Genomic DNA, 123,860 nt, shown 5'->3' on the forward strand with positions numbered 1-123,860 from the left:
GTACACAAAAAATGAGTGTCACGTCATTGACCCAGGGGCCAAAATCTCAAAAACTTGCAATACATTTTTTCTTTGGTATGATGTCACTAATCAACAGGAGAAGTGATAGCTATTAATCGAAAATGTTCCCCTATTGAAGCCTACTCAATTTAGTGTTGGGCGCAACTTTGACTTTTAATCTCGAAAAAAAATATGTTCCACTCCATCTACGGCGGTAGACATTTAGTAGCCTTATGATTCAGGAGGGTAGCCTATGGGACCAGTCATTTCTGTTGCAAATGTTTTGTCTTTTGGCTAGATTGACTGGCCTATTGGTCCACGAAACGATGTGCTAGTGTTTCATGGACACAATGCGAACTAATAAGTGTAGGCCCTATTCCGTGGACAAAAGGCGTTACGATGTAACATGGTTTCGTAATGAATATATAGGCCTATTCACAAAAGGCATTCTGTCCACGAAATCATGTAGATACTTAGCGCCCCATACAGAGCGTTCAGTGCACAACTTAAAAGTTGTTGAATCTTATGCATGGCAGCGTTTCGTCTTTAACTCAACCAAGAAGACATCGAGGAGAAAGGACTGAAGAGGCAATTAACCAGAATCTCGTGACCTGGACAACGTGACACGGATGTTTATTAAATTATACGGAAGTAAACGGAAAAGTCCGTAGCGAAAGCACCACTTGATAACAGCAAAATTCTCTGCCAATTCATCCCTTGATATGAAATACGCGTTGTTTTGTGCCTATTTACTTACTCACCTAACATTGGAGCAAGTAACGGAGTCACATCTTCGTAATGGGGAGAGAAAATGGCCAGTACCGTACAGGTAAGGCTAACGTTGGGTCATAACTTTACTAGCGTGTTAACTCTAGACGGGCTCTACTCTAACTTAACGTTACCGAACTCAAGTAGGCTACATTGTAAGGTCGGTGTTCCTTCTTGTTTTTCCACCTACTGGTTCCTTGCTCGTGTTAGAGCTACAGGAGTTGGCGTACATTCACAAAAAAGTTATTTAGGGCGGCGGATTTTGAAGTATAGTCGCATATCTGCGCCACGAGCACTACACACTACAGCCACTCCGACAAAAGACAAATTTTGCAAGCTATATCATTAAACTGGATTCGATCCTGCTATAAACAAACGTGCCTATAGCTTACCTATCAAGCTCCTTATCTCACGGAGCATTGGGCCATCCTTAAAAATATTTTTGTTTGCAGTAACAGCCAAAAAATATTAAAAATGGGTCGGTAGGTAGGTCAATATTTTTTTTTTTTCAAGATTCAAAGTAAAAAAAAAAAAAGTACAATTTTGGTCATGGTGATTACGTAGGAATGAATTTACACAAATGTGCATATCGTGACGTAACTGACTGGGTCTTCAACCCGTGCCTTCAGGCGCACCATTGCAAACCTCATTCTGATGCAGGTTACCCACACAGCAAAAGGACTCCGCGGCGGATCCGCCGCGGAGGTATGACGCCTTCCGGAACGGACCCGCGAAACGGACCCGTATCGGAGTCCATATGCTCTCAAGAACGGATCCGCTACGAAGGCGAATCGCGGACCCGCCGTGGCTCCGCACTGCATCCACTCCGCATCCGCGATTAAAACCTTACCTCCGCGGCGGGTCCGTTTGGGATCCGCAAATTGATACATACATCCGCCGCGGACCCGCAATGGACTCAAAGGCTCATCTGGCCCGGGTCCGTTTTGGACCCGTTTATCTCATTTTCAAAATTCCTTCTGTTCTTGCTGTAGGATAAAACTTGGCAACTATAGGATAAAAGTAAAACTATCACTAGGCTACTACAGCAATATAGGCCCTCGATTAATCTGCATTGCCTCGTATTTTTTAACTTAACAATACTGTCAATAAACCTAACAGAAAAGGTTTAAGTCAAGACATCAATTTACTGTACAAACGTGATCACTACTCAATGGAAATAGAAAATGGACATTTATGGAAAGTCAATCACCTGACCTGTTATTTCCAAGACCAACTAGAATCATTGGACAGTAACGGCTCGTGTCCATTATCGCGGCAAAGCCCACCGTGCCGCACATTCATCGTCATTTCCTATGGAGAGCGGCAAGGTGGGGTTTACGCTTCCGCAATGCACCTTGGGAAGGCGGGCCATTCAACAGAAGGAACAAGCTGGGCGTCAAAAAAGTTGGGCTCGGCTGAACTTTATGCAAATGAGAGTGGCTAACGCAAGGCGGTTAGCCAATGAAATGATAGCCAGTGAAGTTCGTTTCTTGCGGGTCCTACCGGAACGATAGTGCCGGAATTGAACAGTTTAAACTACACGCCCACAAGCGGCAACTGATTTCAGCCAATACACGCCCACAAGCGGCGACCGCGAAATGGGCTAGGCAAGCGTCTATGCGCCGCAATAATGGACACGAGCCGTGAGTTCGTCAATAACCCCCACACACACACACACACACACACATTGTATTGCTATCACATTGTACACGGTATGCGCTACGCTCTCCGATAGGTTGGTAGGTAGGTCAACAGGGCCACCTGCCACAGAGGTTTTTTACCAGCCAAATTTTTTTCCTGCCTAAAATAAAGGTGAACAACTCAGAAAATGCATAAGAATGGTTCTTGAACTTGTACAGAATACAAATTAAACTCCTGTCGAGTTATTAACCAACTTAATCTCATTTATGACTAGACCTACATAATGACTTACAACTGTATCTGACCTGGTGTGACAGGCATTTACTTGTAGAAAATAACAGAAATACAAACAGCCAATCATCTCACTGATGGTCTTATTTATTTAGTTAACACCCAACTGCAATTCATCACTGTTTCTATGTCACTGTAGTGTATCCAGGTTCAACATTTTTTTTGCTTTTCAAGACTAAGAGTCTAATATTTGACTGAGTAACATTTAGATAAACAACAACAATCATAATAATTAACAGAAACCAAACCATATTACACTGTAATGTAAAGGGTCAGGCAACGATTGAAAACCCCTTTCATAGAGCAGAGACTGATGTCTCGGAGTCCTCAAAAGAGGAGGAGCAGACACTCCCCTCTGATTCCTCCACCACTTCAGCAGCTGTTTTTTCCATGAGGCTGCTAGCATGCCACAACTGGACCACTGGGCTTGGATCAAAGTCTTTTATTGACGGAGAGGACAGGTGCACCATGAGCAGGTCAGACAGTGTCTCACACTTGAGACTAGACCGCCAGTCAGACTTCACCATCTTCGTCACATTAAACCCACGCTCACAGTCCGCTGTGGATGCTGGCATGCATAACACCAGATCCACAAGGTCTAAGATGTCAGGGCACGATCCTCTCAGCTTCCGGTTGGCTTCAGACCAGGTGAGTCTCTCCAAGGTCGTTGGCTCCTTGTAGAGGTAGGACTTGACAATGGTCCACTGGTCTGGGATCAGATCAACATCAACTCCAGCAGAGATCAATACTGGCCTGAAGTGATCTATGAGCCTCTCCACCTCTGAATCGCCAAAGTCTGAAATTATATGAAAAGAGGAAGTTTGTTTTTGTTTTTGTTTATGTTTCAAGACAAGAGGCTAATATTTTGACTATTTGACAAATATTTACAGTTTGATGGTTCTGATTTTATTGCAACAGTTCTAAAGCTCTGTAATTCTGTTGTGCATATACAGTAATACCTGTTATATTTTATTTTTATTATTAAAGATGCTTACCTGCATTATTTTCATTAGGCCATTGTTGGAAGCTCACTATCTTCGTATTGCTCAGGATTCCTGACCTGACATCACTAAACCTGTTGTCCATGCTTTCTGACAGCTTGTCCAGAAGTTTGTCTTTGTTAGCCATCATTTGGCTGGTGTCACTAGGGCTAAGCCTGACACCCTCGTAGCTGTTGGAATCCAACACCTTGCTCAGCATAGGTCCAGGTCTGTAATACAAAATGAAGTTGTAGTTTACAATTATTTTAAAGTTTTCTTTACATCAAGAATTTATAATTATATTTATCACAATACCATCACCGTGAACATATGTATATGGTTCAGTGGATACTGCTGTGAATGAGGTTATTGCTGTATCATTTGAATAAATCTTCCAAATACATGTGCTTAATCATGAGTCATTACAGCAGAGGGAGAGGAAAGGGAGGTCACATATTTGGAGGTAAAATAAAATTTGAACTATGTGTGCAAAGGCCTTAAGGGGAGGAACATTTTTGGAAGTGAAGCAATGATTAATACCACATTTTAAATTACAAACAGTAAGCAATATGTACCTGGATTTGTATTTGCAGATCACCGCCTGAGTGGAAGTAAGACAATTGTCAACATCAGCCACTGTCAAACATGACTGCTGCAGTGTCACTGACAGGTTGCCAAGATGAGTCAAGGTGTCATGCATGAAGCAGCAAAACTTCAGAGTGGCTCCATCTGTTGCCCACTTGCAGAATCCTTGTGCCTGGTTCCGTTGACTGGCATTGACCTTTTCAGTGTCTGGTGATTTGGTCTTTAGAACACAAAAACTTGGGGCCTGTTTTGCATTTCTGTATGTCTTCCCTACAGCTAACCCTTTCTGTTCATCAACCCTAAAAATACGAATGACAATTCACAGTTAACGTTAGCTTGATCACACATACGTAGCCTAGCACTAATAGGCCTACACTGTACCGTACGTACACACACAGGCACGTAGCCTACACACACACAGCTAAGTTAACACGAGTTAAGTTAACGATAACATAGCAGTCATTGCACTGTGTCACTGTGTTGTACTTTAGTTATCTACTAACGTTAAAGCAGGTTGGTACTTACTCGCACATCCACACGTAGTCGGAGAAAGGTCTCATCTTTCCGATGGCGTGTACGTTCCTAAACAGGAGCTTCATCCTCTCCAACTGCGATGTTTTCATCGAAGTAAGCGCCTTGACTGGCGTGTGGCGTGGCATTTGGCGTGTGCCAATTTCATGCCCTGTAGGTCAATACCAATGACTGACGGCTCATTCACAGTTGCATGCGTGGCAGTGCTGGAGACGCATCCCGTTCACTTCACATGGGCTTACGTCATCCGTTGCCGAACTGAATTGTGAGTCTGTTGCGTCACGTTGAGAAGTTCAGCTGTTGCTGCACCGACGGACGGCACCAGCCAATCAACACCCACTGGCATGCGTTGACGGAACGCAACTGTGTGTAGAAGCCCCTACAGCGCACCGCGGTCAAAGTTCAACCTGATTGAACTTAGACCATGGCACGTGCAGGAGTGGCAAAGTGCCACTGCGCTTTGCTCAGCGCAGCGGCAGACCAGTTCCTGTGTGTGCAAGCCATTGACTATAATGCGTGTAATGTGATGGGCCCTTGACCCGGTCAGAGCAAGTGCGAAGTGCAAGTTGCTTCAGTTTTGACATTATCCAGCGGTACTGGAGCTAGCTGATAACTAGAAGATAATTGCAGACAAGACGCCACCACCACCACTAGCAAATGTAAAAAGGAAATCTATATTTGAGAGAGCAATTGTGAACAAAACGGCTGAAAGAAAAAAAAGCGATAACGAGTCTAGAGTCAACAAACGGATGCGGCTGTAAAGCCGATGAACTATTAACCCGTGGGACATGTTAAGTATTTTTGTCATTTACACGACAGTAAAACCACAAAGTTAACGGGTCTTTATGGGCTCTTGTCGTCAGCATATTATGTGGCTAACACAAACAATTGCAGTTTTGTGGTCCTGGCTATTGGCTTGTAATCTTTTATAGTCAACGTCTCTTAGTTCTTATGTGCTGTATTTAAAATCATGCGCCTTCGGGCATTTGTGTAACTACAACCCTTTTGGAGGTGAATAAAGAACGTAGAACTAGTTAGCTAGGAAGCTGATGTGAGCGATTGTATGTATGTATGGAGACTAGAGCTCATATTAGTGCAACCTACACTAGCCTGGCTCGCTCTCGTGCATCTGAGTGTTCGCTCGTGCATGATTGCGCGTCCATGTTCTTGGAATGGGTGGAGGCAGGGCCAGCGTTGGAGGAAAGAGCAGTGTTTCCCACAGAACTGAATTCTATTTGTGGTGGTAGGTTTGCAGAATTACAGAAAAACAGTTTTTAGCAAATTAGTGCAGCGTGGTTATGATGCTAACCAGATTTAAGCACAATTTAATACAACCTGGAAAATCATTGTGTGGTGGTCAATGTTGATATTGTGGTGGGCCGCCTGCAGCCAGCCCCCCATCCCCCCCGCGCACAACGAAACATTGAAAGCCTTGATAATATTTGTCCGTTTTCCAGTTTTGTTCGTGCATTGGTCACCTAAAAAGTAGCCTAGTACAACATCCACATGCAATATACAACAACGCCTAATAACGACCTATTCATTTGGACGACTTTATACAGCCCTATGGGTAAAGTTACCATTAGTTTTGTTATAGTTCACTGTTGTGTATGCCTTTAAACAGCGTGTACGCTTTAACATCAGTAAACATTATTCAGTACAATCCAGATGTAATGCTAACGTTTTGACAAACATACCAATTTTGCCCTCCTTGTTCATCTGAAATAACTGCTCTTTTTATGTTTTATATCCATGATAGCCTTGAAGTCTTGAGTTGGTGAATTAGCTTAACATGGTGTACAGATAGTAAAAGAACACAAGTAGCCTATATCAGTGGTTTTCAAAGTGGGGGACAGGGCCTCAGCAAGTTGGAAGGAAAAATAAAAGCAACAAATAAATACATTTGAAAAAATGTAAAATATACCTATTACTATGAGGGTTGTTATACAATGCCATTATAATAATGTGACTCATATCTGAACATTATATTTCCCATGATAATGACTGGGAATAATAGTAGAGTGATAGCTCTCATATAGCAGAAAGCCCCAAATACAATTTTTACACACTGTATGCTCCATTGCGAAGTGCTTGTGGCTAAAATAATTATTAGGATTAGCTTAATGTATTTTTACATTTGCCGTTGTATTGTCGATGGGTTTAATAACACATCAAGAGGGTCCTTGGCCAAAACCTAGTAGTGTTAATTTCGTGAGACGAGAGGAAATATGTTCGTCAACAACCTTTTTTTTCATGACTGAGACGATGATGAGACGCCATTAATGTCCTGAGACACTGACTAAGACTATCTTAAGATGCATTATTGTTGACGAAAAAAGATGAGACTAAAATGTTTTGCATGAAATAAAAACTAAGATAAAATCTCTCTTCATTTTCGTCTACAAAATGAGAAGGCAGAATATCTAGCTGTTACGTTTTCAAAATATTCCGAATGAGTTCATACGCAACAGCTTTCCTGTAGGCTAGTCTACGTGCTGCTGCTGCAACCCTGTGGCTGCAACACGAAACTACATGGAACAAGAACACCGGAGATTTCTGCCAGAGTTAAGCTAACTACCTAAGCTTTATGCCACTGCTACATACCCAGAAGTTGAAGCTTCTCTCATATAAATTAACATCCCCCAGAATGTCCATACGAAAATGTTCAGCATGTAATGTCAGCTATTTAACTAGTTACACTGATGATGCAAAGTTTGCTAGCAAGTAAGCTAATATGGAAAGTTCGCTAGCAAGTTAGCTATGGCTAAGATAGAGAGTTTGTTTGGGGAATGTGTTGCGTTTGGCGCATATCGCCATCTAGCGTGGCGGAGTAAAACATTAAAACTCTGGTCTACGACAGTGTTTCTCAATAATGTTTTTAGACGAAGGACCACTTAACTAACCCTAGCTAACAAAAAAAAAAAAAAAATACAGACCTACTTCAACAGTATATTAGTCTACACAATAGGCCTACTCACTGAACCACCTTGCTTATTGTCTTTGCACTTTGCTTATTGTGTCAGAGGATTCATACTGTATGATTTAAACTGGCATATCTTACATAGACAGTGTTGCAGAACTGTTTGGATTTACATACAAGTTGGTTCAATATTGCAAACAACTCATCTATATTATATTTTACCACGCCTGCTTTCGCGGACCACGGGATAGCTTTAGGACCACACATTGAGAAACACTGGTCTACTTAATATCATGACAGTGGTCCAGTCAAGTCTATGGTCAAATCCCAGCCGAGCTATAACTGTAGCTTGACTTACCTGTGCATGTAAACGTACTGACTGACAAAAAATCAGAATGAGTAATTATAACAGACGAGTAGCCCTGTTGACACACAATTTTGTTGGAAAATTGAGATGTGTAAAACACTATTTGACGCAAATGGTAATCCGAAATAATTTGTTATAAAAAAAGAAGACTAAAATGTTATGACTAAAACTGACTAAGACTAAGATACCTTTAGTTTTCTTTTGACTAAAACTAGACTAAAATGATGAGACTTTTAGTCGACTAAAACTTGACTAACTAAAAAGGACATTTTGTCACAAGACTAAGACTAAATTAAAAATAGGTGACAAAATTTGGGGGGCCTTGTCGTGGAAAAGTTTGGGAACCCCTGGCCTATATAGCCCACAACTTCTGTAATTGCTGCATGCATTCGTTGTTATTCTCTCTACTGCTCAAACAAAAGGTGCGTGCATTAAGTTGATTTTGATAACTTTAGCCTACTAAATTGTACAGTAATTAGCCTATTGTCGAGCAGTTAATGGGATACTGTGCAGTTGGGAAGTTATGGTGGGCCAACTTGGTGTAAATACACACACAGGGGAAATTCTCTCTCGTTGTTGAGTTGCCTGATGGTACGCACCGTGGCCGTACACCTGCAGGCGCACCTGGGCCGCCATAAATAAGTCAATGTATGGGAAACACTGAAGAGGGTAGGACCATTTGAGTTGTGCATTTTCTAAATCTTCAGAACAGACTTGTCATAGTGTCACCCTGATATGACGTACTTTAGTGCGTAAAGTAGCCTATAATGTGAATGACTTGTTATTTTATCAAGGATTTCTTTCTTTTTGCAAAAAATAAAGTAGGCTACAATAGGCATTAATTAGTAGGCTAAATAGCAGCATGTTGAAATTATGTGCCAAATTGCGTTTTTTATTACAATGATAAAATTTGTAGGCTACAGGCCGGTGTGCGTTTTATTTGGAGACTTTGGTGCAAAACTTTGGTGCAGATGGATGATAAGTTTTGCTATGCAGTTACGGTTGAAATAATAGCCCATCCGCACATCTCTAGTGTGTGTGCCTTTCTCTCTCGCTCAGAGGGGAGGGGGAGGCTGAGGGGTCGATCAAGCAATGATTCTAAACTCTGTGGTGGATAGGATCTACAATTAGGTGTTAATTAATTACTACGCTAGGTCGAAGTACTCCCAAGTGCTATTGCGCCACACATTGCAGTTCTCCTGTTTATTCACTTGGAAAATAGCCACGTTTCATGTTGTGTGACCTTACACATTTTTATCAACTACTCGTGCAACTGTATTTAAGTAGGGAAAACGTGGATGTTTTTGATTACTGCTATCTTCCTCTCTCTATGGCTACGTCTGAGCCCGCTAGCATAGCAACATGCTAACACATTTGCGCCGCGCACCAGAGCGTTTGAGTGCACGTACCGACACGGGAGAGGTATGACTCAACTCGTGAAAGTTAAGGTAAGAACATATTACTACTGACATTAATTAGGTGGCGTGTTCCTTTAAGTTGCGACCCGTATATTTTTTTTAGCGATCAAGATACAGTGAGCTACATGTTAAGACACGCGAAGTGCCTGTAGGCCTACTTGTGTCGAATATGCTGATGTTTGGCATTACATTTGTGAAATCTTCAACTCCTGATATCACCTTTCAAAGTACTCGACAGGTTTGGCTTTGACAGGGGTGCCGGAGTCACCGCCGTCTCGCTATCCGGCAAGATATTCTTTAGTTACCGCTATTTACGGCTCCCATTGACTTCCATTCAACACATGTTAACAAAACATCAATTGGCTGAGGGAGCCACGCCCCCTTAATTATTGTTGCATCAAACTCAGATCAGGGTTGACTAGAACTGCAATGGTATCATAGCTGTAAGACTGTCTGTAAAAGTTATAGCCCAAGAGGCTCTTTTAGAGAGCCACGGACTTGATTTCATTTAAAATCACTGGGCCATGTCATGTAAGGAACATGGTACTGCAAAAAAACGGAAACATAGCCTGCATTGCAGAGCCACTTCAACTTTATTAATTTATGGTGAATAAATGTTACACTACTGTGCAAAGCCCCATGCTTTTCTGACGTGACGATGCTAGCACGTTAGCAGCGGAAGCTAACTATGCTAACGTTAGTGATCCACAAGTCTCCTCCAAGTGACAATCATATTATACACAATGCTGGCAATGCTGAGAACAATTAACATCCTTGTTTATCCTACTTACATCGAGTTGACTGTGTGGCTTAAAGGGCCGTTCTGTAACTCAAGTCATTTCTTCGCCAATTTCTCACTTTTGATGTCGCATTTTTCTTTATGGAACCCCCCCTACAGCTTTGGGCTGCATATTTCACAACCGTCTCTAGTGCATTTTCGCCCTGCTCTGTTATGATGAACATCTAGAAAATTAAGCCATCTTATAGCTAGCTTGCATGGCTAACTGGTGCTTCAAGGAGGCATGCATCCAGAGAATTTTAAGTATTTTTTTTTTTCCTCGCTCATTCTCGCTTTTCACGGGACTTTGGGATTCAGACATTACCGGGACGTAAGTGCAGGTCTTGCAAGGCTGGTTTTCTGCTAGAAGACGGTAGGGGGAGCAGGCCACAACAGCACAATGATTTCTAAACTGTGTTTTTAAGTTGAAAATGTTGTTTCCCCTTTAATCCACAGATGTGGTGGAGCACTGTTTTGTTATGGTTTTCTATGGAGTAATCATTTGCTTAAAATAGTGGAGAGCTGGGAGGAGAGAATTTAATCTAATTGAACATAATTACAGAAAACTTAATCAAGATTGAAAGGTGTTATGTGTTAGTGTTGCGTTAATCCCACATCGTCGTTTGGCCGTCCTTTTCAATTCACATCACTATAAAATCCCATTAAACCGGACAAAAATCACGGCTCCCAATGCATTTCTATGGAGCCGTAAAGTGAAGTTGACGGAGTATGCCTGCCTGCGCGGAGCTACTGGACTGCCATTGGCTCTTCTGCATTCGATGGGCGGGATTTTGCGATCGGTCAATTATGCGCTTAAACTAATGCCGCTGACTTATGCCAACAACTTTTTTCATGGCGGTTGCTTTGTCTCAATTCAAGTGTGAATCCGTAAGCTACTTCAAATATTCTGGGTCATAGCCTTCTTGCGTTTACCGCTAAAAAAGAGCACTTACTAACTGTCCCCCCTACCAGCTCCTCCAACCCCAGCACAAATAATAGATTAACCAAACGTGACAGTACAACGAATTTTTGCGATACTGGGTTGGAGGCAATGGCGTGGCTGTGCTGGGCCCCGGTGCAAGCACCTCCCAACACCAACCCCACCCCCCTGCAACATAAACACACACACACACACATAGTTGCATGTGTGTGATGGAGATTCACCAAAATGGTCAGAAAGAGCCATGGACAGTGGCTACCTGACTAGTCATCGCTACCACCTGTTAAACTGAATTCCCCCAACTTCCGAAACTGAAACGCAGATAACGTATACCCATAGAACAATTAAATAGCCATCAAGGAAAACACAGCAACTCATACGCGTGGCGCCTACACAATGACCACACAATTGCTTAATTTAGCCTAACAGTGTGGCGCAGCGGTCAGATAGCCTTCCACAAAAAGGTCACGGAAAGTGCACCTCACATATGCCTACTCCATAAGAAAGCAACCTGTAACTCACCCACTACGGGCCTTTTGTTCAGCGAAGTCATTGATGATAAATCGTTGAAACCCAACTATCTGGCTCTGCTGTTCTCTATGGAGAGTACGGCCAATCCACTCAATCGTTCTTGTCCCATGCTAGCCTACTCCTTAGGTAGGACTTAACGTCAGCATTGCTGGCATCAATGCCAGCAGCAACATTTGAGGTGGGTTTTTTTTTTTTTTAAAAAGAAAACTATTCAATTTAGATTTAGCCTCATCCAGTTCTGGCCTTTCTTTTCTCTTCTGTGTGTCACCTTTATGCTTACTAATTGCTGATTGCATTGATGATTATTAAGCTACAACACATCCAGAAGTAGCCTCACAACGTAATGTTATCATGAATGACAGGAAGTAAGATCATTGGGATAAACACATTTTCCTCATTCCCAGCAGGCCTTGTTCCTTTGTAAAAATGGACAATATATAAAGAAATTGAATAAGTTGTAGGTAGTTTTTTACTTCTAACTCATGTTGTAGCCTATGTTGTAACATCTGGATACATAGCTGCCAACTCTCACGCATTGGCCGTGAGACACACGCATTTGATTAGTCTCACACGCCACACCCCCGATTTCTCACGCTGAAGTGTCAACCCGGTCGGTCAGATTCCTGAAAAATGAGTTTAGCCTATCTATAGATCTACCTGTTGAGCCACGGTTATGCTTTCAGAGACGGTAAGAGGGTTCAAGAGCACCCCCTGTCTGTGGAATTTTCTAAATTTTCTCTCATTTGCGATGCTACTTCAGAAGCCATCCCAGGAGCATTCCCCCCGCATTTCCCCGGCTTCAGGTATGCTTTGAGTATTATTGAGTATTTTTCACGCTGAAGTGTCAACCTGGTAGGTCAAATACCTGGCAGATGAGGTTCAACTAAACTAAACCTATACATATGATATCACACATCATTTGAACGAACGGAATCTAAGCTTTCCAATGATTAGCGCCAAGTTGCTGTGATAAATGGGTCGCGAGAAAATCATCATTGAACCGACGTGCAATTTAGGCTAATCATATTTGCATTTTGCACACAGTGCACACCCATTACTCTCGGTTTAATATCTCACTAACCCTTCACACAACACATGGCAAACCCAATATCACAATAAACAGCAAACCGTACCGAATACGAGGATATAAAGCATGCCTCTGTGCAATAAGTGGTTCTTGAGTAATCCGGTTTTGAAATTGCAACACATTTCTACATAGCCTCATTGGGGCGAAATTATAATGTATTCTAATATAAACAATTTGTCAGTAGGCCTACATACATTTTTGTAAATTGCTCAGCCATAGATTATCCCACTATCATGTTGTATATTGTCAGGTTCCAGCCAATCCCACTTAACACAGTCCACACAGATAAATGAATATATTTATATTGGCATGCTCCCTAGTGACATTAATGCAAAAATATGAAGAAAATCAAATAACGAGACACAAATATTGATATAAAGCCTGACATAAGCCATATGCGAACATTCACATCATGCAGGTATGGGTACATCCTGAAAAAGGAATAGCATGTAGGCTATAGGCTATGGCCATTACAATGACCAATATATTATCTTAAAAAAATAAAAATAAGCGAGTCTGACCTGAATTTAGAATTTCTTAAACTCTTACAAAACACCCACCCACTTTTTAAAATTGTTAGTTTGGACCCCCACACACACACTTTTGCCGTGCGAAATACCAGTGCTGTTTTCATTGGATTCTCCCATTTGCGCGTAAATCGCTCAAACTTTTTTTTTTGACGCATTCTCCCATTCCGCTTCTGTCACACACACAGTGACGAGCGCCAAATCCCCCACAGTGTTGAAGAGATCAGTCATCCCCCTCACTTTTGATAAGGCAAAAAGCCTTATAGGTATGCTAAATAAATAATAACCTATAGGTTTACGCTAGGCACTCTGTTAGATATCTGAAGCCAGTTTGTCTACTTAGATACTGTAAATCCTCAAATTATGGCCGGGGTCTTAAGACAAAGTACAGGCCTTTAGGGGCAGGATTGTATTCGAGACAGCCCTTTATTTCTCCTTATGCGAGTTTTATTTTGAGACATGCGTTTCTTGGAGCGGCATACTGGTAGGCCTTCAAAAGCATGACATTTTCGGTTTAGTTTGATATTTAATTTACTTTTGGACTGTTTGATTATATTGTTAAATGTTGGGACTGATGGGCACTGAAATCTGGGGAGGTATTTGATGATCACTATTATGTATGTAGTTGAAAGAGTGTTGGGATTTCAAACAAACCTTTCATGCGTTCATTGAAGGTCCGCGGTGCTATAATGGAAACCTTATTGTGTAGCCAAGTAGCCTATATATTGAGTTATTTTTAAATTATGCACAATTTACTTTTTATTAATTTCGTAGGCTGGCTTTATTTTGTTATATAGACAAATATATAGACGCTCTGGAAATTCACAATTTCGTTGCCGTTTTTAAAAAAAAAAAAAAATAGTCCAGTATTTCTTTCGAAATTGAAATGAAGTTTTTTTTTAAACGGCGACGAAATTGTGAATTTCCAGAGCGTGTTACTTCACACTCGGCAATCGATTCCTACGGACTTTCCCTTAAAGACGCCAGCTGCAGCAGCAACATTTCCGGAAAGGTACTGGCTTGATGAAATTCATTCTGGACTCTCTATCTGACCACATAAAGACCTCGGGATACTTCGGTTTGGCTTTAGGGACCCTCTACTCACTACCACGTAAGTGTAATGTTGTTTGGAACTGTAGAAGAGGTATAAAAATAGCGTTTTGTAGCGGCGAAATGACTTGCCCTGGTCACTTCCAGGCTAATGAGTTTTGACTAAAAACGGCAAAATCAAACTTTCTCAAAACACATCCGAATGACATGATTTTGATGTCAACTCAACGTATATACTCCCAATCATCCGTAAATTGATCTAAAGTGCATTTTACTCCGGATAATTCCTTTAATACATGTGGGGCCCAGGGGCCCGAAAGTTCATAATCTGTCCATGCCTGGTCCCTACACCTGAGGACCACTGATGTATGTTTTTTTTACTGTACGGTATAATGCTGAATGAGCCAAACAAAAATTTCCGCAGCAAAATTTGGGTTGGCCCCACCAAATCTCACTCCAAGGTTTTTTGAAAAGTTGGCAGCCCTGGGATATAAACACAATGCAAAAAATAAAGTCACCATGACTAATAGTTATAGGGCATCAGACTGGTATAAATAGCTGTCAATCCCATTGAAAGAGAAATACTGTAGTGTGAGGAAAAAAATATTGATATCTGACAACTGCCGATGTGATCGCAGCTTATGTACGATGTTATGCGATGAGCCGGAGTACTGACAGGAGGGGGCTCATATCGGGGGTGTGGAAGTGGGCCCCCTGCACCGCACCGGCTGCACCGTCGGTAGTTACGCCCCTAGTTGGTAAGTGTTACTTCTTACGTCTTCTGTAATAAACTAAACTGGTTAAAAAATCCTATTTGGGAAGCATTTGGCTCACCGCCCACAGCTAATCCACTGTTTGCAATTTTGGGCTATAGCGTATACTGGGGCAAGTTCAAAATCGGGCATATACGGTTCAAAAGTTAATTGCATTAATGCAATGTCAACTTTGACCCTTTGAACTTTGGCTGCCATAGACTCCAATGGCAGAGGAAAGATGTGTAATAAATATAGCTGCAAGCAGCAATGTGGGGGCCTAGCAGAGCGCTATAGCAGGAATGGCGTTGCCATGGCATGAGCAAGCACTCACAGCAAGAGGCCAAATTACACCAATGTCCTTTTGCATTCTCACAATCAGCTACCATGTCCCTCTACCAAGTTTGGACTTCATACACCAAAGTGTTGCTGAGATGTGAGCTCACTTTCTTTATTACAGCACCCCTAGAGGTCAAATGAGACCACTTTCCTTGCATGTCCTCACAATCAGCTAATATGTCCATGTATCAAGTATGGACTTCATACAACGAAGCGTTGGTGAGATATGAGCCCACTTCTTGTATTACAGCGCCCCCTATAGAGGCCAAATGATGCCAATTTCCTACTGTGTCCTCACAATGAGGTACCAAGTCCCTGTACCAAATTTGGACTTCATACATCAAAGCGTTGCTAAGATAGGAGCTCACTTCCTGTATTGCAGCACCCCCTATAGAGGCCAAATGATTCCAATTTCCTAGTCATCATAATCAGGTAACAGGTCCTTATACCAAGTTTGGACTTTTTTACACCGAAGCGTTGCTGAGATACAAGCCCACTTCCTGCATTACAGCGCCCCCTATAGAGGCCACATGATGCCAATTTTGTAGTGCGTCCTCACAATCAGATACCAAGTCCCTGTACCAAGATTGGACTTCATACATTAAAGCATAGCCGAGATGTTAGCCCACTTCCTGTTAGGTGGCATCGTCGACATGTGTGATTGGCTGTCACGGGCAAATAAACTTGAAATTAAAAATTCTGACAAGTATCGTTTGTGCGGCTCGGTCTGAAGATCATCATCGCCAAGTTCTGTGAAAATCTAATGAAATTTGTAACCGCTGAAACTTTTCGTAGTGTTTGGACCAAATCCAATATGGCGGAGAGTGACGGGATAGGAGTCGATGAACTCGGGATGGTCCAAGGACACAGACACTACCTCAATTGTGAAATCAGACAAAAGAGTCAAGGATCACACGCATGAACGCATGTCCAGCATTGAACTGGTGGTGGTGCTAGAGTGTTCAATGTATATGCATAAAATTTGCTGTGAGTGATTGGGACAGTGTCGTGACTAATGGTATCGAGTTTTGTTATGTGAACTCAAAGTGCCACGGAGATGTTAGTCCACTTCCTGTTTGGTGGCTTCATCACCATATTTGATTGGCTGTCACGAGCAAACAAAAATGAAATTAAAAAATCTGACCAGTATCGTTTGTGCGGCTCGGTCTGAAGATCATCTCCTCCAAGTTCTGTGAAAATCGGATGAAATTTGTAACCGCTGAAACTTTTAGTAGAGTTTGGACTAAATCCAATATGGCGGAGTTCCAATATGGCGGAAAGTGACGTAATAGAAGTCATTGAACTTAGGTCAGTCCAGGGATTCCAACAGTGCCTGATTTGTGAAAATCGGATGCACCGTTCAATCTTCACATGCGTTAATGCAATCCAGTTTTGACCCATTGGTGGCGCTAGAGTGTTGGGCATAGAGTTCTGTAAATTGGTGAGAGTGATCATGGGACAATGCTGAATCAGTGTACCAAATTTCATAATTTTAGACCCAGCGATTCAATTTTCGGCCAGATTTTGACCTGTTGGTGGCGCTAGATGGCTGGGTTTAGAGGTCCGTAAATAAGTGTGAGTGGTCAGTGGAGTGTCCCGAAACTTTCTGCCAAAAAATCTGAACTTTTTAGCCAGGTGTTCTATGGGCTGCCAAAGACTCCAATGGCAGATATATAATAATAATAATAGGAAAAGCTAGTAACTCAATGGGTGCCTTCGCAGCTTCGCTGCTTGGCCCCCAATAATAAGAACAAATAGAAACACAATGGGTGCCTTCGCTGCTTGCCCCCCCCAAAAAAAAATCCCGGGAGTGACACCCACAACCCCCAGTTTTTTTCATACTGTGGCCTTGTGGTGGGGTGTTGATGGCCTGCCACCACCGTTAAAAAAAAATCTAGAGGAAACACTGTATATTATATCGGTATGACGATATTGTCTCAACTACATATCGATTTAAGAAATATATCGGTCTTAGTCGTAATACCGATATATCGCCCAACCCTATGTTAGTTTGCAAAAGTATATATTTTTATAAGACTTTTGTCCGTGGCTGTAAAGTAATGCTCATGGCGTATATATGAAAAGCTGATTTCAAATCTGTCTAAAACAACTTGTTTATGAATGTCTGACAACTCCTGCTGTTGTGGTAGGCTATGAGCACAGCGTGTGCACGCCAAGGAAACCAGTATGTGGGGAAACCAGAAGGCACACAAGACCGGTAACGTTAAACCTAAAGGTTATTTTGAGATGCACCTGAAAACCCCTGTAATTGATTCATGTATCCTTGTTGCCATTAACTTTAATAATGATTTGTGTGTGACAGGCGCTTTGATCGACGTCCAGAAGTGGATCCGTTCTGCCAGGCGTTATATCCCTTCTGTCCCACTGGTGACAGCGACAGTCGGATACCTTACATGCGAGATTCTGATATTATCTCAGTGTTTCGACTCCAAGCTCCTGTGTGGGAATTTAAGTATGGCAACCTATTGGGGAAATTTGTAAGTAGCCTGTCGATTCACCCCTTACTCGTTACTCTAGTAACAACTGAAATGTTTATTTCAACCGCCCTGGTGCCAGTGCCTCATCTAGAAGTTCTGCGCATTTCGACCAAAATATGTCAGGTGTTGGTGCCCGAAGTCGGGCAAGTAATGAGGAATTTCCAACAACAGCGCGGCTCAGTTCGGTACAGTACAGCACACAATTATTTCTGTCTCCATTGTCAAAATTGGCAAACCATGCCAAAACAACCGAGCCGTGCCAAGCTCCTTTTTGGCTCATTTGGCAGTTTTTGCTATGGTAATGCCTGGCCTGTTTTGCTTCTCCACTGGTAACAGTACTCTTAACTTGGTAGGTTGGTAACTTGTATGTTGAGTCGCGTTGCATACAGTTCAGTGGTTTCAGTGGTTGCTGCTAGTGATTTGTTTTGGTTGGCCAACTGAGGATTAAAACATGTTCATTTAACAATTTTGTAACACGTAAACCTATTAATGTAAATTAATGCATACCTTCATGTCATATAGACCCTTTTACTGTTTATAAACAGTGATGGATGTGTGCGCAGCATGGAGCCGGATGTTTTGATGCATTTAGGCAGAGCCTGTTCACTCCCTATTGACTGTCATTCATCAAAACTGGTTGTAGTTTACCCATAGTTTCCATAGGGGCGTTGGTGAGTGAGTCCCTAATGAATGGGAGTCTATAGGGCTAGAAGGCAAAATTAATTTTTTCACTTGCTTATCATCACATTTTAACCTCACATTTTATTGTTGTTTCCACAGTAGCCACTCTCTGTTGGCTCCCTGGCTTTGTTTAAAAATATAAATTATTATCATTTCTTAAAAATGAATATTAGAAGATTAAAACATTTGCACAACAGTGTTAAGCTTTAATACATCCTTACGTTATAAACTTGTGGAAATATGTAGCCTGTAGTCTATGCCGTGTAAAATTTGTAAAAACATGTTTTTTTGAACGTGTCATAGGCTGTGTCACTTTTTTGCGTCCCTTCTGCCGTGGCTTGAGTGGACAAGCAAGCAATGTTGTCAAACTCCCCAAAACGTCATGGAGTAGGCTAAAACAGATCAATTTAATAATCAATTATGCTTGGACGAATGTTTGCCTTCACCACCACTGCCACTGAATTATCGGTGGGATGTCTGATCTGCAGCAAGAGGACACACAAAATAAGTATAAGTATATACTCTTTTGATCCCATGAGGGAAATTTGGTCTCTGCATTTATCCCAATCCGTGAATTAGTGAAACACACTCAGCACACAGCAGGGTTGTGCACAATTCAAATTGCAATTCTGCTTCCTGTTTGCTACCTCAATTGAAATGCAAGTGCAATTCAAGAATTGAATTGGAATTTAAGAGCCAGTTTCAATTCAATTCTGGAATTTTGCACAAGCCTGGCACACAGTGAACACACAGTGAGGTGAAGCACACACTAATCCCAAAGCAGTGAGCTGCCTGCAACAACAGCGGCGCTCAGGGAGCAGTGAGGGGTTAGGTGCCTTGCTCAAGGGCACCTAACACTCTGCACAAAAGCAGAATTAAGACATCCGGGATAAGTTACTGAGCTGCGCTCAATGAATCCAAAACAAGAGTGTACAGGCTTAATTGGTTGCACAAAGACCAAGCCAGGATGAGCAGACACGGATTCATCAAGCCAGGTGAAACCTATCCTGGATAAGTGCGCGCTCACGGCTCCCTCAAATAGACCCCGCCACCGATCACAGATTCACTGATTCACCATGGCAACTAGAGCGGCTTCATTGCTTCTTCTACGGTGTAAAGTAGGTAGCGATAGCCTTTTTTACAATTGCAACTAGTGTCGCGACCACCACACGCGAAATGGTTACAGCGCTCCCATGGCGTCACATTGTAGCATGACAGGTCGGGAATGGAGAGTATGTAAAAGTTAATTAATCATCACAAACGTTTAAATAATGACAGTGGGTCTAGTTATATGTGATAACAATGTGTAGTGGGCAGTGGAATAACTATTGGTTTCTGTTTGTGGTGACTGCTGACTGAGATAAGGGATGAGATTAAATAGATCCTGGAACTTAGCCTGGGCTGGAGCAGGCTAGCCACAGAATAAATAGCCATCGCTTATACCATAACATATCCTGCTGCCCCCTATCCCGCTTTTGTGCAACCGGATCACGGATAAATTGAGCCAGGATAACCAAGATATCCCGGCTTAATCCCTTATTCTAGTTTTGTGCAATAGGCCCCTGGCCTGTCATTCAATAAAAACGCATTGGCTAACCCTTGATTCAGGTGATGTTGATAAGCTTATTCAGACCAATAGGCTGAAAACTGCTTGTATTTAAAGGGCTTACATTTTTTTTTTTTTTTTTTGGTCAAAAAATGTCTCTTTTGAAAGTAAAGGTTGCGGACCCCTGGGTTAGTCCATCAACTGTACATCTGGAGCATAATTTAGCAACATTTTATAATATTAAAGCTGCAGTTGGCAAGTCTGACAGATTGAGGGGACTTAGCCAAAATCTTAAATGTTTACAACTCTCATGCCCCTCCCCAACTACCACCGAGCACCCTCTCATCGAGTTTGTGCTCGTCAGTGCGCACCAGACTGCACCAGAATGTGATTGACAGTCAGATCTCACACAGCCCTGCTCTGATTGGACCAGAAGAACCGGGAGCTATGGATTTTTGCAAACCAAATAACAGGCTCTAGGTGGAGGTAGAAGTGCTGATTTATGTTGTTCTGTCGGAGCATAGTGTTGGTTTCAGTGAATATGATAAAAAAATCTTGCCAACTGCAGCTTTAATATGACATTGAATATCGATAAAATATCATTATTTTCATTATATTAATTATTTTCATCATAATAATTATTTTTCTCTTAATCTCAGTTCCTTGTGGGGCTGGGTACAGCAACTATATTGATTATTATGGAAGTTACTGCCTTTTGCCTTGGCACGACTCTTAATTTGTTGGCAGATAATACAAAGGCAGAGTACAGTAACTTCCAAATAAGTATGTCCATAAAAAAATTCTAGCAGCGGTGGCAATAATTCTGGAGGGTACTGTATGGTTAAATCAGTTTTCCCCTCATGGTACAGACCAAAATGTATTAGGTGTACAATTTTTTCACTTATATCCATAAAATCCCATTAATTTCAATGGGAAATTTACTCAAGAGGCTGTAAAAATATTCAGCTGTGAGTTTGGAAAGTCCATCAGACATTTGTCATATGGGGGCATAGACAAACAAAATAAAAGGTTTGTTTTGGTGCCCACTCATGGCACCGACTTCTCCGCTGGCTCATGGACTAATGAACAAAATTAAAAGATCCCTCAACTCTTATTATACATAAGAGGAAGCAAGCAAGGACTTAAAGTGAACGTGATAAAGAAAGGCATGTATGGTGTGATGTCGTGTGATATGTGTTTCACGGTACGAGTTCGCCTGAAATCTGAAGTATTTCCGAAAGTGGAAGATCCACTTCGAGGGACAAGCTCTTCACCTTCTGCTGTACCGCACATTTTTTTGTATAGTCTTTTAACAAAATGCTACTAGTCCACAGTGTATCCAGGAAACTTCAGGCTGAGCAGTGAATGGAACAGCTGTCATTGGTAGGCTACATGCTGGCACATGGTCAGACAGAGTGCTTGATTTGTTTTGTAACAGAGCGTTCTGGGTGGAGCACCATTTTAATATTGCTTGATTTGATCGTGGGAAGCCAAAATTGCAATTGTGATTAAAATTCGATTAATTGTGCATCCCTAATGTCTGGTCCACCCTAGTTAATGCTGTGCCATTATTTGAGGTCTTGATAAATCATATGGGCATGAATAAAATTTGTCAGCATCTAAAGAATGTGGTAGCAATGCAGCATATGACCTTTTGTGAACTCTGAACCATTACCCCTACTTGCTAAAGTATTGCCACAAAATAATTTCTTTGATTGGTTGTTTGCACCCATTTTGTTGTGTGAGTCAAATGATTGAGTAAACCATTTAAGATATGATATTAATAAGATATGAATCGTTTGGCACTACAAACAACATCAGTTGGTGCAGTTTTGAGTTAGGCTGAAAATGGATTCACAATGAAATAGCTATGTAACTGAGGTTTGGGGGAAATGGTGTTACAACAAAATAAATACTCTACTGAATAGGCTCAAAATACACATCTATGCTACTATAGAGAGGGTCCCTGCATGTAGCGTTTTCAGAGAAACTTTTTTTTAAAGTTAAGTTTAAATATATTTTAACATTTCAACTCATGTCCAACTAATTCAGAAGTGTTTAATTGTATTTCATTAAGGTTGTGAAAAACTATACCAATGTATTCCACAGCACATCATGCATGATGCAATCGGATTCAGCAGCACAGAGACTGGGAAAAACTACACCATGGAGTGGTATGAATTGTTCCAGCTGGGAAACTGCACCTTTCCTCACCTAAGGCCAGGTGTCAGTGCCCCCTTCTGGTGTAATCAAGGTGCTGCATGCTTCTTTGAGGGGATAGATGATATGCATTGGAAACAGAATGGAACTTTGGAGAAAGTGGGTGAAATCACAGGTTGGTTTTATAATTCTTTATACCTATACCAAACCCATGTTGCGCATGAATGTAGAATTGCACATAAAGAGTTGAAGTCAGAAGTTTGCATATACCTTGGCTAAATACATTGAAACTCTTGTTGTTACTATGATTGCTAAGGTGACATGTGCAGTGGGTAAACCTAAGTCAGATAACTTGACATCACGGGCGTCGTAGAGGGATGAAAGGTCCTTTTTCCAAAGTCCAAAATGGTTTAGTCCAGCTGCATGGCCAAGATTCATAACTAAATTAATTTTGTTTATGATAGTTGAGCTAGAACTGCAGCGCATTACTAGAGCTGCAGCGCAAATTGTAGTGCTGCTAGTGTAATATGTCTCTATATCGGGTACATCAGAAAAGAAAAGATAGACAGGAGAGAGGGAGAGAGCAAGGGAAAACAACTGTTGACAAACATCTTTCCAAAGGTGAGCACAAACTAGTGTTTCATGGTGCACCGATAGTACATTTATTTATTTACGATACATTATTCATTCACAAAGAAAATTTGTGTGCTTAAAGGTTGGATGTTTCCTAATTTGTTTTAATTAAATGGGAACTATGCAGTTTTTTTAGCTTAAAGGGACACCAGGCAACGTTTATGTGTTAATTAATCATCTTCGTAAGTCTGTAAATGACTCATTACATGGCGAATGAAGACTCTCGCCCGCCCCTACTGCCTGTAGGAAGAATATCCTGCTTGCAAGTTCGGTGTATCGTACCCGCCGACCTTCAGTCTCACAAAGTCTCAGACATCGTGAGAAGCAGGATCAGTTTACATCCTGCATCCCCAGCACAGAGGCAGGCTAACGAAACGCTAGCGATCGTTGCAAACGTGTGTATAATGGCAAAGCCGGCGAAGAAGCAGCGAAAACCCTTGACGGAAGATGCAAAGGAAAAGAACTTCTGACCTAGCGAGGGCTCGCACACGTATCGACACGTACAGACGCTAGGGGTGCTTCGTAGAGAAAAAGCATCAGGCTTGCCTGGTGTCCCTTTAATTTACCTTAACTGAACAGCTTCGGAGTCATTGGAATGGTTATATGACTTTTTTCACCACATGATTCAGTTAGTTCATGCAAGAGAGCTTTGGTCAAACACTGACTTTGCACTTTGCCCAGCAGTTGCTTCCATAAAGATTTTTTTGGTCCCTACTAGCTACCCCCTAAACACATCCTTCCCTTGTTTTATCCTTAATATATTTGTGCTCGTTAGGCTTTATGTAGAGAACTCAAATATAGGCAAAACCCATAATTTCCTTTTGTTGATTACATCAATTAGACATATAGTTACTGTATTATGTAAAGCATTGTTGTTATATGTGAGTCTTCAGTTACCACTACAAAATCTTTGCAATAGTCATATCTTCTTTGGAATCTCAGGGTTCCCAAGGGTCATGGGATTTCTGTAATGTCATGGAATATTTATAAAATCCCCTGGCTTTCCATGTCTGGAATAGACATCACATTTGGGTCAAGATGTAGCAGTTTAACAATTGTAATTAATAGAAATATATTTCCAGACAGAATTTGTGTATATCTGGTTATTAACTTTGAGTGGTTGTGGTTAGCCCAACTTTATTTAGGCCTATTCAATGCCCATTTATTCATCTCCTGCTCTAAAAAAAAGTAAAAGATTCTTGAACACTACACAGCTGCTCTGAAATCTTTGGTCGGTATATTGTACTATTTATACTATTATTTATTTTTTATATAGCAGGTCATGGAAATTCAGGATTTTTTGTCAGGGAAAGCCAGGGAAAAGTCATGGAATTTTACATTTGACTTAGTGGGAACCCTGGAATTTTCAAAACTGTGTGAATGACTGAATTGCTTTTACTTCTGATGACATGTAATTGTTTTTTTACATTGTCAGGTGACCAGTTCAATGACATGGCTCGTTGGGTCCAAGAGGACAATGAGACTGGGATTTACTATGAAACCTGGACTGCACGTTCTGACCCAAGTGTGAATGCAACTGTATGGTTTGAATCCTATGACTGCTCCCAGTTTGTGCATCGAAGTTATCGAAAGCTATCCGAGTTGGGTGCTAAGCTCACAAGCAAAACGCAAACAAACTATACTAAGATCTACTTGTACAGTGGAGAGCCCACCTACTTGGGAGATGACGATACCATCTTTGGTCAAGCCTCCATGAAATCTCTGGCTTGGGACATAAGGAACTTCTACCATGCATTTCAGCCCCATCAGTCTATTGTGGATACCATTATTAGCATCATTGATGTCTATGAGAAGTTGATCTTGGAGAAAAGCTTCTATTTGTTCTATAACTTCCAATATTGGCACCTGCCCATGAAGCCACCATATGTTCAAATCACGTATGAGGAAATTCCTTTGCCTTGACTGAGAATCAAGTTAGAAGTGAGGTTTTACATCTTATATGTGCATATCCATGTCATCGTTTTTATTGAACTTATGCACTGTGAATATGTTGCATTAACATTTATTTCTTTGGCAGCCCCTGTATCCACCCCCACCTCAAGCCTTGTCTTGGAGCCTTGGATATGTGCATTGTCTATGTCTAGTCAAAGAGTGTTGAAACCAGCAGAGAAGGCCTCACAATTCATAGCTAGTCTTATCTTTGGTGTGCTGACAGAACAATACCTAAGGTTAGCAAGCTAGTTCATATTAATTGTTCATCTTGGAATGATTTGGCAATTGTTGCCATGAAAAAAATAAATGCATTAAAATTTGCCTGTGTCCTTTTGCCAATCAACTCAAAATATGTATGTATGTGTGAAAGCATTTCTGAGAAATATCAGTCCATTTCTAATGGACAATAGACTCAAGTTTACTCACTTTACAAAGTCAGTCTAAATATTTGAATGACTATACCTACCTCTTTATATGCAGCTGATTATCAGTGCCAGAAGAAGCAAAATAGGCCTAGAGCAGGTGTGTCAAACATATGGCCCAGGGGCCAGATCAGGCCCGCCAGCAGGTTTCATACGGCCCCCCATGTTTAGGTAGGAAGGAAAAATTAGAAAAAACAAAACAGAATACTGAACCAAAACTATATAAATGAGTGACAATAGGGTTGGCAGTTAATTCTGTGGAGCGACGGAACAAAACTAGAACTTTTTGGGCCTCCTGACCAGTGGTTATGTCTGGAGGATGAAGAATGAAGAAAACACCATTTGCCCTCAATTTCTATCTATCAACTATCATCTATCAACAAAAGAAGCAAAATATTTTTTAAATTAACTTTTAAAATGATAACCCAATGGTATTACAAATGTAAACTATCTGTGATGTTTTATGAGCAAATAAAAAATGGCAAATAGAATACATACTGTAGGTACATGGAATAAAGTTCTTAATTAAAGAAACGAACAAAAAAACATGGAGGTCTGATTAGAGTGAACCAATAAGACAACAGAATTAACATTAGAATTCAAACAAATATTCACAAAAATGCATTACTGTTTATTGCAACACCCCCAGAGGCCAAATATTGCAAAATTCCTTGTGCGTCCTTACAATGGACCTTATGCACGGAAGGCTCTTTAGCCTGCTCATTTGTCTTCGGTGGAGCCAGGTGTGTTGTAGCTGCCTTTATCGTTAATGTAATTAGTGTGTACCAAGTTAAAGAAGCCAAAAGTGGTTCTACAACACTTTTTGGGTCGTTTGGTGGGTGCTTCGTCTCCCTCTCGTGCTTCTCCGCGGAAAAAACGAATATGCAACTTTATCATCGCGGTCCGAACACATCCGGATGTAACTCGGCGTAAGTATCCAATCGCGCCTCGAAAATGTAGTCAGATTGTAGTTTCTAAGAAGACCGCAAAACGGACTCCGACTTGGCTTTGTTGCTGTTGAAATTGTAAGTAGCCTACCCTTGGGTGAACTTTGTTTTTGTAATGTGATTTGATAGTCTCTTGAACGATGTGTTTGCTCGACCGTGTTATTGTGAGCCCTATGTTTTAGCTTGGTTTATTGATGGCTAGCTCGCTAGCTAGTGGGGGTTTAGCATAGCAGTCACTTGCTACCGAAGCTGCAGGGGGAGCTATGTCATGAAAAATGCGAGCCCAAATCAGGCGAAAACCCAGAAACAGCGAAGGAATAACCAGACCTGCATAGGGCTTCTTTAAGATTTGATTCATCAAAGTTTTGCTGAGACATACACTTGCTTCTTGTTTGGCGGTTTTGATCGGCTGTATTGGGTGCAATCGGAAATCAAAATGGCAATAAGTAACTTTTGTGAGGCTTGGGCTAAAGATCATTTGTGCAAAAGAGAAGAATGAACAAAATCTGTGACCAGTCAAGACTTAACCTTTTTTAATTAGATCCGATATGGCGGAAATTTACGTCATTGGGAGCACTGAACTCAGTTTGACCCAAGGAATCCAACAGTGCACGTTTTTGAAAATCAGGCTTATGGTTCAAAAGTTACGTGCATAGATGCAACTCTAACTTTGACTTATTAGTGGTACTAGAGATTCTGAGCAGACATGAACATGCTGAAATGAGTCAGAGGACTGTCCCCAATCCGTGTGCCAAATTTCACAATTTTTCACCATAGGGTTCTATAGGTTGCCATATGGGTTCATATGGCTTCCATCACGGAAGAAAGAAGCTTCACTGCTAGTCCCACAATAAATAAATACAGAATCAAATGAACAAACAAACACTCTTTGAATATTCCATCATGCTTAATTCCAATCAAACAAGAGCATACAAAATGCATATGACTGCATGCACTTTTTACCTTTTGGATACTTGAATATATTGCTATTGAATCTGATGATATCAATTTAACTTATATGAGGCATTTCAACACTAATTTCTTTTAGTCTGTAGTCTGGGGGTGTTGAAATAGTTTTAGCTATTTATTTTTAAACACAAACAAACACACACATCGTGTGACAACCATGGTGCAATGTGGGCTAAATGTGGGAATTCATTTTAATCTCCTCCTGAGGGTAAGGCTTGAAGGATGACATAAAAAATCCAGAGTACAGGAAGGATCAAGTCTTAAGAATTGTGTCTTAAAGGGAGAGCTTGTAGGTGCATTATTTAAAAAAAAAAAAAAAAAAAAAAAAAAAAAAAAAAAAAGGTTTCTGACAATGGCCAATCTGAAGTCTGGTAAATCATGCCAAAGTCTTGTCTGACCCTGGGAGCTTACATTTTGGGCCGAGCTTTTTTGGTGACTTGTAGAGAAACCTTCACCTAACATTACTGGAATTACATGTCTAACAGAGTATGATTGGTGTAAGGTCATCAAATTTGCTGTGTGTTGAGATTTCCCCCCCCTTTTTTTTGGACGTCTGCCCTGTTTCAAAAATTCAACTTTAAAGTTCAATGATTTCACAAATGACCATACGGCATCAAGAAAAAAAATCAGCTTAGTTAATTGCTGGTAGAAGTTTGTGGTGAATCATCTTGGCAGTTCCAGGAGAATTACACTCCAAATTAGTCTTTTATTGTCTTGTTGATTTTCATGGCATTACTGTATTAATCCATATAAACATCACACATGTTCATCACATGGTGTTATTGTTGTGGAGGTGTGATTAAGGTTTAATTTAAAAGCCACTGGGTTATGAAACCCCATCTGTGCAGTCTGCCATAACTGTAAGTCCAAACATAATATTAATAATTGTTTTATATAGGTTTTCCCTTTATTTGAGTGTTGGAAGGAGTCCATAATGAATATGTATTGTGACTTTGTGAGAATTATAAGAATCAGTTGTCTATTGTATAGCATAGCCACATGGTACTCTCTTGCTTTAGAGAATGCTGTGGTTGTCTTTGCTGCCTCAGTGGCTCTGATTTTAGTGAGACTGGCTTCTTGGCCTCTGATGGTTTTTGGACCTCAGCTGCCCAACTCAAAGTAGCCAAGGACACTGTTGTTAGGACTGTCATCAGGATCTAGTCGCCTCCAGAAAGACGCTGGCTTCTTATGTAGTTCCCGTTGCACACAACGTGGACATGACTGCCCTCGTAGACAGCACTCAGCATGGAAGACAGCACCACAGCCCTCACACCTACAAACACACAGAATCATATTTTACAGGTACCAAAGTAAGAACTGTCAGGAAGGCTCTATACTTACATGTGCAAGCACTAAGGATGGGAATGGATTTCTTCAATACTGATGCCATTATTGATTCTGCTAATAAAGGGGAAAAAAGTAGGCCTACAGTAGTCTGAATAGTCTTCCTAATAAAATCTGAACTGTTTTAATTATTGTTCAGTAACATAAAATGGATCATCAAATATTCTTGAGCTGTACAGTCTGTGTGTGGGCAACCCGCTTTGAGCAAGCGCCTTTCAAGTCACTCAAGGACATTGTACAATAAGACAAGAGGACATAGACATAAGAGTAGCATAAAAGCATCAAACAGACAGTATACAAGAGAACATAGACATAAAAGCAATATACAGGGACAGTACACTTAGTAACCCAGGTAAAAAAGTAGTATACTTTAGTGTGTTAGAAATATGATTAAAGTATATGAAGTATAAAGCAAGTATGCTTACACTTTTTGTACTTTATGTAAAGTATGTTTAATGTGTACTTTTAGAAAGTATACTTCAAAGTAGATGTTATTAAGTTCAACTTCAGTGTACTAAAATTAAATATACTTATTGTTGATTTTGTGTCTTAGTAAGGTAGTAGCCTATACGTTTGTGATGTAGTAGAGGTTGTGAGAGGATGAATGTGGCATTTTGTTAAATAAATTTATAGGCAACACAGTTAAATGTATGGGCAGTCCAGTTGACCAATAACATGGCTGTTTGAATTTGAAATGAAGTGGGCGGATCTCTGCACCTTTCGAGCAAAACGTGGTGTGAGCAAACATTAACTTTATTTGCAAGACAGATGGACTGTAGAGACCAGAAAATGCATAACGTTCACGGTCCATTATAAGGTTACAGGTTTGTCCAAATTAAAGATACCATAAATTCTAGTCATGCCAGAGACGTTGGTCCTACAGAGCCAGAAGGACTCTTCATATGAGATAACAAGGGCTGAAGCCAGTTGGATCTAAAGTGCCAAGTTATTCGTTATCAGGTGAGTCCCAAAGCATATTGTTACATTATTCTGATGTAGCTTACTCTTTATGACCTTCGGTAGTCTTTGGAGAAGTTAAATTGATGGCTTAGCAATCTTTCAAGAGTTTGTTTTTATCCTTGCTAGTACAAGCTAGCAATGCCAGATCACGTTAGCTAATTTAGCTAACGTTATCATACACGTCGACCCAGATCCCTATCAAGAAGAAAACTACATTAGCCTGCTTTGTGTTTGTGGGGTTATTGACAAGCGTTGGCTAGCACTAACGTTAGACAAACTATGATGGAAGAAAGTGTGTTCTTTATTAAGCAACGTTTGCCTAAAGTTCACCAATGTTCTTTAATATTATGTGTGGTGTAGGCTACCTCACAGAGGATGGTGCTAGGCTAGTCACACTTCACATTTATTAGGCATGCTAATGACATTGTAGCTGTTTTTTTCTTTAATCGTGGAGACATCTTTTAAAATGAGTCTACAGGACAAATTACATGCATTTTATGAAGTAGAACGTTTTTTTCCACCATTGATATTAGAGGGGGAATTAAACCTGGTGTTCTAAGTTATTGCTATGAAGCTTAGGCTACACGATTGATATTATGCCTTGGTTTATGCGATAGATTTAGATTTTTTTTAACTATTCGTGTTTGACAGAGCATTCAAGTTCATTTCATGGTAGTGTTTGTAATTTACCTAGTTTTAATCTGTAGCCTAACTATGTTTTTACAGGTGTTCCTGGACAGTTTTGAAACCGAGATGTCTGGCACGCTCAAATAATCAGCAGTAAAGGTAAATATTCTTAATCCAGGACCTTGCCCCATTACTCTTAAAGCATAACTCAAGCCAAAATGCAACCTAGGGTCTTTTTGTGAATGTACCCGAGTCAAACTTTCGTTTGAAAGCATAATAAGCATAATAAGTCAGCATAATAAGTCAGAAGCGCCACCATTAAGCTTAACTGTATTGTCGTTTCTGGGTCAAATACCATTTTGAATGGGAGTCGTAGGGGCAGAACTATTTTGATACATGATTTTGATTCATGCATCAAAATAGTAGGCTAGTGCCCCTACGACTCCCATTTAAAATGCCATTTGACCCGAAAACCATAATAGGGTTGTATTGGAAACAAAGGAATCTAAGGTAATCAAATGCAGAAAACAGGGTGGTTGCACTCATATTGGTGCCAAGGTGCACAACTACCTGGCCTACCTGGCCAGGTCTACCCATACCAGGATGGCGAACAGATGGTGTCGATACCAATTTGACCCATAAAAAGTAAATGTCAAATAGGTACAGATAATCTGTATTAATCTCATCATTGCCAATGGATTTCTGTGTAAAATATTGTTTATCTTGTAAAATGCTGTCCATCTTCTTTCTGTTCACAGACAACAGAGACAAATTCTCTAATACCAAGGTCAATGCATTTGACTGCTGTCCAGCCCCAGGTTGCCACCGAAAACTTGCGTCTTGGACTGGAAGATGGTGTGCTAGTAAGGAAGCTAGCTACCACAGCTTTTGCCACCACATCTCAGTGTTGGGAGGGAAGTTCACTCACTGCACAACTCTACCAGCTGTACCTTTCCTCCTCAGCCATGATCCGTAACCACCATGGTTTTCTTTCTGGGCCAGAAGACTTTGCAAACAAATAAGCAATAAATGATCATACATTACAAATTTAGCCATGTTAGACTGTTAAGTTGTTGGCTTGTAGGCTGGGTGTCCAGTAAACAATTTCAAGCTTAGAGGGCAAATTCTCTCACCTAGGAGGGTAAACAACTTTTGTTTTTCATGAAATCTGCATTTTGAATTGATGGTCTACCAATGAGGCTGTAGAGTATCGCGACACAATAGTGGCAAAAAGCACTTGCGCAATAAAACATGCATTCGGGTGTATTATATTATTTCACACACATATATATTAAATGCGTGCACGCAAATTCTCTCTGCGCGTGAGCACTCAGAGGAATCTGCTCCCCAAGCATGGAAGAAAATGCTGCGAGCGAGGAGGAATCTGACCAGCGCTCCAAACAGCCACTCGAAAAATCTATGCATGTGAAATAATATAATAATTTCCAAATGCATGTTTTATCAGCGTTACCACATCCAACTTGAAAAGATATGCTCAAGAGATCCAAAACTTTCAGAAAAATGTTTTACTTTTGTTATGGATGAATATTATGTTTTGTTTTCATTCATGTCAATAAAATGTTTTTCTCATAATCAAAGTGTAATTTGTCATGTAACAGAATAGGTAGGAGAGTACTAATAGTACAATTTTAAATCACACTAATATTATACTTAAATTGCATGCCTTTATAATGCTTAAAGTATCTTAAGACTATACTTTTATTAACATAACTGCAAACTTTCAAGGCACTTATTGTAGTCAGGAAGTAAATTTGAAGTTAATTTAAAATATTACAGAAGCATGCCAAATGAATACGGTAGAAATGAGGATGATAAGAGTGTATTCAAAATACACTACACTATTATTAGTTATACTGTAATGCCTTTTAAGTACATTTCCAATACACTTGGGATGTTACAAAATTGTACTGCGACTGTGTTCTGAATGCTCATAAAATCTCTTTTTGTATAATGTACTTAAGAACACTAAGTTTGAAAAAAGTTGTTCCATTTTAGCACACTAATTACACTCAAAGTATAGTCAAGTTGGTATTAAGTTGAACATAATACATAATTCAATACACTTAATTACACTTGGATTTGACGAAAAAAGTACAAACTGTACTTAGTACACTTTCAAAAAGTATACTTTTAATAGTTAAAGTTAAAACACACTATACATTCAGCAGGGGACCGACATTGCCAACAAAAGTAGAATAAAATAAAATAAAACAGTAATAGAGGAGCGAGTGGGATGGAGGAGGCATGGTTATAAGTAGGAAGGAAAAGCAAGAGTGAAAAGGTGAGTTAACATGGATTTAAAGGTGGACAGGTGCTTTGACATAGTGCAAGTGGGAGGGAGTTCCAGAGTTTGGGGCCAGCCATGCTAAAGGCCCCGTCACCCATGGAACGGAGATGTGCAGTGGGGGTGGATAGCAGTGGAGCGTAAGGTGCGGGTTGGTTGGTAAGGGGTCAGGAGGCTTGAAAGATAAGAGGGTGCAAGATTATGTTGTGCTTTGAAGACAAGAAGGAGCACACTGTAGCCTACTGGTAGCTTCGTTGTCCTGCACCACATACAATAAACAATGAAACTGAAATATCTAGCTTTAGATAACAATTTATTAGTATGTAGGGCCTCCTTTTGCAATACTGCATCAACTTATCTTGGGAATGAGAGATAAAAGTCCTGCATGGTGGCCAGAGGGATTTTGGACCGTTCCTAAACAGTGGCCAGAGGCCTCATTTATATATATAAAAAAACACCATAGATTCAAACATAAAACACTGCATATGCCCAAAACTTACAATGTACATACACACAAAAATATTTTTATTCATAAAACCCTGCGGTACACACCTTTATGCAGGCGGCTGCTTCTAAATACCAACCCACGTTAAATTGTGCCTGCACAAGTGCTACACTCATCCCACTGTCGCCTTACAATAATTCATAAGCGGCCAGTGCAAAACGGTTCATGATTATGCTTTATGATTATCCAATAAATGCTTCTTATACATCTTCATTATCATCAAAGATGGAAACATAACATCAATTTGGAGAAGGAAGTCCACATGCATTAACATTAAAAGTGTGAGGGGAAATATTTTCACCAACGTGACATCTAATTATGAATATGCCACGTCTTTGCACATGTTATAAATCGCCAGAATTATGTGTAATAAAGCCAAATAATATCACATATGCTTACATAGGACAGATGTAAATTAGACGTTTTAAGAGGGCAGCAGCATTGTTCACGAGTTACAGAAGTTACAAAATAATAAGAGTGCTCTATCGTGAAGTTCTAATCTTTCTAAGCAAACTTTGTGACAATGCTCACAACATTGCTGGCATACATTGCTCTAAGAAACATAACATGATGACAAACTTTAGAATACATGTAAATAAGGCTATTCCATAAGGTTGATGGTTCATTTCGCTGGTTACTTTGTGACTATGTGACAATAAAGGCCTACTACTACTACTACTAAATAATTAAGGCTATTCAAACTGGTTTTTAAATGCATTTTCAGAGACCACTAGCTGTCTTATAGTTGGCTAGTAACTCCATAGCTATAGTAGGCAAACAACATCAAGGGGGCAGGCGAACGTTTGGAGAGCCGTAGACACTATGGCGGATCTTAGGCTAAATAGTAGACCAGTTGCACCTAGCCATCCCATTGAACCCCATACAATTTGGCGCCACTTTGACATCAAATAACGTTACAGCTGAAGCGTTTATATGAACTTTTTCTATTTTCGGAGTAATACAACATTGTGTGATTGGCGTCATGACCTCGTAACTGACTTACCGGCTGAATAATAAACTTTTTTCCAAAATCAATGCTAACGTGACGTAATTTACGTAATGAGCATGCGACCAGAGCGGGTGAAAGCGCTGCACAGGAGCAAAATAACCGTATTCTCTGGATAAGAACGAAAGCATCGGACCACAACATTTCAGCGAAGTTTAAGACAGTAGGCTATGAATGTGGCGAGTGTTGTTTATATGAAATCACATATATCTACGAACAACTAGGACATTTAAGAAAAGTAAATGTAGACGTGGTGGTAACGAAGTAAGGGGCTACATACCCGATCTCTCGCTGCAGCTATCACAAGAGTTACACGAGTCAGACTACGTGCCTACGCATTTACGTCCCCTGAGCCTGCGCAGAAAGCCTCGTCGACCAATAGGAAACGGTTTAAATTTGCTTCACCCATCTCGACTGACGTCTACGTGATGACTCTATCCATATGTTTTACTGTCTATGAACAACATCAGTGTCCAAACATGTCGCCTTAGCAAGATAGTTTGATTAGGAAAATAGCCTACATTTTCAGAGACCACATCCCTCCTAAAAGTAGGCTAGTAAAATTAGCCTATTCATTTGCTTTGTTTATTAGCATTAACATTGATAATCGTGATTTTTATGCCAACACATCTAAAGCATATTTAACCTTTAAATTTCGACTCCATGCAGTAATAATAGTAAAAGGCATAACAGTGGCATTAACTTTACCAGATATCAATAAGTATTTTTTTCCTACCAGTTTGCTGTTTTAGTTGACAACTGCTCTGAACTCTTGCCAATTCCAGTTACAGTTCCTGCTCGTTCTATCGTCTAGCTTCAGGGGCAAACCTTTGATGCTCAAACCTTCGATGCTCTAGAGTAGGGATGTCATGATTAGAGATTTTGGTGGTACGATAATTGTCTGAAGGATAATCATGATTTTACGATTATTACGATTGTTTTGTGTGAATATTTTTCACAACAATACTAATGTATAAAATCAAACAAACACATTCTTTAGAGGTTTTGATCTTTAAAGGTTATTTATTGCCGTTTTTTCACAGTAAGACACTGCATAGTAGTAATAATAAAATAATCACTCTGCTTTGTAAACTATATCCGCATTTCCCTTTTGGAAAAAGTCAAAGGCTGTAGTCTCTCTCCTGATAATTTAACACTAATGTTCTAGTATTTTCAGTTTGTGCATTCTTTCAACTATTGTTTTGGATGTAGATAATGGAAACATGAAATAGGCTAGATCAGGGCCGGAAAGCATGGCATTCTGGGCAATAGCTGTGGGCGCCAAACTAGGGCGCCACAGCGCAGCGAGCTTAGCTACAGTATAGGCTACAACATTGAAAACACATTCATTGTCAAATAATGACAGACTGTTTAAATGCGGGAGCAGTAAGTAATTCATTTTCAGTGATATCGGTTAAATAACAATCATGAATGAGACGTTCAAAGCATAGATCAGCACCCATACGCGGGAGAAAAGTTTTTCAACCTTTGCACTTTTCTGTATTCTGCAGCACTGCTTTGATGGTCCTATCGCAGGGTGATATGAGACAGCGACACTCGTTCACAATCGTTCCTAATGTCACGTTTAAATGTTATTAAACATGACATATTAAATAGGTAGTCCGATTTCTGTATAATAGCCTGTAATAATAAAATGTTTATGTTATGTGAAAAGCCTAATTGCTTAATTGTAAACTACCATTTTTTTTCTGTGAGGCCTGGTCGCAATTGTCCCGCAACATTTTTTTTATTTTTCCTTGCGGTCCAGTAGCGCTGGAAAGTAGCAAGTTGAGCTCCCCCACATTGAAACCAGTCCCCGATCTGCACGCTGCAGCCAGGGGCTTCTCCGAAGGTAGCACACAGTCGAAAGTGGCACAGTCTATGAACATGGGGGCGCTATATTCCTATTTCGCACAGGGCGCAGGCTTGCCTTCCGCCGTCCCTGGGCTAGATAGAAATTGAGAACATCTAGAGAACATCCTAAATTCTGCTCCACCCTCCACACACACACACAAGATTATGGCTAAATGACATGTTTCTATTTCATATATTTTAGAATTCATATAAAGATTATATTTTGTTAATGGTACAAATTATTATGTATAATAGTAAATTATTATGAAATTACCAGTAGGTAAGAATATTTAGTAATATTTAGATTTAAAATAATCTATTACACTAATTTACAGTCACTGTAAGAAATATGTGAAAGTAATTAGCCTTCAGTCGAACAGTTTTAGGCTAGTGAAAAATAGTTGCGCATAGTACGTAAGGATATGTGGATGCAATTCATTGTGTTCTTTTTGTCATTAGATAAAATAAATGTTCAAAAAAATGACAAGTCGAAGAAAATCTTTCTGGGATCATAGAAGAGATAAGTGACTCACAATGTTCCTTTATGATTTTGGTGAGCAGTACTTAAATGACATGACGTGAGCTAGCGAGATAGTTAGCGAGTAACTCCAGATGTAAACGTTTGCCAATAGGTTGCGTAGCCTATTTCTGAAATGTCATTAAACCCAACAGTAGGCCTAAATTAACTAAATCTCATAGCCTAGGTAGGTTAGCTAAACAAACTTGACAGATGCAAGTGAGTAAATCAACTTATTATACGGCTCTTCACAATGCAAGTAGAATGCTCCATTGACTTGAATGGGATTTCCGAAAGATCTAGCGGTCATCATTATTTCTTGGGAAAGGACCTCTGAAAACAAGAATGACCGCTGTCAATGGCAACGGAGTTTGTGCTTGGAACTTCATTCAAAAGTGAAAACAGACGGTTGATCAGCTGTGTTCTAAAGAATGTTTGATTCAAGTTCAGCGTGTGTTGCGAACTATTTGTTTCTCAGCAAAAGCCACGACGAAACGCTAACAAAAAAGTGTAAAGAGACATATCATGGAGTTTATTTTTTCGTCCCTTCAGGGCGAAACAAGACCCCTCCGCTGGCGCGTCGGGGTCCGGTTCGCCCTGTCGGGACTTATTTTTCCCATAATGACCGGCGTTCTATACATTATCCCTTACTTATTATACGGCTCTTCACAATGCAAGTAGAATGCTCCATTGACTTGAATGGGATTTCCAAAAGTTCTAGCGGTCATTATTTCTTGGGAAAGGACCTCTGAAAACAAGAATGACCGCTGTCAATGGCAACGGAGTTTGCGCTTGGAATTTCATTCAAAAGTGAAAGCAGACGGTTGATCAGAGGGGTATTCCAGAAAGGAGGTTTAACAAACACTGAGATAAAACTTGAACCTGTGTCTGAACCTGTGGCGACTAAACCCGAGCTGTCGGTTCCAAAACACCAGTTACCAGTTAGTTCAATCAACCCTATGTTAGATAACCTAGAGTTGTGCGCGTTCACGGCGAACTTATAAAGGCATCATCTATTGAGAGTCGAAACCATGAGTGAAACCGCTGAAAGGAAGAGCACCGTATTTTTCAGAGGCGGAGTAGTCGAGGCTTACGAGGAGGAGAGAACTGTAATAACAAAAAAAGAGTAATACTTAAGCGCCTCGTCCCGAGACCTTGCTTGGCAGAGAATAGCCTAACTGACCCGTGTAAATGCGTATGTTTAAGATAGCCTATTTAATGTCAAAAGCACAATTAAATAATTCACTGGACATCACGTGTAGGCCTATTGACTGCTTTGAATGATGCTTTCTTAAACTAGCCTACCTCGTCACAGATTGAGTGGGCCATAGAATTCTTTGAGAATTCCAAATGTGATTTTCTATTTTAACGCGGGTTCTGCAGCTGTGGGCCAAGTTAAACTTTTGCGCTCCATCATCGGAAGGGTGAATGTCGGAAGACATGGGTAGCCTATTGGACACATTTCGGTGCACATTTGGAAAATTTTATAAGTGATGATGACCTGCCAGTTGGTGAAACTACACTTTAATGATCCTCGTGGGTTTGTGTCCAGGAAAACGAATGAAGTTGCGCAGGAACTGCTTTAGCGCAAGGCAAACTTTACGGACTGACAGCTTGCCGATATGCTCTGCGTCTCCAACACTACAAAAACTCCCAGTCGGAGAGCGTGTGTAGCCTATTAAAAATATTTTATCCCAAATGCCATCAGCATTCTTAACCAAACTTAGTGACAACATGCATAGCCTACCCGGCTGAGCTGTACAGCTATATTTAATCTTATTTATTAATTTTCTATAGGCTATGTTTCCTCTTTTTTGTACTGTACTTGTTTTAATTATATCTTCAATGTGTCTGAGATGTTGTTTGTCCATCTGTCTGGTAAGCCAAACACAAATGTCCACTATGGTGTAGGCTAGCTACATTAAAGATTTATTTTATTCTATTCTAATCCACCATGCGTAATGTAGGGATGGAGAATGCTTTTCAAGAAGCCTATATTTAGGATTCAGCTGAAAAACTCTAGCGCTCTTGAAACACTCGTTTGGAAAAGAATGGATATGCTTTCATGTGATATCGTGGTCTTATCGCCCTCTCACGGTAAATTGCACGGATGAATATTTTGTGCTTGATGAACATGATTTTGTGCTTCTTTTTCAATCTTTTTCAACCTTCATCAAAATGAAACGCCATTGTGTGACAAGTGTAATAGCGGCCTGATTGAACATGCACTGAAATAACCGAACATAATTGAACATAACCTACCCCCTACCAGGTTAAGTTCAGAGCCTATGTTACCATAGTTACTTACATAGCCTGATCATTTTTGAGCTTTCTGGAACTGAAATCCCAGGTTTACCGTTTACTCTGGGTTAACATACCCAGTTCAGTTCAGAGCCTATGTTACCATAGTTACTTACATAGCCTGATCATTTTTGAGCTTTCTGGAACTGAAATCCCAGGTTTACCGCTAACTCTGGGTTAACATACCCAGTTAAGCCAGTAAACCTGCTTTCTGGAATACCCCCCAGCTGTGTTCTAAAGAATGTTTGATTCAAGTTCAGCGTGTGTTGCGAACTATTTGTTTCTCAGCAAAAGCCACGACGAAACGGTAACAAATAAGTGTGACATATCATGGAGTTTATTTTTTCGTTTTGGCAAGTAGCCGTATAATAAGCGGGATAATGTATAGAACGCCGGTCATTATGGGAAAATAAGTCCCTTCAGGGCGAAACAAGACCCCTCGGCTGGCCAAGGTCGGGTCCGTTAGATCCTGTCGGGACTTATTTTCCCCATAATGACCGGCGTTCTATACATTATCCCTTACTTAACATTGGCCTATTATTATTTGTTGCTGGGCAGCCTCAGCACCACTTAAACTAGCAGCCATGTATCACTGTATTTGGCATGACAGCTGCTGCTTGAAAGTGTGTGAGGAGGAAAGACGCAGGCTAGGGGAGGCAAGGCACTAGAAACACACGCCTTGGGGAGGCTAGGGGAGGCAAGGCACTAGAAACACATTGTACTGCAAAACAACACTGTTATTCTTAGGATCAAAAAAAAAAATTAGGAATTGTAATATGTTTAAATTTCAGGGTATTGCTGTGCATGTTTTTTTTTTTTTTTTTTGGGGGGTATTAACTGCGATTTATTAACTGTGACGTTTCACACCGTGGTTAATAGTAAAACCGGTTTACCATGACATCCCTACTCTAGAGTAAACAACCTTTTTTATCGATAGTTTCCCCTCTTCAGTGAGTGATTACCAGCTCGTTCTCATAACAGAGATGGCTGATTATTGTCCCTAGGTTCCCTAGGTTCCTATTCATATTCATGAGTATGGAAATTAAGTTAAACTGCTTATTAACGACAACTGCTTGTCTATTACATGGCCCAGAATGCCTTGCATGTCTTTACAACAAAACAGCACAATAATACATAATTTCCTGTAAATATATGAATTTGCATACTTGTAACATTTTGAATAATACTCTCCCATCATGACATTAAACAATAATCATCAGTTAGATTTGAACACCATGGATGTGAAAATTACTGTAATATGTCAGCTATATATAGCTAATGTTCTCCTTGTTCTTTCAGTTCGTAAGTCCATACTATCCCATAGCAGAACACTACATTGATGAGCGTGGCAAGGCTGGGTAGAAACTGTGTACACTTGGAATGAGTCACGTCAGGAATTGTTGAGATGATGGTCATTTAAAATAGCTGTGTGGGATTTGTCAAAAGATTTTAGAATGTTTTTTGTTTTTAGATCTTGTGCATTCTCACATTGGAGTCTCGAGTTCATGTACAAAGTTTGGTTTCGATGCGTGAAAGCGTTCCTGAGATAATACCCTACTTTCCGTTTCGCGGCTACACCGGCGATTTCGTTTGGCTGTGACAGCTAAACGCTTCCGAAAATCAAAAATCCTTCTAGTAACTTTTGTGAGGCTTGGTCCAAGGATCATGTACGTCAAGTTTGATGAAGATCGGACCAAATTTGTGACCTGTGAAACTTTGGTTTCACTTTCTATTAAATCCAATATGGCGGAAGAACGACAAGGGTCAGTGACGCCATCTTCTTAAGCAATGTATTAGAGTTGGAACGGTGTCAATATCTCAAAAGGCCTAGAGGCAGGAGCTGGCCAAAAAAGTGGGCTGAAAGGAATAATAATACAAATGTGTGCTTGCGTGACTGATAACAATATGCTGCTTTCAGCAAGCACACTTAATAATAATAATAATAATAATAATAATAATAATAATAATAATAATAATAATAATTGTTATGTAATACATAAAATACAGCACACATTTGCCTAAAAATGACTGATTAAATTGGCGTCATAGCAATGTCATCTCTCTTTTGCTCTGCTGCAATCCTCTGTGTTCCCCTAGTTAAATCTTCAGCAGGAGGAGATTCATCTGTGCACTGTCCACACTAACAGTTTCATCTTTTCCCTCAAAGGAGACGCAAATAGAGACGACTGCACTTTCAGGATTCCAAATGCACGTTCAATGTGGACTCTTGTCGAACTATGCACATTGTTATATTGCTTTTGATGCTCAGTTAGATGTCCATTGTCCCTAGGGACAAGCAGGTTGGTATCTTAAAGGTAGGCTGAATCACATTGTAAATGGTATTGGGGAGGGAGAGGTCGGGCAGAGGTCGGCAGTCAACATAGCTTTTAAGTCACTGATCTGTAGACACGTGAATCATGTACTGACCCTGCATTGCCTGTGTGGATGTATGTAAACTCTTGGCTCCTGTGTGCTGCTTGTAATTGAAAGTTTGCATAGAACTTCCTGTTAATGTAGGAATCTCTGTATTTTGATGGACCTTTAATGGGTATGTGGGTGCAATCAATACACCCCATCACACCCAGGAAACCTCCCTTTCTGTCAAACTTCTCTGCAAGAACAGGGTTCTGATCAGGTGATGGCCAGCAGATATATAGCGGAGCTAATGTGGTCAGAACCTCAACCTCCAGAATGAAATAATGGTGCAAACTGCCCTTGCTTACTCCAAACCTGCGAGCTGCCATGCTCTGCTGCCTGGAGTCTGGATTAAATAGCGTTAGAAGCAAGTTTGAAGAACTCTGACGACAGCGATCTCACTAAACAACAAACGGTCGCTGTCAATGTCCACCGATTTGCTGATCTATAGGATCACCTACGACTTCAGACTGTTCATTGCTTCCAGTGCTCTCCAGACTGCTAGGATAATGTTAAATCCTCCGGGTTGGACACAGTTGTGTGCCTTCATCATTGCCCTTGGACTATTTTCTTTTTAAAATAACTTTTTATTTGTTTATTTGTTTTTATTCATTTATTTTATTATTTGTTATTTTTTTGTTTGTTGTCCGTCTTGTACGTTTCGTGTGTCACGTGTACGCTGGCAATTATGCCGCTCCGGTAGGCATTTTTGTTTGTTTGTGTCTTGTGTATGAAGCACTTTTGTTCCACTTTGTGCATAGAAAAATGCTCTTCATGTTTGTCTGTAAGTACTCAATGCTTGAAAAGTGCTATATAAATAAATATTATTATTATTATAATTATAAACTATCAGCCACTCCTCGAATTCTCCAACAGCCACAACGTTGACAGAATTGGCAGTTCAATAGGGGGTTCACTATATTGGCTGAGAATTGGTCCAAAGTCTTGATGGAGTTTCTGAAATAAACCAGGTATGAACTAGTATTGTGTTTTTATTTTATTTTTAATAAAGACATGTAATTATTTATATTTATTTTGCACTGAAGTAGGCTACAGTAGTCTAGCCTAACTTAAAGCCTAACATGTTATTTTAAGCCTAGCCTATTTTGTTTGGATAAAAGTTTTTGATAAACAACAATAGCCAAACCATACCGGTAAACCTAATTTCCATGACTGTGTCAATCAGGCATAAATTATATTTCCTACGTTTGGGTCACAAGCATTTTAATATCTATCTCTACTACAGTCTTACTTCAACTGTAGTCTTATGCATCCAAAAATGCTTCCTGAATGTGACATTGCAGTAGGCAGGGACAACCACGGAGACGTAGCCCTCTATTCTTGTAGTGTCACATTCTCTCCGTGTCTATAAGCAACTTTGTATCAAATCTACTATGTCAAGTCCGTTTTCTTCTGTTAATTCATCGATAATAATTGCGGCTGTAGCTAAAAAAATGCACTTTCTGTTCGCCATTTTTGTTTACAGTTTAAAACAAACTGGAACGTTGAAATTTAAAACTTAAAAGAAAACTGTGGCTTTGCCACAAACGTTTGCCACTGTTTGACGACGAACACACTTCAGGTCACACAACATAGGCTTGAAACCTCAAACATTATTTTGGCCAGTGTTTCAGTTCCATTGTCCAACTCCTGTACAGACTGACGTTCCCACAGGAAGTAATTTTCCAAAACTTACTCCCCATCTCTCTCATTCCAACTAATTTCCTATCCACTCTTCACAGTCATATAATGGCTAGAAATGTCCAAAAATAAAAAAATATTTTTTCTACTTAATAAATTAGACTTATTTATGGCTACTCCTACTAAATTTAGGACCAAATTTGCGCACTGACTGTTCAGTTGGTCCAATTTTCTTACCAGGAGAGAAGACAGTAGGTCTGTTTTGCACTGTTTACATCTACCAAAACAAGTAAACCTGGATGGTCACATGCAGGCACTGTAACAAACATGGCTATAAACAAACATGATCATAATGGTGGGAATACAACTCCAAACTTGTTTTGCAAAGCATATTCAGTGGAACACTTAACATCATGCATACATAAAATCATGCAGTCCTGTAGAAAGAAAAGAGCCTGTAAGAACAGATGCATTGGGCACTAATATAAGGAGATAGATCTGTATGAAGCCAAAAGTCTGAATTTGACGACTGTTCCAGCGCTGATGACTCACCTCTTGGAGGCACTTTCTTGGAAGGGGTAGATGACTTGGCTATTTTGGCAAAGCTCACAGATGAAGCCCTTTTCACTACACAGACTGCAGCTGTAGACATGAGAGGTTGCAAACTTGATCACTTTCGACAGGAATGGGGCTAGCTTTCCATCAATAACCTAAATAAAATAATAGAAACAGAAGGAAGAGAAGGATAAAGATTAAAGAATAAACACACATACAAATAGCATAAATCAAAGACAAAAAGTATTTATTTTTCATTGGTCATGCTTTAGATTTGAGATGTGCGTTCAATTTCCTTGAACAGAGGTGAAGGTTCGTGGCGAATATGTCTTTATGAACAGCTCAATTTGAATGATTTTGTGTAAACATTCCATCTCAATGGTAACTCCGTCCAACTTCCAACATGTTCACGGAGAACTACCTCCTCAAACTGTTTGCAAGTGTTCGCAAACGTTTGTGGAAAACTCAAGGCAAACAGAAAATTGTTTTGCGAATGTTCACCTATGTTTGCGAATTTGAACACACCTCTGAGGACAGGGTGTTTTATATTTTTTTAAAAATAAATACATTTTACATAGAGGTTCTAAATGTATAGGTGCATCTCAAAAAATTAGAATATTGTGTAAAAGTTAATTTATTTCCGTAATTTAGATCTAAAAGTGAATGGGATGTTGATTTTAACTGCTAAACCCACATTGTCAGGGTCAGGGAATCCAATGGTGTTAGTCACAAAGCTACAAGACTTTACCCCATTAATCCATAGATGCAATATCATTGTACTAAAAAGTTCTTAACATTTAATATTCCATGTTCCTCAAAAACCATGTTTTTTTATCATCCCATTGAAATACATCCACAATATGGGTAAAAAAAAATACATATGATAACACTAACAATTCTAAGGGCTTAATAGAAGTCAGTGGTGCCAAACATACTAGAAGGTCCACAAAGGTAATTTGGTATTGGGTGATGTAAAATGTTTCTGGCATGTTTCCACACCACTGCACTATACCATTTCCCATAGTGCTCTACAAAAAGAACAGAAGAGTCATTTGTCAAAACTGCATGTGCACAATAGCTGACTGCCAACCTTTAACACAAGGCTCTTTCAGAGCTATGCATCATGCATAAAATGACCCCCAAATATGCATGCATTGTCAAGGTGACAAGTTTTTCATAACAGTAATAATGTACCAGTACAGTGCTGGTGATCACTGATAGTGCTAGCTGTTGGCAGCAAATATTTAATTTCTTTACATGGTTATTGACAGCATACATGTTATTATACTTACAGCTACCTGCACACAACATGTACAGCTGCACAAAAATTACATGCCATTGTGGAACAGGTCTCATTTTCTGGTGAAGTACTTCCATGCATACGAATGGTATCACCAGACTCACTCACTTCGGACAAGCGTCAGATCAGATTGTTAGAAGTTTTCCACAAACAAAGGGTGGCTCTGGTGTGTAGATATCAGTCGCAGGTATAATTAACTAACAAATAAGTTAAGAAAAGGATTAATGGAAACTGAAGTGGCTGTTTTCTTAGGTAATGTTATAACCCCAAAATGAGCTACTACAGAAGATGAAGCATTGTGGGCATAGTGGAGCAGCGTTAATGTCACCGCCTGACAATCGGTCAGGTGGAAGCCCATGTCGCTTTGAATAGAAGCATCTGCAAAATACCAGTCAACTTAACTTATATGTGTCCTCACCATAGTATACAATATATAATTGTGGTATGATGCATACAGTGAAAATATTTTGCATTGAAGCATTATGCTATTTGTAACCCTACCATTATCCAAAACCAGAAACATGTATACAATGCAAAATGCTATTTATTCACTTGTATGTTAGTTAAACTCCTGTAAACCTAATATAGACATTGCAAGACATACTGGAATATTTGGTAACCCTTTACTTGACAGTATCGACAGAAGAGTGACATGACACTGTCACGAACATATGACACTGTCATGAGACATGAAACCTAACCCTAACTCTAACCCTAATTTATGACAAAAACCGAATGTCACTTAATAACAGAAGAGTTGTCATAAACGTTTATGACTTGTTTATGACACGTTCATGACAGTGTCATGTCACTCCTATGTCGATACTGTCAAGTAAAGTGTAACCGAATATTTTGAGTAAAGACAAAACATAGCGAACATAGCGGGGGGTATTTCTTATTCCATTCCACAACTACACCTATGTTTAATGAATTTGTTGAAAATACAGCTCATTGCTGAGGGAAAATACTGAACATTGGCATTTTTTCGACCGTCAGAGAATGCTTTATTGAACCGGTTCCATTCAGAATTCTTTGAACCTTGGTGCTACCTAGTGAACCAGCCTTTGAACCAGTTTCCACCAATTTCGACGAGAACCAAAGATGTGTCATCATCAATGGGTGTTGCATGCATTACAAGAGTCAATTAGATTTAAACAGGAGGATGATGACACTTGTCCTGTGAAAGTGGCAGAAATTACTGTATCTGTGCAAAATGCTAGTTAACTTCTGCAGTGTAGTGCTAGATGACCAGTTTTGTTTACCCATTGCAACAGTTGATACAGAGGGAAACCTCATGCTTTTAGCCTTCTCCCCTCTGAACGGTAGAATGGCACCCACTCAAGTTCACAGGAAAAAACGACTATTTATTGGTTCCAGCTCAAAACCAAAGTGCCACGTTCTGAACGGGTTTTTGTTTAGTCAAAATGCTCCAAATGGTTCAAATGTTGGTTTGGGAACAGAACCGGTTGGAAAGGGCTAAGAGTGGCAAAAGGACTAATTGAGTGACACGAATTGAGTGGCAGCATTTAATTTGAATCTCCTGCAACAAAAAAATTTAAATGGGAAAGAGCTGTTATGCAATAGACTGTATGAATAGGTTCAACCGGAATTTGGAGCTTTCTTTCTACAAACTGCTATAAATGCATTCCTCCGAGTTCTGTTAATAGTCAGTACCTATGCTATTTGACCTGGTTGTTTTGATTGTTCCAGAGCTCCAGGAGTTCTATCAAAGTTTCTCTCTCACCTTACTGTTTTACAAGGAATGTTCTGCTGTGAGGCTGGGTATTAGAAACATTCTGAATTGGTCTTTTTATTTCAAAAGCGGCAAGTAACATCAACACCCAGTAAGGGACACACTCAACCTCCACAGCTGCAACAATGTTTGTATTGGACGCAACAACATGCTTGCACTTACCTTGCACACTAAAGAAGGCAGTGCGTCTAAATGTGTCAGCAATAATTAAAGTAGTATATTATGCAAAGTGCAGCCTTCTGTTTTTCTGCTTATATAATTTTAAATTACAATAATATAGTGTATTGCATTATTTCTGAAACATTATCATCCAATAGTGCTTTTCAGTAGGCCTAATTGCAAATATCAGTTTGAGTTAAGAACCCTGAAATGCCCTAGACTGTGAAAAATCATGGTTAAGAAGCAAGTACATTTTCAATTTACAACTTATCTACTCTTTCTATTCATATAAGTGAGGCTTACCTGCTGGAGGTCTGCCATGGAGTACAAGTGGATGTGCTGAAGGAGGTACTCTCTTGGGAAGATTCTAAAAGACATATGTATATTCAGTTATGATTACCTAAGGACTTTGCAGGAATGCTCTGAGTGGGCTAAAAACCCAAGAGAAAAGACGAGAATAAAAGTGGTGATGAAGCAGTATTGCTTTGTTTCTAGATGGTGGCTAAATCTTAACTGTCCACACATAACATAAACTGGCTGACTGCTGTAAAGTTAGTTTGATATTAGATATTTATTGGATATTTTGCCTTGCATGCGGTGCATTCTGGGAGTTGTTGGCTTTCATCCACATGAGCCAAAAATACATTTTATGCCTTTTCTCGGTCAAGAAGGCACCGGAATAGTGTCACATTTCTACTATATAAATTACCCAATTTCAATACAAATTCATCTTTCCAGCGGTGAAATATTCCTTTAACCCTTAGAACCCGATTGACACAAAGTGCGTCAAAAAACACACCCTTTCTTCTCTGTTACATTGTCCGGAACTGTTCTTCGCAGCGAGATGAAAACTTTATTGTGTGACAGAGCAGAAGTGGGGCTTTCCAACGAGACTAGGCACTTTTGCATCATATTTACAGTCTACACTTCTCTGCGTTCACCTGCGCACCCATTACTCTCGTTTGAATTACTCGCGAACCTGTGATCGCATAGATATGGCAAGCATATCAGGTGAAAGAGGAGACACAGAGCTATCCATTGTTACCATGTATATCGATCCTTCTGGCTTATAAAGACGGACGAAGTGACTGCAAAATAATAACGTCATGTCCATAAACCAACACTGCACACCCATTACTCTCGTTTGAATTACTCGCGGACCCGTGACCGGATAGATACCACGCATGTCAGATGAAAGAGGAGACACAGAGCTATCATTTGATACCCAGTACATCCTTCTGGGTTATAAAACAATGAAGTGACAGCAAAATAATAACTTCATATAGCTGGACTTACTTTTGTGGCAAAGCATGTTTATAATCCAATGCTATCGTGTGTTTCTCTATGGCAAAGCATGTTCCTAATACGGTTTTGAGATCCTAGCAAATTCCTGCATGGCATCCCAAGGCTCACATTGCATCCCAATTTGTTCAACAAAGAAACACGTTTTTTGCCTTTACTTTGTTCATGGCAATGCATTAAAAAGTTGTAGAGAATCATTATGAGTGCATACACCATAGGCACACACAGGCTAACACGCAAACGGGTCAAGTCAGGTCAGATCAGTTCGTGTCACAGATATGGAGTGCAGAAAGGTCATTTTATCACTAAATATAAAAATGCCATTTATTTCTGTAAGGCGCACACCACATATGTCTGTACATTGCTCAGCCCCAGAGAACCCCTCCACCATGGCAATGATATTGCCAAATTCAGGACAGTCTGCTCTACACACACATGCAAGTCGAGCTGCCAGCTTGCAGTGGTGAGATACTTGTCAAAATATAAGAGTTTTTATAATACGCTTTTTGTATTTTTATTATTTAAAAATCAATTAAATCAATGCAAGTATTAATACATGAAATTGTGGCAGATTTGGGTAGCCTAGACTCTGCTGAAAAAACAATATATAGCATGTATGTATGGCACTTACAATGACCAGGATAAATCCTTTTAACTAAACATGGTGAAAATGCCCTTAAAACAGTGTAGGGTTCTAAGGATTAAGTACTTTTTACCATGATTTCCTAGAGCATGCCACATAATCCAAGTTCAGTTCATTTTACTTTTTTCGTGAGATATTCAAATAAATACTTTTTTTCACACCACGAGCTAGAAATCACTATACGTTCTTTGAAGCTGCTCATTGTAGACATTTGCTCATGACACTGCAATTGTGGGTTTCTTACCAGGTGATGAAACTTGCAGCAGTAGCCTACAGACAAGGTAGACCAGTTCTATACTTAGTGCAATGAAATCCAGCCCTCTGCGCTCTCGTCGTTGCCCGCTACGCGGCGTTGCTATGCCTACCCCGCTCTGCTGCAATTCATCACGGGTAACGTTGTGCGGAAGCCAGTATGCTATTCAACTATTCTCAGCCGGACACTACGTTGCCCGCAATGCATTGCGCACACAATGTCAAAACCATTTCTGTCTGGTGATACATGATTTAAGCGGCACCAGCGAGAATACAGGAGGGAGGAACTTTCTCTCGTTATGTTTCAAAAGAGAAAACAGATGTCACTCAGTTTTCAATGGAAAACAAATTCCAACGTTCATTTACAGTGATGTCTGCCGTTTATGACACATAATGTGAACTAATTCACGTTCAAGTTCTTTATTAAAAAATGTGTTGCGTTCAGTTCAACGTTCACGAAAAAATGAGCGTGTTCAATGAACGCGTTCTTTTGAACTCGTTCACGCACAACACTGAGTTACACATGCACAAACACTAAGCTTCATATTGTCACATATGTTTTTAATTTGGAAAATGAAAAAATATGAGCATATTTGTTAGCTCTTATTAAAAATGTGACCGAAATACGTCTGAACATCAACACCGCATTTCTGTATCGTTTACATGTGACTCAAAAACGGTCGACTCATTTTTGGCAGTGACGACTACCACGGAAGATGCATCGTAGTTAGAAACTATGCTTTTGGGAAACGTAGCCCTGCTTGGCCGCTAATTTGAGACACTATGGGTGCCTACACAGCTTCTCTGCTTGCTTCATGAGAAAAAGTAGACACATCATGGATGTCTACATAGCTCACTGCTTGGCCCCCAACAATTGAATCCTACCAAAACATCCAAGTTACTGCAATATTGGGAAATTATTACATTTATAGGTGTCTGAAACCAACATTATATTACATTATTATATGGCTCTTCACAATGCAGGTAGAACGCTCCATTGACTTGAATGGGATTTCCCAAAGTTCTACCGGTCATTATTTTCGCCTAATGACCTCTAAATAATGACCGCTGTCAATGGTAACGGATCTCATTTAAAAGTGAAGGCAGACGGTTGATCAGCTGTGTTCTAAAGAACGTTTGATTCAAGTTCAGCGTGTGTTGCAAACTATGTTTCTCAGCAAAAGCCACAATGAAACAGTAACAAATAAATGTAAAGAGACATATCGGAAATCCCCCGCCCGAGTTGGAAAGTGTAAATCTCCCAGCTATGTCGATTTTAAATGCTCTTTTACACTTGATTACATTACTGCTTTAATCCGGTCACCAAGTTATGCATTGCCCGGTCTTGCTGTGTGTGCAATACAATGTAACGTTTTTGCTACAAGCCAGGCAATTACGTCCCGTTTGCGTGTACAACATCGGGCAGTACGAGCCAAATGGAAAGAGGCATCATTATTCATTCAATGAAGAATATCTTTTATATGTTTGAATTTCATTTTTACAAAAAAAATTTACAATTTGTGCCTATCCTTATTAATGCCTTTGTTTTTTATAAGAAAGATTAGACACTGAAATAAATAAATAAATAAATAAATAGATAGATAGATAGATAGATAGATAGATAGATAGGCCTACATATGAATTAAAACATCAGACCAAGGGGGACCAAGATGGGAACTATAACGTGGAACCACAATGCGAAAATAATATCTTAACTTTACCATTTTATTGGGGTGATGTGGGACTTGAAAATTCCCCATTTCCAAAGTGGGGAAAGACGGAAAAAGTTTGAGTACCCCTGCTTTTAGCTATTTACTGTATGCCTACTGAATACAAACAAAAGCATTTGGTTATGGTCTCTAAGTGGACGCTTTTCTCCAGCGACTTACATTATAACAAAAAATCTAAATGAGAAATAGGCCAATAATAACATGGTAAACTTCTTTCTATTCAGTGCTTACCTGCGGCGGAGGTCCTCAGCAATGGCAGCACGGCAACTGAATAGGTAAGCACGCAGTGACTGCAATCTTTGCCGGAGTGTCAGCACAGTGGCCAATAGCTCACAGTGCCGGTAGAGACAGGGGTTCAGTTGCTGAATATCTAGTAGGGGCTCCTCATACACAAACTCCAGAAACTCCTTAGCCTGCTTGGACACCTGAGGATCATCAAAGAACAGGAACAGAGCCATAAAGAGCAACAAAAGACTTTGGTATCAATATGATCTTAATGTGGGCAGTTACACAATCAGGGTAAGCAAACTACTTCAGGATCAGATTTAATAAGCTTCTTATTTTTCTACCTTCATCTGGTAATGGCTCATCCATTCCTGGTATTCAACAAATGACCTCTCTAATGAAGTGATAATGAGTTAGCCTAAAAATCTAGACGCACCCTAGCGGCAGCAAATTTAATTAATAAACTTCTATCAGGCCAATCACATCATGTATAGAGCAGTCGGCGACAGTTCCGCGTGAATTTCCTGCTACTTGAAAACAAAGAAGATGGTTGCTGCTGCTGGTGAACAGCGGTCTTTGAATTGCAACTAGTTAAGCTTTTTTTTAAAAGAGCAAAAGTTTGATCAATTAGCCAACTAGCTCTGTTGGTGGGAAAATGCATGGGACTCCTCAGTTGTAGTGCTATCCTATTGCGTGGAGAGCAAATTTGAAAGACAACCATTTATCCTGCCCCTCAGATTGAGCAGTGCCAATGGTACTGTATGTTCCCAGACCCTACATTTTGATGTAGGTCTGGCTCGTCAGGCTAATAATGAGTAGTAATTAGTCATGAACAACTTTCAAACATGTTCTGTGTTACATAGTCACTCATAGTCATGAGTAGTTTCTTAATTTTCTTGTGCAAGATGGGAGATGCTATCAAATGTATTATCTAAAACACTATGGACATTTGCCAACCTGTATATAAACTAGATGTACCGCAAAGCGGTACAAAATATGCCGCTCATTCCTGCACATTCTCTCCGCTAAAATAAACACTTGTCAATTTGTCCTGCTTTTGTGTATGTAAATGAGTGTGTGCATAGTTTTTGTGAACATGTGTGCTTCTGTGTGTTTCTGCATTTGTGTGTGTGCGCATGTGCCTGCATGTGTGTTTTTTATGTGTTTGTGTGTGTGTGCCTGTGTTTGGCGTTTGTGTGTGTGTGTATGTGTGTGCGTGCATTTGTGCGTGGGTGTGCGTGTGTGTATAGCTGATATGCCCCCCCATGAATGGAATTCCATCAAACTTGGCATGCATTCAGATGGTGTGATAATGATCCTACACAAATTTTGTGGTTTTGAACCTGTCAGCCAAAGATACCTGTGATTACAACACCTAATTTTTGCCTTTCCTTTTTAACTAGGTGGCGCTACACCTCAAATGAGTGGATATGGGATGTGTTGACATGGCCCCTGGAGACCAACAAACCAAAATAATTTGGTCATCCTAGGCCTTACGGTTCTCGAGATATTCAAAGAAAACTGTGTCCAGCCATCTACAGGCCAATTGGTGTAGTCACTAAATGTACACATATTAATTTGCTATATGGCTCCCCCCATGAACGAAATTCCATGAAACTTGGCATGCATTCAGAGGGTGTAATAATGATACTAGGTTTCAAATTTCATGCAGTTTTGAACACATCAGCCAAAGATACCTTCGAACGCCTCATTTTTGCTTTTTCATTTTTAATTAGGTGGCGCTATACCTCAAATGAGTGGATATGGGATAGGTTGACATGGCCTTTTCAGACCAATGACCAAGTTCTTTAGGCCCTAAAATTCTCGAGATATTCACAGAAAACTGTGTCCGGCCTACCCTCCTTTCCTGGTGTGGTGGGTGGGCGATGGATCAAAACAAAAAACAATGGTTCCGTGTCATCCTTGAGGGGCTACATTCCCACCAAGTTTCGTGTAGCCTGGTCTTTTGTTGACACAAATTTACTGAAGAAAAAATAAATAAATAAATAAACAAAAAAATCCAGAAGAAAAAAAACTCTGCTAACGAGATGGTCATAATAAAGAGAGAGACCTGTAATAGTGTTCATTTCGTCAGACGAAACGAGACAAGCCATTTTCCATGACTAAGACGAGACGATGACAAGACTGCACTAATGTCCTGAAACACATCTTTTTTTTTTTTTTTTTAAGTATATTCTTTTGGGCTTTGTATGCCTTTAATGACAGGACAGTGGAGAATGACAGGAAGTGAGTGGGAGAGAGTCAGGGTGGGATCCGGAAAGGACCACGGGGCGGGAATCGAACCCGGGTCGCTGGCGTACGGTGCAGATGCCCCAGCCAGTTGCGCCACCGCTGGGACCTGACTAAGGCCATCTTAAGATGCATTATTGTTGACGAAAAAAGACGAGACTAAAATGTTTTGCATGAAATAAAAACTAAGATAAAAGTCTACAAAATGAGAAGACAGAATATCTAGCTGTTACGTTTTCAAAATATTCCGAATGAGTTCATGTGAAACAGCTTTCGAGTAGGCTAGTCTACGTACTGTTGCTATCTTCACCTTCACGTTTTTGAGTGTTCATGGGATTTCTTTGACAGTTGCAAAGTGAAAAATGTGAGGATAGTCTTGCGCCCAGTGTACAAGTACGATGTTCCAACCACTCAGGTCTTCGTCAGATAGGCCTACCATTACCTGTTGCAATATATCTGTGTGCATTCCTACATTACGTCCATTTCTTTGATAACATGATTTGCTACCACGTAACAATAAGCCGCTATTATTAGGACTCAACACGTACGGTGGTAATATGCTGTGGGCTTTAATTAGCGCATTTCGGGTAGCCTATCCAACATCTGGGCAATAATTATTGAACAAATTGCAGTCAACATGCCATGACAAATATTACCAGTAGTACTGACCGAACATGAAATAGATTGTTTACAAGTTATGGTAATGATATTCTGGCGTGAACGTTGCGCTTTCATCACATTAGCACCCTATGATTAGGCTACACCTCGTTATGTCTCGTCAAAATGACCTCGTTATGTCTCGTCAAAATTCCTTGATGAAGGAAGGTTCGCTTTATCCCAGAGAACCATAGGCCTACTCGTTTCACTTAGGCTAGACTAAAACAGAAGAGAAGAACTTGGTACTAACCATGTAGTCGTGTTTTCTATAGCATATTCGTTAACCTGTCGTTCTTTGAACTCTTTAAAAATGTTGGGATATGTCTGCGAGGTGTTTAGCCATGCGTAGCCTAGGCTACTGATTATAAATGACTTTGACACATATTTTACAAACGGGCCTCTGTGTACCTGATGGCTTGCCTTCACTATTCCCGATGTATCCCATATAGTTCCAGATTTCACTTCACCTTTTGTTTTATCCACAAGGCAGAGGACTGTCGGCAAAGAACTTTGTTGACGTTAGCTGCCACTCACTCACTCAGAGATGCCTGCTTGACACGCCCTCTTGCCTAGATGCGTGCAAGGAGCAAAGAGCAGCAGTTCACACAGACGCAGAACGTTATTATTTTAATAAAGTATCGATTCTAAAAACGTCGGAAATCGTATCGTTTTTTTGCGTGAAGGCATCGTGATACCTTTTTAGTATTGATACACCGTGCAACACTGAGGCCTAGGGTAGCCTACATCAGATGGCCTAAAGATTAGGCCCCTCTGCATAGCATTCAGTGATTTGCAGGCAGTAATTTCAACACTGACCTTGATCTAGCCTACTTTGGCTATTTAAAGGTACTTTATTGCCAAAACACAACACAATGCAAATGAACTAGCCTATAACAAACAATAAAGGACTTAAATCACACACAAATTACGATTTTACTGACTATAAAAAATATTAATTATGTAGGAAGTTTAGAACCCAGAATTGACTTGCACACCACAAAAGTGCACCAAATTCAACACAAATGACTTAATACACTTGGAGGAGGTCTGCGTCCTTTCTTTTACAGATATTTTAGGATTTCGCCATGGTATCGTTTCAGTATCGAGACATTGCAGTTCTTGATATCCCGTTGAAATGCCAGTCTGAAATCATCCAGCTTGTTATCCAATGATTGGACGTTAGCAAGGAGAATGCTAGGAAGGGGAGGACGATGTTGTTTTTTCATCAATCTGACCTGCTCTTTTCCCTCTTTTCCTCCAGCGCCGCTTCTTCCCAGGTAACCAAGGTAAACAACCGGGTAAACAACTTTGGTAACTAGCAGAGTAAAAGTCCCTCGATATTGTTGCAGATTGCAGATTTAGTCCAATAATAAGAGAGTCTGTCTATCGTAAGTGATTAGCGTTTGACACACTGATGAAAAGTGTGAAAATAACACTAGAAAGATGGAAAAAAAAAAACGAAAAGTTGAGGAGGACACTAAGTGATGGAAGCCATATGTCCGGCGCTGACATCACAATTCAGTGTACAAATAAGAAAATTGATGTCTAGCATTATTGCAAAGCTTATCTTCTGCTCTTTCTTGTGATATGTGCTCCATATTTATGGAATGAGGAGTTAATAAGTACTGAAATGAGAGCAACCAGTACAGAGATGGACGGAGAGTTGAACACAGATAACTGTTTTAATTTTATGTAAATTCGGAATTATCTTTCTCGCCAACACGTCGTCACACAGACAAGCAGCTGCTATCCTTGGAGAGATCAGACAGTGTGGTTTCTTGAGTCAAATAAATAAATAAATAAATCGATAAATAGATAGAGAGATAGATAGGTAGACAGATACATATATAGAGTACTTATAAATTATAAATGTTATTAATACCTTGTATCTGTTGGTGTCCCAGTTGTGAAGCAATCGTGCAGGTATAATGAACAAGTTGTCCTGGTGACAGTTTTGGCAGTAATACCTTCCACTATAGTAGCAAACCTTTGCTTTGTCTTGTGATAAACCCACTGGTCTTTGGCAACCTATAAGAAATACAAAAACATCAAAAATCACTCTGAAGTATTAATCAGTTTGTTAAAATAACTTTGATAACAAATAACTTGTACTATTTTAAACCTCAATCATACAGCTGTACATCCAGACATTTTAATGTGCTGGGAATGCTATACACTGAACTGTTCATTAATCCATTTGTGCTGGATGCTGCACGACGCAACATTCCATCTCCCGCCTGTTGCTGCATAGCGCAGCATTGACTCTCCCGCTGGTTGCTGTGTAGCACAGCATGCTTATTATTTCATGTTATAGGTGTTCAGAGGCTTAGATATTAAGGTTTTGGTAGACGTTGACAATTCTTAGTATTTTTTCAGAAAACCCTCAGGAAATAAGGATAATAGGATTCTATAGGCGTTTTTAGAAGGCATATTAGGAGTAAATGGGTTAAGTGATTTCACCATAAAGTGAACAGTACCCTTGTAAATGTGGTAAGGCAGTGTATGTGGCTATGGCAGTTGGATGTACTGGACACCCCAAGCAGCTAATTTAGGGGTGGTGGTTGTCATACAAGTGTCACATCAATTATGTTTCCAATTATATTAGGATACAAAATAAAGTCTCTGCCCAATTTAGCACAACTTCCAGTGTAAACCACAGCCACATCTGGTTCCCTATCCGAATACAGATACAAATAATTCTATTGGTTGCACCAATACAGACAATGATGTCACTGTTCACCTCTTAACACACATTACCTTTACATTTATTTATTTAGCAGATGCTTTCATCAAAAGCACCCCCCTGGACATTTGCACTAACCTATCCCATCCATAGTGTTCTATCTATTTATTTACAAATGCACATACTGTAATTACACTTACATATAGCCATTTTCTACTGTTCTTCATACTATTCATCCTGCACATACACTTATTCTTACTCCTCTTGTAATGTTACTGTTTCTGCACTACAATGGTACTGTTACCACACTGCACATAGCTGTACATTCTGTAAATATCCGTCTTTATTTTTCATACTGAATTTTATATTCTGTTAATACTCTGCATATACATGTATCTATATTATTATTACTACTATTATAATGTTACTACTACTACATTGCATACGTTGTTCATTTTACATAGCCATATTTATTCTGCTCTTAAGGTAACTGCTAATACACTGTAAATATTTATATTAATTTATACTACTCTAAACCACCTTCTATAAATCAACTGTATACTACTGTCTACACTGCACTATATTTATTTTCCTGTCTATGCACCACCTGCCTATACTTTGTATATCACATTGCACTTTTCTGCTTTTTTTGCACTTCTGGTTAGACACAAACTGCATTTCGTTGTCTTTGTACTTGTACTCTGCACAATGGCAATACAGTTGAATCTAATCTAATAAAAAATGAGTATTGACATTCAAGCTAGCTTGCAAAGGACACCTTAGGTAGCAATAAATGCTACCAGTGGATGAGGGTGCACAAGTTTAAGTGCTAGAAGGAGTAAGAGGTAGACAGAAGTAGTAGAAGGGAAGAATATAAACACATTACACTTACACAGATACACACACACACACACTCGGATGCGTTTGTGCATCACAAGCTTCCCTCAGTGAGCTAGTGCATACAAGTTTGTATGGGGGTCATTCCGAGCCAAATCAGATAAGGTTTTTGCAGCACCATCTCAGATTTTGTTCAAACCATGTCTATATCAAGAATAATTCAATCAATTTGATCCCAAAACCAAGGCCTGTAAAATATTTCTGTTGAAATCCTATGTCTTTATTTTCAGTTCTTGAAATTACACCAGTTTTACAGCCTGAAAATCACATTATCTGGGAAGCAATGTTTGGACATTAACATCATGAAAACTATTATTCATAGGCAGCCCAAACTTTGTAGGGTTTGTACGGCATTCTCGTTGATTTTCTACAAGGACCTAGATTTGGAAAAAAGTGATTCATTAAGTCATTAAAGGTAGTATAAACTTGTTTTTGTACGCATTTGGTATCAATCATACGTTTTTTCTTTATATGCTATATTTTATTAACCCTTTGCGGATGGCCTATTCTAATTTCGGTATTCCAGTACCGATGACATTCAGTCTAATAACTCTGCCATGCCCCAACTGATTTAATTATTGAAAACTTCCTCAAAAACATCACATCATAGGCTTTCTGGCGATATGATTGGTTAAGCGATTTGTGGCAGGAATTTGTTTTGCGAGAGAAAAATCAAGACTTGACGTCTCCTTCAGCTGGAGGAAAAACAGCAGTAAGCACTATGCATGACTCATCTCCATGTTGTCTGAAGGAGAAACTGCTGGATCAACTAAGGAATTTTTTTATGTTATTAGTGTGCTTGCTGAAAGCAGCACACTATTGCTGAAAGCAGCACACTATTGTTTTTATGTATTTTTATTACACTTTCTTCTGCCATGGGAGTCTATGCATGGCAGCCCATGCCTTTGTATAGAGCTATCACAGGTTACTCTATACAACCACAGGTGGCAGTGTGGTGACTATATAAAACATATTGATGTCAATGGGGCATTTTGCCCATGTTCAGGGTGGAAAATAAAAAAGAAAGATTTGCATAAGACAAGTCAAATTGGTGTTTTCAAAAAGAAGGGATCATAGAGAATAAGGAAAAACATATTTAAAAAATCTTTGTATATTCCCACAAGGTGTTTGGGTGCTCTGAAAATGATAATCAAAATGATTTTTCAGACTTGTGAGGTCTGCTGTTCAGACCCTGAAGGGATTTGTTTTCTGTTCATTGCTTTTTGTGAGAGTGTTTCTACTTATCTCAGTAAGAAAAATAAATCAAGAGCCTATGTTGAGTACAAATATGTCTTCTGAAGGCTTAAACAGAGCCCAGCCAAAAACTCCAATAAAATTTGTATCAACTTTGAGGGACAGCTATGACCATGCAGGATTATCCAGACCAAACGTGACGATTTTGCTACATACTATTCCTATTTATGTACCAGCATGCAAAATTTGAGCCTCCTACATGGTTTAGTTCTTGCGCTGTGGGCTTGTAAACTTTGACAAAAAAAAGAGCCCGAACAAAATGGACACCCCCCTCCCCCTGTAAAACTGGCTGTATCTTGGAAAGTATTGATCTTACATAAGAGTAATTTTACAGTGTGTCTCCTGGGTAACATAGGTACACCTGGTAATTTTTTCAGAATTTTTTGAGACCTAAGTGCGTGGGCCCTGGTTGAACTGACGTGGAATGACCCATATAACTTGTTAGATTCGAGACCTAAGTTCGCTAGCTCTGTGCCTTCCTGTACGCGCTATGGTGCCCGCCGACCCTGGCCAACGAGAACCCGCATGAGATGTGACGCAGGACGTCCCCTGATTAGCTAGTCGGTAGGCGATGCAATGTGCTGATGTGGCTCTTCAGAAACGCTGTCAAGACCGTGCCAAAATTCGCTGATTCGCAGTTCTCAATGCTTCGGTTTACATGTAGAGCCCCTCATTATGCTACCGTGTAAGTGTGGTTTATTTTGAGCCTGGTTAGTGGTATAGAAATAGCGATTACTTTTTACTGTACGAGTGCCCCGAAGGCTAGCGTTAAACGCCAATAAGCGGTTTGCAATAAAACTGGTCACATTCGACTAGCATGAAAACAAATCCCAGCAAACGGTCGAACTCGGTACACATGTCTTATGAACACCTAGGTTCATTTTGCGCCGGAATTGTCCTTTAAGTATTGTATTTGCAGACAAAGTACTGATTGATGCCATGTGGGTAAATAAATGGGTACCAGACCCTCAATATCACTAGTTTTGCACTTTGTTCCAAATCTATGGCTTTATATACAACTAATGGGCATGGAGTATAAACATCAAATGGTTCAGTCAGGGATGGGTACCGAACACTGTACTTTTACCGGTACCGACCGAATTAGGTCGGTATTACCAACACTGTAAAAAGTTTCTGTAAATTTACACCCAGATTCCAACATTATTCACCTGTTTCCTTCAATAAACAGGACTTTCCAGTCATTAGTAAGACAAATGTGTAAAATCAGGCTCCAACACTGTTATTTACCACGCCCATAATGTTTATTCTGGAACACACGTACTTCCTGTTATCTTAACGTTACCTTCGATCTGGTGATGGGAAGCTGTCTGCTGAGATAAGACGATACGTTGGAATCATACCCAAACCCATCAACACAATAAGGTGAGTTTATCTGTCATCTTTGACAAGAAATACAACGTTTGAAAGCACACTGGTCATGTTTATACAAGTTGTATAATACAACATCTCTGAATGTTACCCTGCTGAAACGAAGTTAGTAGCAGTGCTATTCAGCTAGCCAAAACCACGCCTTTAAGCCCTTAAGCCATCGTTATCGTTATCACTTGTTGATCAAATTTTACGTTTCTCCATTGCAATCTGAAGCCATCTAAAAGTGTTGGTATGAGTAGGGTATGCGTAGTTTTTTAAAGTTTAACTCGCGTGATTTACCTGCTATAACACTGTTTGCTAGCTAAGTCTGCTTAACATCATCAGTTTAATAAACCAGTGGCCGTATAAACAATATGGCACAAACGGATCAGTGTAGTCCTTCAGTTGACAGTTTAGAAAGCTAATGCTAGTTAGTAGCCTAGCTAGCTTTCCATAGCAGAGGTGGTTGCATGACACGTGTATGGTATTCCTCCGGAGTTCATTTGAGCTAGCGGCATGCAACAGGAAGATGTTTACATGTCATATATGTGGGCATCAGTCCACTGCGTCTATTTATGTGAGCCATACCTAAATTCATGACAATATACCCGATATAGACCTTCCATTCTGTGTTCCAGATTGCCAAATTAAAGAGACATGCAGGTCTTGAATTTCCCCTGGGGATCAATAAAGTATCTATCTATCTATCTATCTAGGTCTTTAGACACACATATATAGAAACCATAAACAATGTGGTTTTGATAAGACAGACAATTTCAAAAGCAAGCACCCTCACTTTGCACACACATTCCTCACACAAACATCTTATCACACCCGCCTCATCACTTTTAATCATTCAATGGCAGACACACATATACACACACACACACACACCTTTCATACTCACCTTGCAGACAACTCACATTCACTCACTCCTTACACACATACACACACACACACACACACACAACACACTCACAGAGATTACATTCACTTTCTCACTCACACACACACATCATGAAGAGTTGTTCAGTGCCTTTCTTTTCTTTTGCTAAGGGATGTGCGACTGTAGCTGATGTTGAGTCTTCCAAGCCTACCTGTGACGCCTCGCCTGATATTACTAGGTATGTTTGTTTTCATTCACTAGAGTAATATTGATCAACATATACATATTTAAATCAACTTTTGAACACTAAATTTTTTTTCTGTATTGAATTTTGTTTGGACAAAATCCTAAAAGGAATCTAATCATAGTTGACATGTGGATCTATATCTTAAATTGAATATGATAAATTCTTTTTTTCAGGTGAACGACAAGGTAATCATCAAAAGTGGATGGTCAGCATTGAATCCTTAATCGTTTGTGAAGGGTCCAACCTCGCCACATTTCTAACAGGGATTGCGACATGTTTCTCCACCTTCTATATTCTGAATCTGCAATATCAGGAGGAGGCAGCGTGCACCCTTGAATTCTTCCAGAGGTAAGTTCATGTCACACTTTCGAACCAGAGTTTGTTTTATGTGTGGTATGTATTGGGGGGGTTGTGTAGTAGTCTACTATGTAGTTATAAGCACTACTATGCAGGATTACACCCTCTGAAGAGAGCAATCATGCATAGTACTGCTGTAATAACCACATAACACTATACTTCTACTTCATACAACTGATTAAATCAAATATAAATGCAGTTACAGTAAGTAATAAATGTCAGTTAATTTCATTGTGAGAAAGTGTGTTAACGTTACAAATTCACATCCGATTCATTCACTTTGGCACAATTTTCCTCTACATGAATCCTAGTGTACCCTATCAGTTTTTGTAACTCTCTCTCTCTCTTTCTCTCTCTCACAGAAAAAGGCCCAGAAGAAGCCTAAGAACAATCACTAATAAGTAAAGTGAATGTTACTTGATTTCTCATGAATGTTACTTGATTCCCTCCCTGATTATCATTTATACTCATCTCTTACTTTAAATTCTTCTGGACATAATCTGTCAGTTTATTCATTCTCACATGTACACAAGGCCAATGCGATGCAATGATATTGATAATTGATAAATATCTGTGATGATTATTCTGTATCTTATTTGATTTTGAAATAGTACTACTTTAGATAACATGTCTACATTTTACATACATAAGTGATACACAAGCCTAATGCGATGTTTTTATTTTCCATGATAATTCTTTTTTGTACCTTATTTCCGATTTTTGAAATACAACTAGATCAATGTGTCTACATTTTACATTCATAATTGATACCACGAGCCTAATGCGATGTTTTTTGTTTTTCATGATAATTCTTTTGTACCTTATTCCTTGTTTTTTGAAATACGATTTTCAAAATACTACTAGATAGCGTGTCTACATTTTAAACGGGCCTAATGCAATGTATTTGTTTTCCATTGTAATTCCTCTGTATCCTATTACCTGTTCTTTGAAATCCAATTTTCAAAATACTACTATGTATCTACATTTTACATTCATACATGATACACGAGCCTAATGCGATGTTTTTTATTTTCCATGATAATTTTTCTGTGTCTTATTCCCTGATCCTGAAATACGATTATAGTCAGTCTACATGTTCCTGAATTACTATTTACTATTATCTTGCTTCATGTCCCTTCATCTTTCAAAGATTACTTTACTGTTAAGACTGTCAAGTAAGTGCTGTGAAATAAAATATCTGTTAAACTACAAATAAGTAACTGATGTGAAAAATTGATTTTTATCTTTAAAATGTTCATTTGAGAGTGGATGAACTCAATATATGGCACTTGTTTCCTGTAATTGTAAAAAATTAAAGACCTGTTGTGTAACTAACGTGAAGATCACATTTTTTCTTGTTATGAAAATGATGTTATATACTTAACAGGAATTTAATGTTATGGTAGTCTGCCGTTAAACAACGGGAAGCTCCTGGAAATCCTGCCAGTTGTTTCCTGTTAATTTACAGGAAATTAATGTTGTTATTTTACATTAACTTAATGTTAAACCAGGGCACCGTTAAATAACAGGAACTTCCTGGAAACTCTGCTGCCAGTTGATTCCTGTTTTTTTACGGGAAATTTTCTTACAGTGAAGTATTGGTTCACATGACGGTGAATGGTGCTAAATTTCGGTAATTTCATGTGCATCAGGAGTGGAGTGCACCATCTGAGCTCATGTCTGAGTGTAATGTTATGTCTGTGTCAAAAGCAAAAGTTATTATTGCTAACTTAATACGTACCATTTAAACCTGCATGTGTTTGTGAATGAAATGCACCCATCGTTCTGAATCGCAAGTGACCTGAATCCATTCAAAAGGGTAAAGCAAGACTTTAAACAGTTCAAAGTAGGGGTGTCACGGTTCACAAAACCCACAGTTGGGTAAGGGTAAGGTACTGTACCGAAAACAGTACCGTTGGATACCAACGCCGAACCTCAGACACCAGCAACGGTACCGATATTGGTTCAAATGTGATAGGTACCCAACCCAGTCAGTCATACTTTGTCTTCAATCCTGGGCAGGTTAGGAATAATACTTTTTAAGATATTAATGCTCAAACGTGATCTCCAAGATTAGGCATTTTAGAGAGTGTAGAAACAATACAAATTCAAGTGTGAAAACATTTATGAGAATGGAATTTAACAAAATTTTACAGGTCTTAGTTTTGGGACTTAAACATTATTTACACAAACTCTGAGTAAAACCTGAGATGGTGCAGCAACCATTTTCCTGGAGTATGTCTGATTTGACATGGAATGACCCAATTACTATTACAGTAACAAATACAAATAGGAAGACATTTTCCCAGACAAGTAGAATTATGGAACAGACTGGATACCTGCACACCTGAAGTTCTGGGCAGTCAGTCCCTTCTCCACAGCCAAGCATGTAAGGATGCTGAGGAAGCTGGTGGTGACTGACTGGTGATTGTCTTTCTGAACTTGCCCATGGAGACGCTCTTGAGTCTTAGTTAGAGTTGAAAGACCAGGCTTGCTGTCCTCTCCCAAAGAGCCCCGTCCTCTCTGTGCAGCTACTGCAGAACGCAAGGCCTCCACCCAACTCTGTGCCTTAGGTTCATTCGCTGCCTGCATACAGAGTACCTCATTTGCAAAGACTGCCTGGAAGCGTAAACAGCCACTTTCCTCAGATGCATCATGCTGCACAGCAAGGCAGGATGCAAGGTGATATTGGAGCAACGGTTCAGACAGACAACATTTATCCTCAGTTGGGAAGGCTTGCAGATGAGTATGTGTGAGCACAAAGTTAAAGGCCCTCCAGTTATTGAGGTCAGAGAGTTGCTTTAACTGGCCCACCTTGAGGACACTGGTGCACTGTTCTATGAACAGAGGTAAGGTTGTGGGTCGCTTGGTTGGAGTAAGCTGTGCCAGCAATGTGGTTGAAGCAGATGCTTCAAAGGCAGTTCTACTGGAATAGGTCGGGTCTTTCTGTGGTCGGGTGGCAATTACACATGCCCATAACAACCTGCTCCACTCTTGTGCCTCCCACTGGCAGGAAGCTCGAAGCTGCAGGAGGGTACTGTTAAAAAAGAGTGCCTCCAGCACATGTCCATCTTGGCCTTGCAACGGACCAACTGCCTGGCAGTGAGAGAGCGACAGTGCAGTACAGAGCTGCCTGTTACCACTACTGTCCAGGCTGTACAGGCGAAGTTCACAGTTGGTAAGTTCGACATGACATGAAGTCCAGCGGCCCCTAGTGCCCTCTCTCTGTTCCAGCGCTCCCTGTTTAACCAAACTGGAATCCCATTCTGGATTTGCTGTAACAGAAAACAAAACAAAAGATCATGGAAAAGAGAGAGGCACTTAACTCGGAAACAAAGAGTAATCTCAAAATGTATGTAAACTTAAAGCATTATACCAATTTAGCATAAACACATTTTATCACTATTTGTATTATTCATACTAGACTTTTTGAAGAGCTCCTGTCTGATGCCATAAAAACGTCTCAGAATGTCTAAGCAGGAAGAACAATGACCGTGTTGTATGTGTTGGGAAAGGAGGTGATAGTTTAAACAAAAAATTGCAGCTGGCAACATGATTTGCCAGCCAATTTGCAATCAGTGTCTAGACACAGTATAGTAAATTGATGGAAAGACACAATTAGTGTCTCTTGTGTGTTTTATCATAGAGGGTGTGGATGCAGCCCATCTCCACAAAATCAATGAAGTGACCCATATGGCAGTTTCGTTCCATTCGGGCCATAGCCAGGCGTCCCACATCAACATGGGCCCAAGCCCAGAATTTTTAGAGTGAGAAGTTCTCAAAGGGGGTTAGTCCATGGGCCAGATGAGATGTCGGTACCACTCAAGGTGGCAAAGGTTGCTTATACTTTTTGAAAAGATACATGTCTGTAGTTAACATTTTTGTCTGATAACCCTTCTGGTCACAGCTAAATTAGTGTTATCAGCTGTTAAAGTTACCCTACCCCATTGAAAAAACACATTTTTGATGCAGGTGCCTATCTTGCTATTGGCCTTTGTTAAAGACATATTTGCATATTTGATTTTGTTGTTTGGCATCATAAAGGGGACAATCTGAGCTTTCATTCAAGCCCTTTTGTGAACACTTTGAACAAATACAGCCGACCCTGGAGCTCTTCAAACTTTGAATCACACAATTTTTTCTGCCATTTCCACCTAAATCATCTTTTTTCTTTTAATCCTGTGGCATCGGGGAGCATCAGAGATACAAAATACAAACACTGCAATACTGGCATGACTAAGGATTTACCCATATTATCTCATTCTGAGGTGGTGATTTTCAGCTTTATATCAGGCATGGCGTTGTTTTGACAACCTCTGAGGTTTCCTTTGCTATTGGACTCTGACTTTGTGATTTTGTAGTTTATTTTGCTATTGCTGGTCCTGTCTGTACTGTCTGACCACTTCTATTTGATCTGAGCTTCAGACAGTGACAAATGTATGCTTGTTTGTGCGAGGCCAAAACAAGTGCTTGAACATCATTTCTTGTCCATGAAGGAGTTGAGACCCAGGGTATAGACAGAAATTCTTAAGTTGAATTTAATACCTTTTAATACCTTTTTTAATACCTTCACAATATTGTTTAATACCAACACGACTTCGAGCTGCAACTAGCGGCAACCTTTCGAAATTCAGTGTTGGGGGTGACTAATTATAAAGTAACAGATGTCATTTTTGTTACTTAACTTTCTGAGTAAGAAAGTATAGCAATGCTTACAATTCAAATCCATTATCTATTATTACAGTTACTGGATACTTTGTTCCTTTTTTGCTTCAATAAAAACACTGGCCTATACACAATTATTTGTTATTTAATCCTAACCCAAGATAAACAAGTTATTTCATTGTTATGTGTAGGAAGAGCACACACCACTTCTCCAGCATTACACTCTTTCTTTCACTATCATTCTATCTCAATCAAGACAAAATGACAAATGTCTTGAAATTTCGAAACTTTCTTCTAAAAAGGCCCACGACCATATGCAGTACACACACACACACCCTTGTTGTCCCTTGCTCACCCTTGCTGTTGCTTGCAAAAATAACCCCTTAAATGGTGACTTCTGGGGAGCTTTGTGGAAACTAATTGACAAATTGACTATTATAATATATTGATAGCATATTACTATACAGCCTATACAAATCTACACAGGTTCTTATATTCAACTAATTGCAAGTCTATTGGGACTTTGATCTCATCACATACTACATCAAGGGAGTAACCCTATAGCTCCTGAGCAAGCTTTGAATAATGTAAAGGTAACACCTGTTAAACTAACCTTAACATGACATTTACTGAGGGTAGAGCTATAGCCTAAACCTTATCTTATAGCCTAAACAAAGCAACACTGTCAGGCCTATATTTAACCTCTATTCTGTAGTCAAGGTAGGGGTAGCTCATTGCAAATAACCCCTTATAACACGTGCATATGTTTACCTGTTATATTCTTGTTTTTTCCCCTTTCATTTAATTATATATTTGTTTGAATGAAAAGGCCTTCTGCCTTTATGGGGACTTTTAATTTGAAAATGGGTTATTGTGACGCTATATGTAGGCCTAGTTTAGGCTATGTCTGCTGCTCTTACAGCCTGTGTCATTGAAAACGCGATGGCGCAAATGATTACTTTTTTGGATGACAATGACAGCTGGTAGCGTAGACTTACTGATAGCTTCAATGACGCATATTTATGTGGAGACAGTAGCCCTACGTGGCCGATGAGCCAGGCAGTCGACTCTTCCACCTCTGATTACGTCCGCCCATTCTTGTTTGCTGGCTAGTAGACTCCAAAGCGGTAGAAAAGTGGCTCTGGTAGACTCCATATGTGACCTGACGGCATTCACTCCCATCCAGGGGCATTTATTGTCTTTTTACAGACGTGGTAATACGCCTCTTGGCTGTTGCCAACTAGCCTAAGCCAGTCTTTGAATCTCGAGTCCTCTAACCAAATGTCCGAAAAAATAAAATATCCCATGACATCGTCAATGGTAGCGAACTTTTGGTAACAAGTTTAGGCAGTAAGCCAGCCGTATATCCAGTTTGAGCATAGAGTTTGAGGGGGCGCTAAAAGTTTTTACCGCTGAACATACACTGACATATCGCTCAGGTCCTACTCCTTTTATATAATTAATATAATATAAATAAATTCACGCGACTTTTAGGAGATAGGCCTGCACTTAACACAAATGGAAAACATCATAGTTAGTGGTTTGAAAATGTAATACCTCATCAGATGACGTTTATTACTTTTTAATACTTTTAAATGGCCTTAAATTTGGCTAATTTCATTTACTACCTTTTGATACTTTTTACAACCCCGCGGACACCCTGAGACCAGACCAGGGTCAAACTGGAAACCAAATCTGATCGGGCCAATGAGGGGCTATCACAATCACTTTGTGCCTGCCTCTCCTCACTCTCTCCAACATCGCTGGGATCAGTGCCTTTGGGGGGGAAAGCATACAGCAAGGCCTTCGGCCATTCGTGTGCCAGAGCATCCACTCCCTCCTGCCGGGGCAGGAATGTCTTGTGCGCCACGGCGCTATTCTGCAGCACCTCAAAATGCTCCCTCATACTCTCCATCATCGGCCCGAACAATCCAGAGGGGGAGATGGATGCATCCAGCAATGGGGTCTTCTCCCTGTCGGGTAGCTGGGACAGCTTGGAGCCACAGATGGCGTACCAGCCCCATCAAATGGCCCATTGCTCTGCCCTGTGCCAGGTCCAGTGGTATTCCTCCGCAGCCAGCCTCATGCTCTCCCCGGCGTAGACCTGGCGGAAGGCTGTGGTGTTGAGGGCACGGCATGCCTGCCCCACACAGGCACAGTAAGCCTTAGCCGACTGACCGGCAGTGGCCCTGCGCGGCTTAGATGGCAGAGTGGCCGGGCTACCGCACCAGCGCCTCCTCCACCTTGGGCAGGTGGATCAGCCCCTGCTCCTCTGCCCCGTGCAGGGCAGAGAAAGGCCCGAAGCCCTGGACGGGTGATCGTCCTGAATAGGGTTTCCCCCAAGAGCATATCGTCCCCTACACTCTCCTCCGGGTTTGCTCCAGTGAGCTACTCTCGGAGGCCATGAAGGACACCTGGTCATCATCATGAGACCCCAAAGAGCTCTGCAGCCAGCCCAACCGGCACATTCACCTCCCCCTGCTCGACCAGCAGCCACTCAGGAAGCGCAAGTGGCTCCCCAAGAGAGGCAGACTGGGAGGGGGGCCGTTGGCTTCCATCTCCTCAAGCAAGCAAGCCAGCCCGGAAGGGGACAGCCTTCGGCCCCAGCCTCTCGCAGTGCGAGCAGAATTTTGGGACCGCCAACTCTGTCCGGGCATGAAATATACCCAGACAGTTTATGCAAATGGAATGTGGGTCCAGGGCAGGGATGAACTGCCCACACTGCTTCATTTGGGCGGCATCGGACATACTTGCTTTTTTATGATTTGATTTATTATTTTCAGAGAAAATGTTTATTCTGTCATCCGTCAGTTGTTTCAGATCCTATTCTTCCGTTCTCAGACCAGTGGCAATAGACGTCGCTGAAGAATGAAAAAGGGCTTTCAGACATAACCTCCAGAGTATATGTGGAGGTTTGTCAAACGGAGGTCTGACCCTTCGGGTGATTCAGATATGATTCTAACCTGCGGACCTTATACTGACCTATGTGTGAACGACATACACGCACATTACAGAATCTCTGTGTGGCTGTCGAGTGAGGAGTAGGGGCTTGCAGAGTTCGCAAGAGGCGTGTTATAATGCAGAATATATGTGGCCGCTGTCACAGCTGTTGTATTTGCATTATGTAGGCTAAAGAAGAAAAATCTATTGTACGTAGGCTAATACTTGAAGTAGTCATGTAAGTGTGCATAGGCCTACTTGAAGCGGACCTACAGTATTTGTATGTGTGCTTCAAATAAACACATTTATCTGTTTTCAACGTCATGTAGCAGAATTACTTGGCTATGGAACCCAAATCTGGTTTGCGTTGGAGAGAGCATGCACAAACTTGTAGGCTTTATGGTACCAGCCAATTCAGTAACTCAAGACTTCAAGGCCATCATATACAACGTTTTTAAAAAACAAACAAAATACTAACATAACGGGGAAGTGGTTAGTTTTTTCCTGTTTTTTTTTTCCAAAAGCATCTCCCCTGTCCCATGTGGGATACGCACCTGCTAACTACAGTCCATCAAACGTGATTAATGATAATCTGCCATTCACATGCCTTTTGTGTGCTCCTGCAAACTAGTCAAATACTGTATGTGTCTATTGCATTTAAGTAAGGAGCTTGTAATAAAGTTGGGTTTTCTTCTTTTCATTTTCTCTAGCTAGGCATTATTCATTCTCAACAAATATCGGGCTCAGCAGTGAGGTCATGAGAAGGCTATCAATGAACAGAAAACCGACCGTGTTGGCTAACAATTTATTAAACAGTATTAAACTGTAATACAGTATTAAACTGTAATACTGTTATTGCCATCAATGACGACGTCGTACTGCCTTTTCAGCGCCTTCGGCTTATGAGGATTTGGTCTTTTGAATTTCTTTTGGCCTTGCGATGCGGTTGTAGGCCTACATCAACGTGTCTTTTCCCGTTCCCTTCATGTATTCTATCACGACACTGTCTTCGTCATTCCAGGCCGGCGATTTTCTGGACAGCATTATGCCACTCCATCATGGTCATGACCCTGGCATTTAAGTGCTCCCGCCACATGGATGCACAAAAGAAACGTCATTGACATGGTGCCCAACCATGGTGCCCAACCATTTAACATCCGCAGAACCTCCGGTCTTATACGTATGTCTGAAAGCCCTGAAAGAGTGTTTGCTATTGGCCGTGACGGCTAATATATAGCCGAGCCGTTTCGCGCCAATAGAACCTATTAGAGGAGTTCAGTGGTGATCGAGGAGTGTATTCCCATTGATTAACGCTGAGTAGTTCGACTGATAGAGAACCATTAATTTTCATTTGAAGCACCAGGGTCAGTGTTTGTGGCCCTGCCCTGAGGCTTTTTAAGTTTCAGGTTTGACCCTGGTCTGGTCTCAACCCATCATGGACAAGAAGTTATGTTCATGCACCAGTTTTGGCCTCACAAAAACAAGCATACATTTGTCACTGTCTGAAGCTCAGGCAACAGATGCAGATCAAATAGAAGTGGTCAGACAGTGCCGACAGGACCAGCAATAGCAAAATAAACTTCAAAATCACAAAGCCCAGAAGATGGTTGAGTATAAATAAATATAAAGTCAGAGTCCAATAGCAAAGGAAACCTCAGAGGTAGGCAAAACTATCTTTCTTCGAAAAAACGCCATGTATTTTGTATCTCTGATTCTGCCTGATGCCACAGGTTTAAAAGAAAAAAGATGATTTAGGCGGAAATGACAGGAAAATGTGTGTGATTAAAAGCTTGAAGAGCTCCAGGGTCGGCTGTATTTGTCCAAAGTGTTCATAAAAGGACTTGAATGAAAGCTCAGATTGTCCTCTTTAAAATGATACCACACATAATAAAATCAAATATGCACATATGTCTTTAACAAAGGCCAATAGCAGGATAGGCACCTGTGTCGAAAATGTGTTTTTTTCCATGGGGGAGGGTAAATTTAACAGCTGATAACACTAATTTAACTTCCAGAAGGGTTTTCATACAAAAATGCTAACTACAGACACTACAGACTTTTCAAAAAGTATAAGCAACCTTTGCCACCTTGAGTGGTACCGACATCTCATCTGGCCCATGGACTAGGTGTCGTTCTATCCCATTTCTTAGTTTTCAGCCATTTTTAGAGCCTTGTCAGAGAGAAAGTACATAAAGTATACCTGATTTAGATTACCACTAAATACATTTTGGAATTCTATGGAAAATGGCCCTCATCACAGAATGTCAAAGCTGTACATACTGTACCAAAGGAACCATGAATCTCAGAAGCTGGAAAGGCACATTCAGCAAAAAGCACAAAATAGATTTGATGATAGGGTGATCTAGAACCTGGCAGATTTGATATGGAATCTCTTTGAATAGAGGCAATTAGTTCAACAGGCTTGTGTGACACTGGTTCCACATGAGGGTATAAAGACAATAAAAAGGTTGTCGTACCTTCTCCTCTTGTCCTGAAGGCCAAGGTTTTCAACATATTTCTGTCAAGTACTGGCAAGCCATTATCTGTGCAGGTGCTGTAGTTCATATCTGAGTGTGATCGGTTGTGGCCACGCTTAAAGCTGCCATTATTGAGAGTACTGCTATGGACAGCAAGGTCGTTGGTCGAGTGGGCCCGACACCTCTTTCCATGCCTATAGCCCAAGATACTGTGGGTGGTTGTCTGCTCAGTCCAGGCCCAACTTTTTGAATCTTCTTGATGCTGTCCAGCCAGAAGGTTCCACATCCCACTTAGTTTGCACAGTACGGACACCTCCTCTAATCTACATGGCTGTAGTTGGCCATCACCCTGGCTACTTTCAAGAAAGTCTTCTGTGGCCTCCAAGGCAGGGCTGACATCCTCAACTTCCACACCTTCCATCACTTCCAGACTGTCACGACAAAACTAATCATAACAAAAGAAGAGAATACATTGTTCATGAAGCCAAGAAAAATTAGCCAAAAAATCAAACACAAGTGCTTTATTCATCTATGAAATGCTTCATGTGCACCTGCAGAATGTTAAAATTGTTGAGAACATGTCCTGACGTGTTTTAGTCTGTGAATTTGTCCTGTTAGCAGAGTGATAGCAACAGAAAACCCAATATTGAAATCCCTGGGGAAATCTCCTTTATTTTCAAGGCTCAATGTTGACAGACCATAGTATGACATTGTATTATGTATATGATATGTATTGTATTATGATAGCATTAAACTATGGACTCGAATGGCTTATTGCTTTTCTAAAACTGTTACTATAAATACCTGGCAAAGTTTCATAAAGTAAAGGCACAGCAACTATAAATATAACGAGTTATTCCTAGATAATCATTTTTCCGCCAAGAGATATATTTCCTCTATCTGAATGGTTGCCAAGCAACGTCGAGATGCAGCTACTATCAAGTTATGGTAGCGCAGTAATATAGAACGAAATGCGGTCAAGGTGTATGTTTATGCTGGATTTAACAATGCCATTGAACGCGATTCAGCCAATCACAATCAAGGACCGGAACTATCAGTTTTAGAATATTAAAAATTCTTTGAATTAGGTTGTTAAAATACAGTTACTGTATGAGTACAGAGTAGGAGAGAGCAAACAGGTGTAAAGGGCCATCACGTCTGGCATTATTAAATGAATGCCAACATAACATTATTACGTCACGAATATGCTAATTGGAAGGTGGTGTCACCAAGCGTTTACTTGAGACGATGCGCCCCATTATGATGATTAGGAATTCTACGCTCAAAATAATAATAATCAATTCATTGGCTAATACAATAACATAATCAGCTGATGTGTACAGTCCTTTATCTTTTTATCCGCCAGTTGCATTGATTACCAGTTCACGCCTGATTGTTTTAATGATACAAATACTGCAATAAGTTGTAACAGTAAAACAACCACATACAGTACACAACTAAAGTTGTTCATCTAACTTTCATTTGATGTCAAACACAGTGGAAATTGTTTCAAGTTTAAGAGTTACAGTGAATACGCACTAGATTAGTAGGGAAATTTTGCTAATTCACTTGACTTCAGAAATAAATCAATCAGGAAAAATTCACGTTGTAGGCGAGGTCAGTGTTATTGTGCGTGTGCATGTGTGTGTGTGTGTGTGTGTGTGTGTGTGAGAGAGAGAGAGAGACACAGAGAGAGAGTGAGCATGTGTGTGGTGTATAGTGAGACTTGTGTTATTTGACTGGTCATGTTAATAATAATGTCTTTTTCTGTGTGTCAGATTCTGTAAGTGTGTGTATATATCTGTGTGCGTGTGTGTGTTTGTGATGCATGTGACTATAATCACAATAATGATATCTTATATTTAAGTTTCAGATTAATCAGTTGAGGCATTACCAATTTCTGGCACATTTTCTGCTTGGCCAGGTCCCAGGCCCATTGGGTGTCTGGATATCATCATAATCATAATATCTATTAACCTGTTAAGTTTCAGACCGTTCATTCAAAGCATAGAACATTTCTGGCACATTTCATGCTTGGCCAGATGGTGGCGCTATGCTAGGCATCTGAATTGCACATGTGAATATCACCACAATAATGATTTCCAATATTTTATACCTACTAAGTTTCATATAAATCAGTTAAGGCATTGCCCATTTCTGGCACATTTCCTGCTTGGCCAGGTGGTGGCGCTATGCCAGGAAGGCCAATTGGGTTTCTGGATATTCTCATAATCATAATCATAATATCTACTAACCTGAGAAGTTTCAGACTGTTCATTCAATGCACTTTGACTTTATGATACATTTCCTGTTTATGTGCAAGTGTAACCTGTGTTGTGTTGAACCTGCGCGATTCAGCCCTGCACAAGCCCGGACTCGAACCCGCGAACAGCAGCACCTCGGATCGGGAGGTGAGCGCGCTAACAATTGAGCCAATAGCCCAGGCTACTGGCTCGCATGCCAGCAGCACTCTTGAGGCGTCGGGGAGTGAGGTTTACCAACGTTCCACAAGCACAGCTAAGCTAGCTGGCATCCGTTACACAAGACATTAAAATCATAACATATAAGTAAGTATGTGAACCTGCAAGGCGAAACCAGTCGTTTTGCGCACGGTGCTATTTTGAGAAAATCCACGATAAACAAACGTACATGTTAAAATGTCGAATTACACGCTTTTGCATAATTCGACATGATACAGTCTACACTTTCATATTGTGAACAAATTTCACGGACTGTTAAACCCTTACTTTATTTAGGTGAAGATTCAACACATTAGCAGTCATTCCCTTTGTCCGCGCCGCTATAAGGTTTTACGGTAGGCTAAAGCTAAAATGTACTCATTACTCGTTACTCAATGTGTCAGCTCGTTCTCGTTCTTGGCAGATGTAACCGAATATGAATGTAAAAGACTTGCCCTTCAGGGCACAAATGGTCAAAAGCACGAATTTTTTTAAATATCCTGGCATCATTTTAGGCACCAGGAGAAGTTTTGATGCTCTTTGTCTGTCTCTCACAGAGGACTGCGTTACCATGCATATAGACTTTATAACCAGCTGGCTAGTAATTGGGGGCCAAGCAGCGAAGCTGCGAGGCACCCATAGTGATTGTACTTTTTCCTATTATACAAAACGCTCATTTAGGGGTAGCCGTGGCCTACTGGTTCGGACTTGTAACCGGAGGTTTGCTAGTTCGAACCCCAACCAGTAGGCACGGCTGAAGTGCCCTTGAGCAAGGCACCTAACCCCTCAATGCACCCCGAGCGCCGCTGTTGTTGCAGGCAGCTGACTGCGCCGGGATTAGTGTGTGCTTCACATCACTGTGTGCTGAGTGTGTTTCACGAATTCTCGGATTGGGATAAATGCAGAGACCAAATTTCCCTCACGGGATCAAAAGATTAGAGATGCACCGATATGGAATTTTAGGGCCGATAACGACAACCGATATTTATTGGTTTGTTGTGGCCGATACCGATACGATAACCGATAATATTACTCTTGAAATTTTTTTTAAAAAAGTGCAAACACATCAGCACAAGACGGCTCTAGATAGGGCTGAGCTCCGCTCTGTTAAGGCTAAATGGCGGATCATTCACAAGAGGATTTTGAGATGCACAGATTCCCAAATGAACGCATATCCACAGATTTTGTTAGAGTGGTGAAATACATTCACACCGCTGACATTATATTGAGGAAAAAGTATAGCCAACCAAGCTCAAGTAGGCTAGCTCAGTGTAGCCAGACGGACCTTACGTAGGCCTATATTAGGACTTTTAAAAATATTGACGCAAATTATCAGCCAGAATTCTGTTATCGGACCGATAATAATATTTTCATTTATCGGCTAATAATATATCGGCCACCGATATATCGTGCATCCCTACAAAAGAGTATACTTCTTATATATTTGCCATTGAACCATACAGTAAAAAGTTGTGAAATTTTCAGGTATGGTTACCAGTACCCCCCTCTACCCATAACCCAAAACCTGGGGTACTGCACCCAAAGGTGGCGCTATTGCCAAAAAAAAAGTAAATTATGCTTATTTCTCCTTACCAGATTGACCTAGACTCAAAATTATTTTATCATATTAATCTCTAAATTCAGATGCATATTTTTCACCCTGGTCTTATGCTCTAAAAATTTTGCCACAATTTCATAGAAAAGCTAAAAATTATAAAAAGTTTCACAGGCTTCAAAAATTATAAAATCTTCACCAAAATTCTCACAGACAATGTTTAGACCAAATCACACAAAAGCTATCAAAACATTTTTGATATCTTGTTCCATTTCAGAGATATAGGCCAATGATGTTGGACCACTCAGTCCTTTTTTCCTATATCACCTATATTCCTATATGAGTACTTTTGTTATTGTATGGAGGTGGATACCATTAACAGTGCAAATTTTCAGATCTGTTCTCTTTTTCAAAAGCTCTTAATTCTCTTGTGAAATGTTTGCTTGGAGTTTTCTTGTTGTGTGTTTACCAATACACATTTTCACCATGTGAATGTGACTTAGCAATATGAAGGATTGTCAGTGGATCAGTGGGATAATGCCTTGTACTGGTGTTTCTTAGCTGCACATGCTATTGGTCATTTAAGATTCACATTGATCATCACCTGAATGACATCAGGCAATTAACATTCACGCTCATCAGTTTCCAAGAATTGCTGAGACACAGTATGGCATTAAGGGGAACTTCTTTGTTAACCATTTTTCCTTCATAATTAACTCTTTTAGGAAAGGCCTAAATTATATTGTCACATTTGGGCTTGGAGATTTCTTGATGTTGTTTGCTTACCAATACACATTTTCACCATGTGAATGTGACTTGCCAACATGTCAGTGGGTCAGTGGGATAATGCCTTGTACTGGCGATCCTTAGGTTGAGAGTTTGAATCCCAGCTAGAGCATTATTTTCAAGCTGCATACTGTTGGTCATTTAAAATTCACATTGAACAGCACCTGAATGACATCAGGCAATTAACATTCACGCTCATCAGTTCATCAGAATCTCAAGACACAGAGCTTCTTTGTTAACCATTTCTCCTCATAATTCACTCTGCCATATTTATATTTCTTCCATTAGTGTTCTTGACTACAAGTGTTTAATTTCCCCAAAATTTCAAAGATTATCAATACACATTTATACCATGTGAACGTGACATTCCAAAGTTTAGCATTGGCTGTGGCTCAATGGGATAATGCCTGGTACTAGGGATCCATAGGTTGAGAGTTCGAATCCCAGCTACAGCATTATGATCCAGCTACACATGACATTCTACTATTGCTCATTTAAGATTCACATCACTGAACAGCACATGAATGACATCAGACAATCAACATTCACGCTCATCAGTTTCCAAGAATCTCAAACAGGAAGTCAACTTTTATCTTAGCAAAGCTTTCACGTATCAAAACCAAACTGGGTACATGGACTCAGGACCCACTTGGGAGGAGGCTCAAGAAATTTGGTGACCTTTGACCACTAAGGGGGCGCTATAATTACAGGAAGTAGGCTCATATCTCTGCAACGCTTACACGTATCAAAACCAAACTTGGCACATGGACTTGGGACCCAATCCTGAGGACGCAAAACAAATGTGGTGTCTTTTGACCACTAGGGGGCGCTATAATCACAGGAAGTAGGCTCATATCTCAGCAATGCTTTCACGTAAACCAAACTTGATATAGTTGGTATTTTGACCACTAGGGGCACTATAATTAGCAAGACTTTGTCATATCAACACCAAACTTGGTATATAGACTCGTGAACACGCCCCGAGTACCTACTAGTGCTGGGCGGTATGACCAAAAATGTATATCACGGTATTTTTCAAAATTCTTACGGTTTCACGTATATGGCGGTATTTTTTTCATGCATAATCAGATGTTCATAGTATTTTCTACAGGTTGAGAGGAATTGCTGCAGTACATTGACTAAGGATGGTCTATTTTACTGTCATGATGTACAATAACTCCACACAAGGGATAATGCAGTTTTTGCATGGCCCCAGAAAATGATGCTGTTTACAAAGATCCACTCATGATTCTAATGAAGAATCTAATCAAGACAATTGCAGTCAAAATACAGAACTTTTACTGTGCAAATTTCACAAACATCTTGTATAAAACCAATACAAAAAGTAGTGCAACTTGCAATAATATACTTTTTTGAAAATTATACAATTTAAAATAAAACCTCTCTGCTAATATGCTTACTCTGTCAAATAGGACTATCAGAAACATGCCTTATTATTATTGTGTGGTTTACATGACTATGTTAGTGGTAGGCTAACGTTAACTTCATGTGGATGTCTTGTTAGCCTGTCATGAGCTTCGGTTCGGTTCGCTAGGCAAAACATTAACAAAAACGTTTGTTTTGGTGCACTGATGACAGTCAGGATCATTTCTAGCTTGCCAGCTAGTATTGCCCAGTTCATGTCTATAACATGCTTTACTTGCTACCTAGATAATTTCAGTGGATTCTTAAGGTGAGATGAATGATAAGTTCATTAAACTTCACTGTGTTCGCTGGGTTGCTAACTAACCTACTAGCCTGCTAGTTACAGCTGTTGAACAATCTCAATAAGGTATTCTGTGCAACACCCTTAAATAAACCACTTACCTAAGGAGAAATTATGCCTTAAGGGTCATACTTCAGGGGAAAAACTTAAGGTGTTTTGTGTTTACCCTCACCATGCCTCGCAGTCGCACCATGCGTGTGTGTGAAAAAAGTCCCGTCTGAAACACTGTTGCGCGGCGCAGCATTCCAAACGTTGTGTAATCAAATACACCGGTATGGCGGTATATTAAAAATTCATATCATAACGAAAATATACACCGGTATACGGTGTGAACCGGTATACTGCCCAGCACTAGTACCTACAATAAATTTGGTGACATTTGACCACTACGTGCGCTATAATTAGCAGGAAATATATCCAGCCTTATATCCAAATCCAATTCAGTCCAATCTAATCCAATCCAATCAAATCCAGTTCAATCCAGTCCAATCCAATCTATAATCACAGGAAGTAGGCTCATAATAACTACAATACATTTGGTGTTTTATGGGGGAACTAGGGGGAACTATAATCACATGAATTAGGCTCATATCTTACTAACGCTTTCATGTATTGAAACCAAACTTTGTACATGGACTCAAGACCCAATTCCAATCCAATCCAGTTCAATCCAATCAACAATCACATGAAGTAGGCTCATATCTCAGCAATCCCAATCCAATTCAATCCAGTCCAATCCAATCCAGTTCGATCCAATCCAGTCTAGTCCAGTCCAATCCAACCCAACCCAGCCCAGTCCAATCCAATGTATAATCACAGGAAGTAGGCTTATAATAAGTACAATACATTTGGTGTCTTTTGACCACTAGGGGGAACTATAATCACATGAATTAGGCTCATATCTTACTACCGCTTTCATGTATTGAAACCAAACTTTGTACATGGACTCAAGACCCAATCCCAATCCAATCCAATCTAGTCCAATTAAGTCCAATTCAATCCAATCCAATCAACAATCACATGAAGTAGGTTTGTATCGCAGCAATCCCAATCCAATCCAGTCCAGTCCAGTCCAATCCAATCCAGTCCAATCTATGGAAATGGAAAGCAAACTTTGTACATGCATTCAAGACCCATTCCCAATCAAATCCAATCCAGTCCAGTCCATTCCAGTCTAGTCCAGTCCAGTCCATTCCAGTCTAGTCCGGTCCAGTCCATTCCAGTCCAGTCCAGTCCAATGCAATCCCAACTCCTGCTCAGCTGCTTGGCCCCCACATTGCTGCTTGCAGCTATATTTATTAAAGTACTCGCATAGGCACTGATAGGTTGAAGCTGTTGTTGAAAACTCATAAAAGATGGCAATTATGCTAAATCCTCTTGCTGCGTGTATGATGACCAGTCAGTCTTATGTGTGTATAATTTACTTGATCAGTTTATTTTCTCTAAACAAGATTTATGTATGAGTAGTATGTTGTTAATGTTGCAATAATTATTTGGAGCAATTCAACCATCAACCATAAACTGTGTGTTTAGATTGAATATGTGCAGCAAACAAGTGACTCTCCTACTCTTCCATTGACTTCCATTGTATTAAAAGAGCACCACATGTGGTGTAAAGTGGTACTGCAGATGAAGTACAAATTCAGTGGATTTATAGACAATATTTTTCAAAACTCTTCTCTCAATAAAGAAACTCAGCAACAAGCCCAAATGTTGGGCAGATGATCCTCACATACAGAATGATATATGGTAAAATGTAAAAAAAAATCCTGTTAACTGTCCACGTGGTGAAATGAGAAGATGAAAACAGGCTTTAAGAAAATCAAGCCCAATTTAAAAAATGTTCTGACAATATGATAATGAAAACAACCTAAGTTAATGCATGGACATTACCTTATAATACATATATGAGTGGGGGAAAAATCTGATATATTTGTGTCACATACTTTTTGAATGAGAAGCCCTCAAAGGTGATGTTTTTTTACATAATGAATTTATAGCCATTTTCATAGCTTTGCAGAGGGGAAATTACACAAGATACACCTGATTTGATCGGATTTTTTAATTTAACAGGAAAATGTACTTCTATTCACATAGTTTCACTAATGTGTGTGAAATACCAAAATAGCCAATAATGTTGGAATTTGAACAAAAAGGATTGTTCACGACGATGCTTAAAATTACTTCAAACTTCAAAGGGCTGTAGTTTTGGAACCATTAGTGATACAGATATACTATTTAAGATTTACTCATAGGTTTGGTCTACAAACACTTGTGATTTTTTTCAGATTTTTTTGGACTGGGTGGTTTGACACGGAATGACCCCCTTTAATCAAACCACACACACTTAATCAATTTATCAATTAAACAAGGTATTTTCCCAAGGCCGTGGAAAACAGCTGTGGTAACCCCCATTTTCAAGGACGGAATAAAACACTGGTGGAGAAATACAGGCCCATCAGTAACCTGTGATATGCAAGGTAGCCGAGAAATGGGTGGCAAAACAGCTGATTACTCATCTTAGCCAAGGCCATTCACCACTGCACCCAATGCAGTTTGGCTTTCGAAGTAATCACTCCACAGAAACAGCCAACTGAATCAAAATGAATTTAGACAAAGGAGGTATAGTGGGTGCAATATTTTTAGATTTAAAGAAAGAATTTGGCACTGTCGATCATGACGCTCTTTTGTCAAAACTATCCTATTTTATTTTTTCTGGGGATGCAATCAAATGGATGGAATCATATTTAACTGACAGAAAACAAAGTACACGCATTAACAACACTCAGGGCTTTTCTCAAAGCCAAGGATTCGTGCTTGGTAGAACGAGTCCTGCCGAGTCGAATCCTTCAAAGACGAGGCAAGGCTTCTTCCTAGCATACGGAAAACACACAGTAGGCTTGAAATGAACTGCGTCTGACTTTGTCTGGCTTTCTACGTTAACGTGATCTTCAGAGGCTAGCCGGGAGGAGCTACAACAGAGGGCAGCTCATCCCGGACAGACAGGCTACAGTCTGCCTGACGTAACTCGCGGGAGATATTGCGGAATTTTGTTTGCAATAAATACAGCATAACTTTCATTCTTACTCATTGAAATGAGCATGATGACTGACGAAATACATTCTGATGTAGTTTAAATAAACCACTGTTATCATACAGTTAACAGGCCTGCATTGTAGCACATAAATTCAATATCAAGTGTTTTCCCTATATGTGTGTCTATCTATTTAACCAACAGCAGAAAATAACAGAATATCCAAACGTTTTCAGTAGGCTAACCTACCATTGTTGCAGAAATCACATATGAGAAGGTATCCCTTCAATTTCGGTTAATTTTCGCATATTCCAACATAAGGAAGCAGCATGAGACACCCGTCAAAATTACCATGAGGAGATTCCTCCCAAATGGCCCCATCACGTCTTTGAACTGACGTCACGAGGGGGGGTTTCTGGTCGTGCAGACCGTGGAAGGCAACTGCAAGATCTGTCTGCAGGCTAAGACTCCGGCGATATTTTAGGTCATGTGACATGGTGACACGGTGGTAAGTCCCTCCCCTGCTGACAGAAGTCGGACAGGATTTCTAACCAGTGAGCATTGCGTCCATCCCAGTATGCATTGTGTTCAACCCAGCATGCATCACATCAAGTCAGATCTGAGCAGATCTGCATGAAGTCGAACAAGCCTAACGGCTCCTACACACAGTTCATTCCGTCAACGCATGCCAATGGGTGTTCCCGACGGTAGCTATGCAAATGACTTGAAGTATAACCGTACTTTGATTGGTTGGTGTCGTCCGTCGATTGGCTTGATTGGCCGGTGCCGTCTGTCGGTGCATTTCTCCCGTCTCAACGCGAACGATGGGAGAAACGCGACACAACGGACCCACAATTCAGTTCGGCAACAGATTACGTGAGCCCATGTAAAGTGAATGGGATGCGTCTCCAGCACTGCAACGCATGCCACTGTGTGTAGGAGCCGTAATGGAACAGACTAGCGAGTGTGCAGGAAGCTGCAGGTGCATTATTAAAAATCACGTGTGCGCACAGGATTTTGGGTATTCCAAGCACGCAGAGGATTCATGCATGCATCCTCGAAAATCTCAGAACGAAGGACTCAGTACTTGATAGAATTTTAAAGCACCCTTGACATTGGAACAGTGCTTGGCGTGATTTGATGACGTAATGTCCTTGAAAGAGCGGCTTTGAAGGACCCATCCTTGACTTTGAGAAACGACCCCAGTCTACAAACCTAAATTCTAAAATAGGTGTCTCTCAAGGATCTATACTGGGCCCCCTTCTGTTCAGTCTCTATATAAATGACCTGCCCACTGTTTTTCCATCTGTAAATTTACAAATGTATGCAGATGACAGTCCTCTACGTGCATGCTAAAAATAAACAACAAGCTGCACACCAACTCACTGAGGCCATGAGCAAGGTATCCATCTGGCTAACTAATTCATGCTTACATCTGAACATAAGCAAAACCATATGTATGTATTTTACAAAACAAAGTACTGTGTCTCATGACCCTGATGTAATAGTTAACCAAGAGAAGGTTAGAATGGTGCCTGACTTTAAATATCTGGGAATCATTCTAGACTCACAATTTAAAAAGCATGCAAAAAAGGTTGCCAATACTGTCAAATTTAACCTGGCAAATTTTAAGAACATAAGACCATATGTCATATCTACCGATGAAGGCTCCAAAGCTCTTCTTGCATCCGATGATCTTCTCACATTTCTCTTCCTGTTTAACTAGCTGGCCCGAAACCAATAAAACAACATTGCAACCATTGGAGTCACTCTATAAACAGGCATTAAAGACATTGGATCGTAAGGGTAACAGCTATCAACATTGTCACATAGTCAAAAAACACAACATGTTTAGCTTTGAAAACTTCAGACACTTTGCTGATGCTCATCTTGTCTTTAAGGTACTCCGCAGGCTTGCTCCACCACTGTGCCAGTTCATAAAACAGAAGGACAAGGTCAATAGAGTAACCAGAGCAACCACCAGAGGGGACTGCATAGTTCAATATAGACAAAGTAGGATTGGAAAAACAGCCTTTTCTGTCAGAGCCACAATTTTTTGGAATAGTCTGCCCAATGAGTTTAAGGGATTGTAATAGTCTTTCCATTTTTTAAAATCAGCTCAAAACCTGGATTAGGGGCAATTACAATTGTAACCATACACCAAATAAAGTCCATAAACATACTTTTCTTTTTTCTTCCTGTATTTATACTGTATTCTTACTTTGTACTGTATTTAAAGGAGAATTCCGGTGTGATATTGACCTAAAGTGTATTGAAACATGATACCGAGTGTGAACGTATGTCTCATAGCCCATCTCGGCTTATCCCCTGCACTCCAAAATCTGGCGCTAGTTAGCCGATGCTACCAACAGCTTTTTCAATAGTGGTGCTTCGGCATCGGGCTAGCCATACAAATAAATCACTGTTTTACACCCATTTACGAGGCTCAATGTATCTCCACACTTCATTGGTAGACTTCTGAGGGCCCTGACATTTAAAACGAGACATTGAGAACTTTGAAAAAGCACTGGTAGTTTACTTACAAGACTATTTATAGAGACAGTATCTTCACGAAGTTTAGCGTTTGCAGCCATCTTGAATTTAGTCACGATAAGTCGAGCAACGAGTAAGAATGAACTGGTATGATAAGGGATCAGATTCCAAAAATAATTCAGTGGAAATGCATGGATTCCAGTTTCTTCCAGTAGCAGGGGACAAGCCGAGATGGGCTATGAGACATACGTTCACACTCGGTATCATGTTTCAATACACTTTAGGTCAATATCACACCGGAATTCTCCTTTAAGTGGAGGGTTAGGTGAGGTGAGCAATATCTGTGTCTGTTTGAGGGTATGCTCATATTTTTGCTACTGTATTTTTAAGTCAACTTTTGCATTTTAGGGTGCCTGTTAAGATCTGGCTACGGACAACAGATGGAAACTAGCACTTGTAGCTAACTCTGGCTTGTTTACAGCAAGTTCACAGAAAATGTAATTTTGAGGAAATTACCAGTGCATGAAAAAGCAAAACATACATTAACATAAAATTCAAAACAAACTTTTATTTGGAAACAGTTGTGGGCAGAGGAAACAGTTGGTGGGAGTCATAGGTGATGACAACTGGCAGTTGAAATGGCTGAACAGTTAAATAGTTTAAATTGTTAAATTATTTAATAGGAAATTATTGTAGTGAGGACTTGTATTTTGAAACAGTTGTGGGCAGAGAAAACAGTTGGTGGGAGTCATTGTTGATGACAACTGATAGTTTGAATGGCTGACCAGTTAAACAGTTGGATAGTTTAACAGTATCCCAACCTGCAAAAAGTAATTTCATGGAGGTATCACACTCTCTCTGTCTTGGATGCGCTCAGGCACAGACGCACCACCCCTCTGTCTCCCCCGTGTCGTGTGCGTGCTACACTCAGATGCACATGCGGTCTCGCATGCACGCTCTTGATCGCTCGCTCTAGATTCCGGGAGATTTTATCTAATTTGCGGGCATCAGGGAGCCGCTATCAATATGCGGGAGACTCCCGGAACTTCCAGGAGACTTGGGATGTCTGGTTTAAATTGTTACATTATTTAATAGGGAATTATTGTAGTGAGGATTTTTATTTTTAAACAATTTTAAGCAGAGAAAACATTTGGCGGGAGTCATTGTTGATAATTGACAGTTGGAATGGCTGAACAGTTCAATAGTTAAGTAGTTTAAATTAAATAAAGTAGCTAAATTATTTAATAGTGAATTAATATATATATGCATAGGTAGATAGTTTAATGGATGAAATGAAGACAAAAGTGAGCTATCCAGTTTAATAGAGAGAGACACAGAGAAGAGGTTCCATTGAAGTTGCTGCAGTCAGTGAGGGAGCACAGGTGCAGTTGATTGCATTCTAAGTCGTTAATTAGCTCTGTGAGGGGGCCTATTTGAGCAGTTGATACAGGTGCAAATCAGTTTGATTAGCCCACTGTGATGTCATAGTGCCACTGCAAAGTCTATGGGGGAAAATAAGCTTGATTTATGTTAATATCTCAAAAAGAATAAAGTTTACAAAAATGAAAAATACATTCCTTATTCCTCGTGTGTGTGTGTGTGTGTGTGTGTGTGGGTGGGGGGGGGGGTGGGGAGGGGATGCTACTTTCCCAGCTGTGGCTTGGGACTGGGAAATTTGGCAATTAGGCCTAGCCGTTTTTCTCACTTGAAAACTGCATATTCTTAAGTGTTTCACACCATACTTATGTTCTGAGCAAATACATTCGTTTATTTAAGGTTAATGAGTATTAACCTTTGTTGCTGTGCCGTCCATGTTTTTCACAAATTCCGACTGCAAAGCGCTCGCAGTCGGAAGAACGATGTTATCACAAAGAATGTTTATTCCCAGACATCAAGAATGCAGCAAAGCTCATTGGAAATCATTTGTAGACTAAGCACCGCCTTGTGTAGCCTGACAGTCGTCACTGACATTGTCATGAAGAAATGTAAATTTGAAGAAACACACACACACACACACACACACACACACACACACAAAATCAAACTGCATAAATCTTAACCCTTAATCATTATTTCCTCAGAACGCCCGAAACCGGATGTCTAGAGCCACAATTTCCAGTCACATTTCCTGTGAGTTCTCAATAGCTAACCGAAATCGACTGATTTTTAGAAAAATGTTCAGAGGCAACTATAACACAATGTGTGCAGGTTCAACGATATGAGCATAACATACGCTGCATATCATTGGGCGTCATATGTCAGACGGTAGCCTAAACCGTAACTCGACTTGCAAACGTCACATTAAAGAACATTCGATTTTACAGCGTAATATTAAGAGGTTAATTATAGCCTACTCACCGCAGGGACATGTAGGACTAGGCTACAGCACCGGCCTGTATTTACCGGAGGTGTAACAGAGCTTCTTCTTCTTCTTTAATTTTATTGGCGGTTGGCATCCAACATGGTGCATTACCGCCACCAACTGTTGGGTGGGTGTGGAGCATCAATGGGATTAGACGTTTAACAATATAAATAATTATAATAAATAAAAAAAATAAAATAAACGTTTGCTAAATCCTCTCAAATAATCTGGTTGATTTTAAAAAATCCATGAGGTGTTTCCAGGCTGATGGTATTACAGTTGAGAAAGAAAGTAAACTTTACAATGTGATACTTAGTGATTTGTTTTCTAACATGATTGTTCTCTCATTATTAAATGGACAATCTAACAAAACATGTTCTACAGTTTCACTTTGGTTTTGGTTACATAAAGTGCACTGACCCGTATCATGTTTCCCTATAATGTTGAGGTTGTGATTAAGACTAGTGTGACCTATCTCAATTCTCTGTTTTACCCCTTCCCCTTCCCCTATCCCTTCATCTTACCCCTAGCCCTTGTCCCTCGAAACCGAGTGGCAAGGCATAGGGGTGAAGAATATTCCCCTTGGAAATGAGATACACTGTAAAAACTGAGACTGGGGTTAATTGATATTTAATAAATAAATTATAGTGAGCTATACATAATAAAAAAGGCTATGTGTAGTTTGGAATCAAATTGAGTGGAATTCAACCATTTTTAAGTATTTGTTACTTGCATTTTACTCAGTTTTGTGTGAATAAAATTAGCTGTGAATCACTGAGTAGTATTTAATTTTATTTAATCAGGAAAGTCAAAGATACAGAAAATTAGTAAATTTTACTCATTGGGAGATTGTTGTTTTTAATCACCTTAGTTACATTTCCGCTCAAGGCATTTCGCGCCACATGGATGGAACACACACATATGGAAACTTTCCCAAAGGTAAAACCCGTTTAATTTATTGTTACACATATAGCCCTATGCAGTCGAACATTATTTTTTATCTAGGCCTACTGTAAGTTTGCAAATCAATTTTGCTGCGCTGTAGCCTAAGTCAAACTGAAGCTGGTTATATTCAGTTTTGACTTTGTTTCTACTTAGCCTAAAGCAAGGGCAGGGCTAAACAGTGTTTGGCTAAAATATGACAATTTCATGTGAAAAGTACAGTATAATGTTATAGGCTACAGCAGGCTATAGCCATATGCTGTCTCTTAGGATGCAGGCCATCCTACTCAAGGTATCCTTTAATGAGTTATGTTAGCTAATATTTTATTTAAGGAAGGGTTAGGAATGGGTTGGAATATTGTTTGCATTACTTAAATGTACAAGAAATAATGCTAGCCTGCAATTCAGGCTCAGATGCTATGCACTATTGCTTTGCTGGGACCAATGACTTCCTGGAGTCATAGTTGGTTACCTGAAAACGTCAGGTAACCAACTATAAATACAGGAAGTGTTTCAATAGACGGGTCCCTGAAACAGCACATCAAGGAGCCTTGATGAGGTTTCATATACCGGTAATACAATTTCAGCTTTAAAAAGTTTTAGGTCAGTGGATGTTTTCCAGCCCTTGAATAATGTTTATTTTTGTCATTTCAGGCTCCAACCAATCCTAACGCTAACTTGACCAGAGATGTTGTCATTCGGTGTTTGGGGGATCTTTAGATCATCTTCTAAAAAAGTATGATGTAAGTACATATTAAATATGAAGGTCATCCCTATATAAAGTGTATTTCTCCCAATAATCCTTGCCACGCTACTGATGTTTGCAGATTTGCACTACTATGTCTCTTTCTAATTTGCCTCTAAAAGTTCCTTGCTAAGGTTTTCTTTCCAAACAGCAGCCACTTTTACAGACCGTATTAATAAGCAGAGCAGCAGAGTTAATACAGTTGCTGACCCTTGGCTTCATGAATGCCTTTAGAGATAGGTTGATAGGTGACCAGCCTGTCTTTGTGAATGTAGAGTAAAATACTCATCAATACAGTGCAGGGCTGAACAGTCATATACTATATACACAATGTTCTTACTATTCCAGGATGCTGATGAAGATAGTGTGCCACAGGACCTTGCTGTACAAAGAATGGAAATCAACAGCATCAAGACCAATACATCAGAGGGTCCCGATGACGTTGGTATCGTGGTAGAGGGAATGAAAGTTCTGACTGCTCTGGAGAACTTTCCAAGGGCTTGCTCCATGCTCCTTGGGTGGACATATGCAGTGAATCCGGCCTATACCAAGGAGCCCAGATATACGTTTGAAATCCTCCAGAAACTCCTCTTTGAGCTTGACTGTTCAAAGCCAAAACGTGAACATTCTCAAGAACAAACTGCTAGCTTAGGAAAATGTACCCTTGCAAAATGAAAAGGAATTGTTAAGTCTCTGTCAAATGTCACATGGTTACCTTCAAATGCTTGAGTTGCTCAACCATACTCATTTTAAGAGAAGTGACTTTTTTACTTAATATTGGCAATTATCTTGTGATTCTACTGTGTACAACGAGGATGCAAATTGGACATGATTTATTCAAAGAATTTTTAGTTACACATATGAGTAATGTGATCGTTCCAGTTCTATTTAATTCTATCTGCTCTGTCTCTTAAGTCCAAATGCATTTTGCATTTGAAAAATGTTGGGTAAACCTGTGAGACAAAGTTGCACAAAAAAATGAAATGATACATGTTTACCTCTTATTATTTTTATGCATGGTGATCTGTTGACATAACTTAAGTACATTTTGGTATTATAAGAAGGTATGATATTTAGTGATTTAGAAGGCATTAGACAAGGCACTGAAATATGATTTATATAATTAATTTTATTTAATGTTTTATTTAATGAATGCAAATAACCTTCATCCAGACATTTAGTAATCTTATACCAAATTCCACCAGATAATTAGTAAATATGAATAACTTTTGCCCAAATAATTAGTAAATATAAATTAGGTTGGACCAGATATGTAGTAAATCTAAATCAATTTTGCATAGAAAGTTAGTAAATGCAAGACAGTTTTGCTTGTGAAATTAATTTGGATTTACTCAATAGTTTTAGGCTATATAACTCATCATTTGGCATGCAATTACTAAATCTTACACATTTTAGCTGTTGCTGTTGTTACAATGTATTTAAATCTAGTGTGTAAATCTAGTTGACTTATTCAATGAATTTTAATCAAAGTTGTACTTAAAATCTATTCAATTATATCACTTGTCACTTCGTTGCCACAATTTTTTTAAGTAACCATTGGTCACATTTTTTACAGTGTACCACTAGCCAACCATAAGGGAGAGCTGGATGATTGAAACACTTGAATTAACGTAATTTACAGAGATCGTACCACACTGAAAGCTAATATTTTGTCACTAGCAACCTGTTGTCTGTCAAATAGGCTATAATTGCATTTTCAGCTCAGAATAAAAAACGTTATGGGGGACAGGTATGGGGGACAAAATAAACAGTCTAGTCACTAGTTTCCCCCCTTCGATTCCAACTCCCCTGTCTTTTAGAGGGAACCTGCCTCTGAATCTTATGTAAAAACCTGCCCTTTGTGTTTGTGTTCCATTGTTCTTGCCACATTTGATTTACTTTGGTTTTAATTATAGTTTTGACTTCACCTCAGCTCAGGGTACAGTCAGGTTATCTACATTTAATTTAGGGGTTTTTTGGCCGTGTAACAGAGCTTGTCGGAGCCGAGTGTGTTCCTGCATCTTGGTCCATCACCAAAAAGGGTCCGTGGAACATTTCAGTCCCTCTCAGCCCTTTGGCCTATAGTAGGGGGGATTATCAACAAAAAAGGGCCTAATCGTTATGTGGTGGATAGAAGCACCAAAATTGGTACTGACACTCTTTATGATGTATCTCATCATTTGAGAAAGGGTGCCCAAAATGTCTGGTTCATTTAGGTCATTTTTTAAGGGAAAATCCAAGATGGCCGACTAAAATGACCCAAGGATAATAAAACATTACATAGTTGGGCATCATGGTTCATTCTGCTACTTTATTATTTTACATTTAATATATATTAGCCTGGGAAAATCCAGACCCTGGTAATCTAGAAAGATTAAGGGTCTGGCTGTGAACAATGTAATGGCCCAACTCGAGGGGCGGCACCAAGCATGCATTTGAAAATCTCACTGCACGCAATTGGATAACACTAGACCAATGTTTACTCTGAATGATTCCGGAGTTCGACGCAATTGGATAACACTACGACCAATGTTTACTGACCTCCAACATTGCAGCGCTGTTGTCATCAGTTTAGCTCGCCTCTGGCCCGCATATATCAGATACACCGATATGATTGGTTCCCCGGGATGCAAGGGGTAAAAGTAACGTGCATCATTGCTCATTGCCAGAGTGTCTCGCAGAGACAATTCCATTGTGCTCTCGCGAGAACTCTGGATTTCCAGGGTAAATATATATATAGATGGTTAACAAATAATATGTGCAAGATAGCCCATGAAAATAATCTTACATGCCTTTTATACAGCTTTAAAGGGGGGGAAACAGGCTTAAAATGGTCAGAATGACATGACTCCCCAAATGAATCCTCATCTGAGAAGTTAATTATTTATGTATGCATAACATAAATATTTTATATTTCAACTTTTGGAAGAATCACTTAATAATTTTCAAAAGACAGTTTATTGCAAAAATGTCCACATGAGCAGAGATCAAGCCCTAATTAGGGACATAACTCATTGTCCAAATGTTATTAGCCAATGTAGAACTGTCAGGTGGGATTATTATGCCTGATGAGACAGTATGGCTTTATGTTTATTTTTCTTGGTTGGCATGTTCACAATGTGATTATATGACACAAATGTAATAGAGTGTGAGCACGGCAAAGATTGTGGTGGCGATGTGCAGTGTTTTCTTGATTGCAATTCAGCATGTGTGTTTGTTTACAAGTTGCACTAAAAGACTACTGCGGACATTAGCGACAGCTCCAGGTGTCCCCCATCAACTTATCAGCCATCACGCCTCCCAATCAGCCTAAACACTATTGCTGGACTTATTTAAGAGACTGAAATACTAACGGCTCCTACACACAGCTGCGTTCCGTCAACGCATGCCAGTGGGTGTTCCCGACGGTAGCTATGCAAATGACTTGAAGTATAACCGTACTTTGATTGGTTGGTGCCGTCCATCGATTGGCTTGATTGGCCGGTGCCGTCTGTCGGTGCAGCAACAGCTGAACTTCTCAACGTGAGCGACGGGAGAAACGCGACGCAACGGACCCACAATGCAGTTTGGCAACGGATGACGTAAGCCCATGTAAAGTGAATGGGATGCGTCTCCAGCACTCCGATCCGGACGATGATGATCGTCACATTGCTGAGGTCTTCCTATTTACGTTTACAGCGTGAGCTCGCGGCCTGCTGGAGTCTATTCATCCGTCCACTGAACTACTCAACGAGGGGTTGTGACTAGGAGCACACTACCTATTCCCGAGCAAGGGCGCAAGAGGCACGGGGGACGTGGGGGATATGTCCCCCGCAGTGCTGAAGAGACGGCCGTCGTCCCCCTCATTTTTGATAAGGAAAAAAAGCCTTATAGGTAGGCCTACGCTAAATAAATAATAACCTATAGGGTTTGCGCTAACTAAAACTCGGGGATTCCCACCGTCTACGTCATTGGCCACGCCTACTTGGGGAAACCCTTACTCCGTTGCACCGGGAGCCGTGGCCTACAGTCTTTTAAAGGGACATTAAAGGGATACTTGGACATTAGGGGGGAATTCAAATTGCTGAGCTTAATTTTGTACTGCATTCTTGAATAATATATGTGCATTTTGTACTACAGTAACGGTAGCCAGCTAGTATTTAGCTGTGCAGTACTGTATGTACATTGAGTAAACCTCCCTCACAATACCTTGACGTACCAGTGAGAGAACTAGCAGCCTGGGCCTTTTAGCTCAATTACTAGCACGCTTGCCTCCCGATCTGAGGTGCTAGAGAGCATATACATTCAGCCAGCTCAAAGCGCAAAAATCTGCTCTGTCTTCCAGAGAAGTATACACTACAATTCCAGCTGTTACTTGTCAACCAAAGGCCATCTCAGTGCCAAAAGTTAACCAAACCAATACCTGTGGTGAACTTAGCATGGGCAATAACAGAGGAGGAAAGTGGGCTGAGCATGCAATCAAACTGATGCTTCACTTCAGCCAGAACATTCTGACCCACCTGCTACTCACTCCTTCCTCTCTTTCATGAAACAGCTGCCAGCTTTGCCATGGTCAGACATGGCATGAATGTTGTAAAACAATTGACAGAGCACCTAAACCCCGGCCAAGTCCCAGTTATGGCATTTGACCAACCACTATATACATTTACAAAAGTGGTTCAGTGGAGTGATCCAGACTATTATGGAGAGAGAAGGTTTGTGATGCTTGGTGGGTTACACATAGAGATGGCTCTATGGAAAACAATCAGAGAACTTTCAAGAAGTAGCTGAACAACTGCACTATGTGATGCTGGGGTGGCTCTACTCCATCCCCCACTCTTGAAACTTTTGTGTATGCTTGTTTGGCATGCTGTGTGTGTGTGTGCAGGCCGCACAGAAAGTAGCCTACTGGCGCTGCAAAGGTGAATAGATTTGTAGCACTAGCCAAAAAATGTGTAGCATTGTTATAAAACCTTTAAAATCTCTAAACAATCTACACAAGTAGGGCAGTTCATCACAGTTCATCCATTGCAACTGGACTGATGAAAGGTCATGCACACCTGTAGGCTACATGTAGGTTACATTGTATTTGGCGAAAGCAGAAGGTATCAGCATAATGTTCTATTTTTATTTATTTATTTATTTATTTATTAATAAACAAAACAATCCCTGTCAGTTCCATGCAGTTTTCAACAGCTATCAAGAAGAGAGTTCATGCCATGGGTTTTTGTGAATGTTTCTTCTTCTACATATGCAAGATTTTAGTCATCTTTAGTTCATATGATATTCAACTTTATTGTCAATGCACAAATTAAGTAACCTGACCCTCGCCAGATGAATTTCGTTCCCCTTAGCTCCGCCTAGCTTCACTCACATCCATCTGGGACCTCTTCCATTGAGAGTGATTTCTGCAACCGAGTTTATGGTTCAGCCAATCAGGACGCAGGGCGGGAGTTTCATAGATGTGACGTAGTGGAGAAGCGACAGTGAGACTGTTATCAGCGTCACGGGTTGGCTTCGATGTGAGTGGTTGAAGTAGCATGTCAATAGATGACGGACAAGTGGCTTATTCAATCATATGCAAGCATTTTTTGATTAGGCCCAGCCTTCTGAAACACCATTCCGATGGATCGGTTCCAGATGGATGAGTGGAGCTAGGCAGAGCGAAATTCATCTGGCTAGGGTCAGGTTACAAATTAAGTACCAGTAGTCTAAAACGAAATGCAGTTTTACATCTAACCAGTGGTGCAACTGACATGTCCAAAAGGACCTTCATGAAATGCGTCGTTAGACTGTTTTACATACACATTTTAACGGGTCAAGTTGAAGAGCTGTTGTCCGTTATTGTTCGCTGCAAATAGGCTAATTCATGTTCCCTTGCATTTTGCAACTGTGAGGTCCATGGTTAGTCTGGCTTTCACCAGACCAAGCTCAATCTTTTAAGAAACTGAAAAAGAAAAGGCCAGCAGATCAGGCTGGGTTCACCCAGCCTAGACTATGGTAGGCGCCCGATATATATTGTTTAATTTTGCGATTGAGATATCCACGCTCTGGCGTCCCCTCTGCGACGTGTTCGCCTCCCAGTTTCAGAGCTATTCTAAATGCAAAAATGCATAAAGGGAGTTATGACAAAACCGTGACTGTTAACAAACTAGATCCTAATAAAAAAGCTGTTAGCTTTCCTAAGCTACATAAGGTATAAGCTAGGCCTATTACACAACATAAATTGTCACTAGGCTATGCTGGTGACCCAAATAAAATCTCCTTTGGGAACCAATGGCTTACAGTATCAAGTGGACTTCAGCTGCCACCTCGTGGCAAAAAGTTGTAATACATTTCATGCAGCTGCGAGAATCACAGAAAGTGCGAATGAAGTGGCCACTTCTAAATGGGACCCACTGTACAGTAGCTGAAGGTCTGTGGCTAAAGCCCCCATAAAGAAAGTGTTATCATTGTTTGGATACTTCACACACACATGCTTTTTAATCACTACTACCAAGCTGGTATCAAAGCACATCGATTCCTTAAAAACAAATTATTTCTTGAGTATATTACATACCATCAATGGGATATACTGTACATACCATTGTAATCAGAAGGATCAGTTCTATCAAATGGTGTAAAATACCTATGGTAATGTTGATATAGTAATCAGTCTTTGAAAATCCTCTCCAGATGTATACCGAAATTCGTTAAAATTTCATTCACATAAAAAATCATTTTCATCATATTTCTATACAAGATAGAGAAAAATATAGTGTATGACATGTTCAGCAAGTTGTGGGCTATTTAACAAAAAAGACTGAATTGGAATATCATTAACCTTTCAAAAGTTATGATAAATTTAGTGATCAGTGTAAAAAAATGCAGGAAACGGGATTTAGAATGTTGAAAGAATTCACATTCTCTTTCTCACCAAAAACATAAAAGTATGCATAAAAACTAATAATGAAGTCAGTCAAATTAGATTTATTTAGTCCATAAGAATAAACCATTTATTTGTATATAAGCAAATGCTACAGTCAATAATAATGATATATAAAAAAAAACATGTACCTTACCAGTAATACAGGAAGTAAGTATACTGTATAGTTATTGAAGATCTTTTCGAATAGAGACATAAAATACATTTGATTCAACAAAAATAACTTCCTTATATAAATCAGTATAATATGAAAATGAATTATTGTATAATAATGTATTATTACTTATGAAAAGCTAGGAATACAATCAACTTCAACATCACTCAAAAATCAATGTGTTCTAAACATTTGAAAGTGGATTACATAGAACAAGGCTGTTGAGAATAAACACATTTACACACAAACTCACACACACACACACACACACACACACACAAAGAGGAGGATAGGGAAAGGTGGGGTGGGGATCCTGAAGGTTGAACACAGAAGACCTGTGACTCATAACGAAACGCATCCCCTCCTGTAGAATGCCAAATCTGACAGCAATTTTGTTTACCAAAAAAACGAAGTCACCTACCGCTAAACTCCGGGCCATACAACTACTAGTGTTATTATGTATTATTTTTTATAACAAAGCCAACCATTTTTCTTTGGCTCCTGCTGTACAGGAATATGTACTTGATGAAAAGACGACAGATTAAAAGTTGGAGCAGCTGAAGGCGAGGCTGAAATTTTGACGGAAATGCCTGCCAGTTGTTGTGAAGTCTTTCTGGCTGTAACTACCAAACCTAGTAATTGCATATCTTTCTTTCACAAGCGTCTTACACCATATTTTAAGCAAATACAATACCGGACTCGAGTCTGAGACCGGACTCGAGTACTACATCACTGACTAGAAAACAAACTTACTTACAGGTTATATACTAACAGGTTTTTAAATGAAATTGTCAAATGAAAAAAACTGACATCAAAAGCAAACGAGAGTACTGCAAGCAGTTCAGAGTAATGCAGCTAGCTAAAGTTACATGACGATGCACTTAGCCCCCGCTATGCCATAATGTTGACGTTGATGAGAAAGCATATTTCTGTCAAATAACATGATTTTAGGACTACAAATTAAGATTAACCATAACTACAACCAATGTAAAAACATATATTACCTCAGTTTATCCAGCTGTGTGGTTTCCAGTCGAGGTAAACTCCAACGAAGTGCAGGTGGCATCTGGCTGTCCATATCAATATATACGACTGAAGTGAAAAGTTTTTTTCCACGACTGATCTTCAAGTATCCAAAACATTTCATACCATAAATCCCTTTAACCAATCATATCAAATTGAAGCTTATGTTGTCAGCATTACGGGGAAGATTTCAGAAATAAAATCAGTCATTGGACAGCTGAGATATTAAATAATTGGTCATTGTTAAAATTTTAACGAAATTAGAACGGTCGGGCTTGTAAGGGTTAAAAGTTGTTGACAGACTGAAAGTTTAATGAATGTCGATATTCAAATAGTTTAATGGCTGTGTATAGGTAGATATTTGATGATAATTGAAAGTTGGAATGGATCTAATGTTTGCTAGCAGTTATGCTAAAAAAATAACTATGCTAACATTGTTAACTATGCTAACCATGCTACTTAGCTAACTAAGCTAATGTTTTCTAGCAGTTTTCTTGAAAATGTTAATGCTAACTATGCTAACCATGCTACTTAGCTAACTTAACTAATGTTTTCTAGCAGTTTTGCTAAAAATGTGAACTATGCTAACAATGTTAATTATGATAACCATGCTACTTAGTTAACTTAGCTAATGTTTTTAGCAGTTGTGCTAAAAATGTTAACAATTCTAACTATGCTAACCATGCTAACTAGCTACAGTGGGTAGGAGTCATAGTTGATGACAAGTGACAGTTACAATGGCTGAACAGTTAAAAAGTTCAGTAGTTTAAAGGGTTACATTGTTTAACAGTGAATTATTGTAGTGACGACTTTTATTTTGAAACAGTTTTTGGCAGAGGAAACAGTTGAACAGGATGTGTAGTCAAGAGAGCCAGTTTGTATGGTTAAAGCCTGGCAGTTGCTGCAGGTGGCCTGGCCACCTGGCATAGGATTCTAATTGCTTAATGGCCGTATTGTGATGTCACAATCGGCAATGTTAAGTCTATGGAGATTTTTAAAAAGTTTTTCTTTAATAGTTTAAAAAATATGAAAGTTTCAAAGTTGAAAAGACATAGCAACCTGGTCCGTTTGAAGACCTACGTTACAAAGTTTGAATGAAGTTTCTACTGTAAGTTAAACTGTTCAAGAGAAATTGCATACGGAAAAAGACAAAAGAAAATGACAATCCCTATATGACCGCTTTGCTAGCTACACTAGCAGCCAGGGTCGGACTGGGAACAAAATTCGGCCCTGCTGGGAACAGGCAGGGATGGGCAAAAATACATCAGGATGTATTTTCAAAATAAAATACCTAGTACCCTTATTTTTAATGTAACAAAATAAACTACAAAATACAGTAACCATATTATGTATCAAAATAAAATACTGTATTTTTGTATTTAGAAAATACTCAAAATAAGTTTTTCAAGGAAGTATGGAAGCACTGCAAAAACTTTTAAGCACTTTTATCCCAAACATTTAGCCTATTAAAACTATATGTTAGTAAAAAACAATGTATTCTTTCCTAGCGTTCATGGGCTTCGGAAAAACCTTTTTCCCAGTGAAAACATCATCATTCCGCGTCATTCACGTCACGTAATGTGTGAGTCAGAGGTCGGAAACTGGGGCTAGATTTTGCTAACCGAGAGTTGCCCAGTTAGGGGCTCGTCATCACTTTTGTCGTCACGTTGTAGTTCGTTTGTAGTCCATGTGGCCTTTCATGTCCAAAAGTTTTAATGTGAACTTGGGAATTTGCCGTTTTTGTCACTTGAAAGCTGCATATCTTTCTTTCACAAGCGTCTTACACCATATTTTAAGCAAATACAGTTGTTTATTTAGGATTAGTGAGTGTATGTTTTAACCTTTGTTGTGGCATCCGTGTTTGTCACACATTCCGACGGCAAAGCACATGAACACTTGCTGTGGGAAAGACAAAGTAGCCATGGGGACAGTCCTTGTCATTCCAAAGTGCCCTGAATGCACCATTTCACACAAACATAGGGGTATTTGTGGCCGTTTAACAGCGTTTTTGGGAGGTAACAAGGTAGGCTACGTCATGCTTTTTGAGGTGCAAACAAACGCTGCATTGCCATTGAGATCACATAGTAAGGAGCTGGCTCAAGGGCTATAAAAGTATTTTCTCATGTTTAGTTGTAAAATGAAGGCACAGTTTTTATAGCCATACATGCATGTTCACTTCTGGCTCCTTGGCTATCAATTTGGTAACGATAACGGGCTATTTGACATCTTTAGAACACTAAATATATCGGAGGCGTCAAATGTTGAGTTCTTCCAGTCTACATTTTTTGACGTTAATCACTCCTATGATGTATTGCTATTGTCTATCCAAAGTAAAATGCCTGTGTTAAAGTTAACTGATGGTTAAATAACCAAAAATCTGATTGTTAGCACCTCCAAGTGGTGTGTGACGTAGGTCTGTGACCAGTGTTGGGAGTAATGCATTAAAAAAGTAATGTAATTACAGTAATGCATTGCTTTTTGCTGTAATGCAGTAATGTAAGGCATTACCAATACAATTTCAGTAATATTTTACTCAGTACAATTCTCAGTAACAGAAGTTACTTTGCTTTTTAATCCAAAATTGAGAAATGCTCAATTGGCACCAGAGAAGATTATCCAAGAATTAAAAAAAAGTCATCTATGCTGGTCCTGGAATTTGATTGCCTTGTTTAGATGACTGTAGAAAGGGAATTTGAGTTATCTCTGCCATTCATGCAACAGATCTAACATGGTTAGGCTATACTTCTCATTTCAAGCAGTGAGAATAACTAAAATGTTGCTTTTACAGACAAAGATCATAGCCCTTATTCTCAAACTTTTTGCATTAAGTCTACACCACTGTAAGTGAAAGGAAAGGCAACCAGCAATGATGAGAACCATTTAAAGTCAACATACAATTTCACTATGGCTATATTTTACTATATTAAGTTGTGAGTGACCTTTGGCCTTTGGGGCCTACATTGTCCCATGAGCCATAACTGCAACCATTATATTGTTCTTTTGTTAGCCTTAAGCCTAGCGCAGTCATTTTGCCATACCACATCACCTCCTGCCGTGTAATGAGCTGCATTGAACACATGAAGATCTATTGAGAACACCAAATCCATATTTCCTGTTATTTTGGTGAAAGTAATGTAAACGTAGTGTAATGCCTTACAATTCAAAGACAGTAATATTGTAATGTAACAAATTACTTTGAGATGACAGTAACAAGTAATAAATAATGCATTACGCTTTTGAAGTAACTTGCCCAACACTGTCTGTGACGAGAGTTTGTGTAAAAATACAATTCTGTGGAAACACACTTTAGGTCAATATCACACCGGAATTCTCCTTTAATGTCCACTGAATTATTTAATTGTGCTTTTGACATTAATAGTACAGCGGTTAAGGCCAGATTTTTACCTGAATCGTTCAGTTTTTGCAGAAAGCACGAAACTTGGTACAGGTATAGGACTACCCCTAGTGATCAAAAATTGAAATGGACCCCAACACATAGCGCCCCCTAGTGGCCCCTATCTTGACTTCAAATATGGCCACCAAAATATGCCCTTTTTTTCTACATTTATAATGCTATGCTGCTTTTAATACATAATATGACGTGTCTATAGCCCTCTTTCAGCATTATGAAATACATAATGAGACAATCATGCATAATTAAACCGGGGTGCATTTAGGCTATGTGTGAAGTTTCGACTGTGTGACTAAACCCTGCACTTGGCTGGGCTCAATCCTTCTAATTTGCCCCCTAGAGGCTGGCATGCTAGCAAGGAGGCTAAAACCCATGAATGCTAGCGTCTGTCAAGTCTCTTAAACAAGGATACAAGGAAGTTTATTGTCACATGCATATAGTTACTGGAAGGAAGAAATGCAGTGAAATTATGTCTGGTGTCAGCCTATTTGTGCAAAGTGGGGGGGTAAAAAGTGCAGTAGAAGAGGGGTTTAGTAGATTAAGTGGCAAGGGCTGCATAAGAAAGGTGGGGGAGGATTTGAATTGGGGGGCACCAACAAGGAGCACCCAAGAGTAACAGGGGCAAGGAAAAACTCCCTTACCAAGGAAGAAACCTTGGGCAGATCCACGGCTCAAGGGGCTAACCCAACTGCCAGGGGTCTTGGTGTGTGTGTTGGGGGGATGACAAGGGAGATGGGATAGTGTGCTGTGTATGTGGGGAGAGGGCAGTGTGCAATATGTGTGTTGGAGAAGCGTCCTCATGAGACAACGTGCTGTGTATTGGGGGGGTGCTGTAAGTATGTTGGGGATGTGTGTTGGAGAAGCTTCCTGATGAAATAACGTGCTGTGTATGTAGGGGAGAGGGGGGGGGGCAGTGTACTGCAAGTATGGTGAAGGGACTTACTATTGCAAGCAGATTACTGTATGTATGATGTATGTGAGTGATGAAGATGTGTGTGTGGGCGGGAGGGGAGTGTAGCAGTGACTGTGTGTGTGTGTGTGTGTGGGTAGGTGGGGGCAGTGTGCTGTAAGTATGTAGAGGATGTGTGTTGAAGAAGATCCTGAAGACAATGTGCTGTGTATGTAGGGAGGGGGGGGGCAGTGTGCAGCAAGTAGAGGAGGCTTACTGTAGCAAGCAGTGTGCTGTATGTATGTGAGGTGAAGACAGTGATGATGTAAGTGTGTGTGTTTTTTGTGTGTGTGTTGGGGATAGGGGTGGGGGCAGAAAGGCTAGGCAATCAAGGACATGGGTAGATGGAGGAGAAATCAAAAATAATACATAAAAAGTTCTATGGAGATGTGCAAAAGTTGGAGAAAGTCAGATATGTGTGTGTGTGTGTGTGTGTGTTTTGATGTGTGATGAAATAAGAAAATAAATAAAAGGTCTGTAGCATAGGGTGAGGGATGTAAAAGTGCTAAAAGTCTTGTAGGTGTGTATGTGGGGGGGGGGGTCAGTGCTGAGGAGGAATGAGTGCAAAGTCAGTATAGTGTGAGTTCAGAGTTGGGAAATGTTTGAGAGTGCTGAGGAGTGAATGTGTGCAAAGTCAGTATAGTGTGAGTTCAGAGTTCGGATGGCCTGGGGATAAAAACTTCTCCTGAGTCTCTCAGTTCTGGCTTTGTGACTACATAGGGGTCTTCTTGATTTCAGCGGTAGGGATAATCCATTGTTAGGATGAGAAGAGTCCTTCAGAATCTTTTGGGCTCTTAGGAGTACTCTTCTGGAATAGATATCTTGTAGAGCAGGGAGTTGAGTTCTTATAGTACGTTCAGCTGAGCGCACTACTCTCTGCAGAGTACTACAATCTCTAACTGTGGAGTTCCCATACCAGGTGATGATGCTACCAGTTAGAACACTCTCAACCGCTGACGTGTAGAAGGCCTTCATGATGGATGTAGAAACTTTGAATTTCCTTAGCTGACGAAGGAAGTAGAGTCGTTGTCTGGACTTCTTCAGAACATATTGAGTGTTAACAGTCCATGTTAGGTCTTCAGTAATGTGGACACCAAGGTATTTAAAACAGGTCTCTCTACAGGTTGCCCGCTGATCATTAGTGGGGTGTAACTGTAGTTCTGCTGCTGCCTTCTGTAATTCACTACCATAAAGAAACATATGCTGCCATTTGGGAAATTAGCTATTTTGTCTTCTATCCTAGAGTTAGATAAACTAGATGTACCGCATAGCGGTACAAAATATGACCGCCGCTCAGTCCTGTACATCCGTTCCGTGAAAATAAATCACACTTCAATTTGTCTCCATATTTTACTCCATCCCCCACTCTTGAAACTTTTGTGTATGCTTGTTTGGCATGCCTGAGTGTGTGTGTGCGGCTGCACAGAAAGTACCCTACTGGTGCTGAAAAGGTGAATAGATTGTAGAATAGCCAAAGAAGATGTAGAATTGTTATAAAACCTTTAAAATCTCTAAACAATCACAAGTAGGGCAGTTCATCACAGTTCATCCATTGCAACTGGATTGATGAAAGGTCACTTACACCTGTAGGCTACATTGTATTTGGGAAAAGCAAAAGGTATCAGCATAATGTTATTTATTTATTTATTTTTTATGTATTTATAAACAAAAACATCTCTGTCAGTTCCATGCCGTTTTCAACAGCTATCAAAAACAAAGGTCATTTTTTGGATGGATGGATTTTTTTGTGAATGTTTCTTCTTCTACATAAGATTTTAGTCATCTTTAGTTCATGTAATACTTTATTGTCAATGCACAAATTAAGTAACAGTAGTCTGAAACGTTATTGTTAATGCACAAATTAAGTAACAGTAGCCTAGTCTGAAACGAAGTGCTGTTTTACATCTAACCAGTGGTGCAAATAACTGACATGTCCAAATGGGCCTTGATGAAATGCGTAAGCTAGACTGTTCATACACATTTTAACGGGCCCAACGTTGAAGAGCTTTTTGTCCGTTATTGTTAGTGCAAATATAGGCTGATTCATGTTCCCTTGCATTGTTTAACTGAGGTCCATGGCTAGTCTGGCTTTCATCAGACCAAGCTCAATCTTTTAAGAAATCAAAAAAAAAATAAATAGCGGGCAGATCAGGCTGGGTTCACCCAGCCTAGTCCATAGGCACCCGATATTGTTTAATTTTCGATTGAGATATACACGCTCTGGCTATTCTAAATGCAAAAATGCATCAGGGAGTTATGACAAAACGGTAACTAACAAACTAGATCCTAATAGAAAGTTGTTAGCTTCCCTAAGCTACAGGTAGGATTATAAGGTAGGCCTATTGACAACATAAATTGTCAATAGGCTATGCTAGCGACACAAATAAAATCTCCTTTGGAAACCAATGGCTTCATGCTTACAGTATCAAGCGGACTTAAACTGTCATATCGTTGGCGAAAAGTTGTAATAACATTCACGCAGCTCCATGAGTCAATGAAAGCGCCAAATGAAGTAGCCACTTCTAAATGGGACCTACTACACAGTAGCTTAAGGTGTTTTGCTAAAACAGCCATAATGAAATGAAGGTGTCATTGTTTGGATACTTCACACACACGTGCTTTTTAATTTCACAGACTACAACTACCAAGCTGTAATCAAAGCACATCGATTCCCCTCTCACACCCTGCACGCACTTAAAACAAAATAAACAGGCGTCTCAGTCTCACGCATGTATATAGGCAAAACTGCATCAGACCCGGTTAAGCGTTGGTAAATCTTCCATTGCACAGAATGATTTTGTAGCACGTGCAATAAATGACAGTCGAAAGATACAAACAGTGCTGCTATACATTTGCTTGGTATAACCGCATTTATAGTTTTCTACAAATGCAATAAATCAAATGCCTCCATCACTCAACCAACAGCTAACGGTAACATTACCTAGGTCCTTATTGATATTACAAGATTAACGTTACCTGCAGTAAAACCAAGCATGTCCGATAAACATCCTCAGATTTATTTCGGCTTCAAGAAGAAATGGGAATTACACTTCATGTGAACATCGTCCTATCCTTATTAGATGTTAAGCTGCGGTAAATTACAGTCCTTGTATGAAGCGTCCATTGTTTTTTCCAACCCCTTTAACTTCCAACAAAATTACGTCTCACTGCAACGATGCGCCATCTAGTGGACAAACGACTACTTCTAAATACTGAAAATGCAGCCATGATGATGATGATGAATATTTATTTTGGCTTTCTTTTAATCCTACTGATTTTCATTTTTTTTGCGGGGAATCACAAATGAGTGATTATGAGCCAGGTTTATGTGGGCCCTTGAGACCAACATACCATAAAAGATTCACAGAGAACTGTGTCTGCCCTACACTCCTTTCGGGGGTCCAGTCCAGCGGGGGGCTGCAGATGAAAACGAAAAATGACGGTTCCATGCTATCCATATGGGGGTACATGCTCACCAAGTTTTGTGTACCCGGTCTTTCAGTGTCCCGAATCCTTGTTGGTGTATGCGTCACTAAATGTACACATAAATTATTTTATTGTAAGGCCCCCATGAACGAAAGTACACAAAACTTGGCATGCATTCAGAGGGTGTCATAATGATCCTACACTTTTAATTTTGTGCAGTTTTGACCTTGTCAGCCAGAGATATTGAGATGAAAACACCTAATTTTATGCTTTTTAATTTTTAACTAGGTGGCGCTATACATGAAATAAGTGGTAATGGGATGGGTTGACATGCCCCTTAAGACCAACATACAAAAAAAGGTGGACCTCCTAGGCCCTACGGTTCTCGAGATATTCACAGAAAACTGTCTCCGGCCACCTACAGGCCAGTTGGTGTATAGTAACATAAATTAATTTATTGTGTGGCCCCCCATGAACGGAATTCCACAAAACTTGGCGTGCATACAGAGGGTGTCATAATGATCCTACACTTCCAATTTTGTGCAGTTTTGACTATGTTAGGTCACAGATACCTTCAATTACACCACCTCATTTTTACTTTTTTGTGTTTAACTAGGTGGCGCTATACATGAAATGAGTGGTTATGGAATGCGTTGACATGGCCCCTTGAGATCAACATACAAAAAAATAATGGTCCTCCTAAACCTTACGGTTCTCGAGATATTCACAGAAAACTGTGTCTGCCCTACCCTCCTTTCGGGGGGTGCAGTCCAGCGTGGGGGCTACAGATCAAAACGAAAAACGATGGTTCCATGCTATCCATATGGGGTTACATGCCCACCAAGTTTTGTCTACCCCGGTCTTTCAGTGTCCCGGGAATCATTGACGGAAATTTGAAAAAAAAAAAAAAAAAAAAAAAAAAAAAAAAAATCTGACTAAACCTATATGACCGCCGCTTAAGTGCGCACTCATAATTAGTACATACACCCAGTCATAGTTAGATAAATTAGTACATAACCCAGTCCAACACATCCTACTGTTACTCCTAATTCAATTGAGGCGGGTGGGGCCAATTAGCATATGCTAAGTTTCTTTTAAGGCTTATAGTGATTGTTTGAAAAGGTCCATTTTGTTTTATTGTAGTTTAACATTTTGCATCCCATAAACTGATTATGCCTGTCAATGAAGCTAATTTAAATACGTAACACCTTATGAGTTTAGCTCCCTCCTGACACATTAGGGCTTGTGCTAGTCAGTGAACCAGCACTTTTAGGACACTGGCTAGTGTGTTCAGCGCCCAGTCCTTGGGTGTGCTTTGTGGTGGAAACACCAAAAGCTCAAGACAGGTAAAGTTCAGTATCGTCCGCATAGCAGTGATAATCAAATTCATGGGAGTGAATGGTCTCACCCAAGGAAGTGAGTAAATAGAGAAAAGTAGGGGCCCTAATACTGATCCCTGAGGCCCACCTGTGGTGAGGTCATGTGCCCTTTAAGGTAGGATTAGTGTAGAAAGGAGAATGTCATGGGTAACAGTATCGAAGGCTGCAGATAAGTATAGTAGAATGAATACTAATGACTTAGCAACTTAGATGAGGACTTAGCTATATATAGTAAGTCCAAGACTTGCTTGAAGACCACTTTCTCCAAAAACTTTGACAAGAAAAGAAGAAGGGAGATAGGTCTGTAAAAACAGGAATGGTTTTAGAGGTGGTGGCAAATGATACATTTTCCATCTTTATCCTCCTTGACTGAATTTTCACTAGTGTCACTACTGGTAGCATAAGCCAGTACCTGGAGCCTACAAACGTTGCACAGGTAGTCTAACTCCTCCAGAATGGCACACCAATACATTCCATTGCCAGAAGGATTGCTGTGTCACCCAGCGCAGTATCAAGAGCATGTAGAAGATTCCAGGAAACAGTTGCTCTAGGAGAGCTGGGCAGGATGGTAGAGGGTCCTTAACCCAGCAGCAGGACCAGTATCTGCTCCTTTGTGCAACAACAAACAGTAAGAGCCCTGCCAGAGCCCTACAAAATTACCTCCTCCAGGCCGCTGGTGTGACTGTCTCTGACCACACTGTCAGACTTCATGAAGGTGGCCTGAGGGCCCGATGGCCTCTGGAAGGATGCTCACTGCCCAGCACCGTGCAGCTCAATTGGCATTTGCCATAGAATACAACATTGGCAGGTTCGCCATTGACGCCCTGTGCTTTTCACAAATGAGACCAGGCTCACCCTGAGCATGTGACATCTAAAGATGTCTCTGAAAATGTAATGCTGCCTGCAACATCATTCAGCATGACCAGTGATGGTCTGGGGAGGGATATCCTTGGATTGATCATTTTCATTCCCAAATAACAAAGTGGCATCCTTTTGTTCCTAACATTTTACCCAGTCCATATCAGTTTGAATCCTACCTCACAGGTTGTTTAACGTATCATGGCTTGGACAGCTGTCCGCACCTCACCATCCCACCACAGGGGTCCCCCAGGGCTCAGTACTGGGCCCCCTTCTCTATGCTATCCACACCACTTCTTTGGGACAGATTATCTATTCGCACAGCTTCTCATTCCACTGCTATGCAGATAACACACACAGCTTTATCTGTTCTTTCCACCTGATGACCCCTTTCAGCATGGACCTCGGGTTGCCTCCCAGACATATCTACATGGATGAAGGCACACCACCGCCAGCTAAACCTCTCAAAAACCAAACTGCTGGCTGACTGCCCAGCTAAACCTACTGCTCCCACCTACTCGAATGCCCTCATACAGGCATATGCTACCCCCCGACCGTTGCGCTCTTCAGACAAACTTCGTCTAGCTCTGCCACCGGTACGCTCAGGTCAATCCAAACTTTTCATCTGTTGTTCCTCATTGGTAGAACGCGATACCAGTTCTACTACAACTAGAGCAGGGACATCCCTCTCCATCTTCAAAAAACTCCTGAAGACCCAGCTCTTCAGAGAATATCTCCTCTCGTAGCACTACTTACAACTAGCTAATTTTAGCACTTACCACCTGACTTGACTGTATAAAAACAGCACTCACTGGTGCACTTTTCCCTATTGTACTCTACCTTTTTGAATTGTTTTAAATTGTTCTAGAATTGTTGAGAGAATTGTTTTAAAAGCGTTAAACTGTTTCCCAGGTTGTAAGTCGCTTTGGCTAAAAATACGTCAGCCAAATGTAATCTAATGTAGATATCCAGCATGATGTTTTTAGTTTTTGAATGATATTTCTATCATGAATAACAATAGAGATGGTCTATATTTTCACATTTGGTATCCACCATATTGGATTTCAAAATGGCCAACATTAAAGGGGTCAGGATTTTGGACATAGACCTCATTTCCAAGTAAGCAAGTGTGATATTTATCAGTGGAGACCGTTTTCAACACGTTTCATCCAGTCGTTCTAATTGCAGAGTTAAGCAGGTGCTAGGCTAAGCGCAAGTCAACGGTATGTGCTAGCCTGCCACTAAAACAGTCTTACCTACTCCAAAAGGACACTCGAGGCAAATTCCAGACAATCGATGTAAATGTCTGTGTTGATAGAATAGTGTAAGAAATACAACTACCCTCGCATCGCGTTGCAATAGTTATACTTTGTTCCCTGAAGTTGGTAGTAGTCATTTTGCATCTCAGCGGCGGACTGATATTACCAAGGCTACTACTAGGTATCCCCATTGGAGTGTGTTTTACTGTTTACTTTTTGGCGCAGTACTACTAACTGGAGCAAGTATAATTCCGCCGCTGCTAAGACACTAGTCCCTCAAAATGTAATGCGATCGTTGAAATGCAAGGATAGAATAATGTTAGAAATAAAACTATCAATACAGACATTTACATCGATAGTCTGGCGTTATAATTTATTTGCCTTGGGTGTACTTTGGAGTGGGTAAGAATGTTTTTAGTGGCAGGCTAGCACATACCGTTGACTTGCGCTAGCCTAGCACCTGCGAACTCTGCAATTAGAAGGACTGGATGAAACGTGTTGAAAACGGTCTCCACTGATAAATATCACACTTGCTTACTTGGAAATGAGGTCCTATGTCCAAACTCCTGAACCACCCCTTTAAGTTTGTTTGGAAATCATGTCAATAGCTTCCTTGATCCTAAAAATTAAGTGTTAGAACTTAAAAGACTTTTTTTATCTTGTTTAATTTTGAAGTTGTATCAACAATTCTATTAAGAATGGTAGCCATATTTGAATTCAAGATGGCGGCCACTAGGGGGCGCTATGTGTTGGGGTCCATTTCAATTTTTGATCACTAGGGGTATAGACAGGTCATCTGCTGGAAACATTAGACCTAGTTTTTGGTCAAAGTTTTCTCTATGGATTCCTGGTCAGAACCCCTATTGGAACAGATTAAAACTTGGGGCATGTTGAATTTTGTCCAAAAATCCAATATGGCCGCCGTATTCCAAAATGGCACATTTTTACATACTTTTTGCTATGCTATGGGTACCTTAACTTAAACAGATTAAAATATATGGCATTTAGACATTTTCCAAAACTCAATATGAATTCAATAATATCCCCAAAATGGCGAATTTTTGGGCCTACATTTTTGGCTAAGCTAGAGGTTTTTTCCCTATTAAAAACATTTTGACAAATGTTAATTGATATAAGAAACAAGATAGTTCCATAAAGGTGATGGAATTATAAAAAATCTATTTATCACTCGACTAGATATATTGTTACTATTATTATATTATTAATAATAATAGTAATACTTAGAGCTGCTGAGAGAAAATTACGTAAATCCAGAGATGGAAATGATCTTAGTAACTACCAGTCTTTGCTATCACCTTTTCCATTCACTGTCATACACTTGCAAAAAAGACATTCAGAGCCAGATTGAGAGCGCAGCTGACAGTAGAAAACTTTTTTTAACTTTCAAGTCTCTTTTCAATCATCCACCAGTTATTCAGCTACTTCACTATCAGCAGATGACTTTGCAAAATGTTCACTTATAGTTGCTTAAATAAGTGCTCAGTTTGATGAGCCCATTAGGAGAGCTTTGCCCTATGAGTTGTTGGACTCTTTCTCTCCTCTTGATGAAGAAGAGGTTTCTCTACTGCTTCAGCGAAGTCATCCAACAACATGTTCCTTCTTTTAAAAAGGCAAGGCTAACAAAAAGTAAACTTCATACAATTGATGAAGAACTATAGACCGGTCTCCCTTCTTCCTTTTTTGTTGGCTTTGGAGGAAGTGTTCTTCAAGCAAGTCTATTACTTCCTGTATCAGAACAACCTGCTAGACCGTATGTAGTCTGGTTTCAAGAGTGGTCTTCTACTGAAATTGCTCTGTCTGTGACTGAAGCATTGAGAGTAGCTAATGTAACCTATGTTGTGTTTAACCTGCGTGGTTCAGCCCTGCACACGCCCGGACTCAAACCTGTAAAACAGTAGCACCTCAAATCAGGAGTCTTCTCAGTCATCAGTATTAATTCTACTAGACTTACCTGCAGCCTTTGATACTGTAAACCATGACATTCTCCTTTCTACACTGTCTGAACTGGGAATTTCTGGGAAAGATCTTGACTGGTTTGAATCCTACCTTAAAGGGCGTTCTTTCAGTGTGTCTTGTATCAAAGTATCATGACCTCACCACAGGTGTGCCTTAAGGATCAGTATTAGGGCACTATTTACACCACTTCCTTGGGTGAGACAATTTGCTCCCATGGATTTGACTATCACTGCTATGCGGACGACTTTACCTGTCTTTACCACCTGAGGTCTGTTTCCCATCAGATTTTTGCATGCCTCATATTTCAGTCTGGATGACAGACCGACACCTTCAACTTAATCTCTCAAAAACTGAGCTTTTGGTGTTTCCAGCTAAAACAGCTATTCCCCAACAGATTACCATCCAGCTTGACTCCTCTTCACTGACCCCAACTAGATCGGCACGTAACTTTGGCGTCATAATTGATGACCAACTTAATTTCTTTGAGCATGTAGCCTGAATTGCAAAATCATGGTTAGTCCTTTACAACATTAGGAAGATCAGATCTTATCTGATACAAGATTCCACACAACTTCTTGTGCAGGACATGGTTATCTCCAAACTAGACTATTGTATTTCACTGTTAGCTGGCCTGCCTGATTGTGTAGTAAGATCGTTGCTACACAAAGAGGACACATGTAACTCCTCTCCTAGTTACTCTACATTGGCTCCCTATAATAGACCTTGGCCTATAGGACACTTACTGGATCTGCTCACGACTATCTCAATTCTATGATCCAGCTCTACATCCCCAACCACTCACTGCGGTCATCTGATGAGCATCTGTTATGTCGACCAGCCATAAACGCTAGATAAAATTCTAGACTCTTTTCCTCAGTGGTTCCTCGTTGGTGGAATGAGTAGCCCAGTGCTCTCCGTTCCTGTGATTGTTTAGGCCCAGAAATTCCCCATTTTGGCGATATAATTGAATTTTTATTGCTCGCTCCTAATAGGCTCATCAAACTGAGCACTTACTCAAGCAACTTTCGATAGATAGATAGATAGATAGATAGATACTTTATTGATCCTCAAGGGGAAATTCAAGACTTTCAGTGAAAATATTGCAAAGTCATCTGCTGACAGTGAAGTAGCTGAATAACTGGTGGAGGATTAAGAAGAGACTTGAAAGTTGAAAAAAGTTTATTACTGTCAGCTGTGCTCTCAATCTTGCTCTGAATGTCTTTTTTGCAAGTGTAACAGTGAATGAAAAAGATGATAGCAAAGACTGGTAGTTACTAAGATCATTTCCATCTCTGGATTTACCTCATTTTCTCTCAGCAGCTCTAAGTATTACTATTATTAATATAAATATAACAGTGGTGATTTAACGGGGTCCGAGCAAAATGAACATGAGGTAGCATAGCTTTTTAGTTTACATATGCTTTGATTGTTTGGGCCCAATTGTTCAAAAAAACGTGATTGGATTTCGGTTATCGGATTTCAGTTACCGGATTTCGGCTATCGGATTTCAAATCTTGAAAATGGGTTGTTCAAAGGGAAACAAGGATCCTGAAATTGGATTAGATCACATAACCTATTCTTGGTTTTGATCTGGATAAAACCTTTGTGTTGTTCAAAACTTTTGAGTTGGATTGGAATAAATTTGATCCATAAAATTAGGATTACCCTGTGCTGTAACGTTATAGTGTGCTAACCTCCACAACCCAACAGTATTGTAACAGTACTGTATTCTAGTGTGCTAATCTCCACAACCCAATAGTATTCTAACAATACTCTATTCTAGTGTGCTAATCTCTACAACCCAATATTATTCTAACAATACTCTATTCTACAGGACTATGCATTTGTCGTGGATAAGATGAAGGGTCTGATAATGGAAGGCAGTGTTTCCCACAGAATTGAATTGTATTTGTGGTGGTAGGTGAAGGGGGGTGGGGGTGGGTTCTGTGTTGGAGTCAATAAGATGAACAGCCTATAATTATACAGTTATACTTGCCTTGCACGACAAGTCCTGACTAGTAGCTGTAACGTTATAGTGTGCTAACCTCCACAACCCAACAGTATTCTAACAGTATTCTATTCTAGTATGCTAACCTCCACAACCCAACTAAAGGAACTGTAGGGGGCAATGTGGGTTGAGGTAGAGTGAGTATGTGGCGAGCAGGCAGAGCCTCGGTCAGAAGGCTCAATGGTATGGAGTGATGACACGGAGATGGCAGCCCAGTAAACAAAATAAAGTCCTGGCGACGTCCCCTAAAGGTCCTCTGGCGAACGCCACCTCCTCGACATTGTGTAGGGTTCCCTTGACGTCCCGCGGACCTCTGTTCGGGAGGTCTAAAAGACGCCCCCGAGACTTTGAGGGGACGTCCTGTAAGGTCACCGCGACGTTATGTGCGCAACGTTTATATTTCCGCGATCATTTAAAAAAAAAAAAAAAAAACATGAATCGTGATTTAGCAGTATATCAATCTATAGGTTTCACCGCTGCTAGGAGAGAAATTGTCGGAACATGAACACACAGTTATGATTTGTAGGGCAATTACTCAATCAATTACACTTACCTCATGTTTTCACGTTGTCCAGTCATGTATGAAATCACGTCCTCCTTGTGCATTACACTAATGATGAGTAGACATGGACCTATACCGGGCTAGGATGTGTTGCTTTCACATCTACGGTGTCTTTTTCTTCATAAACTACGTAACTTTTTAATGAGCATATTCCGTAGCATATTGTTCAAAACATCATCAGAGTAGGCCTAGGCTAGCCTAAGCTAAATTGTTCAAACCATATTGTTTCAAAATAAAAACTAATAGCCAAAAATATGTAAATGAATCGCAATGCATGCTGGGAAGCAAAACTTGACGTTATATCCACTCTAAGGCGTTTTCTTGGACCTGTGATCAAACAGGGACAGACTAAAAATAGCCTATCTTCCTGGAACATTGCAGATTAGGGGTTTGCACGGACGTCACGTTCTGGCCGGTACCCATGGCAACCCAGCACGCGCAGCCATATTGGCGATACTCAGTGAATGAAGTACAATGGAGTATTATGCACTTTGGATATGTTACGTGATTGTAGCCGTGTCTAAACAACAGAAAAGCTCATCAAAATGCGTGTAAGATGCAAAGGCATATAGGGCAGGACTTGGACCACAAGAAAAGGCGCGATATTTAGAGAAATTACGGTTTATTGGCAGTGCAGATCCATATGAGTTGGGTGAGGGAGACAAAGTACCAAGTTCAACCACAAGCGCCCCCCTTCCTCTGATAACTTCTGTCATTATTCTCCTTTCTCCCTGGTTTTTTAATAACTTTTGGAAGTCGATACCTACACCAGATGTTTTTCTCAGTCTGACCTATTGGTCCAACCTAAAACACGGCAATAATTAACAATTTTCCTTGACGATCTTAGGGATTTACTTCAGTGCCTAATGCTTTCTAATGAGGCGAGTATCTCCAATATGGCGACATCCAGATCTGATGACACGCCGTGCAAACCCCTAATAAAGAAAAATTTATCGTTTTCTCTAGGCTATGAATGCTCTTTGTAGCCAACTTTAAGATGAAATAAATAGATTCCAGATGTTTCTATTCCATATCATTTTTTATTCATAAACAGTAAGGCAGAGATCTCGGGTAAGGCAGAGATGTTCTGCTCCTCGTCAGAAATCTCATCGGATATGTGCACTCTTCTTTGCTGTTTCCACAAGGAGCTGCTGTGACATAGGGGACAGCTATGCGTGACAGTTTTAAACGCGAGCCTGCGTCAAATAAATTACAATGACATTTAAACAAGTCACGAAGAAGCAGTATCCTTAATTCTTCTGCAATATAGAGCTAGATCGTTTTGCTTTACAAATTAAGTAGTCACTTCTTTTGCTAGGCAACCCTAAACAAATGCTACGTGGTCTGTTTTTAACATTTCTCTAGTTTTATTGCATCGTATTCAGCTCCAAAAGTCCTCGGTTCAGCCCCAATTCGGCCGTGTGTGTGTTTCTGAAAATAAAACAGATAATAAGTACGTGACTAGGTTAGATAAACCACTGCCTATTTAGAGCATGTTACATGCATCACGTAATGACAGTTATCTGAAGAAATGCGCATTGTAAGCTAGAAGCTAGAAGCTAAGAACAGCGACTTTGCTAACGTTACACCAAGCATCACATCAGCTAACATGAATTTGATAAAATCCATTTCCTAGTTTGTAACGTTATACATTAACGTTAAACTCCAAATGTATGTGCTACATAATTTACATATCTGCAGTGAACCTAGCATACTTTGTTCATAGACCGCACAACTTCATAAACTGTATGATGTGTTGACTTAGATTAGGCTACGGTGGGCTAATGCAGCTAGCCTACTGCTAGAGACGTTAGATAGATACTTCCTTCATCCCCAGAGGAAAATTACAGAACGTTACGTTATACGTTAGCAGCTGACATTATGACAACTTTTCATTCAGTTATTGAAAACTTTATCAGCTACATACACGGCCAAAAATGTTACTTACTTTCATCGGTGGCCACCAATGGTGCATTTCTTCCGAATGCTGTGGAGTTCACCCTCGACCTCAATGTTGCTAGGTAATGACGTGTAACGTGAAGTCGCGCATGGATGTGATGTCTCCGTCCTGCAGGCTGTAGCCAGAGCCAGAGTCCTTATTAGACATTCTCTGCCAGAGCGCGCTCAACTCCACTGCCATGTGTGAATAAACAAACGTCCCCTTGATGTCCCCGGTATAACGTTAATGTCGGGTCCTTAGGACGTCTTTGAAATGACCAAATGCAAATGTCATCCGAGGGACCTGACGGTGACGTCCCCAGAAAGTCCTGCAACGGACGTCACGCAATAACCAAAGGATAACTTGCTCCGGACGTCAATAAGGTCACCGGAACGTCCGCTAGAGAACATGACATTCGGGACCAATCGGGGACGTCGTGAATGTCCGCATAAGGTCCGGGGGACGTCCCGTGTTTGTCGGGAGGTTTCGGTGCAACAGAAGTGAACTTTATTTGAGTTTCAATTCATCTGTTCTTTTGTTCTTTACTTGTATGTGTGCTGCATCAAAGAGGAAACAAACAGAAAATGGAGTAATCAGTGAAATGGGGTAAATCAGTACAGATCAACTCACAACAATAAACTGAAATCATATGGCTATATAAGGTACAACTAAACAATACTTGACATCCCAAGTCAACCAACATCATCTAATCATCTCTCACATGGGACTCCAACACACCAAACCAACAAACAAAGACCTTAACTTTACACATGATGGCAGAGCTACTCTACAAACTGATAAACATCACAAAAGTCATAGTGAGGGTCATTAAAGTGATGACTTACGTTAACTCAAAGACGCACACAAAGCAGGACACACTGGAGTGCTGGGTTGAGATGAACAAAAGAGTGAACTGAGGGCGAGCAAACAATTTATCCTGGTCTGAGCCCCTGCTCCAGAGCTACAGGGTTTTCCAGCAGGTAAACTGGGCGTGGTTAGATGGCAGAGCCAAACAATCCTGCAATTTCTCTACAGCACTTTCACCTCAAGGACTTTGTGCAGATTTAAGTGTACATTCGAAAATGAGAAACTATAAACTATAAAAATATATACCCAGATAGCAAACATACACTGGGACGGAACTGGACCACACCTACCACAACGTCCGGCACGGATCTGCATAATGGACCTGATCCGGAGTCCAAACGCACATCGGTCCAAAACTGGTCTGGATCCGTTTGACGGATCTGGTTCCAATAAGGGCTAAGACTGGCCCAGTTCCGTATGATAGTCTGTGTTACTGACGTGTTCCAGATCTGCTTATCATATGCAATACGGATCCGCTTATTGTGTGTGGTACGGACCTGTTTATCAGATATCAGCTGGCTTTATTTGACATGTGAAATGTGATTGGTAATTAATTATCCTGAAAAATCTGTTTGCTACACATTTGCTAACAGGTTCGTTATAGGTTCACCCAGGCTAAAGTTCGTAAGGTTTTCCCAACAGCTCAAATAATAAACATAAGCTAGGCTACAAACACAATAACGTTAGGGGGGTAAAAAAAACTTTACACATAAGTGTCTTATTATTTTTTTTATTCAACAACCTGGCTGTAGAAGTGCAATCCCAGACAAAGTTTAAGTCGTGTTAATTCCACTGTTCCCATCGATATTCAGGCTGTCTTCCTCAGTCATCTCCATGGTCAATCTGAAACAACAAAAAATAAACAATAGCCACGTATTCCTTTTTGAAAATAGGTTAAGTCACAATTACACTCGTTTTTTTTCAGTGATTCAGTGATCCTGTTAGTGTTAGCTGTTACCAAAATAGGCTAGTTATAGTGATGGCTGTTTTGCTCAAGCTAAGCTAGTAGCCTAGCCTATATTGCTGGAAAATAATAGTATAAACTTACAGTAAAGTTATCAATCGCTCGGCTGCTTGTTGTTGTCTCTGAATAAACCAACAGAGATAAAAAGCAGATAGCCTACCTTGAAAAGTTGGGCTGTGTCCTAGTCCAACCCCAGGCTGGCAAATCATGTCAAAAGATTGATAGTGAGCAAACCAAAGAGCCTTGATTAACGTTACTGCTTGGACTTCTGCATGCGTGGCAAGAATATGGGGTTGTCTCATAGCACTGTTTGATCTGACACAAACAACAATTGACTACTTTTACCACTGCTGGGTAATAATAAAAATAATGCAACGACCATATGATCAATATTGAGCCAACTATATATTCTTTTCCAGCCTTACTGTAGAAGTATGAAGTGGCCATGGGAACATAGTGCACCCCCATAGTTTCTAAATTTGTGCCATTCCAAAATACCTTTTTTTTTCTTTAGCAGCCAGTTGACAATGAAGTAGGGAAAGGTCAATTTAGCAGAATCAGCACCTCAATTAATACCATTACACCGTATCACAGGTTTGGGCCAAATCAGTGTTTTGTATGTTAAACGCATTTCCTGACTTCCAGTTGAGTTGCGGAAATCGGACCTGGGACAAATCTGTAAACCGGGGATAAAACAGCATTACTAGCAGAGCTGAAACCTCTATCAGGACCAGATCTGGCCCACAGTCAGATACCGTATGTCCGCTACAGGCGGATCTAAAGGCTTTTATGCGGATCCGGCCCAAAGGAAATTGCTATCTGGGTATATATATATATACCCAGAGTTTTTTCACCAACTGTATTCTAACAATACTCTATTGTAGTATGCTAACCACCACAACCCAACAGTATTCTAACAGTACTCTATTCTAGTGTGCTAATCTCTACAACCTAATAGTATTCTAACAATACTTGATTCTACAGGACTATTTATTTGTCGTGGATAAGATGAAGGGTTTGATAATGGAAGGCAGTGTTTCCCAGAGAATTGAATTGTATTTGTGGTGGTAGGTGGGTTCTGTGTTGGAGTCAATAAGATAAACAGCCTATAATTATACAGTTATACTTGCCTTGCACTACAAGTCCATATTGAAAAGTAGCTGTAATGTTATAGTGTGCTAACCTCCACAACCCAACAGCATTCTATTCTAGTATGCTAACCTCCACAACCCAACAGCATTCGAACACTAATGCTTTAAGTGGGATTTGAACTCTCAACCTAAGGATCACCAGTACAAGGCCAGTCGGCCAGTTGGCCAGTCACATTCACATGGTGAAAATGTGTATTGGTAAACACACAACAACAAAAACTCCAAGCATACATTTGACAATAAAATGAAGGGCTTTCCTAAAAGAGTACACCTGAAAACTTTTTGAAATTCTGGGGCAATTAGACATTTGTAGAGATGAACACTAATGGATGAAATATAAATATGATAGACGTAATGATGAAGGAAAAATAGTAAACAAAGAAGTTCCCCTAAATGTAATAGAGAGTCCTGGCATTCTGATTCCTGGCGAACTGATGAGTGTGAATGTTGATTGGCTGATGTCATTCAGATGCTGTTCAATGGTGTGAATCTTCAATAATCAATAGCATTCGAGCATGAGCCTAAAGCTCTACCAGAGGGGTATTTCACAAAGGCAGAATTAAGACATCCAAGATAAGTGGTAAAACGAGGTTTGACATAGTGTTGTCTGGTCATCCTAGCTCAACTTGTTTCACTAATGCCAATCCAGGATGAGTAGGAGCGACTATGTCAAGCCAGGTGTAAGTAAATCAGGATGTGTGCGCGTTCTCGTTTCTGCTCCAAAGTGCCCACGGTTGGAATAAAAAAGACGCGGAAAATAGCGTCGTTCACACAAAGTGAACAACCGCTTTTATAAGGCTATCACAATTAAAACTAGAAATGCAATTCCAAGGAATTACCAGTGCATGAAAATGCTAAAGTTGTGATGTAAAATATCATACAGAATAAAAACAAACTATATTGGTTGCTTGGTAGATGAGGTTTAATATAGTTGGAATGACTGAACAGTTAAATAGATAGGTAGATAGTGTAAGGTTAAATTATTTAGGTAGATAGTTGACGATAACTGACAGGTGGAATGGCTCTAATGTTTTCTAGCAGTTATGCTAACTATGTTAACAAAGATAATAATGCTAACCAAGTTACTTAACTTAGTTAATTTAGCTAATGGTTTCTAGCAGTTTTTTTATGTTAATAATGCTAATGCTGTTAACTATGTTAACAATGCTAACTATGTAACTTAGCTAATAATTTATAACATTTATGCTAAAATATTAAGAATGCTAACATGCTAACCATGTGACTTAGCTATTCATTTTTAGCAGTTATGCTAACTATGCTAAACATATTACTTAGCTAACTTAGCTAATGTTTTCTAATAGTTTAGTCAAAACTATAATGATAACTATGCTAACAATGCTAACTAACATGCTAACTATGCTAACCATGTGACTTAGCTAACCTAGCTAATCATATTTAGCAGTTATGCTAACTATGCTAACTAGCATGCTAACTATGCTAACCATGTTACTTAGCTAATCATTTATAGCAGTTTTGTTAAAAATGCTAACTAGCATGCTAATAATGCTAACATGCTGTTTAATAATAGTTTAAAAGTAGACTGTTTAAAAGTTGAATGTATAGTTTAAAAGTTGAATGTAGATAGTTTAAAAGTTGTTGATAGACAGCTAGTTTAATAGATAGATAGTTTAATGATAGTTTAAAAGTAGACCGTTTAAAAGTTGAATGTAAAAAGTTCAGTAGTTTAATTGGTTACATTGTTTAACAGTGGATTATTGTAGTGAGGACTTTTATTTTTAAACAGTTTTGGGCAGAGGAAGCAGTTGAACAGGATGTGTAGTCTTAATAGGGCCAGTTTGTATGCTTAAAGCCTGAGACTGGCAGTTGATCCAGGTGGCCTGAACACCTGCCATAGGATTCTAATTGCTTAACGGCCGTATTATGATGTCACAATCGGCAATGTTAAGTCTATGGGGATTTTTAAAAAGTTTTAAAGTTGAAAAGACATAGCAGCTTGGTCCGTTTGAAGACCTACGTTACAAAGTTTGAACGAAGTTTCTAAGTTAAACTGTTCAAGAGAAATTGCGTACGGAAAAAGTGGTAAGCGGAATAATAATAAGAAGTTGTTGTTGATGTTGTTGCCTTGGAAGAACAGTACAGTGCATTTTCATGCACTGTAAAAAAGTTGTTGTTGCCTAGGAAGAACAGTACAGTGCATTTTCATGCACTGTAATAAGAAGAAGTTGTTGTTGTTGCCTAGGAAGAACAGTACAGTGCATTTTCATGCACTGTAATAATAACCATATGGTAGTAGGCAGACTATCTGTTTTGTTTTGCGAGCAACTACATTTAGCAAATAGTTTATAAATGGAATAAAGCTCCTTAAAAAATAACACAGAGGTCTGATGTGAATGACAGCTAGCTGAACCAATAAGACGACATAATTACTATTAGAATTAACTTAGCTTGGCTGTCGACCAGGCTAGGTGCAGAGAATAAATACCCATGGTAACTTATGTGCCATCTCTTTTGTGAAACCAAGTCAAGGCTAAATTCATCCAGGATAACCTAAAAATCCCAGCTTAATCCCTTATCTTGGTTTTGTGAAATACCCCTCTGGGATTCAAACTCTCAACCTAACAAACACCAGCACTAGGCATTATCCCACTGAGCCACTACCAATACTAAATAAAGGGCAGTCACATTCACATGGTGAAACAACATCAAGAAAATTCCTAGCATACATTTGATAATAGAATTAAGGGCTTTATAAAAAAGAGTTGAGATCTGAAAATGTGCAGTGTTAATGGTATCCACCTAATGATGGTTGTATGGTTGTTATCCAAGGAAAAAAAATACTCATATAGGAATATAGGTGATATAGGAGAAATGGGCTGAGAGAGACACCTCTCTCTCTCACACACACACATACAGCTAAAAGAGGGAAGAACCTGCAGACACACACACACAAGCCAGAGAGAGAGAGGCACACACACCTGTCTTACCAGTGGGGTGTACTACGAATCTCGATTAGTGGGTTAGCGAGGTATGTTGCGCTCAAAGCCAGGCTACAAGGTACAAGGTACAAGGAAGTTTATTGTCACATGCATATAGTTACTGGAAGTAAGAAATGCAGTGAAATTATGTCTGGTGTCAGCCTATTTGTGCAAAGTGGGGGGGTAAAAAGTGCAGTAGAAGAGGGGTTTAGTAGATTAAGTGGCAAGGGCTGCATAAGAAAGGTGGGGGAGGATTGGAATTGGGGGCACCAACAAGGAGCACCCAAGGGCTATGCTGTAACACGAAAGTGGATCTGTTTTAGTGTCGCTATATCACCATGGTATCTTATGCTGTCAACCAAACCTGGTTGTGAGGAGGTTATGTGCTAAGTTATAGCTCAAATCGTGTAATCTACCGCACACTGACCAATCAATTGTCTTAAAAACGAAGTTATCTCACGTGTAGGATTCTGTCACATATTTTACAGGTGGAGCTCCGCCTCTACTAACATTTTGGATCTCGGATGCGCTTTAATAGTGCTGTGCGTGCAAATATCCCACTATGGACGTGCATACCATACAACAACTGATGACAATTGATTTATTTGATGTTATAGGTTAGACACAAAAAAAGGCCGCAGTGTAGATTAAGCTATCGCTCATGAATGCGGAAGTAATTGTTTTTAAATAGAGGTGGTCTTGTGCGTCTCCACGTTTCACGATTGGTCAACGTCATCCCAACACCGAGAACACGCACAGATCAGAGCTGAAAGCCTAGTTTGACAAATATATCACATAACTGCTATCGTAGTATCACTTAACGTATACCCCTGAGTCAAGGCTTTGTCAAGCCTCAATATGTCTACATAGCCTAGATATGTCTAACGTGCTTCGTAGTATACCCCACTGGTGACAATGTGTGCCTTACCTGTGGCATATTGTGTGTGTGTGTGTGTGTGTGTCTTACCTGGCATTCTTGCTCCAGATGTGGATGAGTTTGAGCAGAGGCGTGGGGGCATAGGGGCTCTCTGAAGGCAGACGACACACCTTGGGGAACATACATAAATATAAATATAAACAAACACACACACACACACCTTGATCTAGCCTAATTTGGCTATTTAAAGGCAATTTATTGTCAAAACACAACACACAATGTAAATTAACTATAACAATAAATATAACAATGATGACTTGATCACACACAAACTACTATTTTATTGATTGATTGATTTGATTATTGATTGATTTCGCCGTGGTATCGTTGCAGTATCGAGCATAGGACTCGAAGCTGCTGAAGAAGTCTTGCACCCGCAGCAGCCCCAAGCGCCTCAGGTTCTTCAGAGGGGCAATGCAGCCTGGCTTCAACTGCAGCAGAGAGAGACACGAGTCAGAACACACACACGCCTTGTCCTGGAACCACACAGCACGCTTTACTCTCTTTTAATCGCACTACATGTTAGGTGACATACATAAACAAAAACTACAAAACAGGCTAGGGTAAGAGTGGAGTGCAGGTAGATGCCTCATCAGGTGTCTATCTGCATGCCTCACTTATTTTAATGCACACATTGTTGAGGCATACATCTTACACAGGGTAAGTGTGGTGTGCATGGGGAAATCCTGACAGATATTCACCATGCATGCCCACTTCTTTTAATGCTACATTCTAGATAGACCCCTCAACCTAGCCATTCACATACTGTACATATTTAGGTCAAGAGTGGCGTGTTGGGTGAAGGTCTGGGGGCGAGGTGTGGTTGGTCGTGGGTAGTGGGGATGTGTGCATATGCTGGGGGCCTGAGGCGATGGGTGGCACGCAGGTCCTCCCCTCTGTCAGCTCGTCGCAGTATAACTGCAGGGGCTGGGTGGAACTGTGGCCATTAATGGGTGCCCAGGTTGGCAATCAGTCAGGCAATCAACCAGGCAATCAGTTATTCCTATTATTATACTTATCATTAATAGAATAATTACAACTCCTCTCCTGAAACCCTCCCTCTCTATGTTCCAGCTTCTCTCCTCCTGGCCCAACAGCAAACCAGCCTTATACATATGCGCACACACACACACACACACACACACATACATCCTCACATACTCACTACCCCTCACCCCCCATCCCCACCCCCATCCCAACACCACCTCATTCACACTCTTAGAGCTACCATCCGCACCCCCCCCCCATCCCCCCTTCTTTTCATTCCGGTCATCAATTTCATCCCTGATAATCATATCTGTAATCATCCTGGACGCAAATCATCCTTAGCCTTTCTGTTATTAATGTTATGTTGTGTTATGTTTGTGGAAGCCAAGTCAATGTGATGTCTTGTTAAGTTGCAGTATGTGTTTATGTAATGTACGTCTGTTTGTCGTATGTAGTATTCATGTGCATGTCGTAGTGTTGCATTTTCTGTAATGTCAATGATGTTTGCAAATAAAAAAAAATAAATAAATAAATAAAAAAAAAAAAAAAAAAAAACACACACACACACAGTGTGGTCGAACTTTATTGGCCTATTTCTGTGAAATGGAACAACATATCCAAATTATTTTGATAACTTGTGTGAGGCTTGGTCTAAACATTGTCTGTGAGAATTTTGGTGAAGATGTGATCATTTTTGAAGCCTGTGAAACTTTTTATGATGTTTGGCTTTTCTCTGAAATTGTGGCAAAAGTAAACATTTTTAGAGCATAAGACCAGGGTGAAAAAGATGCATCTGAATTTAGAAATTAATATGATGAAATAATTTTGAGTCTAGGTCAATTTGGTAAGGAGAAATAAGCGTTTTTGACAAGAGCGCCACCTTTGGGTGCAGTACCCCAAATTTTGGTTATGGGTAGTGGGGGGTACTGGTAACAATACTTGAAAATGTCAAGTTTCTAGGACTTACGGTTTATAGGAATATAGGTGATCTAGGAAAAAAGGCCTAAGTGGTCTAACTCACTGGTTCTCAACCTTTTTTCAGTGATGTACCCCCTGTGAAATATTTTTTCAGCCAAGTACCCCCTAACCACAAGAATTACAGACATATGTGATATGCGCCTTACAGAAATAAGTGCCATTTTTTTATTTAGTGATTAAAAATGACCTTTCTGCGACTATCTGTGACAGAACTGATCTGACCTGACTGAACCCGAGTTTGCGTGTTAGCCAATGTGTCTATGGTGTCTGCACCTATGATTCTCTACAACTTTTTACTGCATTGCCATGAACAAAGTAAAGGCAAAGGTGTTTCTTTGTCGAACAAATTGGGATGCAATATGAGCCTTGAATTGGATGCCATGCAAGAATTTGCTAGGATCCCAAAACCGGATTATTAACATTCTTTGCCATAGAGAAACAATAGCGTTGGATAATAAACATGCTTTGCCACAAAAACAGACAAAAACGTGAGGTAAGTCGTGCTATATGAAGTTATTATTTTGCTGTCACGTCTGTTTTATAACCCAGAAGGATGTACTTGGTATCAAATGATAGCTCTGTGTCTCCTCTTTCATCAGACATGCGTGGCATATCTATGCGATCACAGGTCCGCGAGTAATTCTAACGAGAGTAATGGGTGTGCAGCATTGTTTTTTGTACATGATCGTTATTATTTTGCAGACACTTTGTCTGTTTTCATAAGCCAGAAAGATTGACATACTTGGTGCCAATGGATAGCCCCGTGTCTCCTCTTTCATCTGATATGCTTGCCATATCTATGCGTTCATGGGTTCGCGAGTAACGGCTCCTATACACACAATTGCGTTCCGTCAACGCATGCCAGTGGGTGTTCCCGACGGTACCTATGCAAATGACTTGAAGTATAACCGTAATTTGATTGGTTGGTGCTGTCAGTCGATTGGCTTGATTGGCCGGTGCCGTCTGTCAGTGCAGCAACAGCTGAACTTCTCAACACGAGCGGCGGGAGAAACGCGACGCAACATACCCACAATTCAGTTCGGCAACGGATGACGTGAGCCTATGTAAAGTGAATGGGATGCGTCTCCGGCAACGCAACGCACGCAGCTGTGTGTAGGAGCCGTAATTCAAACGAGAGTATAATGGGTGCGCAGGTGTACGCAGAGAAGTGTAGACTGTAAATATGATGCAATTTGATTTAATTTCATGATTTTTGTTTTTTTTATTTTCATACTTTGACGTACAGACAAATGCGTGGTCTAGTTGGAAAGCCCCACTTTTGCTCTGTCACACAATAACGGTTTCATCTCGCTGTGATGAACAGTTGCGGAGTAATGTAACAGAGAAGAAAGGGTTTGTTTTTTGACAGACTTTGCGTCAATTGGGTCTGGGTTAAAATCTCACGTAGGCTACCCCCTGGAGTGCCTTCTCGTACCCCCATTTGAGAACCACTGTAGTAGTAGTATAACTGTGCCAAGATTCATGCTTTCTGCAAAAACGATTCCGGTGCTTAGCCGCTGTATTATAATAGGCTATCCTAAACTTACGCATACAGTTGGGAAATTCTCTGCCAAGCAAGGTCCTTTAGCAGACGCGCGCTCAAGTAGGCTATTACTCTTTTTTGTTATTACAGTTCTCTCCTCCTTGTATACGAAGAGATTGCTACTTCGCCTCA

The 123,860-nt window shown here is 40.1% G+C and overlaps 3 protein-coding genes and 1 long non-coding RNA gene across 7 annotated transcripts; 2 read left to right on the forward strand and 2 right to left on the reverse strand.

Annotated features, from left to right (window-relative positions):
- Nucleotides 1–536: 536 nt before the first annotated feature.
- Nucleotides 537–25,296, forward strand: cln5 (CLN5 intracellular trafficking protein). 2 transcript variants are annotated; one of them, XM_048238630.1, is made up of 5 exons: nucleotides 537–829; nucleotides 17,829–18,003; nucleotides 22,340–22,565; nucleotides 24,459–24,964; nucleotides 25,062–25,296. In XM_048238630.1, exons 1-4 carry the CDS (start codon nucleotides 723–725, stop codon nucleotides 24,944–24,946), a joined length of 996 nt encoding a protein of 331 aa, XP_048094587.1. In that variant the 5' UTR covers nucleotides 537–722; the 3' UTR covers nucleotides 24,947–24,964; nucleotides 25,062–25,296. The 2 variants fall into 2 exon arrangements, with proteins under 2 accessions (XP_048094587.1, XP_048094588.1); XM_048238631.1 differs by lacking the exon at nucleotides 17,829–18,003 and having other exon boundaries at nucleotides 712–829.
- LOC125291782 (zinc finger protein 862-like) lies at nucleotides 2,458–5,056 on the reverse strand. Of its 2 annotated transcripts, XM_048238633.1 has the most exons (3): nucleotides 4,791–5,056; nucleotides 3,696–4,564; nucleotides 2,458–3,496 (listed from the first exon to the last, which is right to left on the reverse strand). In XM_048238633.1, exons 2-3 carry the CDS (start codon nucleotides 3,898–3,900, stop codon nucleotides 2,997–2,999), a joined length of 705 nt encoding a protein of 234 aa, XP_048094590.1. In that variant the 5' UTR covers nucleotides 3,901–4,564; nucleotides 4,791–5,056; the 3' UTR covers nucleotides 2,458–2,996. The 2 variants fall into 2 exon arrangements, with proteins under 2 accessions (XP_048094590.1, XP_048094589.1); XM_048238632.1 differs by having other exon boundaries at nucleotides 3,696–5,056.
- Nucleotides 25,297–27,625: 2,329 nt separating the features above from the next.
- On the reverse strand, nucleotides 27,626–85,859 carry plekhm3 (pleckstrin homology domain containing, family M, member 3). Its single transcript, XM_048238624.1, has 8 exons — nucleotides 85,804–85,859; nucleotides 71,393–71,837; nucleotides 63,650–64,585; nucleotides 55,498–55,643; nucleotides 50,715–50,908; nucleotides 46,860–46,923; nucleotides 43,342–43,499; nucleotides 27,626–28,587 (listed from the first exon to the last, which is right to left on the reverse strand). Exons 2-8 carry the CDS (start codon nucleotides 71,811–71,813, stop codon nucleotides 28,416–28,418), a joined length of 2,091 nt encoding a protein of 696 aa, XP_048094581.1. The 5' UTR covers nucleotides 71,814–71,837; nucleotides 85,804–85,859; the 3' UTR covers nucleotides 27,626–28,415.
- LOC125291786 lies at nucleotides 59,730–61,990 on the forward strand. Of its 2 annotated transcripts, XR_007193066.1 has the most exons (4): nucleotides 59,730–59,832; nucleotides 60,877–60,944; nucleotides 61,127–61,301; nucleotides 61,673–61,990. It is a non-coding gene; the product is annotated as an uncharacterized LOC125291786 (long non-coding RNA). The 2 variants fall into 2 exon arrangements; XR_007193065.1 differs by lacking the exon at nucleotides 59,730–59,832 and having other exon boundaries at nucleotides 60,799–60,944.
- Nucleotides 85,860–123,860: the final 38,001 nt, after the last annotated feature.

This window comes from Alosa alosa, chromosome 3 (genome assembly GCF_017589495.1).
Source record: "Alosa alosa isolate M-15738 ecotype Scorff River chromosome 3, AALO_Geno_1.1, whole genome shotgun sequence".
Taxonomy (NCBI): Eukaryota; Metazoa; Chordata; class Actinopteri; order Clupeiformes; family Clupeidae; genus Alosa; species Alosa alosa.

What these genes read in the sequence shown, in the direction of transcription:
- cln5 (XM_048238630.1), top strand. Translation starts at nt 723, where the DNA reads ATGAAATACGCGTTGTTTTGTGCCTATTTACTTACTCACCTAACATTG. An exon ending in GCAACCTATTGGGGAAATTT is followed by an intron (nt 18,004 to 22,339) that starts GTAAGTAGCCTG and finishes TGTATTCCACAG; the next exon opens with CACATCATGCATGATGCAAT. An exon ending in GAAAGTGGGTGAAATCACAG is followed by an intron (nt 22,566 to 24,458) that starts GTTGGTTTTATA and finishes TTACATTGTCAG; the next exon opens with GTGACCAGTTCAATGACATG.
- LOC125291782 (XM_048238633.1), bottom strand. Translation starts at nt 3,900, where the DNA reads ATGCTGAGCAAGGTGTTGGATTCCAACAGCTACGAGGGTGTCAGGCTT. An exon ending in GCCTAATGAAAATAATGCAG is followed by an intron (nt 3,497 to 3,695) that starts GTAAGCATCTTT and finishes ATATAATTTCAG; the next exon opens with ACTTTGGCGATTCAGAGGTG.
- plekhm3 (XM_048238624.1), bottom strand. Translation starts at nt 71,813, where the DNA reads ATGGAAGGTGTGGAAGTTGAGGATGTCAGCCCTGCCTTGGAGGCCACA. An exon ending in CCAGAACTTCAGGTGTGCAG is followed by an intron (nt 55,644 to 63,649) that starts GTATCCAGTCTG and finishes TATTTCTTATAG; the next exon opens with GTTGCCAAAGACCAGTGGGT. An exon ending in GCTGAGGACCTCCGCCGCAG is followed by an intron (nt 46,924 to 50,714) that starts GTAAGCACTGAA and finishes TATGTCTTTTAG; the next exon opens with AATCTTCCCAAGAGAGTACC.